Source organism: Capricornis sumatraensis, chromosome 5 (genome assembly GCF_032405125.1).
Source record: "Capricornis sumatraensis isolate serow.1 chromosome 5, serow.2, whole genome shotgun sequence".
NCBI classification, from domain to species: Eukaryota; Metazoa; Chordata; class Mammalia; order Artiodactyla; family Bovidae; genus Capricornis; species Capricornis sumatraensis.
The window spans coordinates 33,791,659-33,935,837 of record NC_091073.1 but is presented as its reverse complement, the minus strand read 5'-3'; the positions used below and the strand labels follow the sequence as shown (position 1 = coordinate 33,935,837).

Sequence of the window (144,179 nt, the reverse complement as noted above, 5' to 3'; positions counted from 1 at the left end):
AGTCGTGTCTGACTCTTTACGACCCCACGAATTGCAGCACACCAGGCTTCCCTGTCCATCACCAACTCCCGGAGTTCACTCAGACTCACGTCCATCGAGTTGGTGATGCCATCCAGCCATCTCATCCTCTGTCGTCCCCTTCTCCTCCTGCCCCTGATCCCTCCCAGCAGCAGAGTCTTTTCCAATGAGTCAACTCTTCACATGAGGTGGCCAAAGTATTGGAGTTTCAGCTTTAGCATCAGTCCTTCCAAAGAACACCCAGGACTGATCTCATTTAGAATGGAATTGGTTGGATCTCCTTGCAGTGCAAGGGACTCTCAAGAGTCTTCTCCAACACCACAGTTCAAAAGCATCAGTTCTTCAGCACTCAGCTTTCTTCACAGTCGAACTCTCAATACATGACCACTGGAAAAACCATAGCCTTGACTAGACGGACCTTTGTTGGCAAGGTAGTGTCTCTGCTTTTGAATGTGCTATCTAGGTTGGTCATAACTTTTCTTCCAAGGAGCAAGCGTCTTTTAATTTCATGGCTGCAATCACCATCTGTAGTGATTTTGGAGCCTGCAAAAATAAAGTCTGACACTGTTTCCACTGTTTCTCCATCTATTTGCCAGGAAGTGATGGGACCCAGATGCCATCTTTGTTTTCTGAACATTGAGCTTTAAGCCAACTTTTTCACTCTCCTCTTTCACTTTCATCAAGAGGCTTTTTAGTTCCTCTTCATTTTCTGCCATGAGGGTGGTGTCATCTACATATCTGAGGTTATTGATGTTTCTCCCGTCAGTCTTGATTCCAGCTTGTGCTTCTTCCAGCCCAGCATTTCTCATGATGTACTCTGCATGTAAGTTAAATAAACAGGGTGACAATATACAGCCTTGACGTACTCCTTTTCCTATTCGAAACCAGTCTGTTGTTCCATGTCCAGTTCTAACTATTGCTTCCTGACCTGCATATAGGTTTCTCAAGAGACAGGTCAGGTGGTCTGGCATTCCCATCTCTTCCAGAATTTTCCACAGTTTACTGTGATCCACACAGTCAAAGGCTTTGGCATAGTCAGTAAAGCAGAAATAGATGTTTTTCTGGACTCTCTTCCTTTTTCCATGATTCAGCAGATGTTTGCAATGTGATCTCTGGTTCCTCTGCCTTTTCTAAAACCACCTTGAACATCTGGAAGTTCACGATTCACGTATTGCTGAAGCCTGGCTTGGAGAATTTTGAGCATTACTTTACTAGCGTGTGAGATGAGTGCAATTGTGTGGTAGTTTGAGTATTCTTTGGCATTACCTTTCTTTGGGATTGGAATGAAAACTGACCTTTTCCAGTCCTGAAGCCATTGCTGAGTCTTCCAAATTTGCTGGCATATTGAGTGCAGCACTTACACAGTATCATCTTTCAGGATTTGAAATAGCTCGGCTGGAATTCCATCACCTCCACTAGCTTTGTTCATAGTGATGCTTTCTAAGGCCCACTTAACTTCACATTCCAGGATGTCTGGCTCTAAGTGAGAGATCACACCATCGTGATTATCTGGGTGTTGAAGATCTTTTTTGTGCAGTTCTTCTATGTATTCTTGCCACCTCTTCTTAATATCTTCTGCTTCTGTTAGGTCCATACCATTTCTGTACTTTATCAAGCCCATCTTTGCATGAAATGTTCCCTTGGTATCTTTAATTTTCTTGAAGAAATCTCTAGTCTTTCCCATTCTGTTGTTTTCTTCTATTTCTTTGCATTGATCGCTGAGGAAGTCTTTCTTATCTCTCCTTGCCATTCTTTGGAACTCTGCATTCAGTTGCTTATATCTTTCCTTTTCTCCTTGGCTTTTCACTTCCCTTCTTTTCACAGCTATTTGTAAGGCCTCCCCAGACAGCCATTTTGCTTTTTTGCATTTCTTTTCCATGGGGATGGTCTTGATTCCTGTCTACTGTACAATGTCACGAACCTCTGTCCATAGTTCATCAGGCACGCTGTCTATCAGTGTATCTAATTATATTGCACAATACATACATACACATATATGTACGTGTATATACATTATTGAGGGGTTACTTTAAAGAAATAGGCAGCTAACATCCTTATACTACTACTAGTATTCCTGAGCCACCAGGGAAGCCCCTACTACTAATACTACTAGCACTTACACAGAGTTATTACTCATCCTAACACGTTGCCTGTGTTGACTCATTTAACTCTTCCAAGAACCTGTTGGACACAGTCCTCCATGGGACTCTTGCATGTTACGCATCTTGCTAGGAATGCTAAGAATGCAAGGCCCTGAGAGCTTTTCACCTGAGTCACTTTTCAGCATTGTGTTTGCAATGCTTGAGAGATGAGGTAATATACAGCTTTGAGACAAAGAGTAGGCTTGCTTATAGGCTGCTGTGAAGCAGAATCTCCCCAGGCCCAGAATTCCTCTTCTGTAGCACAGTTCTCTGTCTGTACAAACATCCATCTGGGCAAACCTACAGTGCTACTGGAAATTTTGTTTTGGGAAACTGACACAGCAAGGTTGACACTCTGGCCTCTGCTTTTGCTGTGAGTAAAGTCCTGTCTCAGATCCAGGAATCTTGTGTTTTCTGTCAGTATATGTGAAACTAGTAAGTTAATTTGTTAGCTTGTAGTTGTGGTAAAAATCTAAGACTTATCGTAGTTCTTGAAAAAATTCCATTATCTGCATTTTTTAGATGAAGAAAGAGAGACTCAGGTTAAGTATCTGGCTTAAGTTTAAGTTTTTGCCATCACTTCATGGCAAATAGATGGGGAAACAATGGAAACAGTGACAGACTATTTTCTTGGGCTCCAAAATCACTGCAGATGGTTTCTGCAGCTATGAAATTAAAAGATGCTTACTCCTTGGAAGAAAAGCTATGACCAACCTAGACAGCATATTAAAAAGCAGAGACATTACTTTGCCAGTAAAGGTCTGTCTAGTCAAAGCTGATTTTTCCAGTAGTCATGTATAGATGTGAGAATTGGACCATAAAGAAAGCTGAGCACTGAAGAATTGATGCTTTTGAACTGTGGTGTTGGAGAAGACTCTTGAGAGTTCCTTGGACTGCAAGGAGATCCAGCTAGTCCATTCTAAAGGAAATCAGTCCTGAATATTCATTGGAAGGACTGATGCTGAAGCTGAAGCTCCAATACTTTGGCCACCTGATGGGTAGAACTGACTTATTGGAAAAGACCCTGATGCTGGGAAAGATTGAAGGCAGGAGGAGAAGGGGACAACAGAGGATAAGACGGTTCGATGGCATCACTGATTCAATGGTTATGAATTTGAACAAGCTCTGAGAGTTGGTGATGGACAGGGAAGCCTGGCATGCTGCAGTCCATGGGATCACAAAGAGTCACACATAACCAAGTGACTGAACTGAACTAAGTTTATATGGCTAGTAAGTAGTAAAGTCAGTGTGAACCTATAGGCCCCAATATCCAGGCTTTTAATTACTACCTTATACTGTTTATAGCAGCTGAAACTAGATACTTTGATCATATGTTTACCAACTGCCTATATAGTTGAGATTCTTGTAAAATAGGGCTGAGTGGTTTGTGCAAAGTTAAAGTTGCTCAGTCGTGTCCGACTGTTTCCGACCCCATGGACTATACAGTACATGGAATTCTCCAGGCCAGAATACTGGAGTGGGTAGCTGTTCCATTCTCAAGGGGATCTTCCCCACCCAGGAATCGAACCCAGATTTCCTGAATTTCAGGTGGATTCTTTACCAGCTGAGCTACCAGGGAAGCCCAAGAATATTGGAGTCAGTAGCCTACCTCTTCTCCAGCAGATCTTCCCAGCCCAAGAATCGAACTGGGATCTCTTGCATTGCAGGAGATTCTTTAACTGCTAAGCTACCAGGGAACCCCCTAAGAGTTGCCTTATGATGGTGCTTTCATCATCTGCAGACGTATGAATGTGGCAGATTATCAGTATAAAAGCCTGTAAAAGCAAGTCATAGGTCCCTCTATACCTATAAGATAAATTAAATGTAAAAACAAGGAGGCAAGATAAAAGCAGGTGCTTTTCTATCATCTTAATATCTTATATTATTTTATCATATGCTTGCTATAAATGTATCTGTTAGTGACTAGAAGAAGCCCTCTTCAAAGAGAAAGGAAGTTTTGTTTGAACATTGTCACTGTCAGTATCTCAGTTATCAAAAATGGAGGTGGGTCCCTTATTCCTTTGATGCAATCCCGAGGTTCAATTTTCAGAGTTTGACTCAGAAGGAATCTCTGGTTGCACTTGGATCCAGGGCTGCTGCTGCATATAATTCTTGAGGGCATCATTCACATGCACACGACATTAATGGTCCTTTTTAGAGTTGTATGATACCATTGTTGTTTAGTCGCTAAGTCATGTCTGACTCTTTTGTAACTGCCGGGGGCCAGCGTGAGGAACTCCGCCCATGGCAAAGGTCATGAGGAAGGAGGCTTGGCATACGCAAAGGCGTGATCAAGCCTCAGGAAACCCCCTGTTCCCAAGCATCTACCCCCAAACCAGAGTCTGTTTTATGCTCTCACCTACACCTCTGACTTTATGGGGGGCTCTCCCCCATAACTGTTTCTCTCGGAGAAGGAGTAAACGTGCAGCTCCAAGGCAATAAAAATTCCTGGGCATGACAAGAGTGTTTCAGCTTACGGACTCCTCTGAAGGTTTATCTAGCCCACCTGTATAGGTTCGTCCGGCCACATGTGATTGTTTACAGCCTCCCAATCTGAGAGGCACGAGATGTTTTAGACTTACTAAAGGCAAATTCTTTTGGGGAGTTAGAAATTATTAGTATAGTGGGTTGGTTAGGAATTATATTGGTGAAGGGTTTTTCATTAGTTGTGTCAATAATTGCTGCTAATTCCCTCCCCTGGGTGGGACAAGGATGTCTCAGGTCAAACATCTCTGCTGACAGACTAGCTTGTGTGACAGGATTATCCATACTCCTGCCACATGATTGTTTACTACCTCTTAACCATAAATAGCACAGAGAGTTTTGGAGTATTTTGAGAGTCTTAATTAGCATAGAGCTTTTTCTTCTCGTTGAGTCAATGATTCCCGCCAGGCCTCCATACCCTTAGGCACCTGGGAATATATTAATCAATGTATTTGGACTATAAAAAAGGAAATATAGTAGTTTTTAAGGTTAGCAATACTAGACTTTTTGAGTTAATGGATTTTCTCTTTTGTAATAGATCACTGTGCTTTGTTATAAATCATTGTGTCCTTGCTATGTAAAAATGTAACTTTATCACTATCTTAAGACTAAATAGATCTTAAGGGGAGCATTGGTGAAAGGATTTTCATTTGTTGGGCTGATGTTTGCTGCTAAATCTCCATGTTCCCTGCCTTTATAACGAATATAACTAGCATATAGGAGAAATAAGCATTAACCTTTAAGCATATAGGAGAAATAAGTATTAACCCTTAAGATTAATCATGTTAACCTTGGGTTAAATAAATTCCTTTCTTGATTGTAACTCACTACACCCTCACCCTATAGGAATGTAACTTTATTTGAAGGGTGGTGCCTGGTTTAAGAAAAAACACCCTTGGAAGAAGTAAGTTTTTTGGTTATCAGAAAGAAAGGATCATAAAATGTCAGCAGGTCTCACTCATGGCCAGATGATGTAATATCCCTAAGACCTTTTTTTAATATATTTATGTGAACCACCTGATTTTGATAAAGGTCAGGACTGCTGACTCCCGCGTGACTCTGTATTCATCCCTATGTGTAACAAAAGGTATATAAGCAAACCCAAAAATAAAGAAATCGGATCAGTTTCCGGAAAGACTGATTCCCCCATATCGCTTCTTTCTTGCTCCCGTTTCTCTGGCTGAATTCCCATCTGGATTCAGCCTCCTTTTCTCCACTACACTATCTCCTACTACACTATCCGTTTCTAATCTCTCTCTATATCTGTAATTAAATATGTATTTTTCCAAAGACGCCGACGCTGTCTCCCCACCTTCGAATCACCCTGGATCCACTGGGGCTGGACCCCGGCATGTAACCCCATGGACTGTAGCCCACAGGGCTTCTCTGTCCATGGGATTTCCCAGGCAAGAATACTGAAGTGGGTTGCCATTTCCTTCTCCAGGGATCATCCTGACCCAAGGATTGAACCCACATCTCCTTCATTGGCAGGTGAAATCTTTACCATTGAGCCACCAGGGAAGGCCCTTTGTGTGATATAGATAGTATTTAACCTTTGATACAATTCACAAAGAGGGACATCACTGTAGTGGGCTTAGAACAAAAGCAGTGAAAGTAAAATCTCATGTTTACTAATATCATCTTGACTTTGAAATAAAAGGATTTTGTTAGAGAGTACTTCTGAGTGAACTGTTTTAGACTTCTTTCTTCCTGTCTGATTTTCAGATTAAAGTTTTTCATATAATACAAGCTGTTCATAGTAAAGTATTAGAGGCAGATTCATTGGGTGTAGGCAGGGGACTGAGATACTACATTTTTTAACAAGTTCTCAGGTGATGTAGCCACCACTGGTCCAAGGAACCCACATTGAACAGAACCCACACTGAAAACCCACATTTCACAAAGCTTTTTCTGGTAAGAAACAGCTGGGCAACTAATGTTTTAAAATGTTCTCAAGTTCCACCCTTAGAGATTAATTAGGTTGTTCTTGGGGATGACCTAAGTCTTTTTTAATAGACAAGACTGGTGATGAGTTATCATCAGGAAAGTTTGAATATGCTCTTCTAGATTCAGTTCAGTTCAGTTCAGTCGCTCAGTCGTGTCCGACTCTGCGACCCCATGAATTGCAGCACACCAGGCCTCCCTGTCCATCACCAACTCCCGGAGTTCACTCAGACTCATGTCCATCGAGTCAGTGATGCCATCCAGCCATCTCATCCTCTGTCGTCCCCTTCTCCTCCTGCCCCTGATCCCTCCCAGCATCTGAGTCTTTTCCAGTGAGTCAACTCTTCGCATGAGGTGGCCAAAGTATTGGAGTTTCAGCTTTAGCATTAGTCCTTCCAATGAACGCCCAGGACTGATCTCCTTTAGGATGGACTGGTTGGATCTCCTTGCAGTGCAAGGGACTCTCAAGAGTCTTCTCCAACACCACAGTTCAAAAGCATCAATTCTTCAATGCTCAGCTTTCTTCACAGTCCAACTCTCACATCCATACATGACCACAGGAAAAACCATAGCCTTGACTAGACGGACCTTTGTTGGCAAAGTAATGTCTCTGCTTTTGAATATGCTGTGTAGATTGGTCATAACTTTCTTTCCAAGGAGTAAGCATCTTTTAATTTCATGGCTGCAATCACCATCTGTAGTGATTTTGGAGCCCCAAAAAATAAAGTCTGACATTGTTTACACTGTTTCCCCATCTATTTGCCAGGAAGTGATGGGACCAGATGCGATGATCTTAGTTTTCTGAATGTTGAGCTTTAAGCCAACTTTTTCACTCTCCTCTTCACTTTCATCAAGAGGCTCTTTAGTTCTCTTCAGTTTCTGCCATAACGGTGGTGTCATCTGCATATCTGAAGTTAATTGTATTTCGTCTGGCAATCTTGATTCCAGCTTGTGTTTCTTCCAGTCCAGCGTTTCTCATGATGTACTCTGCATATAAGTTAAATAAGCAGGGTGACAATATACAGCCTTGAAGTACTCCTTTTTGATTAGTGGTTACCAAATCTATCTGAGCTTTACTGTCAAAATAGGGCTTAAAAAAACAAAAACAAAAACAGATGTCTATAACCAGGAATAAGGTTCAGGGCTCAGGTATCTATTAGGGACCTAAGAAATTGTTACCTCTGTGAAGGCAGGAACAAAAGTTATTTTGTTCATCGGAATGAAGGACTTAGCACTGTGTCTAACAAAGTGAATACTCATAAAATATTTTTCAGTTCCCTTATTATAGGCTCCCCATAATCTAGACTTATAGTATACAGAGCTCTTATGATTTCAAGTGACAAAACTCTTCTTAAACCAGCCTTTGCCAAACAAGGGATTTTGGGGTCTATAGAACAGAAGAGTTCAAGGTTGTTCCCCTGGCATAGATGGATTCAGCTGTTTAAATATTCTTTTCGGGTATCAAGCTTTCCTCCTCCACTTTCTTCATTCCTTCTTCTCTCTCTTTCCCCATCTCCCTCTCTGTCCTTCCGCCTTTTTTCTCCTTCCTCTCCTCCCCTCTTTATTCCTCCCTCCTCCCTTCTTCTTCTCTCTCTCCCCTTTTCCTTTCTTCCTTCCTTCTTTTCTCTTCCTTCCTTCTACCTACTCAATTTCCTTTTCCATTTCAACTCTTATTTATTCTGATTTTTCAATAGGATTCTCTGTGGGAAAAGATGTCTAGGTTCATCTACAGGTTGACATGATGTTTAAATTTTAAATGTCTAGGGAAGACAGAGTCTCTTTCCTGATAGCAGTAATGCAATATTAGTTGCTTGGTTGTGTCTGACTCTTTGTGACCCTGTGGACTCCTCTGTCTATGGAATTCTCCAGGCAAGAATACTGGAGTGGATAACCATTCCCTACTCCAGGGCATCTTCCTGACCCAGGGGTCGAACCTGTGTCTCCTGTATTGCAGGCAGACTCTTTACTGCCTGAGCCACCAGGGAAGTCCCTCTTTCCTGATAGTTCCTACAGAATCCTAGAGAGGAATGTAAATGCTCTATTTCTGTATATTTATATATACATTTGAGGGAGGGGATACCCTTATTATTGAAATCTGAGGTTAAGTGTACCCAAACCATATGGATTGAGGAAGATTAAATGAAAGAGGGGGGCAAGTCATGCACAGGTGAGAGATGGTATTGTGCAGACAGATAAATGTCCACCATAGGCTCAAATCTTCATTTCCAGTTGCATCATTCAGCTTATTAGTAAATGGAATATGACCCACCCTAAACTAGTTGCTGGTTTGTGACTATTCTGTATCTTCCCAATTCTATCCTTTCCCCAAGGTGTTCTCTTGGTTTAAGATTCCCTAGAATTGTCCCCCCTTCCACCATCTTATTGTAATTACTCATGTTATTGTTTAATTCAAAACAATTAAACAATTGTTTCTTTCTGAAGACCTTTCTCTCTGAAGACTTCTTTCTTTGAAGTGTGGTAAAAAAAAATCAACAACATGCAGTGTATCATCTTAATCATATCTACATGTTCAGTTCAGTAGTGATAAATTTATTTGCATTGTTGTGAAGCACCAATCTCCAGAACTTTTACATTTTGTAAATAGAAAATTCTATATCTGTTAAACAACTCTCCATTTCACCCTGCTCTCAGCCCCAGGCAATCAGCAATCTACTTTCTGTTTTTAAGATTTGACTATTCTAGATATCTCATATAAATGGAGTCATAACAGTATTTGGGTTTTTGAGACCAGCTTGTTTTTCCTAGCCTAATGTCTTCAAGATTTATTCACGTTGCAGCATGTGATAGAATTTCCTTCCTTTTTAAAATCACCGCAGATGGTGACTGTGGTCATGGAATTAGAAGATGCTTGCTCCTTGGAAGAAAAGCTGTAAGAAACCTAGACAGCAAATTAAAAAGCAGAGGCATCACTTTGCCAACAAAGGTCCATATAGTCAAAGCTATGTTTTTTCCAATAGTCACGTATGGATTTGAGGTTTGGACTATAAGGAAGGCTGAGTGCCAAACAACTGATGCTTTCAAATTGTGTTGCTGCAGAAGACTCTTGAGACTCTTTTGGGCAGTGAGGAAATCAAACCAGTCAATCCTAAAGGAAATCAACCCTGAATAATCATTGAAAGAACTGATGCTGAAGCTTCAATACTTTGGCCACTTGATGCTGAGAGCCAATGAAAAAGACCCTGATGCTGGAAAGGATTGAAGGTAAGAGGAGAAGGGGACAACAGAGGACAAGATGGTTGGATGGCATCATCAACTCAATGGACATGAGTTTGAGCAAACTCCGCGAGATAGTGAAGGACAGGGAGACCTGGAAGACTAGACTCCATAGGGTTGCAAGGAGTCAGACATGACTTAACAATTGAACAACAACAAATATTCCACTACATGTATTTGAAAAAAAGTGAAAGTGTTAGTCTCTCGGTCATGTCCGACTCTTTGCAATCCCATAGACTGTAGGCTTCTCTGTCCCTGGGATTTTCCAGACAAGAATACTGAAGTGGGTTGCCATTTCCTTCTCCAGGGGACCTTCCCAACCCAGGGATTGAACCCTGGTCTCCTGCATTGCAGGCAGATTCTTTACCATCTGAACCACCAGGGAAGCCCCAATATGTATTTATCACATTTTGTTTATCCATTCAACTGTCGATGGTACTTGGGTTTCTTTCACCCCTTGGCTATTGTGAATAGTGCTGCTGTAACATGGGTGTACATGAAGCCTTCTTTAATTCCTTCTTCTTTCTCCTCCAGAGAATGAATTTCTCCCATTTTTATAAGAATACTGGTTCTTTTCATGCCATGTACCACATCCTACCAATACTACTCTGTCCTCCATGGTACAAAAATAATGTTTAAGGTGAGGCATGAACTCTGTATTGCTTTGTATTGATTTGAAATCTCTATTGCTCTTGATATATTCATTCACACTCATTCTTATGTATGGCTAACTAGTTGTAAGAGTCCACAAAAGAACAGTGCTCCAACTAGATAAAAGTCAGTTTCATTATTTTCCATTTCGTTGTAAATTTAGACACCAATTTTTTTGAAAAATAGAAATGAGAAATTGAAAACTATGAGGTGAATGTTTAAGCCAGATGGTCATCTAAGGAAGAGAAATGTTTAGGACCATCTGCCAAAATTACTTCTCCATGTTGCATGTTTGAATTAGAACATCTGATGTGTGTTTGTGTGTGTGTGTGTGTGTGTGTGTGTGAGTGTGTAGAAATTGTTTAACAAATTTCATGTTTCTGTCCAGATTAATTGTTATAACTGAAGAATAATCATTGTTTATGTATATCATTTATAGTTAACAAAGTAATTTTCAGAGATATATTACCAGAGAATTGCAAACCCCATGGAGGAGAAGACATAGTCAACTTCATGGAAGTTAATGTTTTTTGTTTTTTTAAATAATTTTAGTCCTAACAAGTCTATTTGAAAGTTTTGGCAACTATCTGAAATTGCATGTAAGGGTAAGCCCTTAAGAGTAAGAGTTGTCTCTCCAGTCTTGCTTGCTTTCAAAAGCTGATTTAAATTTTAAGATTTTCAAGGACTGCCCAGGAGGTTCTGTGGCTAAGTCTCTGCTTCCAATGCAGATGGCCCAGCTTCAATCCCTGCTCAGGGAACTAAATCCCACATGGCACAGCTAAACATCTTGCATGTGGCAGGTAAGACCTGGTGCAGCCAAACAAATTTAGACAATTTCCTATAAATATATATATATATATATATTTTTTTTTTTTTTAAGGAGAGAAGCAAAATAATACTACTTGAATTAGGTTAGATATTTTTAGTTTGTAAAACTTGAATAAATGCAAGCATGAAACTTTATGTTATAAGCATATAGTGTTTATCTTAATTTGTAACAGAATTATTAAGTTAAAAGGAAAATGATTAGTGATATGTAATGCCATATCTGCTTCAGTAGGTAGGAACTAAATCATGCAACATGAAATACAGGCATTATATAACCTAAAAGACCTTCAGTACTGCAGCAGGCCTCTGCTTAGTGTTGCTTCATATATTTCAACTATAGATAATTTTTTCCTGCCTTTTACTCTTAATATCTGTGAGGGGTATTTGTATATTTCTTATGAAAAGACTCTGTATGAAAGTGGACAAGTTCTATAAGGTTCAAAATATCTCCTGTAAGACAAAAAGTCTGAAGTCCAGTCCGATGTGGAGCCCCTTATTGAATATCAAAAGGCATCTCTTTTCTCTTAAGACTTTCATATACCATGTGATAATCAGAATTAAGAAGCAGGTTTATGACAAATTTCCATCACTCTTGGAGAGATGAAGAATTCAGTTGGGACAAATTGAGGACAGTGCTTGAATCACACAGTTGCTTATTTCCCAATTGGCACTGGTGGTAAAGAACCTGCCTGCTAATGCAGGAGACATAAGACACATGGATTCAACCCTTGGGTTGGGAAGATCCCCTGGAGAAGGGCATGGCAACCTTCTCCAGTATTCTTGCCTGGAGAATCCCATGAACAGAGGAACCTGGAGGTTACAGTCCATAGGGTTGCAAAGAGTCAGACACAACTGAAGCAACTTAGCATGCACATAAGCTCATATCAAAACTGTAATTCAAATTCAGATAGCCTGTGTCTGTAGCCAACAGAGAATGAGAATACAGCATAAAGCTTCAATCATGTCCTTGTCTGAAAGGAGTGACTATCTAGTGCCCATCAGATATCTGCTGAAAAAAAATATTTATAGACAATCATTCTTGGCATAAGCAGCTCATCTTGAAGGTAAGCTCTAAGAGGGCAGGGGCTGTTATGAATTACTCAGTGCTCCATCCCCAGAAAATAGCGCAATATCTTTTTACAAAGTATCTGAACAAAAAGAAATATTGAGTAAATGAATACATTCAAGTGTTGTGAATTATTACATCGTTCCTTGGAGATCTCACTCCCAGGACAATCATGATTTAGTCCTCTCAGTCTTAGTTCCTAAGTTACTCCTCAGTCTGTCCAAAGCTCTGCATATTGACCCTACCATGTCCAAAACCCTCTCCCTTTGTTCTCCTTGTCTCCACTCTGGTCCGTGCTGTGGTAGGTAGACCCCCAAATGTCCATGTCCTAATCTCTGGAAACTATGACTGCGTTAGGTTATAAGGCAAACAGGTATTAAGGCTGCAAATGGAATTAACTCTTTACAACCCCATGGACTATAGCCCACCAGCCTCCTCTGTCTGTGAAATTCTCCAGGCAAGAATACTGGAGTAGGCAGCCATTCCTCTGTTGAGGGCATCATACTGACTCAGGGATCGAACCCAGGTTTCCTGCATTGCAGGCAGATTCTTTACCATCTGAGCCACCAAAGAAGCCCTAAATTTTCTAATTAGCTAATATTGAGATTGGGGAGATTATCCTGGATAGTCTGAGTGAGCCCAGTGTGATCAAAAAGGTACTTATGTGTCGAAGAGGGATGCACATTAGTCTTTGGCAGAGCAGTGTGATTTGAGACTCTACTAGCCATTGCTAGCTTTGAAGATGGAAGAGAGCCGTAAGCCAAGGATTGTGGGTAGTCTCTAGAAGCTTGCAAAGGCAAGAAAACAGATTCTTAAAGCCCCCAGAGAGGAATGAACCCCTTTGGCAACTTGATTTTAGCCCAGTGAAACTCATTATAAACTTCAGAACAACAAAATTTTAAGTAATAAATTTGTATGCTTTAAGCACCAAATTTGTGCTAATTTATTATAGCAACCATAGAGAACTAATAATCTTCCAAACGAGTCTTACAAGCAGTTTCTCCTCACTCAGCACCTTCTTATGAGCACACCTCCACACTCCCAACACTTGAATGGTTTTCCTAGTCCTCTCAAGATGAAGACAGCATTCCATAATGTAACTTATAAGGTTCTGCCTGCGTTGCTTTTCCCTACTGCTGTCGTTTTATCTTCTTTCAAGTTTGCCCTCAGCATCTGCCTGCGCTGGTAGGCAAACCAGCCTTCTGGGTGCTCTGTGGTCCCTTCTAATGCTGAGTCTGTTGCCCCTTTCTGCTACAATTGGCTAGCTCTTACTCTGCCTTCACCTTTCAGAAAAATAACAGCTTCCTTAGTGAAGCATCTCTGACCTTCATAACCAGGCTAGTTTTCACTGTTAGAAGCTTTGATAACACTGGAGAATGAGCATCTCTTGTGTATAATTTTCAAAGATGTGATTTCACATTTGTACTCACTCCAGTACTCTTGCCTGGAAAATCCCATGGTGGGAGGAGCCTGGAAGGCTACAGTCCATGGGGTCGCTAAGAGTCAGACAAGACTGAGCGACTTCACTTTCACTTTTTACTTTCACGCATTGGAGAAGGAAATGGCAACCCACTCCAGTGTTCTTGCCTGGAGAATCCCAGGGACGGGGGAGCCTGGTGGGCTGCCGTCTATGGGATCACACAGAGCTGGACATGACTGAAGCGACTTAGCAGCAGCAGCAGCAGCATTATGTGATTCTTTGATTAAAGTCTGCAATTTTGGATCTTTCTCCCATCTCATAATTTTACTTGTGTCTAGCAAAGTGCTTTGTATACCATAGGAACTCAGTAAATATTTCTTGAATAGAGGGACAAATGAATGAATGATGAAGCTAGATCACCAGCTGGTCCCAGGATTGTGATTCACCATTACAGAATCTCATGGAGAGGCATATTAGTGTCATTCTCTTATCAAGAAAACTGTGGAAAACAATCCCATGAAATCTGTTAACCATGTTTCCTGTAGGGAGATTGGTGAGAATTCTTTCCATCATATTACTCTGTTTTCTGTATACCAAGTAATGAAAATAATTTATTTTTCATCCTGTTTTGGAATAACTTTGCTTTCCCAGAGAGAGTAATCTGTTTTCTTTCTTTTGTAAGTAAACAGTACGGGTGCAACCAAAACCATGACCTTCAGGATTGAAGCCCACATAACAAATCTCCTGGGAGAATTGACAGCTGATGACTTGCAGCTAAGGCCCTTCCCATCTACCCTCATTGCACTCTGTTGAAGCAAGCCACCTGGCCTAACTTTACTCCACTTCCCAGAAACAGCTTGCATCAGTGACAGCCCAATCTGAGGGGGTGGAGTGAGAGGTATAAAGCCTGTGTTATCCAATGGGAACTCTGAAGAGCCACCCCAGATTCAGTGCTCCCCATAGGAGAGTCTATGTTTGTTGGCTTCACAGTCCAACTTCTCTCTTTGTCCACTGGCCTCTCCTCACTTCCCCGTAGGTGCTGATCCCAAGAGTACACACCCCTGTCATTAAACTTCCTAAATACAAATCTTAGCCTGGAAGTCTCCTTCCTAGAGAACCTGACTTGTGACCTTCTCTTTCTCTAAAGTGAGCACTGAGTGATTATATTCTTCTTTTATTTTACCTCGAAACTCAGAAGCCAACTAAGGGAACTAAGGTTGCTTATTGGTCTAGATTGTCTATTTACATGCTTGTCTGTGTAGATTTTCTCTTTTCATTCATACTGTATAAGTATTTTTGTTGGATGTACTCTGGCTTTGAAGTGTTCCAACTCCTTTGATGAACAAGGCAGTACTTCATGAGCAAACAAACCAAATAAATAGGAATAGTGTCTGTTGGGAAGGTGAAACAAACATGAAGAACAAAGATTTAGGTTTACCAAGGGCATGTTGAAATTTCTTACTCTAAAGGGAGGTAAGTATGCCCCAATATTGATCATCTTGTTTGTTTTCCCTCCAGTATTCTGCCATTGAAAGTGAAAGTGAAATTTTCTCAGTCATGTCTGACTCTTTGTGACCCCATGGACTACAGAGCCCATGAAATTTTCTAGGCCAGAATACTGGAGTGGGTACCCTTTCCCTTCTCCAGGGGATCTTCCCAACCCAGGGATTGAACCCCGGTCTCCCGCATTGCACGTGGATTCTTTACCAGCTGAGCCACAAGGGAAGCCCAAGAATACTGGAGTGGGTAGCCTATCCCTTCTCCAACAGTCTTCCTGACCCAGGAATTGAACTGAGGTCTCTTGCATTGCAGGCAGATTATTTACCAACTGAGCTACAGTTATGACTATTTGAAGTAAAAGTTAGCTGGGCAGAAAAAGGTATGAGTGCACTTGTCTTTTCCTGAAAATTTACCTCTTGTCTAAGAAGCAAGCTGGGAAAAAAGAAAAGCTAGCCATGAATGAGAAGGCACATGGTCCATGCTTTAGTCAATCTTCCACATTCTCTTCCTCTTAGACAGTTATCCTTAAATAACTGCTTCAAGCTATTCATCTCCTAGGAAATGAAGCAATATGCAATGTTAAATTGCTTCTATAAACTTGGTATGACTCTGCTACTCAGTTCCTCATTTTTCAAACCCTTGGTGTAAGTGAAGTTACTAGACACAAAAATGGAGTGAGAATTAAATAACAAAAATTTCCTGACACAGTTGTTAAATTCATTTGCATGAATCACATAGGTTCATCATATTTAGATTCTTAGAAAATAAAATCTTTGACACTGGGGTTTGGCTTGGGTAAGTGAACTGTGTGGTCCTGCTAACATTCCTGATAGACTGCTCCTTGTGCCCATATCAAAGACATTTACATTCTCTGATCCTATTCTACATGGTAAGGTTTTTTGGTCATTTACTTTTTTGAAATTTCGTCTTAAAAAATAAAATCAGAAAAATGAACTTCCTTGATAACGGTGGGGGAAATGCCAGGATCTCTTTGTTTATTCTTGCGGTTAGACTCTTCCTTGAGAACACTATTTGATAAGGGAACCTTTTACATAACCTAAGGAACTTCGAATCTCATGCATTTCCCATCAATGGCAAATTACTTCTTGTAGCCAGGAGTTCATATATGATATTTCATGTGGACCTCAGAGACTTTTGTAACTTGAATACTTTCCTAGGTAATATCTGAGTGTCCTAGAAGAGAAAAGAGATGGAGTAATTCTAGAGGTTCATTATACTATTGCTGTTTGTTTATTACTGTATATTATTGATACAAATTAAGATCCATTTATTAAAATAATAGTATAGTTAAACATTTCTTTTAGCTGTCAGGCAGAAGAATTTCTCCTTTGAAATAGAGCTGATCTAATAAATTAGCAAAAAATGCTAAATCACAGGTAAAATCTTCTTTTAAATCAGTTTATTTGATAATCATCATAAGAAATCATGATTAGAAGCTTCTTTTAGAAATACAGGTTTTCTCGGTGTGTATGCCCAGCAGTGGGATTGCTGGGTCATAAGGCAGTTCTATTTGTAGTTTTTTAAGGAATCTCCACACTGTTCTCCATAGTGGCTGTACTAGTTTGCATTCCCACCAACAGTGTGAGAGGGTTGCCTTTTCTCCGCACCCTCTCCAGCATTTATTGCTTGTAGACTTTTGGATCGCAGCCATTCTGACTGGTGTGAAATGGTACCTCATTGTGGTCTTGATTTGCATTTCTCTGATAATGAGTGATGTTGAGCATCTTTTCATGTATTTGTTAGCCATCCATATGTCTTCTTGGGAGAAATGTCTATTTAGTTCTTCGGCCCATTTTTTGATTGGGTCACTTATTTTTCTGGAATTGAGCTGCATAAGTTGCTTGTATATTTTTGAGATTAGTTGTTGATAGAGACACATGTACCCCAGTGTTCATCGCAGCACTGTTTATAATAGCCAGGACATGGAAGCAACTTAGATGTCCATCAGCAGATGAATAGATAAGAAAGCTGTGGTACATATACACTATGGAGTATTACTCAGCCATTAAAAAGAATACATTTGAATCAGTTCTAATGGAGTGGATGAAACTGGAGCCGATTATACAGAGTGAAGTAGGCCAGAAAGAAAAACACCAATACAGTATACTAACACATATATATGAAATTTAGAAAGATGGTAATGATAACCCTGTATGCGAGACAGCAAAAGAGACACAGATGTAAAGAACAGACTTTTGGACTCTGTGGGAGAGGGAGAGGGTGGGATGATTTGGGAGAATGGCATTGAAACATGTATACTATCGTAAGAAATGAATTGCTAGTCTAGGTTTGATACAGGATACAGGATGCTTGGGGCTGGTGCACTGGGATGACCCAGAGAGGTGATATGGGGTTCAGGGTTGGGAACTCATGTACACCTGTGGTGGATTCATGTCGATGTATGGCAAAACCAATACAGTATTGTAAAGTAAAAAAATAAAATTTAAATTAAAAAAAAAGTAAAGGTTTTCTAAAAAATTAAGATTAAAAAGCTATCTTTAGGAGATTGAGACAGTTACTAAGATGCTGTGTAGAAACATGGCTTAGATAAATTAATCTTGATGTAAGAATATCACCCTACCACCTAGGAAGAAAACAGGGAAAAGTAAACAGTACCATTTGTGACCTTCTTAACCAAATTATACTTTAAAAAAACCCCTCTATCTCCAGTCTTACAGTTGGCTATTAAATCACTAATAGAAGAAAGAAAGCAAAGAAGAAAAGACATTAAGAATTTAGAATATAAGTAGAATGTGACTACTTATATTTTAATTTAAAAAGGACTGCAATGGATTCTGATACCAACCAGGCCTAACTTCACAGATTAGGAGCATGCTGCTGCTGCTGCTAAGTCGCTTCAGTCGTGTCTGACTCTGTGCGACCCCATAGACGGCAGCCCACCAGGCTCCCCGTCCCTGGGATCTCCAAGCAAGAACACTGGAGTGGGTTGCCATTTCCTTCTCCAATGCATGAAAGTGAAAAGTGAAAGTGAAGTTGTGTCTGACCCTTAGCGACCCCATGGACAGCAGCCTACCAAGTTCTTCTGTCCATGGGATTTTCCAGGCAAGAGTACTGGAGTGGCGTGGGTCTCATGAAATGAAGTGAAGTGAAGTCGCTCAGTCATGGCCGACTCTTTGTGACCCCATGGACAGTAGCCTGTACCAAGCTCCTCCATCCATGGGATAGTTCTCTTTAAAAACTATCCTAATCTCAAGACATAGACTACAAAGGAATTCTAGACCACCTTCACTTCTGACCTGCTAGATACCAGTTTAGGGATTCTCACTTCCTATCTCCTCCCAGCATTTGATAATTTGCTAGAATGACTTATAGAACACAGGGAAAGTGCTATACTTATTATTATAGTTTTATTACAGCAAAGGATACATATCACATCCAACCAAAGGGAGAGATCTGAAGGGTAAGGTCTGGGAGGTTTTCAAACACAATACTTCAGTTGTCCTTTCCCTGAGGAGTCAGGACATGTTACTTTACCAGCACAGTAGCGTATGACAATATATGTATTGCCACCTAGCAAAGTTCACTGTAGTTTTGTCCAGTATTTTCATTTCAGTTTTAGTACATAGGAATGATTGACTGAACCACTGTTCACATGACTAAACTAAGTCTTTAGTCCCTCTCTTTTCTTCAGTGGCTGAGGTGGTGTCACCTGGCTAAAAACCCTAATCCTCTAATCATATAGTTTGTCTTTCTGGCATGGCCAACCCAAGTCATCTTGTTGGCATAAACTATCAAAGGGTCTACCAAGAGTCACCTAGTTAGTGTAAACTTGAGTGTGGTTTTAAAGGCCCACCATGAATAGCAAAAATACCCCTATAACTGAAAAAATCCAAAGCTTTAGAGGATACCTCCTAGTAATCAGGGATGAAGGCCAGACAAATTCATTATTAAATGAAAGGAAACCAAAATATTATAGAATAGTAGCCTTATAAAGAAAAGGTTTTAAAATGTGATACTACACTTGAGTTTTTAGATTAATTGTGTAATTACAATTGTGAAAGTTATTCTGGAACACTTAATGAGTTCAACCACAAGGTGAAGGTATTGCTAGGCATTTATTGCACTGACTGGTAGGAAAAAAAAAAAAATTAAATAGCTCTGTTATTTTTGAGAGTTTCCAGTATCCAAAGTCCATTTTCATTATACAAAGAGTGACTTGCATTACTAAACTAGCACAAAATACTGAAAGTGTTAGATGCCTTTATGTGATTAGAGAATATGGCAAATTTTTTTCAGTAAAATATATTTAAAAGAGCTTTTGATTTGAAATTGGCTTCATTGTGTAAGTTAATTTGAGTTTTTTGAAAGCAAGTCAGGATTCAAACTCTGACTTATTTTGTGTTCATCAACATTTTGCATAAGAACTCTGATCCATTGAAAGTTATTAAAAATGAGTATATTTAAATTATGATTTAATGATATTTATTCACTGTTTTATATTTAAATATTTGTAATTAAATATTTAAGACAACATTTCATATGATGTGTCTAATAAACTATTTTTTAATATATGGGATTTTAAGGACTTGACTTTGCTGAATAAAAACATACAGACAGTGTTAACTTGGTTCCAATTAAGAAATATGTGCTTCTACCTTTACATTTTAGGACCTTCTATTTTCTGTTTAGTGAGTTCCAAAAGATTAGACTGTTAATCTTCTTTCATTTACCAAAAAGACAATAATTAAAGCCAGTCCTGAATAATTTTGGAAAATCTTAGTTTACTGGGTCTAAAAACAAGTTTTCCATGTCAGTCATTTCACACACAAAGGCTTTACATTTTCTAAAGGTGATAATTTTCTCAGACTTTTTTTAGCTTTCAGAATGGTACTTCCATCTGGAGAATCCCCAGAGTAATTTTTCCTCAAAGATATTCAGGAAGATGTCTTACAGAAAGGCATACTGATTAAAGGAAAATAAAATGCAAAAATGAGAATAAATATCTAATTTTTTCATTGAAAAAAATCACTTGAATTACTGGTTATATAAGAATTTCTTCCATTTTTTTCTTCCTTCCCTCCCTCCTTTCCTTCCATCCTTATTTTCAATCAAATAGTGCTTAGTGAGAGAAGTTTTGAATTTGCAAATAGAGACTTTCTTCCTTCTAGTCATTTACAGTTAGTTAAAATGCTGCTAAAATTCTACCTAAAGGTATCTCTTTGTAAGTTAAATTTCTGTACTTTTTGAAAAAAATGCTCAATACTTAGTATTCTTGAGTAAAAATAATGAAGCTGTTTTTTAATCTCTTTTTTTTATGCCTAGCGTACTTCCAGAAGCCTAGCAAAATGCTTTATAATCTAGCTGTGTGATAATCAAATCCAGAATTTTATACTCTTCATATCCCAAGCATGCAGCCCAAGGCAGTTCAGAAAATGTGTGGGTACTGAGCCAAGCTCCTTGTGAAAGCAATTCTTGCTCTGTTCTTTCTTGTCATCAAATGGGGTGAAAACAGTAGCTAGATGGAGACCTGGACAGGGGCCAGGTTGATAAGTGGGGAGGCCACTGGAGATCAGAGCCTTGCCTAATTATCATTGTAGAAGACAGAACAGATTTGTTTGGTATTTCCCCAGTCAACATTAATTAGGTTTGTTCATATCTACCTCCACAGGCTTAAAACAACCCCAGCCTTTTTTTTTTTAATACTGGTATATTTTCTTCTTTCTCCTTTAATACATTATCTCAATTAAATATCCTCCTATAAAGGATCTGACTAGTAAATTAACACTAATAAACTGATAATGATTTTAATAAGACCCAAATAAGTTCTTACTATCCCAGAAGGATATTACTCCTTAGAGACACTGCTTTGATTCAAAGACATAAACAATGATAGAATTTTTTGTAGGTGGAAGATGATAATTTTTACATATGGTTTGGTTATAACCTAGTGAAGCACAAGAAAATAATAAAAATAATGCTTAGAATTAAAAAGATAGATTGGGTAAAATAAGAGGAAGTTTTAAAAATCAATGACTTTCTTATATGCAGCTTTATACCTAACTAAAAGATATAATAAAGAGAGGGTATGGGATATTCTTTACTGAATAGCAAAAAAGAAAGCCATATAGCATATCCAGAAATAATCCTCCAAAACATTTGTGTGTCCTGTGAATAAAGCTACAAGAATATGTTGAGAGGCATAAAAAAAGAGCTGAATTTGCAGATTTGCACAGGAAGACTGATTTTGTCCCTTAAGAGGTTAATTCTTACTAAATTCATTTTTTAAAAAAAAATCCTAATATATAATCCCTAACAGGATTTCTGTCTTTGATGGGTGTGGGACTTGAGGCAAAAAATCTGATTTTCATTTGGAAGAATGAAATTAACTAACAACATTCTGAAGAAAAATATAAAAAGGAAGAATTTGTTCTAAAATACCTAACAGTTGTGGTTAAAATATCAAAGTAGTACAAGAGTTGATTGACAGAGTGATAGTATAAGTAATCACCCTAGAATAGATAGATTGGGTAAAGTAGATGGATAGATCGTACAGAAAAGTAGTCATATTTCTTTTACTGCAATCACAAGGGACTCATTCCTAAAGGTTTCTCATAATTCAGTAACTCATTTAAAATGAACGCTGACTAATGGCATTTCTATTTAGCAGTGGAGCAGAAAGAAGCCCGAAGTCCCTATCCCAATTCCCCGAGCTCGCTATTGTAGTGCACCCTACATTCTCTCTGCAGTCATCTGGCTGCTGAAGCCAAGTCTGCCTCCAGAGGCATCTGGACTTATTGAAGTGACACCACTGCCAGTAGATTTTAACCCCAGACTGGTGAGACTTGCTGCATAAAATGTCCAGGTCCCTCATCCTTAGGGTAGACATTTCCAAGGAGTGAGGGTCCAAGGAGTGAGGACTTAAGCTGAAACTTGCCCATAGCAATAGAGTTTTATAAGGCACTCTTCCTTGGTCATTTTCCATTTTTCTTTTAATTCCCCATTTGCCTACCAGTGATTCTTCAGGTTACCTCTCAAACAAACCACCTCCATTTGAATTTTGAGGAGAGAGGGTGGTGTCTTCTGGGGGAGCCCAAACTAACCAGTTGCTGTTTACAGGGCTTCACAGACCAGAGTTGCACAGGCCAGGGTCATCATTTACTAGAATACACAGCACTGTGCTCTAGGCACCCTGCAGCATGGGGACCTAGATGGTCTATCATTTTTTCCTATTTCTCTTTTTGCAATTACCATATTCTTCTGAGATTTTAAAGTGTAGGTATTGAATTTTTTGCTCAAATGATGCTTTGCTAATGTTTTCATAGTAGAATATGTTTTCATATTCCTGTAATTCAAATTTATAAAGAATAATTTACCTTCAGTTTGTGTGATTACAGTGAATTCACATATTAGTAAAAGAAAGAATTATGTGATAAATGGTACTGGGACAATTGGTTAATTATTTGGAGGTGAAAATCAAGTTATCCCTAACCTCATATTAAAAACATAAATACCAATTGATCAATGAATTAAATGTGGTTTAAAAACACTCTAAAGCAACTAGAAGATATTGCAGAATATCTTATCTTGGGGTGGAAAGTGACTTTCTAATCATAAAAACAATAAAAGAAATGACAAAACATTGTTAGACCTTACTACATAAAATGAAACATTTGTGTGTCATAATTAAGGAAAGCTAAATAAATAAATAAATAAGGAAAGCTAAAAGGAGAGGGAGGCCTGTCGTGCTGCAGTTCATGAGGTCGCAAAGAGTCGGACACGACTGAGTGACTGAACTGAACTGAAAAGGCAAGTTATAGAGTGTGAAATATTTAAGAAGTTTGATACGGACCTCTCTGTTGGTTCAGTGGTTAAGTGTACTGCAGGGGACATGGGTTTGATCCCTGTTCAGGGAACTGAATTCCACATGCTATGCAGTGCCTCCACACACACACACACAAATGTTTTGACAAAGGGCACTAAACACAATATTAATACTATGAACTTTAGAGACAGAAACTGATAAATTCATTGGTGTAAGACATCTTTATTTTCCAGTTTTGAGGCCTCGGGGAAACTAATTAAACATGATAAATCTCCATTTTCTTATCTGTTAAAGTGACATAATGACATATCTACTGATAAGGTGGTTTTGAGTTTTAAATAAGATTACCTAGATAAAGTACTTTGCAGAATGCCTGGGAAATGGCAAGAGTTCAATAAAGTCTAATTCTAAGTATTATTATTTTTATAAAGTTTATATCTTTTATAAATGTTTAATGCTTACAGTGTTATTTTAAAAAATAAACATGTCTAGGGAAATCATAAAAGGATAGGAACAATTTACAAAAGAAAAGATTCAAATGATTAAGTACTAAGCATTTATTCTAAGCACTTTACATGCATTGGTTATTTTAATACTTATAACAGCCTTATGAGATAGGTACTATCAGTATATTCATTTTTAAGAAATGAGGAAACTGAGGCACATAGGGGTTAAGGAACTTGATCACACATCTAGTATTACTATATTTCTATCTCAAGGAGTTTCAATGATTATCAAAACATAATTTGAAAATTCCTTTACATGATGCAAAGTACCAAAAAGCCACTTTTAACTATTTCTATAATAATAAAATGCTTTAAATGTTTTTTGGTATAAATTGGTTAAATTATTTCCTTTTTTCCTCTCTAGACTTTGGAATAATGTAAAAATTAAATTTGGTTGAGTGACTTGGGTCATTCTTTTTGGTCTACTTTCTCCTACTCAAAAAACTGAAAATATTTGGTGTTTGTGGAAGTGGAAACTGTGTGACTAGAAATAGGAGTGGGAGAAAGATTCTCAATAATTAATAAAAGTTTTTTTCAAATAATGACCTAAAATATTAAAAAAATATTTATGACAAAACTAATAAAATGGAAAACTGGCAACCTAAACCTCAGAAAGAAATGGGAGATTGTAGAAGGAAAATTAATCTACTTACATTAAAAGTGCCTCAAGTATAGGAAAGTGCTTTGTTATTTAGGTGCAGATGACAGCAAGAGGGTCTAAGGCAAGAGCTCAACAGCATCAACAAGAACTTCCTGGACTCATTAAATGCCTGTCATATTCTGCATCAAACATTGGAGGTGGTGGGGATGGGGTGTCATATGGGAAAATTACCTTGATTCAGTGGAAGCCTGCAAGTATACAAGATAAGCTTTCCCAGAGTTCACATAGCAGAAAGACTCGGAGACTAAACTCGAATCATCAAAGCTTATGTTTTGTTGAATCAATTTAAAACGAAGAGTGAGAAATGAGAGAAGGAGATTGGGGAGGTTTATACATTAAGGAAGGGGTAGAGAGTTGGAAGGACCACTTTATATGAATTCTGTGCTATACATTTTTTTCTATGTCTTATCTTTCTCTCTGCCTTATCAGTCATACCCGTTGTCAGGGTAATTACAAGGACCAGAGTTGAGAGTGAGCAAGGAACTCAGCCAATGAAGAGGGCCTGAAGTCAATAAATTCTTGTTATAGGAGAGACACAGGGGCAAATATTTCTGGCCACAACTGTAACTTGCCCAATAGCTGGCTGAGCAGTTGTAGATTTTATCTGCAGAGGTCTTGTGAGCCAGAATGAGTGTCACCAGTGCGTGGGGAGCAATTTTAAATCCCATGAGCATTGAGTATCTCATAAATATTTGGTTTCTCTTTTGCCTCATAAATATTAGGTAGAGTATTAAGTTTTAGTGTCTCATGTGCCATGTGAATATTTGGTTATTTTGTTCTTTATATCTCTACCTGTATTTATCATTATGTCCTTCTTATTTTATCTGTGTCTAATGTATCTCACAGGTTACTAACTTACAATCTATGCTTAATCCTATCTCTCACAGCTACTTTTATACTTACTGTCTATATTTAATAGTTCTCATGAGTTTCATTGATTCCATTTGCTTTCCTTGTCTTCCATAGGAGAATTGAATATTCTTAAATAATACACTAAACATACCTAACAAACACACCTTACAGGAATGAATCAAAGGTTATATTTAGGGAAGACAGCATTTGTGGAGATTATTTCCTCCTCAGTTTGGTATGGCTCTGTAGGAGCTGGCAAAGGGTGAATAAGGTATTCCTCTTTCTTGTGGGTGATTCCTATATTCCCTCTCAGCTCAGATACTCTGAACTCTCTATACCGGTTTTCATGGATGACTTATAGATAGTCACTGAAGAGGACTCTACATAGCTTAGACCTTTGAACTATTCCTTTTATAAACTGTTTTATATTATTTCTTCTTTTACCATATCTTAACTATAACTAATGAATTATTTACTTCAAGTTGATAAGTCTTAACTAGAAAAACATGGCGGAAAATCAGAGTGTCAGGGGATAGAAGAAAGTATGTTCACATAGACTTTTCATGCAGATGATTGCTAAATTATTCAAGGTAGAATTAAGACTTGCACACAAAATTTGATAATGAGTAATGTGTAAAGCTGGGATTCATCCAAGATCCTGGTCAGTAACTAACTCAATGTAGTTGACTTCTGTTTGTAGTTCAAATCATGCATTTGATTTTGACCATTGAGCACTGTAATTTCCAGCTGAACTTTAATTAGTGGAGTTTTAATATAAAGGAGAAAAATCCCCACTATCATTTACGGTATCAGACTTTCTTCTTTGTTTTTCGTCTTGGATCATGGAAATCACCAAAGTTTTACTGTTGTGTCTTGAGATACTGATCTGAGGGGGTAGTGCTAATCCAGCATTTGGCAATATTTGTTTGCTCAGGCAGTTACTCTGTACTATGTTTGTCACACTAAGACAAATAAATTAAAAAAATAAATATTTAACAACTTGCAGTTCCTTATCCAGGTAATTTAATAATCATCTGGAGACTGTTATTAAGGCCAGAACTGCAAATGTCCAAAAGCTAAGTGGCAAAATACTTCCATGAAAACAGGTGCCAGTTTCATCACAGGGAATCGTGACAGAGCCAAAAGCTGCACTATCAGAGCTCCCATATGGTTTTAATTCTAAAAGCTGGCTTTAAACAAGGTTCTTTTTATTTTTAATTTTTATTAAAAACAGTTTGCTATGTTTTAAGTGGATTTTCTATTCAAAGATTATGACAAAATATTCAGAATGATTTTTAAAGTTCAAGGATTATATCTCACAATTGTTTGATAATAAATCTGGCTTTGTAAACCTGTGCAAAATAGATGCTAATAATGTGTTATGTGATAATATATTTTAGTATTTTTATACTAAATATATTAGGTGGGAGGAAGCTGTGTGTTTCTGGGGTGGTGAAACTACAGAGGAATAGATATTTCAACACAAGAAAGAATAAGTAAACATAAGTATACATAAATTGCATTATGTGTAATTTAAATTCAGAGATGTCAACAGTTTTTATCTTTGTTTCCCCTACAAAATTTAACACAGTGTTTCATACGAGGTACTGCTGGACATTTTGAATAAATAAATGCAGTATTTTATCTTTATTTTATTCATATTTTTACAGAAGATTTTCAGAGAAACAGGAGGTTTTCTCTGTCTTTACAGTTCTACCAAAAAAAAAAAGCAAATGAGCACAATCTTTCAGAATTTCTCCAAGAATAGTGAGGGTGGGAGGAGGATTATCTATGAGGATAACATGACTGGAATCTCCCCAGAACTAGAACTAGAAATTCCCTGTATTATTGTACTAGGAGAAAAATGCCAATTGTGATACTCAGATATTATTCTGCCCTACTCTCTTCTACTGACATTTATCTCCATTACTGACCCCCAGCAATTTTTCTTTCTTCTTGATATTGCTTCTTGCTAATAAAACATTTGGAGGAGTGCTCATGTTCAAATAATTAGCCCATGGAGAGAGAGCTTAGATAACTGGAGAAAGGCTCATGGAGAAGCTGGAATTGAACTGGACCTTGAAGGGAGACAGGGATCCAGATAGGTGAAGGAAAAAGAAGATTATGAGTCGGGGTGAGCATCAGTTGATCAGGATAGGGAGGTCCTACAGCTTAGGGTTTGTGATCGCAGCTTCTGCAAAATTTGACTGAATATATATAGAGTAAGGCTATATTGTGGAGGGTCTTTACAAACAGCTGGGTTAGTTAACATTAAAAAAATCAGTAAATGTAAATAACCATATTGATAAGCTGGAAGAAAAAATCTGATCATGTTAATAGATGAGGTAAAGACATTTGAAAAAGTCAACAACCATCATGAGGGAACTCTTAGCAAATGTGGAACAGAAGGGAATTTCCTCAAGTTGATAAAGAGCATAAATATAAATGTCTACAGCTCATAACTTACTTAATAGTGAAAGACAAATGCCTTCGCTCAAGAGTTGGAAACAGCAAAGTGCATATTCTCATTATTCAGCATTGTTCTGAAGGTTCAAGCCAGTACAGTTGGGTAGATAAATAAATTAAAGCCGTACAAATTAGAAAGGAAGAAATACTATCTTTATTTATAGGTGACATGATTGCCTAAATGGAAAATAAAAAAAAATCTAAAAAAATGCAAAAACTAAGAAGTAAGTTTAGAAAAGTCATAGGGTAAAAGGTGAATGTACAAAAATCAATTGCATTTTTCTAGACTGAGAATGGAAAATTAAAACCTAATTTTAAAAATATTTAAAATTGAATTAAAATATAAAATGCATAGGGATAAAAAGTCTACAAGCAGTAAATGCTGGAGAGGGTGTGGAGAAAAGGGAACCCTCTTACACTGTTGGTGGGAATGCAAACTAGTACAGCCACTATGGAGAACAGTGTGGAGATTCCTTTGAAAACTGGAAATAGAACTGCCTTATGACCCAGCAATCCCACTTTTGGGCATACACACTGAGGAAACCAGAATTGAAAGAGACAAGTGTACCCCAGTGTTCATTGCAGCACTGTTTATAATAGCCAGGACATGGAAGCAACCTAGATGTCCATCAGCAGATGAATGGATAAGAAAGCTGTGGTACATATACACAATGGAGTATTACTCAGCCATTAAAAAGAATACATTTGAATCAGTTCTAATGAGGTGGGTGAAACTGGAGCCTATTATACAGAGTGAAGTAAGCCAGAAAGAAAAACACCAATACAGTATATTAACGCATATATATGGAATTTTAAAAGATGGTAACGATAACTCTGTATGTGAGACAGCAAAAGAGACACAGATATATAGATCAGTCTTTTGGACTCTGTGGGAGAGGGAGAGGATGGGATGATTTGGGAGAATGGCATTGAAACATGTATAATATCATATATGAAATGAATTGCCAGTCCAGGTTCAATGCATGATACAGGATGCTCAGGGCTGGTGCACTGGGATGACCCAGAGGGATGGTACAGGGAAGGAGGTGGGAGGGGGGTTCAGGATGGGGAATATGTGTATACCCGTGGCAGATTCATGTTGATGTATGGCAAAACCAGTAGAATATTGTAAAGTAATTAACCTCCAATTAAAATATTTATAACATTTTAAAATGCATAGGGATAAATCTAATAATATATGTTAGGATTTTTTTGAGAAAAATCAAAGACCATCTAAATAAGTGGAGAGATGTATATTGTTCACGTACTAGAGGAATCAAGATTGTAAAGATTTCAATTCACCCCACATTGATCTATATATTTAATAGAGTCCTGACTAAAACTTCATTGGGCTTTTTTACAGAAACTGAAAAATGTATATTATAAAATTCACCTGGAAAACAAAGTACTAAAAATAGCCAAAGAACTTTTGATAAAGAAAAACAAAGTTGGAAAATCCATAGTGATTTCAAGATTTATACTCTAAAGCTAGAGTAATAAAGTACTGGTAAAGGATATACAAATAGACCAACAAAATAGATTAGAGACTAGAAATTGAACCACATCCATGTATGGTTGACCCTAGAACAACATTTGGGTTTGAACTGCTCAGGTCCACTTATGCATAGACTTTTTTCTGTAGTAAATGCTGTATTGTTTTATGATCCATGTTTGGTTGAATATGCAGTAACCGAATCACAGACAAGGAGGAATCATGCACAATGAAGGCTGACTATAAATTATACCCAAATTTGGACTGTGCAACTGATCAGTTCCCATAACCCCTGCATTGTTTGAGAGTCTACTGCAGTCAATTGATTATTATTTTTTTTACAAAGATACCAAATTTATTTAAGGGATAAAGACCTAAGACATGTTGCTAGAATAATTAGATTGAAAAAAAAATGAGCACTGTATTTTTTTAGAATTTAAAAATGGATTGTATATCTAAAAGTAAGACCTAAATTTATGAAAATTCCAGAAAGAAATATGAGAAAACTGTTTTGACCTTTTGTAGGGTGATTTCTTAGCTATGACACCAAAAACATGAACCACAAAATAAAAATGTAGACAAATTAGGCATGTAATTTATTTTCTTGAAAGAGTCTCTTAAGAAAATGAAAGAAAGCAAGCCAAAATGCTGGGAGAAAACATTTGATAAACACCTATCTTAAAAAGGATTTACACCCAAAGGATATATATAAAGAAATCTTTTAACTCATTAACAAGAAGACAGCCCATTAAAAACAATAGACTGTAGGCACAAGCATGCATTTTACCAAAGAAAAGATATAGGAATGGTGTGTTAATTATATATCACATAATAATTTACTAAATAACTTGATTTCTTAAAATAATAATAAAAATTTGTCTCACAGCTTTTGTAGATCAAGGAGTTAGTTTAACTAGTGTTTCACTGGCACAGTTTAACTGGTGGTGATCTTTTTCTTTTTTTTTTCACTGGGGCTGCAGATATCTGAATCCTTAACTGGGGTTTGAGGATCTGCCTTCAGAATGGCTCACATGGCTGGCAAATTGGTGCTGGGTAATTTAGTGTCTACAGGCCTGAGTTCTTTATCAGGTGGGACTCTCCATAGGGTTTTCTCTTTAAGCTTTCTTTTTTCTTTTTTTAATTTAGCCTCTATGTCCACTGTGTGGGAACTTAGTTTCACCACCAGGGATTGAACCTTTGGCATCTGCAGTGGAAGTAAAGTCCCTCTGTAGGGTTTTCTGAATGTCCTGATTATATGGCAGCTGGCTTACCTCAAAGTCTGTTAGCTAAGAGCAATCAAGGAGGAGGCAACAGTGGCATTTATGACTTAGCCTCAGAAGTCACCTTGAATCATTTTCATGATATCCTATTTGCTACAAAGCCCTATTGAATTTAGGAGAAAAGTACATAGAGATGTGAATACCAGTATCTCAGGATCATGTGGTGGGGGGGCGACTTGGGTGCTGACCACTGCAGATAGCAAAGAAGCACTTGGAAAGAAGTTCTGCACCTTTAAACATTAGGGAAGTACAAATTAAAACCACCAAGATAGAGCAGTACACAACTACTAGAAGGGTTTTGAAAAACCTGACACTTTCCAACATTGTATAGTTTTGCCTCCTTTGTCATAGATTATTTAACCATAGGTGCATGGGCTTATTTCTGGGTTTTCTAGTTTTCTATCCTGTTCCTTTGGTCTATATTTCTATTTTTGTGCCAGTACCATAGTTTTGATGACTGCAGCTTTGTAGTATAGTTGGAAGTCAGGGAGCCTGATTCCTCTAGCTCTGTTTTTCTTTGCTAAAGAATGCTTTGACTATTTGGGGTCTTTTGTGTCTCCATACAAACTTTGAGATTTTTTGTTATTCTAGTTGTGTGAAAAATGCCATTTGTAATTTGATAGGGATTGCGCTGAATCTGTAGATTGCCTTGTGTAGTATAGTCATTTTGCTAATATTGATTCTTCCAGTTCACAAACATGGTATATCTTTCCATCTGTTTATGTCTTCTATATCTTTCATCAGCATCTTACAGTTTTCAAAGGACAGCTCTTTTGTCTCGTAGGTAGGCTTATTCCTCGGTATTTTATTTTCTCAATGTGTTATTAAATGGAATTGCTTCTTGAATTTCTTCTGATCTTTTGTTGTTTGTGTATAGAAATGCAATAGATTTCTGTGTATTAATTTTATAACCTGCAACTTTACCAAATTCATTGATGAGTTCTAGTAGTTTTCTGGTAGCATTGTTAGGATGTTCTACGTATAGTATCATGTCATATGCAAACAGTGACAGTTTAACTTCTTTTTTTTCCAATTTGAATTTCCTTTACTAATTTTTCTTCTCTGATTGCTGTAGCTAGAACTTCAAAAACTATGTTGATAAAAGTGGTGAGAGTGGAATTCCTTGTCTTGTTCCTAATCTTAGAGGGAATACTTTCAGCTTTTCACTATTGAGTATGATGCTAGCTGTATGTTTGTCTTTGATGGCCTTTATTATGTTGAGGTGTGTACCCTCTATGCCCATTTTGTGGAGAGTTTTTATTATCAGTAGGTGCTGAATTTTGTCAAAAGCTTTTTTAATGCATCTATTGAGATGATCATGTGGTTTTTATCCTTCAGTTTGCTGATATGGTATATCACATAGATTGAATTGGGGATGTTGAAAAATCCTTGCATCCCTGGGATGAATCCCACTTGATCACGGTATATTTTAATGTATTGTTGGATGCAGATTGCCAGTGTTTTGTTGAGGATTTTTGCTTCTATATTCATCAGTCGTACTGGCCTGTAGTTTTCTTTTTATGTGATATCTTTGTCTGGTTTTGGTAACAGGGTGATAGTGGCCTCATTAACATGAGTTTAGAAGTTTTCCTTCATCTGCATCTTTCTGGAATAGTTTCAGAAGGATAGATGTTAACTCTTCTTTGAATGTTTGATGAAGTTCGCCTGTGAAGCCATCAGACCCTGGACTTTTATTTGTTGGGAGATTTTAAATCATAGTTTCAATTTCAGTACTTGTGATTGGTCTATTCATATTTTCTATTTCTTTCCTATTCAGTCTAAGGAGACTATAAGAATTTTGCCTATTTCTTCCAGGTTGTCCATTTTATTGGCATACAGTTGTTCATAGTAGTCTCCTATGATCCTTGGTATTTGTATGGAATCAGTTGTAACTTCTCTTTTTTCATTTCTAATTTTATTGATTAGACTTCTCTCCCTTTTTTCCTTGATGAGTCTGGCTAAAGGTTTATCAATTTTGTTTATTTTTCCAAAGAACCAGCTTTTAGTTTCATTGATCTTTTTTTAAATTAATGAATTTTTTATTGAAGGATAATTGCTTCACAGAGTTTTGTTGTTTTCTGTCAATAGTTTCATTGATCTTTGTGATTGACTTCTTTTTCTTTATTTTATTTATTTCTGTTCTAATATTTATGATTTTCTTCCTTCTAGTAACTTTAGGTTTTAGTTGTTCTTCTTTTGCTAGTTGTTTTAAGTGTAAAGTTAAGTTGTTTATTTGAGATTTTTCTTGTTTCTTGAGGTAAGATTATATTGCTATAAACTTCCCTCTTAGAACTGCTTTTTATGCATCCTGTAAGTTTTGGATCATTGTACTTTTGTTTTCATTTGTCTCTAGCTATTTTTTAATTTCCTCTTTGATTTCTTCAGTGATCCAGTGGCTATTTAGTAGCATATTGTTTAGCTGCCACATGTTTGTGTTTCTTAGAGTTTTTTTTTTCTTATTTATTTTTAATCTCATAGCATTTATTTCTAATCTCATAGCCTTGTAATCAGAAAAGATGCTTGATATGATTTCAGTTTTCTTAAATTTACCATGGCTTGCCTTGTGGCCCAGAATGTGGTCAGTCCTAGAGAATGTTCTGTGTGCACTTGAGAAGGATAGGTATACAGTCTGCTGCTTTTGGATGTAATGCTCTATAAAATATCAGTTAAGTCCCACTCATCTAAAGTGTCATTTAAGGCCTGTGTTACATGTAAAAAAATGAAATTAGACCATTCCTTAACTCCATGTGCAAAAATAAGGTCAAAGTGGATTAAAGGCTTAAATGTGACACCAATAATTAAAAACTCCTAGAGGAAAACACAGACAGAACACTCTCTGACATAAACCACAGCAGCATCTTTTTTTGACCCATCTTCCAGAATAATGGAAATAAAAACAAAAATAAACAAATGGGTCCTATTTAAACTCAAAAGCTTTTGCATAGCAAAGGAAACAATAAACAAAATGAAAAGACAACCCAAAGATTGAGAGAAAATATTTGCAAATAATGTGATTGATAAAGGATTAGTCTCCAAAATTTACAAATAGCTTATGATGCTTAATAGCATCAAAACAAAGAACCCACTCACCAAATGGGCAGAAGACCTGAATAGACATTGCTCCAAAGAGGACATACAGATGGCAAATAGGCACATGAAAAGATGTTCAACATCACTAGTTATTAGAGAAATGCAAATCAAAGCTATGGTGAGATATCACCTTACACTGATCAGAATCATTAAAAAGTCCATGGACAACAAATGCTGGAGAGGGTGTGGGGAAAAGGGAACCCTCCTACTCTGTTGATGGGAATGTAAATTGGTACAACCACTATCTAGGACAGTATGGAGGTTCCTTAGAAAACTAAAACTAGAGCTATGTATGACCCTGCAGTCCCACTCCTGGCATGTATCCAGGGAAAAAACATGATCCAAAAGGATACGTGTGCCCCAGTGTTCATTACAGCACTGTGTGCAATAGCTAAGACATGGAAGCAACCTAAATGTCCACTGACAGAAAAATGGATAAAGAAGGTGATGTACATGTATACAATGGAATATTACTCAGCCACTTAAAAGAATGAAATAATGCCGTTTGCAGCAACGTGGGTGATCCAGAGTGTCATACCAAGTGAAGTAAGTCAGACAGAGAAGGAGCAATATTGTATGACATTCTTTATATATGGAATCTTAAATGATACAAATGAGCTTACAAAACAGAAAGAGACAGATTTGGAAGACAAGTTTTTTTGAGGGGAAAGGATAGTTAGGGACTTTGGGAAGGTCATGTATGCACTGCAATATTTAAAATGGATAACCAACAAGGACCTATTATATAGCACATGGAACTCTGCTCAATGTTATATGCTGGCCTGGATGGAAGGAGGGTTTAGAGGAGAATAGATACGTGGATACATGTACATGCAATGCTGAATCCCTTTGCTGTTCAGCTGAAACTACCTCAGCATTATTAATAGGCTATACTCCAGTACAAAATGGAAAGTTTCAAGTTTTGGAAACAAACAAACAAAAAAAAGAGACACCTGACACTACAAACTCCTAAAATCGTTGCAGAACAACTGAAATACTCATCTAGTGCAGCTGGCAATGTAAAGTGGTATAGTTAGTTAATTAAGTTGCTCAGTCGTGTCCGACTCTTTGAGACCCCATGGACTGTAGCCTACAAGTCTCCTCCATCCATGGGATTTTCCACGCAAGAGTACTGGAGTGGGTTGCCATTTCCTTCTCCAGAGGATCTTCCTGATCCAGGGATCAGACCCAGGTCTCCCTCATTGTAAGTGGACGCTTTACTGTCTGAGCCACCAGGGAAGTTATAAAGTGGTATAATCACTTTACAAACCAAATTGGTTGTTTCTGAAAGCAACTGTGCACTAACCATTTGACCTAACAGTTCTACTCCTAAGTGTGTGTGTGTGTGTGTAAGGGCTGGTAGGTGAGTGATGGAGATTTTTCCTGCTGTGATTTTTCTTCACCGTTTGTCTCTCTTTTATTCTTGAACCACCTACACCCATCATAAAGACTCACTGATATCTTTACCCACCATCATTTTAAAGAATGCATTTACTTTCTCCTCATATCTTGGAAGTGTATGGGTTTTTTCCTTCTATTGGCTTTTGTTTTCAAATGACTTACTGACTAATTAGGCCATTTTCTACTCATTACCAGAATAGAGAGTTAAGATATATACTTATTATTACTAACTGACTAAAGAGCTGGGAAGAAGCTTAAATTGCGTATATTTCTTTGATTAATAAAGGAAATTTAAAAGCTGACATAAATAGCTACCATTCTGGTTAAACAATTTTGACTTAAAGAGCCCTACATATTTTTCTTTATCCAAATAGAGTCAGGATCATTAAAGGACAAAATAATGAAATCTTGATGCTTAATAACTGGCCTGTTCACAAATTCTCCACGGACAAGAGAGAACTGTGGTCTCTAAATGTTGAATAATATTCTGTATTTGTAATTTTGAAAACAATAAAAACCTTAGTCAAACCAAAGGAAGTGAGAAAATTGCCAAGTGAAAAGTAACCAATATTTGCAAAATCAATTTTAGATTAAGGCAAATATTTTTTATGCACAGTAACCTCATACATATTAAATGTCCTAAAAATGAACTCAAATAGTTATAAAATATAATAAACATTATTGCAAATGTTTTCAATACATGTTTTTTTGTTGTTTTCAGATTCTCTGGTCAGGGGAGAGGGGGTTTAAGTTATATATAAAATCATTTTTGAGCAGAGTCTGATAGTATTGTTTTGATATTTGAAAGGAAAGAAAATGGCACTGTTTCAAATTATATATATGAATGTATGCATGGATGCATATATATATGTATACACACACACCCCTCTAGAGTGAGAATCACACTTTGTTTGAATTAAGACCGACATACCTAGTACTAGTCATTGATCCCCTCTGATTTTCCTGGCAGGAGATAAGACTCAGGCCATAGCCTTATGTGTTATGAGCACTAACCTATGATGAAGCCTGTTTCTGGCGTAAGCCAGGCATTAGACTTCTGTGTCTCCCAGGTATAGGGACTACATTTAAAAGGTCCTGAGGGTTCTCTTGAAATCCCACTAGGCTGTTAGTTGGAGGGAGTATGCTATCCTAGCCCCCAAAGAGAGCTGAAGTGGAGATTCAAATACGGGTCTCTCAGAAATTATTTTTAACAATAACCATTTCTTTCTGTCTCTGCCTTCTTTTATATCCTAATTGGCCTGAGGAGTCTGGAGTCCCAGAATATGTTCTCAGTACCACTTTTTTTTATACTTGGGTCTATCTGACTCCTATATACATGTACATGTGTTTTCTTTCCTTTTTTTCTATTCATTGGTACTGTACAGGTTGTTTTCCCTTGCCCAAGTCAACACTAAAGCAGAAATACTACTGAACTAAGTGAAAAATTTAGAGGACTAGAGATAAATTTGAACACATGACTGTAAAGCTACTTTGTTTTTTTTAAGATGAGATGAAACTAGATCTGGGGTAAGGGAGAAAGGAGTGACATAGATGTTTTTCCAGAGTATGCTATGATTCCTCAAAGGAAGAGGGAGCAGAAGGGTTTTCTACTCCAGTGACCAGGGAGTGGAATGGAAAGGATGCTATGCCTAGTTGTCTTTGATAGACAGCCGACAGACCTGGATACTTGCAAGTGTCTCTGGAGAAAGAGGGAGAAGAGAAACTGTATACTTTGGTAGACATGAGAATGTGAGGAGAAGATTTAGTCCTCTGACCAAGATGCAACTCCACAGACCATGTTAGGAATCTCCCAATTAATTAGGGCTGTGGTAGAGATTCTCTGCTATCTCATATACCCACACATATATCTACATGCATTTAACTTTTGAAGAGAATAGAGAATGTTTGCTGTGCTTAGTCGCTCAGTTGTGTCCAACTCTTTGTGACCCCCGTGGAATATAGCCTGCCAGGCTCCTCTGTCCACAGGGATTCTCCAGGCAAGAAAACTGGGGTGGGTTGCCATGCCCTCCTCCAGGAGATCTTCCCAACCCAGGGATCGAACCCAGGTCTCCTGCATTGCAGGTGGATTCTTTACCATCTGATCTACGAGGGAAGCCCAAGAATACTGGAGTGGATAGCCTGTCCCTTCTCCAGGAGAACTTCCCAACCCAGGAATCAAACTGGGGTCTCCTGCATGTAGGCAGGTTCTTTACCAGGCGAGGTACCAGGGAAGCCCAGCGAGTGTTTAAGTGGCATAAAAAAAAGAAAACTATAAATGGATAACAGGAACAGGTAATAACAATTTCTAATGTGGGCTTCCTCTACATATACTGAATATGTTAGACTTGTTTGAAAGAGTTATTGAGGTCAATTTTGTTTTTTAAACAATATGCCAGATAATATTACTTTGATTTTAACTATTAATGTAACAAATGACAGACAGATTTTAAGCACTGTCTTTTCAAAGGGGCATTTCTGAAGGGCTCAAAGAAAACAGAACATTACTGACCCACTCAGCACTTAATAAGTAAGTACTTGGACTGAGTTTTCAGTATCAGGTACTGACCGCTGTACAAGAGAAAGTATAATTTATAACTTTTGGTTTCCTGATGCTTACTTACACTGTTTATGAAAATTGATTCTTAAACTTTGGCAGGTATCAGGATTACTTACAGAATTTGTTAAAACTGCTGGGCCATTTCAGATTCAGAAGATTTGGTGTAGAAACTAAAAATCTGCATTTCTAACAAGTTTTCATGTGACACTGATGCTATTGGTCAAGGAACTACTCTTTGAAAATCATGGGCTGATAAAGATTATCCTTAATTTAATAGAATGTTAAAAATATGATGTTAATGGCAAATTAAGATTTTCTTTAGTGGATAATTATTATTCATGACTTTAATGATGGTAAGAATGTATTTTGTAGTCGTAACAATGGAAAATTAGCATTAAGTATGACAAAGCGCAATAAAGAAAGTGTTTTCCTCTCATTATTATAGACAGACTTTTTTCCTTTTCTTTAGCAAACTTTAAGCAATTCATTGGAAGAAGTCTAAACAGCACTGTGCCCTAAACAATGCACCAGTCTAAATAAGTGCTAAAGGATTGTAAAGTTGAAAGTCAAGGTGCCATTTGTTTTTCTTGTGCAGCCTGACACTGCTTCTGATTATGATTAAAATATTCGTATATAAATAACAAGATTAGAAGGAAAAATGCCTATATTGCATTTGGGCTTATTTTGATAATACTGAAAGCATTAACATTGACATGGTTTAAAATTTTGCAGCTTTAGTTTTGTCTGGCCAAATATTTTGATAAAGTTAGAATTTAGTCTAAAAGTCATGGAGTGGCAAAAACAATGTGGTTTGTGAGACCAGATTTGGGGTTTTTATCCAATTTTGGTGGACACCTGTAGTGACTTTTAGACTATACATCAGAATTCTCTTCAACTTAATTCTTTCCTTGTCAGCCGTATCTAGTCAGTCTCCATGTTCTCGCTAATCTTCCTTATAACAGTAGCTCTTGTTCCCTTTTGTCTACTTTTGTCTAAACCATTATTTCCTCATGAAATTCTCCAAGCTCATTTCATTGATTCCTCTTTGTCATAATTTGAAATACTCCCCTGTTGTACCTTCAGTTCAGTTCAGTTCAATCACTCAGTCGTGTCTGACTCTTTGCGACCCCATGAATCGCAGCACGCCAGGCCTCCCTGTCCATCACCAACTCCCGGAGTTCACTCAGACTCACGTCCATTGAGTCAGTGATGCCATCCAGCCATCTCATCCTCGGTCGTCCCCTTCTCCTCCTGCCCCCAATCCCTCCCAGCATCAAAGTCTTTTCCAACGAGTCAACTCTTCGCATGAGGTGTCCAAAGTACTGGAGTTTCAGCTTTAGCATCATTCCTTCCAAAGAAATCCCAGGGCTGATCTCCTTCAGAATGGACTGGTTGGATCTCCTTGCAGTCCAAGGGACTCTCAAGAGTCTTCTGCAACACCACAGTTCAAATGCATCAATTTTTCGGCGCTCAGCCTTCTTCACAGTCCAACTCTCACATCCATACATGACTACTGGAAAAACCATAGCCTTGACTAGATGGACCTTAATGCAAACCTTCCCAATATAAATATTTCTCTTTTTGTTGGCTCCTTCTCATCTGCCAGTATAAATGTGGAGATCTCTCACATTCAAAAATAGTTTACTTAACCAATCTCCTCCTATTGAATACTAAAGTTGTTAACCATTGTTTCATGTTTGGTATCATTTCTTGGTCATTCATTTTTCTCATTGAACATAAGAGCTATGATTGTGGCACATTCTTGGATGGGATAATATCCACCTATTAAAACTATAGTTTAAATCTTGACATGGAAAAATGTTTGAAATGTTTTTGAAGAAAAAGTATCTTCATACTGTACTCTTTATGACATAGTTCTTTCTTAATTACAAACGCACACACATAATATATGTCAATGGTCAACTCTGGGTGGTTGAATTGGAAAAATATTTTAATTTTAATGTCTAGGTATTTTTGGATATTTTACAAAAAATATGTATTATCTGCATAATAAGTTATAAAGGTCATAGAAAAATAAAATGAAAATATGCCTATGTGTAAGAGTGATTGCTGTTAGGAAGTTGGATTTTTAATTTTTTCTCCTTTTATATACTTCAGTTTTAGTACTAAATAGTATTTAAATTGATTATTAAATAGCATTTAAAAATTGAATAGCATTAAAAATATTTAATATTATTATATAGTATTTATATTTAGTGTTAGAAGGGATAAATTAATGTCTAATTAAAGATTATATTTAATTTATGTTAGTATATGCTAAACCATGTGCAATTCCAATAATACTACTTCTCTGTGCAAAAACTTTAGAGCTTGCTTTTTCCTTGTAACTGAATTTTGAATTGCTTAACCAGGGAAGCAAGCTTTCCATAGACTGTTACCTGCAGATCATTGTTTTTCTTTATCCAATGCTGCCTCTCAACAAGCTTTCAATGTCCTTGGATAGAATCCCCAATCTTTTCTACGTTACTATTTCTTTACTGCTCCCTGACCTTGCTTTTCTGCATGTCTGCACTCACCTTTTCTGCAAGGCCTAGGCCAAATGCTGTCTCCATGGACCTACGTCAGTTTAATTACAACATCTGAGTATGCTTAACATTTTGTTTTTCATTTTTAGATTCCATTCAATTCTTTCTGTGCAGTTTTTCTGCACATATATTAGCTCTTCAACTTTATTTATTGTACATGTTTTTTGGTTCATAAGGACATAGTTAAACTAGTAAAACTTGTTAATTTAGTAAAATCTGTCCTCACAAAGCATATCATCAGTAATTTATGGAGTGAAAAACAAATCTGTTTGTGAATCTGGCCTCGGCTGCCTATAGGCTGTGCACATTTAGGCATGATGCTTAACCTCTTGTGCCTTCATTTCCCTTGAAAAATTGACAGAAATGATATTTAGTATTGCTGAAGAATTAGTGAGATAGTTTTATAAATAGCACATTATTAGAGTACAAATTATCTGCTATAACACCAAATGCTATGGTTTAGCTGAAAAAGATTGTTTTCCCTACCAGGGTTCAGTTGAGGACAGCAATTGTTGGCTCAAGAGGAAGCTCTGAATATTTCAGTACAGGGTTTCCTTTGCCAAGATAGCTCCAGTTGTCCAGATAACAAACATGAAGTGAGATGAGATGAAGTGAGATCCTAGGTTCCTCTCCCATCTGTCACAATGGCCAACATTTAGTCCTGTAACCACATTTAGCTGCAAAGGAGTCTGGATGGTTAAGTCTCAGCTGTGTGCTCTATTCAAACTCAGGGGGTGGGTCCTTTTGCTAAGGAGGGAAGACAAGAATGAGGCCAAATAGCACTCCTAACAAAACCAGTATTCTGAGCCTAAAAGACTGTAGCCCATATTTTTGAGATTAGTTGTTTGTCAGTTGCTTCATTTGCTATTATTTTCTCCCATTCAGAAGGCTGTCTTTTCACCTTGCGTATATTTTCCTTTGTTGTGCAGAAGCTTTTAATTTTAATTAGATCCCATTTGTTTATTTTTGCTTTTATTTCCAGAATTCTGGGAGGTGGATCATAGAGGATCCTGCTGTGATTTATGTCTGAGAGTGTTTTGCCTATATTCTCCTCTAGGAGTTTTATAGTTTCTGGTCTTACATTTAGATCTTTAATCCATTTTGAGTTTATTTTTGTGTGCGGTGTTAGAAAGTGATCTAGTTTCATTCTTTTACAAGTGGTTGACCAGTTTTCCCAGCACCACTTGTTAAAGAGATTGTCTTTACTCCATTGTATATTCTTGCCTCCTTTGTCAAAGATAAGGTGTCCATATGTGTGTGGATTTATCTCTGGGCTTTCTATTTTGTTCCATTGATCTATATGTCTGTCTTTGTGCCAGTACCATACTGTTTTGATGACTGTGGCTTTGTAGTAGAGCCTGAAGTCAGGCAAGTTGATTCCTCCAGTTCCATTCTTCTTTCTCAAGATTGCTTTGGCTATTCGAGGTTTTTTGTATTTCCATACAAATCTTGAAATTATTTGTTCTAGTTCTGTGAAAAATATGGCTGGTAGCTTGATAGGGATTGCATTGAATTTGTAAATTGCTTTGGGTAGTATACTCATTTTCACTATATTGATTCTTCCAATCCATGAACATGGTATATTTCTCCATCTATTAGTGTCCTCTTTGATTTCTTTCATCAGTGTTTTATAGTTTTCTATATATAGGTCTTTAGTTTCTTTGGGTAGATATATTCCTAAGTATTTTATTCTTTTTGTTGCAATGGTGAATGGAATTGTTTCCTTAATTTCTTTTTCTACTTTCTCATTATTAGTGTATAGGAATGCAAGGGATTTCTGAGTGTTGATTTTATATCCTGCAACTTTACTATATTCATTGATGAGCTCTAGTAATTTTCTGGTGGAGTCTTTAGGGTTTTCCATGTAGAGGATCATGTCGTCTGCAAACAGTGAGAGTTTTACTTCTTCTTTTCCAATTTGGATTCCTTTTATTTCTTTTTCTGCTCTGATTGCTGTGGCCAAAACTTCCAGAACTATGTTGAATAGTAGCGGTGAAAGTGGACACCCTTGTCTTGTTCCTGACTTTAGGGGAAATGCTTTCAATTTTTCACCATTAAGGGTAATGTTTGCTGTGGGTTTGTCATATATAGCTTTTATTATGTTGAGGTATGTTCCTTCTATTCCTGCTTTCTGGAGAGTTTTTATCATAAATGGATGTTGAATTTTGTCAAAGGCCTTCTCTGCATCTATTGAGATAATCATATGGTTTTTATTTTTCAATTTGTTAATGTGGTGAATTACATTGATTGATTTGCGGATATTGAAGAATCCTTGCATCCCTGGCATAAAGCCCACTTGGTCATGGTGTATGATCTTTTTAAAAATATACAAGCAACTTATGCAGCTCAATTCCAGAAAAATAAACGACCCAATCAAAAAAATGGGCCAAAGAACTAAATAGACATTTCTCCAAAGAAGACATACGGATGGCTAACAAACACATGAAAAGATGCTCAACATCACTCATTATCAGAGAAATGCAAATCAAAACCACAATGAGGTACCACTTCACACCAGTCAGAATGGCTGCGATCCAAAAATCTACAAGCAATAAATGCTGGAGAGGGTGTGGAGAAAAGGGAACCCTCCTACACTGTTGGTGGGAATGCAAACTAGTACAGCCACTATGGAGAACAGTGTGGAGATTCCTTAAAAAATTGCAAATAGAACTACCTTATGACCCAGCAATCCCACTGCTGGGTATACACACCGAGGAAACCAGAATTGAAAGAGACACATGTACCCCAATGTTCATCACAGCACTGTTTATAATAGCCAGGACATGGAAACAACCTAGATGTCCATCAGCAGATGAATGGATAAGAAAGCTGTGGTACATGTACACAATGGAGTATTACTCAGCCGTTAAAAAGAATTCATTTGAATCAGTTCTGATGAGATGGATGAAACTGGAGCCGATTATACAGAGTGAAGTAAGCCAGAAAGAAAAACACCAATACAGTATACTAACACATATATATGGAATTTAGAAAGATGGCAATGATGACCCTGTATGCAAGACAGGAAAAAAGACACAGCTGTGTATAACGGACTTTTGGACTCAGAGAGAGAGGGAGAGGGCGGGATGATTTGGGAGAATGGCATTCTATCATGTATACTATCATGTAAGAATTGAATCGCCAGTCTATGTCTGACGCAGGATACAGCATGCTTGGGGCTGGTGCATGGGGATCACCCACAGAGATGTTATGGGGAGGGAGGTGGGAGGGGGTTTCATGTTTGGGAACACATGTAAGAATTAAAGATTTTAAAATTAAAAAAAAAAAAAAAAGTCAAAAAAAAAAAAAAAAAAAAAAGACTGTAGCCCAAACCCAAATGAGATGAATACTGAAAAACAAAGGCCTTGTTAAACCTGATGGCTTCCATTTGATCTCTCCAGTGAAACCTGTCTATCTGTGCTACACATGCTTCCCTAGTAGCTCAGCTGGTAAAGGACCTGCCTGCAATGCAGGAGACCCTGTTTTGATTCTCGGGTTGGAAAGATCCGCTGGAGAAGGGATAGGCTACCCATGCCAGTATTCTTGGGCTTCCCTGATGGCTCAGCTGGTAAAGAATCTGCCTGCAATGCAGGAGACCTGGGTTTGATCCCTGAGTTGAGAAGATCCCCTGGAGAAGGGAAAGGCTAGGCACTTCAGTATTCTGGCTTGGAGAATTCCATGGACTGTATAGTCCATGGGGTCACAAAGAGCTAGACACGGCTGAGCGACTTTCACTTTCATGCTACACTTACCCTTTTCTTTAAACTCTTACAACTTTCTAAAGATAGGGAATTTGTGTACATAACTTATTTAGCTGTCAATTTATTCCCTCATCTGCTTTACTTTCTTTTACTATTTTTTATTTAAAAGATTATTGGAATATAGTTGCTTTACAATGTTGTATTAGTTTTCAGTGTACAGCCAAGTGAATCAACCATACATATACCTATGTCATTTGGTTGCATCCGGGTTTTTGTGACCCCCTGGAGTGCAGCATGCCACACTTCCCTGTCCTTCAGTATCTCCCAGAGCTTGCTCAAATTCATGTCCGTTGAGTCAATGGTACTGTCCAACCATCTCATCTTCTGTCACCCACTTCTCCTCTTGCCCTCAATCTTTCCCAACATCAGGGTCTTTTCCAGTAAGTCAGCTCTTCATATCAGGTGGCCAAAGTATTGGAGCTTTAGCATCAGTCTTTCCAATGAATAGTCAGGGTTTTCATTTCCTTTTAGGACTGACTGATTTGATCTCCTTGTAGTCCAACAGACTGTCAAGAGTCTTCTCCAGGAGCACAGTTCAAATGCATCCCCTCTTTTTGGATTTCTTTCTGATTTAGGGCTTCCCTGGTACTCAGACTTTAAAAAATCTGCCTACAATGTGGGAGATCTTGGTTCGATCCCTGGGTCAGTAAGAACCCCTGGAGTAGGGAATGGTACCCACTGTAGTATTCTTGTCTGGAGATTTCCATGGATAGAGGAGCCTGGTGAGCTACAGTCCATAGGGTTGCAAAGAGCTGGACACGACTGAGTGACTAACACTTTTGCTTTCACTAGGTCACCACAGAGCATTGTGTAGAGTTTCCTGGGTTGTACAGTATCATCTCATTGGCTGTCTATTTCATATGTGTGCTTAGTCGCTCAGTTGTGTCCAGCTGTTTGTGACCCTATGGACCGTAGCCTGCCAGGCTCCTCTGTCCATGGGGATTCTCCAAGCAAGTATACCGGAGTGGGTTGCCATGTCCTTCTCCAGAGGATATTCCCAACCCAGGGATCAAACCCAGTTCTCCCTCATTGTAGGTGGATTCTTTACCATCTGAGACCATCTGAGCCACCAGGAAAGCCCATCTATTTTATACGTAGTATCAATAATGTATACATGTCAGTCTCAGTCTCCCAATTCATCCCATTCCTGTTCCCCCAGTTGGTATCCATAGGTTTCTTCTCTACCTCTGTGACTGTATTTCTGCTTTGTAAGTAAGATCATCTGTAACATTTTTTTTTCAGATTCTACATATATGTGTTAGTATCTGTTTTTTTTTTTTTCTCTTTCTGACTTACTTCACTGTATATGACAGTCTCCAAGTCCATCTACGTGTCTATAAATGAGCCATTTCTTTCCTTTATATGGCTGAGTAATATACCATTCTGGGGCTTCCTAGGTGGTACAGTGGTAAAGAATCCACTTGCCAGTGCGGGAGATGCAAGAGATGTGGATTTGATCTCTGGGTTAGAAAGACCTCCTGGAGAAGGAAATGGCAACCTGTTTCAGTATTCTTGCCTGGGAAATCTCATAGACAGAGGAGACTATCCATGGGGTTCCAAAGAGTTGGACATGACCGAGCAACCAAGCACACATACACCCCCACACACTCAAATGTTCCATTGTATATGTACCACATCGTTTTTATTCATTCCTCTGCTGATGGACACTTAGGTTGTTTCCACGTCCTGGCTATTATAAATATAGCCTTCTCCACCAGATTAAACAAAGAAAAGTCACAATACAAGGGTATCCCATAAATTTCACTTGTTTAAATGTGGCTCTGGAGTATGTGCAGTTAAAGATTATGAACATGTTATGTTTGTATCAAGGTGATGGTAGAAGCCTTTGGTTGCTAAAAAAAAAAAAAAAGCCCAATTTGTCTTTTAGCTAATTTTTCAGTTCTCTGTAATTAGGATATTTCTTCTGCTTTCACCATTGGGCAGCTATGGAAGGAAAACAGATCAGTGAGAATGACCTTACATCTTTATCATTGACTCTACAGTTTTCCAGTAATAGGAGCTTTTTGGAATTATATAATGTCCTCTACCGATGACAATATATGAATGTTACTACATTTCCTTGTGTGACAATGTGCTATTTCCTGGCAGTGCTGAGGGTCATGTATCACACAATGATAAATAAAGAAACATCCTGTGCATTCTTAGATCTTCACATTTTTATTTTGAAACATAGAATTTCATATTGGTTAACACCTACTTTTAAACAAAATGATGCATTAATTAAATGCCTTGTCATAACTATTATAAGCTCTGTTAGAAAAATAAACATCTCACAACAAACTACAGTATCAGCTTTTTAATAAATATATAAACCAAAGTTAGTAGTCAATCAGAAGTATATGAACAGGCTCATAGTATCTAAGTGAAATTATTGTATTCCCAATTTTCTATGTCATTTAAGGCAATTTAGATTTCTGTATAATTCAAAGTCAGAAATAGTAAGAAATTTGTTTAATGAGAATTTGTTTCTTTCTTAGAACTATTTTGATTTCAAATACTTTAAAAATACACTCTATATTAAAATGTTTTCTACAGAGGCAGGAGTTGTTAAATGAAACACATAGGTTATATTACTGATAATTTAAAAACATTACTAATTTTTTACAGATTTAAAAAACTTTAATGAAGTAACTGGTAAATGTAAAATAGTTTTAAACTTATGTTAAATATATACAAAAAGAATTTCTATATTAATATGTGCAAATTTATATTTTATTATAATTTAGAATTAAAATTATTTTATATTCAGTATTTTAAAGAAAATCTATGTGCCATATTTGTCATTGTATGGAATTGTTATAAAAATCACATTTATCTGTGGTACAGTGTAAAGTTAGTAAAGATTTTTTACACAAATCATACATTTCCATCCTTGATGATGGCATTTTTTTAAAATTGTTGGATAGATGATTTTAACTGAAATAGGTTATGGAGCTTAGAAGCCTGATTAGTAGAGTTAGTTTATGAAGGTAAGTTTCTGTGGAAAGAAATCCAGGCAGATAAAGGAGTAGTGTTGGTGCTCTCAGGTATTTCATTGACAGCTGCCCAGATAGCTGAATAGTTGTTTCATGTAAGTCAAATAATTTAAATATGCAGTTTTATGAGTTATTACATGGGCTTAAGGTGAATTTATGAAAGCCAAAGGGAAAAATCAAACAAAAGGACAGAAAGGATATAGAAAAATAAAAATGGAGGAGGACTTTAAGGGAAAATTCCCTTACAACACTGCTTGGTTATATGATACTTTTCTCCTGTCATTGACATAAGACACATAAAATGCTTCAAAATCTTAATATTGCAAAAATCTAAATCTAAATGTGATGATTTTATGTAATATTTTTCCAGTTAATTCTGTTTAAGAGTGAGATGATCACATGAAAGTATTCTTTAGAGTAATAGAAAGAATAAACATTTGTTAACAAACCTGGGAGAAACTCACTCATTCTTGTCAGTTAGGTTAGGGTTTGTTGAAGCATAAACTATAAACAGAAGGTTGAAAGAGCTTTTATAACTTAAAGGTCTGCAGGATCTAAACTCATAATCAGATGGTTAGGCTCCATGTTAAGTGGTAATGTGATTCAGATGTACTGAAAACTGACTTCACGTGTATCATACGTGTGTTCTTAAATATTTATATAGAAATGAATGTCTCTATACCCGTGAACATTTAGTTAAAGATGAATTTGTGTACTGTTTATTTAAGTAAAATTATAAAACTGCATCTTACAGGCCAATAATCGCAAGATATATTTCAGAGATGTTAAATTGAAAAGTAGATATCTTAGACCTAATGAAATATGAACATGTATAACCCATAATAAATTGGCCATTGAAGAATTATAAGAAAAAAAGGGAATGATCTGAAAGAATGCTAGTTTCATATTTATTTGAAAATATGTCTCAGCTTGCATTGCATTAAGTGGAGTTCTTAAGGTCAGTATAAATAAGGATAGTTGTAAATTAAATGTTAAGAGTAAATAAAACAATATAATATGCACAAGATTGAACTCCCAAGTACCTGTATTTCATTAGATACTTTTATTAAAATATATGGATCTCAAATCCCTTAAAATTGAAATAAGCATGAGCAGTTGTAAACATTTAAAATTCTCAGTTTTAATGGGTCTTTGTTTAGGTACATAGATTCAAATGACTTTTAAAATCATTAAGAGATGTTTGGAAATGAAGAACTTCATTATATTATTATAGGCAGTAATTTTTCACAATTAGGTTAATAAAACTTGAAGTTTTGGGGCAATCTCTTAGGAAAAGCGAGTAGAAAAAAAATAGGAGTAAGAAAAGGAAGGAAAAGCCATTGAGTTTAACTTACTATAAGGGTATCATAGGAATATAGTTCTATGGAGAAAAATTTTCATAATCCATCATAATTTTCAACATTGTATGGATGTCCATTGTCATGCATAAGAATATCTTTTAATAGCGATTAAGTCTATATTCAAAATGTTTGAAATTTATTCTTTAGTAGAGTATTACAACTGATGCATCCACTAATTTTAATTTTGAGTTTTCACAAATTTTCCTCTAGAGAAATCTATTCTATGTAATCTTAGATTTTTGTATTTGTTTAAACCAAACTAAATTGAACATTTAGGGCATAATCAGAGTTTTAGTGAATTTTTGAGTCTTTCAGAGAATGTCTGTACATAAATATTAATAAATTAAAAAAAGATGCTTATAAATCCACACATATTGCAGTATAAAGATATCCTCAGAGAAGTAAAATTCATACAGTTATATTGTAGTGTATATATGGCCTATTTCTAAATCATGACATACTTTAGGACACAGAAATGCTGTCGTACCAAAAGAGTTGTTCAAGTTCTTAACTTCATTAACCATTTAAAGTTTCATTACTTGTGTTTAATATCAGTGAATCTCAAAAGGCTCCTGTGATCATATTAGTTGAAATAGGCTTTGTTTACATAAATTATTTAATCTAAGAATACCCTGTTTTCCCTTAACTTTTCATTAATTCTAACTAATCAAATATTAATTATCTTCTCACAAGGAAAATATCAATTATTCAAGTAAATATAAGCTTAAAATCTTTAAGAATTAGATCTTTAAATAAAAAAGGAAAGGACAAGACATCACAAACATAACTGCAATCACCAACTGCCTATCAGGAAGCTTGTCCCTTCCTATGAGAAGAGCCTTGTTTCATTATAAATTAGTGCAAACTAATGAGAGTGTCCAAATATCCATCCCTTTATTTTAAGGATTTCATTGTATTATCCTCTTTTGGATAATGCCGCCCACATAGACATTAGTTAATGAACCTTGTAATGTTTAAAAAATTTTAAATGTGTCAAAGTTTTCAGTATTTCAATGAATGGATATTTTCCACTTTTTCCTTTGAAGGCTGACAGGTATTTATTTATTTCCTTTTTTAAAAGGATGCAATGTGTGACAGGCAAGCTGCTAAAACAATTTTTATGTTATCCTTGGTGACCAAAGGTATTTTGCATAAGTGAGTCACAATACTGAATTATGTCAATGCCGCTGATCACTCATTTGGGGAAGGAAATACTGCTCAACTTAGCATAGTAATTGCCTGGCTTCAGGGGACAGCTGATGGAACTACTGTGTTTTTTGGCTCTAGAACAACTTATTAAACATTTTTGAATCTTCTTTAGGGTGTATGGGATATAGTCTTCATCGAAATGTAGATATCTGGCACTTTGATTAACTCAAGTGCTGGAAGACAGAAAATCGGTGAAGCTGATTGTAAAAGGACATTTAAAAGGAATTTAAAGTAACTTCCTTTGTTGTCATAGGCAAAGCTTTGTGCTGTACACAGGACTATTTGACTTCTAGCCAATAAAATCAGAGTGAATAAATCTGTAAGGATATGGTAGTTGTGATGAAGTTCCTGTTATGAAAGATAAAAGCTCACCTCTGTATCAAGCTCTTGGACTGAGCACTGCACGACCCCAGGGGAAATGCTGTTCACACAGCTTGTGTGAATGGACTTCCCTCTGCTGCTGCTGCTACTGCTAAGTCGCTTCAGTCGTGTCTGACTGTGTGACCCCAGAGACGGCAGCCCACCAGGCTCCCCTGTCCCTGGGATTCTCCAGGCAAGAACACTGGAGTGGGTTGCCATTTCCTTCTCCAATGCATGAAAGTGAAAAATGAAAGTGAAGTCGCTCAGTCGTGTCTGACACTTAGCGACACCATGGACTGCAGCCCACCAGGCTCTTCCGTCCATGGGATTTTCTAGGCAAGAGTACTGGAGTGGGGTGCCATTGCCTTCTCCACTAGTTAGGACATTTTGCAGTCTCTTAGAAGCTGATTAGCAGAAAGACTGTGCTCCAACCATGGACAATTCGGTTTGAATTACTTTTTTCTGCTTTGTTTTAGAATTGTCTCATGCTCATTCACTTAAGACTTCAGTAAATCACATTTACAAATACTTGCCAATTGACCATTTTAAAGATTCAAGAGGTAGTATGACATTGTTCAGTGAGCACTGGCCTGGCAATAAAATAGTTCTCTTTAAGTGCTGCCACTTGGTCACTGAGGGATTTTTGAAAAATCATTTGAACTTTCTGAGCCTCAGTTCCCCTTTATAACCACAAGGATGAATTAGCTTATTTCTAAAGATATTGTCTATTCTTCTCTAATTGTGTATTTTTAGAATTCTGGTGAGTTGGATTGAGGTGATTCAGGGAAAGAATGTCCTTAGACTGCTTCAAAGGGAAAAGGTAATATAGCTTAATTTAGTTTTAATTTGAAAAATATTACTATCTGCTTTGAATAAATATTAGAGAAAACACATTCAAAAGTGTGGCACTTTGCTTGAGGCAGAGTTTCTAAATATTTTGTGAATTTCAACCTGATGATTAGACAAATGAAGTGGTGAAATAATCCATCCAGTTTACCAGGTAAGAAGATCTAAAACTCTACATCAGCAAACAATGAAGCTGTTCAGATTTTGATGTTACTTGAAGTGTCCCTTATTAAACACTGAACTTTGAAAAATATTCTAATAAAGTGACATTGTATTATTATTATTTTTTATGGCAGTAGTAACTTAGCACTTATTAATCCAGTCATCTGTGACATATATAAACTTATCCTGTAAGAAAGAAAACCAAAATATAAAGGCAAAGAGGAAAGAATGTTAGAATTAGTATCCATCTTGTCAAAGAAAACAAACACACATGCATAAAACTACTATTTCAAAAGCAATATCCCTCAAGATTAAGGTTTTATCTGTTTGTCTCTTGAACGAATGAAACACTAATCATTTATTCATCTATCTGGTCTTGTCTATTCACTGCTGCCAGTTGTTGAAGTGTTTGGCAACATTAGTATAACTACATTATTCGTTTGTCTGCATGTTTGGTGCAGGGATTACTGTATCCTTGTAGTGACACAATGCCAAAACTATCTCACAGCATTGTCTCTCTGGGAAGTGTACAAATGGTGGGTACCTGTAAAGTGTAGTCAGTGCTCTTCAGATAATCTACATTCTATGCTGATCTAAATAAGTTATATATTACAGTAAAGTGCTACAATGACACTAGTATCAAACAGTAGTAAGACACATTTTTCTCTGAAAAATTCAGCAGCAGTGTGAGTCACATGATGATGAGGATGCTTGTCAGTCTTCATCTGAGTAGACAACCAGCAACTGGCATGATCTAGCACATCTGTCTCCTCCTGTGACTTCTAAAATAGTAAATTTTAGGAGCAATTATTTAAAATCCAGTTTCCCATAAGGTACTTTAAAAAAAATCATTTTAGAAGTTGCACCTGAAAGTCTCATGAGCATTTAATTTGCTAATGTCCATTTTTATCTCTTCAGGCTTTTCACGGCGGTAGGTTACTGCTCTTGTGCAAACGCTTTGCAGAATCAACTTGTCCTTGATAAGGAAGAAATGTTATCATTAATTAAGGGCCTAAATATTGAAAGTAGGCAATAACACACTGATAGTAATTCATTTTTAGAATTCACTGACCTTTTTTGAGGCTGACACCCTGTAATCTGCCGAGGACTTAATTTTATTATTATTCCATTGTAGTATCACCTGTCTAATGATCAGGACTTTAAGCAACCCAATCAAGAATGTGACTATGAAAATGATGAAAAATATTCTCAAGTAGCTTGGACTAGAGAAGCATTCTGTAAAGAAGCAAATAAATACATGGTTTAAAAAACTGGAATGAGTAAATCAAAGGATTCTAACAGTAATATTAGAAATAAATAATGTTTATCATCTCAATTAAGAGAATCAGAGATATTTGCAAATCTACATCTTCAAAACAAAGGACTTCCATTGTTGTTGATTCAAAAGTAAACTAATTATTATTATGCATTTATTATTCAAGTATTTTCACCAAAAAACTCTCCTTCAGAGAATAGCCACAATTGAGGTATTCAATAAGATTATTTCTTTTCAGCTTGATTCTTGTACTAACTAGAATATTTCCAAATCCTTAACTAAATATGATTTCAACCATGACAGAGAGAAGGACAGTTTTTGTGGTATGATGTGGATCACTAAGTAGAAAATAGGATTTAAGAATTATGTAACAGCTCCGTGTATTAACATATGTTTTTCCTGTTATGCTTACTCCTCATTTGTTACACATCAGTAATGGAAAATAAAGTAAACATCTGCAGAAGCTAAAATCAGTACTACTCTAATAGATGAATAAATATTTCCTTTGAAACTGTAGTGTAAGTTTTCATTATTATTACACATAGCTTCTCCAGGAAATGGGAGTGTACAATTTGGGACAATACCCAAATCTCTTTCCTCAATTTTTATTAATTTATTTTTTACTTGTCTGTTAACTAAATCTATCATATTCTGCTTCTAAATATACCACTTTTTGTTTTTTCAAGAGCAGATAATTACTAGCTGGAAAAGGAAATGCTGTATTAAGAGGGGCATGCTAGGTCTCTGTTTTAGCACTAGACCTTTGGCAAGCTCTAGTTGGAAAGTCTACAGCCTCTGTGGCTGCCAGAGGTATTACCCTAATCTAAGAGGAACATGGTTGCATAATACACAAGTATTCCACAGAATTCATCAGCTGCCCCACACTCACAGAATTACCTCCCAGCCTAAAGTGCCATGTGTTTTTCTGCACATTCTCCAGACTCTGGGGACTTCATCTAACTGTCTGAAAGTCTCCTTGAGAAGGCCTTTCAGGAGGGGACCTGCCAAGACTCAGAAAAGTAGTCACCCAGTCATGAGCGATTTCTGTTTGAATTCTCCTGGATGACCAAGCATGCTCTTAAACAGCCAAGAATTCAGTAAAAAGGGCAAGGGCTCATCTCCAAGTGGGAAGACTTAGAGCCGGTTGTTTTTTTTTTTGTTGTTACAATGTTAAGGTTCCTTGAAAGAAACACTAAAAGGAGACTGGAGGGCCACTAACTGGAGGAGAAGCACCAAATCCAAGTGTGAGTCCCCCGTGTTATAGTCTCATACATAGAGAGAATCCAAGATGCTCTATTAAAAGGTGTTACCTTTGGTAGTGCCCAGGTTCGTGACATGCACGCCTTTCATTTCCCTTGGCCGACTTAGAATAGTAATCAGCTAAGGGGGCGCGTGGCTTGATCTCACTTTCTGGCTTCTTGCCTAGTAGGAGTTTAGCCAGGAAAAGCAAAATAACCCTTTAAGTGTGATCAAGTGGATAGATAATAGAGGTGGTTAACAAATGCCCTTTTTCCTCTCCTTGTACAAGAGTTATGAAGGGGAGGGGAGCCCTCTAGCTATTAATACTAATACATTTTATAAATATTTCTAATGGGATGGAAGACCTTTTCAGGAGTCAAATCTGTATGCATTTAAAAATTTTTAATTTTGGAGAACCAAAAATTTAGCTCCAGCCATGCCTCTTTTCTTAGTTTAGGTCAAGCAAGGGATTTTCCTAAGGAGCTTTAAGGGAATACATTTTGTTAGCCACACTTAGGTCAAAATAGGTTTATTTACTTAACATAATAAATTACATGTTGATAATCAGTGCTCTATTTATTAGAAAAGGCACTTGGTTTTGGGGTGTGATTGTTGCAGCCCCATCTGGCAGCACATGGGCTCTTTTCAAATCTAAATTTATTATGGGCTAAGGTTAGTATGGATATGAGGGGAGAGGAAACAAAACTCTGGAGAAAGTTTATTCTTTCTGTGCAATCTCTCTAAGACCTAGAATTATTCTTACATGTTGGAAGAGAGACCAGAAATAAAGTAGCAGTAGGAATGTTCTCAATGAATACATAATTTCAGGCTTGATTTCAAATTCTTATATAGTTTAACATCTTAAACCTAAACAAAAGGAGGGCACTGGCCTTTGGGTTCTAGTGAACTTTTGTCCAAAGTGGTCTTTGAAGACAGAGTTCACATGCTTCTTTCATTCATATATCATCTTTTAATTTTTTTTAATGTTCCCTGGCTTAATTCACACAACTCTTTGAGGTTGATATTATTTCCATTTTATAGATGAGAAAACTGAGGCTCAGGGAAATTTTGTAAGATGGTTAATACTGTTTAGCTACTATTAAGAGTATCAATAAACATGCTTAAGCTAAGGTCTTCAGACTAAAATTTCCATACCATTTCCATTGTGCCATCTTTATATTTATTCACCCTGGAAAAAAAGCTGTACTCTGCTTTGTTGTGTCTGACTTTCTGCAGCCCCATGGACTGTAGCCTACTAGGCTCCTCTGTCCATGGAATTTTCCAGGAAAGAATACTGGAGCAGGTTGCCATTTCTTACTCCAGGGGATCTTCCCAACCCAGGGATGGAACCCATATCTCTTGCATCTCCTGCATTGGCAGGAAGATTCTTTACCACTAGGGCCACCTGGGAAGCCCTCATTCAACTCTAGATTATATTTGCATCAGAATGAAAATTATTGCCTTTTGAAGGAAGGAATTGCCTTTTGAAGTTATGTACTTCTCAAAAGCAGATCATTACTATTTAGATTTTTTTTTTTTTTTTTGCATCACCTGCAACATGAAAGTAAATGTTAGTTTCACATGAGGAAGCTTATGACTGGAAGCAGGTTTGGGTTGTGAAGGATAACTATGGCTCCATAGACCTTATCTTTAAAGGTGAAATCGACTCAACATAGGAAACGCCTATTCTTGGCTCATGAGGTCTTTCAAGAAAATCTCTTTGGCGTAATTCCATGGAGTTGCATAGCATGTGAATTTAGCTGGGTAGCTGAGATGAGAGATCTAACAGTTTAGGCATACCATGGCAAATATCCTCAACCGGTTTTATAGAGTACCATTTCTGGAGACTGTAAACATTGAAGCAGTTATTTCTGTTTTTAGGATTGAGCTTTTAGGGGGAACATGGTTCTCTACAGATACTCTTCAGGACTTTGATTATTAAACTTTTGTTTACCTGATGTTTGGTCCGCATAATGCTGTTCCTTGAGAGCACATGAAGTTTTACACCGATCAAGTATAGCTTGAGACAGATTGTGAGGGTGAAGGCATTGCACACAATTCCTGTAAGGGGGAAACAGAAGTGAAAACATTTAATCCTTTAAAAGGTTGTAGCTTGTAGTATTTTCTGTAAACAATAAAATGACAAAATAGGGTAGTTTTTCAGGACAGCAGACTTGTTAAACTGGGAAAGAAACCTGTGATATTTATTTGTAATCTTGGCTGAATTTAATACCAAGCAAAATTACATTCTAGCCACTTAAAATATTGTAATGTGTAAAATCAACATAATGATATTTTTTGTATTGAAAGTAAAATTTCTAGGAAATGAATAAGATAGTCTTACTATAAAATCAAAAACAAAACCAGCTAGCACAGCTGTTTTAGAAGATGAATATTATGATACTACTTGAAAAATTTTGCAATGAATATACAGTTCAAATTTTGATTGAGTTGACTAGAAATACCTCCATCATTATCTCCCTAATGAGTTATATAACCTCTTATGCATAATTGTGAAAACTGGAGAATATCTTTTAAAAAATGAATAAAACAAATTGTAAGCCATAGTGATATTTTGAGTAGTTGTCTTTGAGCACTTAATTACTGGCACAAACAACAATGCTGCCATTATTTAATGTAACCTTTTACTTATCCATCACTTCTTTCTATAGTGCTTCATAGCTACTACTCTTTTATCTTTAAAAGAATAAAAATAAAACAATAATAACAGGTAACATTTATTCTGTGATTACTGTGTGCCAAGTACAAAAGTTTAGGGCTTTTTTACATGAACATCTAATTTAATTATTTCACAGAATTATAGCACAGCATTATTACTATCTGCATTTTTGATATCATGAAACTAAGGTGCAGATTATTTAAACAATTTTGTCCTAGATCATAAAGCTAGTTAATAGTAAGCTGGGAAGCAGCCAGCTCCTAAATCATAACATTGTACATCTTAAATTTACACAAGATTATATATCAATTACATCTCAAGAAAGCTGGGGGGACAGCCCCACTGAATCTTTATCAACACTGAATATTATTCTTTAAAAAAAAAAACTGTTTCAAAAAGGCAGTGAATACCTAGATAAACTCTCATGCATGACCCAAGATTGGAGTCTAAGTCTTCTAATTCCTAAATTCCTCATTCGGTTCTTTTTTAGCATGATGATAATTTGTCTGGAGAAGATCCAGCAACTTTTTGGTTAAGGTAGGCAAAATAGCAAAGATTCAACATGGCTAAATGAAGGACTGCTTTACATAGGTTTGGAACCAGAAAACACATACCAGTTTTCACTGCAGCCTGCGTGACATGTGGGACAGTGCTCACAGAAACGGCCGATGCTCCTGGGGTCAGTGCACTCGCACCTGCCACATACACATGTGCCTCTCCCACTACACACTTGGCCCTTGGGACTGACACAGAGCTGGGCAGATGCAGATGGGCACTGGCAGCGATCCCCTTCCCAGCCCCTGAAGCACTGGCATCTGCCCGCCTCACACTCTCCATGCCCTGCAACAAAGATACTCCGAGATCTAAGTTACCAACTTTGTGAAGCATTTCCAAACATGAATTTCCCTTCCATCCCACGGAAACACACTGGCAGTCAAGTGAATGGAAACAGCATCATTTTCTATTTGTCTGACATAGACAATCCCAGGACTTAGGAGTGACTATTTTTAAAGCTGTCCTATTGTAGATAATCTCCCCATGCTAATCTACTGTGCTGACAATTGTGAATTCTGCCCCGCTGCAGTGGCTGCCCAGCTACTTGAAGGTCACTGGATATTCAGTTCTAAAGTCAAAAGACACAGATACAAAGAAGTAACAGAGGCTGAAGTAATGTTGTCTGATTTGGAATTTGAAAGAAAGGAGTATTTTATGAATAGCTTCTATAATTTTCTCTCCTAGTCGTTCATTATTGCTAAGGGCCTGGGATAACTTTGAATGTCCATTGGGCAAAGTCTTCTAAGAGCTTCAGTTCTGCTAGTGCCTTGATTAAGGGAGATCTCCAGGGAAGTTGAAGTAGTCCTTTCACATCTTCAGCACATTATGTAGCAGGTTAGTGGTGCATGTCTTAATAAGGTATGTTGTGAAATGTTATTAGGTGGTAAATTAGAGAAAGCAAGAGAGGAATCGGGGTGGTATGTTTGTGCATGTTGGAGTTGAGGAAGAACACTGATTATACTTAGTTAAGTGAGTTTTAGCCTGTAGAAAGTAGCCAAAATTTAATATGGTAATATGAACTAGAAATTTTCAAGAGAGGGTACATTTTCAGGGCTGTATAATGTTTTTCAAGTTTATCTAACCAAAGACGTTTCCTTCCTTCCTTTTCTCCTTCCTCTCTTCTCCCTCCCTCCTCCTCCCCTCCCTTTTCTTTGTTCCCTCAATTTCTGGCTTATGTCCTCTCTCGTTTTATTGTGGAGCACCTCACAGTGTAACTGTTCCATAGCCTCTACTGTTGGATCAGCTCAATTTGTTAAGTGTAAAATTAATGATATCCAGGCCAAGCAAATGTCTGCCAGACTTGATTCTCTGTATATGGGCTACATGCCTAATACTAGATCTGTGAACATGTCTTATTATTTTCAAAGGACCTTAGTGAAGAAAATACTTGTCAGCCTACAGTTTGTGGTTATAATTTATATACAAATAATTCAAAGCAGATTCTCAATTGCCTGTGGAACAGTAGTTATCATAGTCATGTAGAAGGACCAGTAGATTGATTTTTAATATTTTACTGTTAACAGAGACTGGGGTTCTCAGTGTCTCAATATTTCAGACTTCATTGAGAGCTTGACAGCTATAGGAAATGATGACCTCAGAATTCTTTCTCTTCCCTGTCCCAAGCAGTTTTAGCTCTAAAAAATTTAGACGATAATTGTGGGTTTATTCTAAAGTCATCTATAACCTTTTCTACCTAGATGCCAAGTACAGCTGAATAAATGCTTAGAATATAAAATATTATGTGTATAAGATATAAAGGAAATTTTCCATCCCATATTTAGGGCACATTTTTAATTTATACAAGAATAAAAACTTATTTTGTATATGTTTATTACTTTCCTAAAGCTTATTACAATGAAATATTTCATGTTATCAATAATTTAACATTTACTTACCAAAATGCAAACATTAAAAGGTACTTTAACAATAAATAGATTTAGTTCACTACCATAGAAAAATTAATTAAAAAAGTATTTTGCATTTATTTTCAAATGTTGCATATATTTTCTAGAATTTAACCTCTAGGTGGCAGTAAACTGAATTAGCCAAAACATACTTTTGATATTTTTTATTTGAAATTATTTCATTTTAAATTTCGGTCTGTATGTGGCCTCTGGGACTAATCTTCATTTCTTATGAAACCTGTATTTTCTTGAAGAGTACTGTCCTTTGAAAATTCTGTTGCTGGTGTTGTTCCAAAAATAAAGTAGACAGGTTTATATTACTATAGATTTAAAATGCCATCTCTAATAACACATTAAGAATTTTACAGTGAATTGAAAGTATATTTTTATAGCTAACTATCCTCTGAACAAGATGAAGGGAGTGACCATTTATGAGGATAAATCAGAGTCTTCTAGAATAATACCCAGATTATAGAAAATCTGTCAGACATTGTCAGTAATTTCCTTTTCTGGTATATGTCTTTACAAGGTCACGGCATACTTGTAAATAAGAATTAATTTTAGGTTTTAATAAGTATTTCCTGTACAAAATAATTTAAACTATAAATACCAGAATCATGTGCAGTATATTTGTGGCTATGTCCTAATTTCACAGACTTTGAAAGTTTAAATATCAAATTCAGATTCAGGGTTGGTAATTATAAAGATGTGATTTAAAGATACTTTAACTTATATGCTAGCTTAATATACAACTATATAAATAACTGTATGTACATATTTATACTCACCAGCACACAGATTTCCATGATGATATGGACAAGAGAAGTCATCCTTTTCACAGTATTTTCCATACACTTTTCCAAACTTAATTTTGTGACATAAACATTTCCCACAAATGCAAACTCCTCTACCACTGCAAATAGGTTGATCCTTGTGTGACTTGCAACTTTCAGAAGGAAATGTATCCTCATCAATATGACATTTATTCTCATCACACTGGAAGCACTTGGCATCTAGAAAAGTTTCTTCTACACACTTTCTTTTAGGTCCTCTGCTGTCATCACACTGACAGCTGCAGTTTCTGTGTATATGAATTTTAGTGGTTTCATTGAAACCAATAGGTTTGATGATTGCATAGCTCTTTCCTCCTGTGACATCACATTTTTCCATTATAACTGTTACATTGAAAAGAACCTAAATTTGTGGGTGAGAGGGAAGAAAATACATTTATATACTTTGATTGTTTTTATTACTAATATTATATATGTTAATAATATTTTAAGTCAATACTATACCATCTATAAGAAATTAATATTTATAAATTACACATGCATTCTTTTTTCATATGTAGATATAACATTACCTTTTAATTTCATTTCCTTATTAAGGAACTAGAGAGTTAAAGGATAGAATGACTGAGACTTGCCTATCATGCACCATTAAATGGACATGGATTCAAACCTATTTGAAAGGTATCTACTTCTAATCATTCATTTATATCCTCAGATGATTTCTTAGCAAACTTGAGAGAGAAAAGACCATTTTCTAGATCCAGTCCTTAACTTGTGGAGTTATGGCAAATATTTGGCACTAGAGATAGATCAAATAAACTAAAGTCAAGGGCTTCTGCTCTACTGGTTTAAAACCCTGAAATGAACGATTGTCAAATGAACAATTTTTATTTTGTTTTTGTTTTCCTAGAGCCCAAGTAAAGTTTTGGAGTTAAATTTTAGTTTATACATAATGTTAAGAGGAAAACATGGGGCTTTCCCTGATGTTACTCAGGGGAAAAAGATTTAGGACTCTCAACTTAAAAGTCCTAAGATCTCAATACAAGGTCATACATTTTTCTCAGTGGAGATGTTAGTCTGCAATAATGATCTGGCCTGGCAGGAATTGGTTTCCCCCATGAAACTACATAATTGCTTTCTCTTGCCAAATTCTTCTCAGTTTTTTCTCCACAACACAATTGGCTTAGTGTGTGTATTTATATTTGTTAACTCATCTTATAATCTTCAGGTAATTTGGCAAACAAGATTTATAGTTTTCTTCCATGTTAGACTGAGATATATTACAATTTAAAAATAATTTGTGCTAAGCTTTTTGGTTGGGATGGAGATAGATTAGGTAAATAGATATGGATGGATATATATATGTGTGTATATATATATGGATGGATATATATATATATATATATATATGAATATATAGAGATTTCCTCTTTCTTATGTATATAGATTATAGATATCCATCCCAACCAAAAAGCCTAACACAAATACATATACACACAAGCACAAACATACACACACAATAAGAAAGATCTAAATTTAGGTTTATATGTTATCTATATCCATGCAGAATTAGAATTAGTCTCATAATATTAAAATCAGTACAAATGATGTCAGACTTGAAATGTTTTTTTCTCTTTAAAATATTAAGGAGTAACAGATTGTAAGATAATGTGGTCACTGCCAAAATTAAGTAGAGCAAAACTTGGGATTTCTATAATTAAGAGGTCAAATGACTCTTCTTGACAGTCATACTGTTTATACCACTTGGTTGAAAGTGACGGGAAAAAAAAGGATGTAGACAAAGAAAAAGAAATAAGCTAAACCATTCTGCCAAAATTGATTTTGAAAGAAAGAGCTTCTTCTAAGAAGCTAATCCTTTCTCAAAAAGTAATAACTGCATTATTTTTTACGAGCACAAAAGAAAAAGTTTCTCTATATTCAGTGTAAATAAAATATATTTTTTGTAAACTGGTATAAAAGGTCTTTTGGACAAAATTCAAGGAGTGATTATAGAGAAGCCAACAGAACTTGAATTTGAAATAATTAATTTCAAATATACAGTTTGTTGGAGCAACTATACTGTCTGCAGATTCTAAACTTCCCAAGAGGGAAAAGTATATTCTAATCAGAAAGAAAGGAAGATTCTCCTTTATTCAATCGTATTAACAGAACAGTAGGATTTTTAATCTTTCAATAGCTCTTTCTGTATAGCATGATATTAAAATAATAACATCATAGAAGCTTAGAGATGGATGGAAGAGTGATTAGAAATATTCTAGTTCAAGTTATTTATTTAAAAATAAAGCAACTGATGCCTCAGTGAGGTAAATGACTCACTGAAAATCACTTTGTTCTACAAGAATTTCTTTTTAAAGTATATTTCTGTGTGTTTACTCTTTCTTGTGCCAATCCTGGGAGAATCCTTATCTCCCATGGTCCTATTTCCTCATGCTGCTATAATCTGAATCTCTTTTCCATATTTCATTCCTTTTTAGTTAAATGATGACACTTCTTTTTATTGTTGCTGTCCTTAACAAATTTCCCTACTTCCTAGATCATTGTATTGAGATAATATAAGTGTCCTGGGACAATCACAAAGTGAAAGATTCCGTCCATGGGATTTTCAAGGCAAGAGTACTGGAGTGGGTTGCCATTTCCTTCTCCAGGGAATCTTCCCAACCCAGGGATCGAATCCAGGTCTCTCACGTTGTAGATAGACGCTTTAGCGTCTGAGCCACCAGAGAAGTTTATAATTCTTAATCCTTATCAACAGCTCCATCACTCCCATTCTTCTGTATTGCTTTTACCCTCAGCTTTCACATTTACTCTGAAAATTTTCAGATTTGAAACAAAAAGGTATTATCATCATCATAAGAACAGATACTTCTTGTTCAAGGAGATGTGATTTCCTAACATATACTGGCTTGTGTCATCAATAATAATAAAGTTATTATTATTAAATAAGTATTTAATATGATACATATTTATTTTAAAATAAGTACTAGAGAATTTGAGAGAATAGTCAATGGAGTTACAACTAGTAGGAACTTTAGGAATAGACAATGAAAGTTACTTTGAAGTGTAAATGAGATTCTTAAGGTCAATAGTAAGCAAAGTTTTCAGAATGGTTTGAGTTTTCTGTGAGAAAGCATGCCAAACAAGTTAATTTACTTTAAATCAGAAAAATGCACACCCACATACTTCATCATTGCTTGTCACATTTCCGCATCCGTCTGTGCCTGGCTTTCTGGTCCCATCTGGACAAATGGCAGTAATGTTAAAGTAGATGCCTTTTACCTGGTTTTCCACCTGAACTTTCACTTCTGAAATGAGTTTCTGCAGAGATGACATTTTTTAGTTGTATACTATAGCAGTTTCAAATGTAAGCAACTAAACAAAGTCAAGTTTATCATATCATTCTAGATTTAATTTTTTAACTAAATCAAAGAATCTGTCTTTATAAAATCTTGATTAAAAACAGTATTTCCACATAATGACCTAGCTACATTTGAAATACATAAAAAATACTAAAGAATTAGATTATCTGTGTTTAAATTGCTCTATTTTTTTCACATATTTCCATGACTGCATTTTGATCACTTCAGAGACATTTCTCACTCAGCCTGTGTTACAGAAATAATCATTTTAATCCAATAATATTTATATTTTGTGATAAAATTTGAAGAAAGCATTGAGAATACATACACAATACGATACATCATAGCACATAAATCTTAACAGCTTAAAATCTGGAACACACTTCTGACATGTACTACTATTAAAGAAACATTTCAGTTTCAGATACTTAAGACTATCATGGAAACTAAAATGTCTTATTGATACAGAATTGAAAGGTAAATTTTGTGGAGGCCATTTCTATACTGTAGGTATAAGAAATACCTGCCAGTTATGGCCCTGTAAATTCTCCAAGAAGGGCCTAGAATTTTGGCCAAATCCCTGGAGCTTGCTTATTGTTTCAATTCTTAATACTGAAATAGGGCCTCTTACTGGGCAGAAAATCATTCACTCATTTATTCACTTATATATACACAGTCATTCAAAAAACATGTATATATTGCCAGTTATTCTGATTATGTGTATCAAGCACATCCTAATTTCTTCCCATCTCAGTTCCAAAAGTTACAGCTATGTTAAATATATTCTGCAGATCTGTGTGAATTTCATCTGATAAAACTAAGAGTCTACCACATGTAAAAATCCTTACTTTTGTAAACAAAAGGAAAGGGAAAAGATGAAATATGTAAGAAAAGAGAGTGAGCAACATGGTATGAAGGAAAAAGATAGTCCCATGGGTTCTAATTCTTTACTTGAGTAATTTTTCTTTTTCAACTGTATAGTCAACAAAGATTAATAACTGATCATGGAATTATGATAGTAAATCTTTAGAGTAAGATAACTTCCTCAAATTAGTAAATTCTGTTTGAATTAGGTAAGACTATATCAGTCACATTTTTTATCAACCAGAGAATCCATACATTGTAATCACTTAATTAAACAGTTTCAGGAAAAAATAGAAACTTCTCCTACTCAGTCATGTCTGACTCCTTGTCACCTGATGGACTGTAGCCCAGCAGGCTCCTCTGTCCATGGGGATTCTCCAGGCAAGAATACTGGTGTGGGCTGCCATTTCCTTCTCCAGAGGATCTTCCCAGCCCAGGGATTAAACCTGTATCTCTTGTGTTACAGGTGGAGTCTTTACCACTGAGCCACTAATGGTGTTGATATGGTGATGATTTGACAAATCAGAAGGAAATACCAGAATGCCATCAGTGTTCTTTTTGCCGTTTGAAATTCTGTTTCCCCTAAAACAAGCTAGTTATATCAGTGTTTTTTCAAGCATGATATGAAGACAAATACCTAAAATTTTACCTATTTTTGAGATTAAGAAATTGTTTCAGACAGTCTTTTTTTAAAATGAATTTATTTATTTTAGTTGGAGGCTAATTAATTTACAATATTGTGGTTGTTTTTGCCATACTTTGGCATGAATCGGCCACGGGTATACATGTGTCCACCATCCCGAAACCCCTCCCCCCTCCCTCCCCAAGTTTCAGACAGTCTTAAGCTTGCCTTCTAATATCTAACAGGTGCAGAGAGAATTTACTTTTTATGAAGTATAATTCCTGTTATTCAATATAATTTATTTTTTATTTCAGTTAAATTAAGATTAAGTAATTATATACTTTATTATAGTTTTAATATAGTTTTAATTTATATAGTTTTTATTTAGGTTTAATTTTTATATAGTTTTAATTTTGATGGCAATGTAAAGGATAAAAATAAAATGCAATCACATTCACCATGTACTAAATTTGTATGTAATTTTACAAAAGTCTTAAAAATGAAATGCAAAGAATTACAAAGTAGAATAAAATATTAGTTTTTTTCTTCAATGAATTATGAATGAATGGTTTCTTGTGGACTGTGAAGACGAAATGAATTTTCAGAAAAAATTTTAAAGTACAGACATATAAAATTATAACAGAATCCCAGCTTAAGGATATTGGTTAGTCAGAGTTTTGGTTGATTTTGTTAGTATTTTCAAAATTGTTTAAGGTTAATCAGAACTACAATTAGATAATGCATCACATACCTAACCTAACAAATAAGGACATAAAAATAAAGCTATTGTTTCCTTTCCCACGGGTGTAATTTGATATGTAGGAAATTTTATCAACTTCTATTTTTTCTAAGGGGTAATTTGTGGGTTCATATTATGAAAAATAGGGTGACTTCTAATACTGTAAGATCCTTTCTTATTTTGATTATCCTTGGGAACAAATTACTGTTGGAAATGAGTTATACACAGGCTTGATTTTCCTTGATAAGATGTCCCTCTAGTCCTATTAGTGCTCTCTTTTTGGTAACAGTGAGAAAGAAATTGTAATTAAAGATGCTTTTCCTATTTCATCCAACATAGTCTTGAGACATAGAATACTTCCTTGGCAAAACGAAACAAAAAACCTTGCAAGATTTGTTTTCCTTTTAAGGAAAGAAAGTTTAAACAAGTCCCTTCACTTTCTATCCTGTATCCCCTTCTATCTTTTTCTTTTGTACCTGAGTTGAAAACAAATGTTCCATGAAGAAAATGAGAAGCCTGAGATTTCTAACAATACTTGGGCTACTGTTAATACCATTCAACTCTACTGTGTCAGGAAGTCAATAAGAGCATTTGAAGAAGTGAGAGTTTGTCAATGGCACATAAATTCAAGATAGAACCAAGCATATCTTTGAACACTATGTAAAAAAAAGAAAAAAAGAAAACAGACGGTATAATACAGAAGGAAGCACCTGAAAGCTAGAATTTAGGAAAACCTAGGTTCTGGTTCTGCTTCTTTTGCTTGTTAGCTGTTTGACCTTTGGTTAATTTGCTTAGCTTCTTTGAAATTCTATACATACACAAAGGGAGTACTAATACCTGCCTTATAGGTCAGTTGAATGGATTGAATGAGTTCATGTATGGAAAATAACTAGTTTGTAGTGGTATTACAATGACAGTTATTGTTTTTACAGTGTCCTAAAAGAGATTATTCTATCCAGGAATGACCTAGGTTGAGAGAGCAGATATTTCTTTAACTTTGTATTTAGCACCTACTCTTCACTACCTGGGAACAGCGTACAACTGTCATCTCAATAAAATAGTATATCTCTTAAAGTAATTAAGAGAATTACTTAAGGTAATTCTTTGAATCAAACAACTGAACAACCTAGTGATGATCTAGGGGACCCCAACAAAATTCTCCTAGCAGTCTCCATATCTTAGTACATTTTTTTCTGGAAAGTTGCTGTTTAAATAACACAGTGGATTCATTATCTTTATGGCACTGGAAATTATGATATTTCTTGGTAATAAAGTATATTCTATGGCTGTGACTTGGTGACTCTCTGAACATTTAATAAGGAAGGAAATTTAGTAGTCTCTAGCTCAACCTGAATTTAGTAAACTGCGTCAAAGGACATAGTGAAACACAGAAAGCTGAAATGACTTTACCAAGGTTCTGTAACTAGTTAGTGATACATCAGGTTCCTAATTCCTAATCTGATGTTTTTCCATCACTCCTCTCAAGATGATAGAGCATTAGTTTGTACCTTGCTATAGAAATTTGGGGTTAAAAGTTTATTTGAAAAAAAATGTGTACAATGTATACATACCTGATAGGCTTCTACAACCAGATTATTGAGGTTTGCAGCTTTTGATTCTATTTCACCAGCAATAGTGCCAGGCAAGAGGGGTAGAAGGTCCTAGAAAGCATACCAATAGCATTCAGTAAATTACAACTATGTACAGTGGCATCTTACTATGTACAGATGGCATCACCGACTCGATGGATGTGAGTTTGAGTGAACTCTGGGAGTTGGTGATGGACAGGGAGGCCTGGCATGCTGCGATTCATGGGGTCACAAAGAGTCGGACACGACTGAGTGACTTAACTGAATTGAACTGAACAGTGGCTTAGCAATCAAGAAATATTTTAAAATCTTATAGGTATCAATGGAAGATGAGCCATTACGTGAATAAAAAAGTTAAAACACAAGAAAAAATATAAGCAACTAACTAAAGCAGCTCAAACATATATACCTAAAATGATATGTATTTGTATGTGGATGCGTGTGTGTGAGTACCCAAGTTACATGCTGACTTAAACTTTAAAGTATAGACCACAGAACCTAGTCCCAAGAGATTTTAAAATGAAAATGGTTCTGAGGGCAAATGAATTTGATAAATTCTGCATATGGTTTCTTCCACATAGAGACTCAAAATGTATACCCCTGCAGTTCAGAAATAATTTAGCATTATTACTATAACTGCCTCATTCTCTAACATTTACTTAATTAAAAAACTGTTTTCTCATGTAACATAAATATTTTGCAGAACTGCTTTTCCTTGGAGCAGTCTTTAGGACATGTTTGTCCAGACAGGAGAAAAAAAAATCAAAGTCACAAATGGAAGTTTCATCGAACAGGTGTTCTGATGGTCCATAAAAAATGGACTCTAGGTATTCCTAGTGAGAAAATGAGAATTAGTAAAGGCTTAAAGGTTTACCGAAGTTGTAGATTAACTAAGGATAGAGAAGTAACTAGTTTTACTAGAGTGAATGGTGCATATTTATATGGAATCAGATTATGAAAAGTCTTGAAATGCATTTATATATTCATTTTATCATTCACAAGTATCACTGAGTTCTTGCTGTATGCCAGCTACTACTTGAACAAGAAGCTATTACAGATAATTTAGTACCTCAGGTAAAAGGGAAATATATTTGTCAGACATTTAAAAAATTCATTTATATAACTTTCTTTAAGTAACATCATATGCCACTTTGGAAACGCTAAATTATTAGGCCACATAGTTTCTACCCTTAAGGATCTCATAGGAATGTAAATGACAGTTTCAAAACATGATGTTCCCATGGAGCAATAGTCATATATGCTTACTCCTTGGAAGAAAAGTTATGACCAACCTAGACAGCATATTCAAAAGCAGAGCCATTACTTTGCAGACTAAGGTCCGTCTAGTCAAGGCTATGGTTTTTCCAGTAGTCATGTATGGATGTGAGAGTTGGACTGTGAAGAAGGCTGAGCGCTGAAGAATTGATGCGTTTGAACTGTGGTGTTGGAGAAGACTCTTGAGAGTCCCTTGGACTGCAAGGAGATCCAACCAGTCCATTCTGAAGGAGATCAGCCCTGGGATTTCTTTGGAGGGAATGATGCTAAAGCTGAAACTCCAGTACTTTGGCCACCTCATGCGAAGAGTTGATTCATTGGTAAAGACTCTGATGCTGGGAGGGATTAGGGGCAGGAGGAGAAGGGGAGGACAGAGGATGAGCTGGCTGGATGGCATCACTGACTCAATGGACATGAGTCTGAGTGAACTCCGGAAGTTGGTGATGGACAGGGAGGCCTGGCATACTGCAATTCATGGGGTCGCAAAGAGTCGGACATGACTGAGCGACTGAACTGAACTGAACTGAATGCAAGGGATACTGAGCAGGCATTTGAGGGATGGGGAAATCTGTCAGGGACTGTTTCCTGGAGGAGGTGATTCATGAGTTGTGTCTTCAAGGATGAGTAAGAGTTAATCAACTAATAATGGAGAATCGCTTCCAGGAATGGGAGATAAATAGCAAGAACAGAGTTACAAAGGAAAGAAAGCCTGGTGAGTGTGTTCCCAGGAGAATTAGAAGCATGACTGGAGGGACAAGTTTAAGGCAGACAGCTTTGGGAGATGAGGTCAGCGAGGCAAGCAGGGATCCACTAGCCTCATGTGCCATAATAATCAGAGGAAACCACTGGAGCACTTTACTCAAAGTGTGATTCAAATACCTCATCCTGCAGCCAGGTGAAAGGTGGGTTTGGGAGATGGGTTAGGAAGCTGTTACAACTCAGACAAAGGTGATTAATAAAAATGTCTGTGAGCAACCAAATTGGGTGACTGCATGGCATACACAGGACTCAGCAGAGCTTGTTACGCTTTTAGAACCTGTTGATTTTTACTCTGCATGCAATTCAATTAATAATAAACCTGGTTTTATGGTTTAACAGTCAGTGGAAATTTTCTTAAAGGAGTAGGAAGAAACTACTAGAGCCAATATCACCATCAAGAAGTAATAAATAGCAGAGAAAAAGGAGCAAAACAATAAAAAGCTGCTCAGTGAGTTGAAATTCAATTTGAAATTTGAGCTTAGAGGTTAAGAACACAGGACTTAGGCTGTTAGGAAAGTATATAACCTCCCTAAATGCATTTGTTTCCTTCATCTTTAAAGTGGGCATATTAGTAATATTATCCTTCTTGTTATGAGTTTAAAGAGTATCAAATGAATTAATGTTAATAAACTCAGTGCTTGACAACAGTAAGTACTCAAAAAGTGGAAGCTGTTACTATTGTTAATAAAGTGATTTGGGCATTTAATTTGAGTCCGAGCTCTTACTTCTGTGGATATAACAGCTGTTTCCTTAAAATGAATTCCATTGTATGTAAACTTCGGAAAAGAGGGAATTACATCTTCACTGTAGGGAAGAAATGATACAATTGCTAAGGGATTAAATGATATAATTAAAGTAGCACTTTCAGATGATAAATGTAGTAGTCAGATATTAGGGAAACTGGTGACAGGAACACCAGCTTTGAGGCGGATGCAAATGAATTCAAGTAGCTGTTGAAACCAAAAGAAAAAATAGTTTCTCTGAAATACTAAAAAAAAAAAAGGAGTAAAGGACATTGTGGGTACAAGGTAAAAGCAAAGACAACAAGGGAGATGAAGATCCAGTGAACAGACATGTATAAAGAAAATTAGGGTATCACAACATTGTAGAAATGAAGAAAAGAGAGTATCCGGAAAAAAGAATCTAAAAGACTGTGCAAAGAAAGCTATAGCAGGATCACAGAAGTTCTATATCGAGGGTGACAGGAGGAATCCCGTGGGGTGCTGCCAGAGTGACGCAGGTGTCAAATGTCTGTTCTGCTTGTAGGACTCGCCTTGCTGAAAAGATTCTGGACAAAACCAAAAGTATTCTTATGTAGGAAGGCTCTGACTGAGTCAGCCACTTCCATGGCTCCTCTTATTCCTTTATTAGATGACCTAGAGAAAATCTAGGTATGTTGGTGCTAGATTTGTTGAAAAATACTGATGCTCCCCAATCTAATCTATTATAAAGATATGCCCAAGGACTAGAATAAGCAGAAATGTGGACATGGTATAGTTGGGGTGTGAACTATGTTTCACCTGATAAAAGTCTTCTCCAATATTGCCACAGTCAGTACCAAGTCTGTCTACAACGCGGGAGACCCAGGTTCGATCCCTGGGTCAGCAAGATCCTCTGGAGAAGGCAATGGCACCCCACTCCAGTACTCTTGCCTGGAAAATCCCATGGACGGAGGAGCCCGGTAGGCTACAGTCCATGGGGTCGCAGAGTCGGACACGACTGAGCGACTTCACTTCACTTCACTTCAGTACCAAGTACTATCAGTGCTCCCACTTGATTCTAATTTTAGGTTTGCAAACGTAGAATTTGCATTTATTTATACTTAAATGTTAACTTAGGACACTGTGTAGTATACATTAGTTAATTTAGTATTAAAAATAGATGGTACAAAGTATAAAAACCCCAGAATCCTTACCTGGGGTTCTGAGAAGTATTCTAATTTTAACTATAGATACAAACATTTTAATTTTTACATTTTGGGAGTTAACATACCTTATACCAATGAAACTGTTTTCCTTGAACTGCAAAGATGACATTAATATTATTGTCTATTAACTTTTCTGAAAGTTGGCCTAGTGAGGGATGTTCCTGTAATGAGAAATGAGAAAATGAGACAAAGAAGGGAGTGAAATTTAGTGCATCAGTTCCATGCACTTCCAAACATCTGTTATAAGTAGAACTGTATGATTAACATAAAAATGTATTGGGTTGGGAAGGATTATTGTTTTACTAGAGGCATTTAAATTACTAAAAAAATATAAGGTTAACATCAAAGTATTAAGGATATTTTAAAGACAAAAGTGCCATAAAAATATCAGAAGCTCAGAAAAATGAAGAGGGTTGCATTCAACATAGTACAAAGTCTTTAGCACCTTTTAGGCTAACACTGGACTCCAAGTGACATAATTAAAAGATTATGTAATATTCAGAAACAGAGACATATTAGTGACAATCACATTCTGAGGTGAAATTCAGTAACAAGTGTTGAAATGCAAATATATTAATGTATATATGCATATATATTTGATGGGCTTTCCAGGTTGCGCTAGTGGTAAAGAACCTGCCTGCCAATGCAGGAGACACAAGAGACCCAGGTTCAGTCTCTGGGTTGAAAAGATCCCCTGGAGGAGGGCCCAGCAACCCACTCCAGTATTCTTGCCTGGAGAATTCCAGGGACAGAGGAGCCTGGCAGGCTACAGTCCATAAGGTTGCAAAGAGTCGGACCCAACTGAAGCATCTTAGCATGCATGCATGCATGCAATATATATTTGCTATGTAACATGGTGTAGTACAAAGTCTATTTAAAAGAAGAAAATTCTGTATTCAAATCCTGGGTTGTCAGTTTATGATAAAAATGTATCTAGCTGTACTGGGAATATTTTCTAATGGCAACAACTGCTTTTCAAATATTTTTGCTTTGACAAAAAATAATCAGAGTTTGCCAAGCATTCCCTCTTCTTAATTTTTAAAACCATTCATATTTTATGGAAAAATTAATCCACATGTTTTTGACCAGCTTATACTTAACACACATAAAACCAATATTTAAAAAACCGTCCAAAATGTAAGAAGTTTTTGGAGCCTTCTTAATCTCTTTCTTCTTCTCAAAAACAGGAAGTAACACTGACTGAAAATATACAAAATTTAAATCCAGAAAATTATTTTTTCTCAGAAGATCATTAAGAAGGTCAGTGTATTTTTAAGCTTAAAAGAACACATTTTTTAACCCTAGAAAGAACTGTTTTAAAAGTAAATTCTAAGTACCTTGAGGCCAATTTGTTAAAGTTACAAATGCTTAACAGATGTTTAAATAAACCATTGTTAACAGGAGAGTTGTGGATTAATGGCCATTGTTGAACCCTTTCCCCTTTCCCCCATGAAGCACAGTTATCTTTTAAGTATTAAGTATTTTACCTTTTATGTCTTGTATTTCACTAGCAGGAATACTCCCTCTCAGCCAGCTGTCCTGGTTTGGTGACGTCGCTACTCTTCAGCCTTAACTCCCCTTCTATCTAACTTATTACATATTGTTTCTCTAAACGTTGAAAATAATTAATAGAGATAACAAAAATTTCATGGCCAAAAGGGAGAAGAGAAAGCAATGTGCCAAAGCAACACCTAAGTAGTTAAGGGCAAAAGGATTCCTTTCACATTTTTCTTCTTCACCAACACCTTCACTGTGATTTGTGAGAAATAACTTAAAATGTCAGAAGGAAAGAGGAGGTAAGAAAGATTAAATGGAAACAGTTTTGGTTAAAGAAATAACTGTGTAGAGATGTATGAATTTTAATAATGTACTTATGTAGTGATAAAAAATAAGCATTTAAGATTCTCCATAAGAGATTCATTATAAAAAGTTATACGATAATATAGAATTTGAAGTATTGCATATCATACTACGATATGGAAAAATGTCTTGGTTAAGTGAAAGCACTCAATTATCTGGATTATTTTTCCATTATTTTTTATAAATCAATTTTTAGATGACAGAGCATGAAAACAATCTGATAGCACAGATTTATTTAAAGATGAAGACTTATGTGTTGTCAGTCTCCATCTCTCCCATTGGCCTATTTTTCTATCTCTATGGCTGCACAGTAATAATCTCATAGGCCTGTGTTTCTCATCAGTGGCACTATTTATATTTTGTGTTGTGGTGTGGGACTGTCCTGTGGGTTGTAAGATACTCAGCGATGTCCCTAGCCTCTACCTATTAGATGCCAATATGTCCCTCCTCCCCTAATTATAACAACCAAAATATCTCTGGACATTGCAATATCTTCATGGAGGCAGGATACAAAATTGTTCCGGCTGAGAGCCATACCAGGAGCAGGGGCCCTGGAAACAGACCACTTGGGGCTTCAACTCTTGGTTCTGCAATTATTAGCTCCATGACACTGGGAATCTGTCTTTACCTCTCTGTGATATAGATTTTATATATGTAAAATAGGTATAAATATTAGTATCTAGTATCTACTTCTCAGAGTTACGGTGGGGATTAAATGGGTTAACACATGTTTAATTTACCATTTTCTAATTATTAAGCCCAAACTAATGATTAGTAGGGGCTCATGAGTTTGGGTAGACTCTGGGAGTTGGTGATGGACAGGGAGGCCTGGCGTGCTGTGGTTCATGAGGTCGCAAAGAGTCAGACATGACTGAGCGACTGAGCTGAACTAAGCTGAGGGGCTCATGTCCTGATGTCACATTGCTTGTCATTTACCTAGACACTGCTGTGTTGGGCTGTGTGACCACAGACACGTTCCTGATTCTTTTAGTGTTTCCATCTTCTCACTTATAAAATGGAGGTAATAGCAATATCTATACTTCACTGGGATATTGGATGGTGCTCCCTAAGTGTAAAGGAGCAAATACCATAGCTGCTTAATAAAAGACAGCTTTCAGTAAAAGACATTTGGAGACCATTACTAAAGGCTAGATGCTGGGCTGTTGGATATGCTTTGACTTGCCTCATGTATTTACCATTTTCACCTGGCTCCTGAAGTGTTTGAATTTGTGGCTCCTGTCAACATGGTGTCTGTTGCATTCTTGATATCCTTAGTTAGTGAATGAGGGGCATGGACTAATCATTTTTTGTAAGCTGTTTAATGAGAATGGTAATAAAAAATTTTCTGCTTAAACATGATTTAACCAAACATAATTTATTTAGAACATTCTATTTCATAAATATTTTCATCAGTTTTTGTTTTTGTTGAGTTACTTTGGAAAATCTTTTTTTTTCTCTCATTTTTAGGGGCATTAGAAGCAGTGTGAGTCTACTCTGAGCCTAGCCCAGGTGATTCTATGTGCAACTTTGCTTTCACTTCTTAGGAAAAACAAAAAACAAACACCTAAATACTGTTCGCAGAAATAATTTCCTGGCTAGTTTTCTGCAAGCATGAGAAGCATTCAAATTAGGTCTACTCTAAAGTTATTATTGAAGTCCTTATTGTTCACATGGCATTTACAGTTCTAAACAGATCGTAGAGTAGCAAGCTAAAATTTGGCATTTCATTAATTTTAAAATCTGTAATATATATATCTATACACATACACATGTACATATTATTTTAATTGAAGTGTAGTTGCTTTACAATATTATATTAGTTTCAGGTGTATAACATAGTGATTCACTGTTTCTATAGATTATAAGCAATTAGCTATAATAGCCTAGCCTACAAAATATTAGCTATATTCCCTGTGTTGTATGTTACATCTTTGTATCTTATTTTATACCTAATAATCTTACCTCTTAATCCTTTTATCTTATCTTGCCCCTCCCTCATCCCTCTCCCTGTTAGTAATTACCAGTTTGTATCTGTGAGTCTGTTTCTGATTTGTTATAGTCATTCATTTGTACTTTTTTCAGATTCAACATATATGTGAATATGTTCAGTATTTGTCTTTCTCTATCTGACTCATTTTACTCAACAAAACACCCTCTAGATCCATCCATGTTATTGCAGATGGCAATAGTTCATTCAAGAGTTGAGTAACACTCCATTGCTATATATATATATATATATATATACCACAAACTTCATTTATCTCTTGATGGACAGCTGGCTTTCCCATCTTGACTTTTGTACACAGTGCTCCTATGAACATTGAGGTACATAGGTCTTTTTGATTTTCATTTTCTTCAGATATATATGCCTAGGAGTGGAATTGTTGGATCATATCTTAGTCCTATTTTTAATTTTTTGAGTAATCTCAGTACTGTTTCCATAGTGGCTGTACCAGTTTAAATTCCCACCAACAATGCACTATGATTCCCTTTTCTTTACATTACTCTTCTATATTTGTTATTTGTGGTCTTTTTGATGATAGCCATTCTGACAGGTATGAGATGATATCTCACTGTGATTTTAATTTGCACTTCCCTAATGATTAGTGATGTTGAACATCTTTTCAGATGTTGGCCATCTGTATTTCTTCTTTGGAAGAATGCCTATTGAGGTCTTTTGCCCATTTTTAAAATACATGTGTTTGTTTTTCGATATTGAGTTGTATTAACTGTTAATATATTTTGGATATTCACCCCTTATTAGACATATCATTTGCAAACATCTCACATTTAATAGGATGCATTTTCATTTTGTTGATGGTTTCTTTTGCTGTGTAAAAGCTTTTCAGTTTGATTAGGTTCCATTTGTTTATATTGCTTTTGTTTCCCTTGCCTGAGGAGACAGGTCTGAAAAATAGTACTAAAATCTTTGTCAAAGACCATACTGCCTATGTTTCCTCCTAAGAGTTTTGTGGTTTCTGGTCTTACATTTAGGTCTTTAATTCATTTGAGTTTATTTTTGAATATGATGTGAAAAAAAGAATGTTCTAGTTTTATTCTTTTGAATGTAGCTGTCAGTTTTCCCAGCACCATTTGTTGAAGAGTCTGTCTTTTCTGCACTGTATATTCTTGCCTCATTTGTCATAGATTAATTGACAGTATGTGCATGGGTTTATTTTTGGACTGTCTATGTATCTGATCTATATGTCTGTTTTTGTGTCAGTACGTACTGTTTTGATTGCTATAGCTTTGTAGCATAGTGTGAAGTCAGAGAGAATGATACTTCCAGCTTTGTTTTTTTCTCTCAATATTTCTTTGGCAAGTTGGGGTCTTCTGTGATTGTATATAAATTTTAGAATAATTTGTTTTAGTTATGTGAAAAATGCCATTGGTAATGAGAATTTGCATTACATCTTTGGGTAGATGGCTTTGGGTAGTATGGCCATTTTAACAATACTAATTCTTCCAGCTCAAGAGCATGGTTGATATCTTTCCATTTCTTTTTATCATTTTCAGTTTGCTTCATCATGTTTTATAGTTTTCGGAGCATAGGTCTTTCACCTTCTTGATTACGTTTATTCCTAGGTATTTTTATTCCTTTTGATGCAAATTTAAATGAAGTTGTTTTCTTGCTTTCTATCCCTGAGAAAATATATACTAATATATTGTTAGTGTATAGAAAAATAACAGATTTTGTATATTAATCTTGTATCCTGAAATTTTACTGAATTAATTCATTAGTTTTAATAGTTTTTTGATGGAGACTTTATGGTTTTCTATATATAGTATCATGTTATCTGCATATAGTGATATAATCATTTATGTTGAACAGAGATATTGACCTTTTTTTTTTTTTTGGTATTGTTTTTGTCTGATTTTGGTTTCAGGGTAAAAGTGGCCCCATAGAATCAGTTTGGAAGTGTTTGAAAGTGAAAAAAATGAAACTGAAAGTTGCTCAGGAAGTCATATTTTCTTTTCAGTTCTTGGAAATAGTTTAAGAAAGACAGATATTAACTCTTCTTTGTATGTTTGGTGGCATTCTCCTGAAGCTCTTTGGTCCTGGACTTTTGTTTGGGAGGTTTTGATTATTGATTCAGTATCAATACTAGTTAGTGATCTGTTCAAATTATCTATTTCTTCCTAATTCAGTCTTGGAATATTGTATGTTTGTAGGAAATTACCTTATTCTTCCAGTTTGTCCAATTTGTTGGTATTAATAGTTCTTTATATTCTCTTATGATCATTTGTATTTCTGTGATTACAGCAGAACTTCTCTTTCATGTCTTATTTTGTGTATTTGGGTACTCTTTTTTTCTTAATTATCTTGGTCAACAGCTTATTAATTTTATCTTTTAAAAAAACAGCTTTTGGTTTTGTTGATCTTTTCTATTGTAGTTTAAGAAATTAAATAAACTTCAGTTTATTTATTTCTGCTTTAATCTTTATTAAACCCTTCCTTTTGCTGCCTTGGGACTTTGTGTTTGTTTTCCTTTAGATGGTAAGTTAGGCTGTTTCTTTAAATTTTTCCTAATTTCTTGATATAGGCCTGTACTATAAACCTCCCTCTTAGAACTGCTTTTGGTATATCCCATAGATTTTAGAGTATTGTGTTTCCATTTTTATTTGTCTCAATTTATTTTCTGATTTCCTCATCAATTTCTTCTTTGACCACTGATTTCTTACTAGCATATTGTTTAGTCTCCATGTCTTTGTTCTTTTCCCACTTTTCTGTCTATAGGTGATTTCTAGGTTCATGCCATTGTGGTCAGAAAAGATGCTTGATATAATTTCTATCTTAAATTTGTCAAGACAATTGGCATGTGGTCTCTGGAGAATGTTTCATGTATACGTGAGAAGATTGTGCATTCTGCTATTTTTGGATGGAATGTCCTGTATTTATCTATTAAGTGCAACTGGTATAATGGTTCATTTAAGGCCACTGTTCTCTTATTGATTTTCTGTCTGGATGATCTCCTCAGTGATGTCATTGGGATGTTAAAGTGTCCTACTATTATTGTATTACCGTCCGTTTCTTTCTTTATTTCTCTGTGTGTGTGTATTCCTATACTGGGCATATATATGTTAATAAGTGTAATCTCCTCTTGTATGGATCCCTTTATCATTATATAATATTTAATGCCCTTATTTGTCTTATGTTACAGACTTTCTTTTAAAGTCTACTTTGTCTGATGCAGGTCTGCTGCCTCAGCTTTCCTCTGTTTCCATTTGTATAGAGTATCTTTTTTCAACCCCTTACTTCCAGTCTGTGTATCTGTAGCTCTCAAGTGAGTGTCTTATAGCAGCATATAGATGGTTTTTTATTTTTAATCCATTGAGCCACCTTATGCCCTTTGATTGGAGCATTTCACCCACTGATATTAAAAATGATTATTGGTAGGATGGGAGCTGACTGTGGCTCAGATCATGAACTCCTTATTACCAAATTCAGACTTAAATTGAAGAAAGTAGGGAAAATCGCTAGACCATTCAGGTATGACCTAAATCAAATCCCTTCTGATTATACAGTGGAAGTGAGACATAGATTTAAGGGCCTAGATCTGATAGATAGAGGGCCTGATGAACTATGGATGGAGGTTCGTGACATCGTACAGGAGACAGGGATCAAGAACATCCCCATGGAAAAGAAATGCAAAAAAGCAAAATGGCTGTCTGGGGAGGCCTTACAAATAGCTGTGAAAAGACGAGAAGCAAAAAGCAAAGGAGAAAAGGAAAGATATAAGCATCTGAATGCAGAGTTCCAAAGAATAGCAAGAAGAGATGAGAAAGCCTTCTTCAGCGATCAATGCAAAGAAATAGAGGAAAACAACACAATGGGAAAGACTAGAGACCTCTTCAAGAAAATGAGAGATACCAAGGGAACATTTCATGCAAAGATGGGCTCGATCAAGGACAGAAATGGTATGGACCTAACAGAAGCAGAAGATATTAAGAAGAGGTGGCAAGAATACACAGAAGAACTGTACAAAAAAGATCTTTATGACCTGGATAATCACGATGGTGTGATCAGTCATCTAGAGCCAGACATCCTGGAATGTGAAGTCAAGTGGGCCTTAGAAAGCATCACTATGAACGAAGCTAGTGGAGGTGATGGCATTCCAGTGGAGCTATTTCAATCCTGAAAGATGATGCTGTGAAAGTGCTGCACTCGATATGCCAGCAAATTTGGAAAACTCAGCAGTGGCCACAGGACTGGAAAAGGTCAGTTTTCATTCCAATGTCAAAGAAAGGCAATGCCAAAGAATGCTCAAACTACTGCACAATTGCACTCATCTCACATGCTAGTAAAGTAATGCTCAAAATTCTCCAAGCCAGGCTTCAACAATATGTGAACCATGAACTTCCAGATGTTCAAGCTGGTTTTAGAAAAGGCAGAGGAACCAGAGATCAAATTGCCAACATCTGCTGGATCATGGAAAAAGCAAGAGAGTTCCAGAAAAACATCTATTTCTGCTTTATCGACTATGCCAAAGCCTTTGACTGTGTGGATCACAATAAACTGTGGAAAATTCTGAGAGAGATGGGAATACCAGAGCACCTGACCTGCCTCTTGAGAAATCTGTATGCAGGTCAGGAAGTAACAGTTAGAACTGGACATGGAACAACAGACTGGTTTCAAATAGGAAAAGGAGTACATCAAGGCTGTATATTGTCACCCTGCTTATTTAACTTATATGCAGAGTACATCATGAGAAACACTGGACTGGAAGAAACACAAGCTGGAATCAAGATTGCCGGGAGAAATATCAATCACCTCAGATATGCAGATGACACCACCCTTATGGCAGAAAGTGAAGAGGAACTAAAGAGCCTCTCAATGAAAGTGAAAGAGGAGAGTGAAAAAGTTGGCTTAAAGCTCAACATTCAGAAAACGAAGATCATGGCATCCAGTCCCATCACTTCATGGGAAATAGATGGGGAAACACTGGAAACAGTGTCAAGACTTTATTTTTTGGTTACAAAATCAGTGCAGATGGTGACTGCAGCCATGAAATTAAAAGACGCTTACCCCTTGGAAGAAAAGTTATGACCAACCTAGACAGCATATTCAAAAGCAGAGCCATTACTTTGCAGACTAAGGTCCGTCTAGTCAAGGCTATGGTTTTCCAGTGCTCATGTGTGGATGTGAGAGTTGGACTGTGAAGGCTGAGCACCGAAGAATTGATGCTTTTGAAGTGTGGTGTTGGAGAAGACTCTTGAGAGTCCCTTGGACTGCAAGGAGATCCAACCAGTCCATTCTGAAGGAGATCAGCCCTGGGATTTCTTTGGAAGAAATGATGCTAAAGCTGAAACTCCAGTACTTTGGCCACCTCATGCGAAGCGTTGACTCATTGGAAAAGACTCCGATGCTGGGAGGGATTGGGGGCAGGAGGAGAAGGGGATGACCCAGGATGAGCTGGCTGGATGGCATCACTGACTCGATGGACGTAAGTCTGAGTGAACTCTGGGAGTTGGTGATGGACAGGGAGGCCTGGCGAGCTGCAATTCATGGGGTCACAAAGAGTTGGACAGGACTGAGCAATTGAAGTGAAGTGAACTGAACTATGTGCTTATTGCCATTTTGTTACTTTTTTCTGGTTGTTTCTCTGTTTTGTCTTATTTCAGTCTGTTCCTTTGTAGTTTGATGATTTGCTTTAGATAGTATGCTTGTGTTCATCTCTTTTTAGTTTGGTGGTAGACTTTAGTTCATATCTTTTCATTTTAGCTTTTGTATACCTATTATAGGTTTTTGATTTGTGGTTACCATGGAGTTCATGTATGCTGATGTATAACTATGTCTGCTTGTCTTAAGCTGATAGTCATTTAAGTTTAAACATATTGTAGAGAGCTAATTTTTTTACTATCCCCTTTCCACCTTTTCTGTTTTTGATATCATGTTTTACATTTTCATGCCTGTCCCTTAACTATTTATTATAGTTTTAGTTGATTCTATAATTTTGTCTTGTAACCTTTTTACTAGCTTATTTATGTAGTTGAACTACCATGTTACCATATATCTGCCTTTACCAGTGGTGTTTCCCCCTTCCTATAATTTATTTCTTAGTTACAGCCTTTTCTTTTTCATTTAACATTTAAGTTTGGATAATATTGATTAACTGTCTTAGTTTTTGCTTGTCTGAGGTGCTCTTTATATATCTTTGAATTCTGAATGATAACTTGCTGTACAGAGTATCTATCCTAGGTTGTAGGGTTTTTTCCCTTTCAGCACTTTTAAGTGTGTCATGTCCCTCCCTTGCAAAACTTTCTGTAAAATCAGCTGATAGCCTTATGGGTGTTCCCTGTATGTCACTCTGTTTTTCTCTTGCTGAAAGTTTTCTCCTACCTTAAACTAAAAGTCATAACAATATTAAAAAAAAATTGCATATAAACTTAAAACTTTCTAGGTGCTTTTTGCCTGGGTGAAATTCCCTTTACTTTGCTGATGGTGCATGTTCATAAAACCCAGAGGTGCTAACACTCTAATCTTATCTGTTTAATTTTGAAAGTTTTTTATACAGTGTTAAGCAGAGAAAAAGTATGAATCAGGAAATAGGGTGAAAGTTTTGATTATATGCTTTAGTTTAGCTATGTTAAAATTAACTTTATTATTCTTATGACATATTAGTAATTTCTATGAGACTATATAAATTAAAGGACTTCTGGGGAGTTAAATGAGAGGAGGAGTGAAGAATCACTGACCTTAAAATGGTGAGGCACAAAAAGAAAAAAAGGTTCAGAGAAAGAAACACCAAATCTAAGCTACTAAATGCAATTAGCAGTGTGGTAGGATCTTGCCTATTTGCATCTCTCCATGAGGACTGAGAGTCACAGCAATATTTAAAAATCTCATTAATAATGGTTCATTGTGTGACCTGTTTGCCTCTTCCAAATACTTGCTCCCTGGGCCCGTTTCATTGTTATTGGAGACTCTGGCGTTACTCGTGGTTGAGGGTGGGGGTGACTGGTTGTGAAGAGGGCTCTGAATGAGGTTGGGAATCACCCTGGAGGAGCTGGGTAGGGAAACAGGATGAAATTCTAAAGCCTCAGTATCAACAACTTGTCTTCTACACCATTAATAAATGGCAACCCACTCCAGTGTTCTTGCCTGGAGAATCCCAGGGACCGGGGAGCCTCGTGGGCTGCCGTCTGGGGTCGCACAGAGTCGGATATGACTGAGGTGACTTAGCAGCAGCAGCAGCTACCATTTTAGAATTAATTTTTAAATTTTAAACTGTTATAAATTATAACTGGTAAATTATAAAACTATATTACTACTCAAGTTTTTCATTCTGGCACTTGGAGAAAAAGCAGTGGAAAATGTAATTTAGTTAATACTATAACATTATTTGCCAATGGTCATATATAAAATATAACAATGTTTAAATATAAATTATTTAAAAATTTATCTCATCATGTAATATATATAAGAAAAATTATATACTTTATTTTATTTATTCTATAAGTAAGATTGCAACTAGAAAGTAGAGCAAAATTTACACCAAGAACTTCACCACTCTATTTCTTCTAGGTATCCCTTGAGACAGTATGGCAAAGTAGTTAAGAATACATATTTATTAAAAGATTGAACTGGATTGAACCCTGATTCTGCTACTGATTAACTTTTTAGCTGTGTGTCCTCAGTCAAGTTTCTTAATTTCTTATACCCTCAGTTTTTCTATTTATAAAAGAAAGATAATTATGACTACCTTACTGAGTTGTTATAAAGATAAATTTCATATAGTATGCACTGTACTGTGTGCAGTATACTGATACTGTATGTAGCAACAGTGATTTCAGTTAATAAAACCTCAAAACATGGTAGATGTTACTATTCTGAAATTCACATTGATCCTCATGAAATAGCTATGTGAATAAGCAGTAGAACTCTGGACGATGTAAATTAAACATATGAAATGTCTTTTATCAATTATTACCTTTTCTAAATGAAAGAACCAGAGTCTTGGACCAAGAGGCCCAGATACTTTTCAACATTACTGGTATTGGCTGCTGGAGATAAAACTAAGAGGCAAAATATTTTATTGCTTGTCTAAACTTTATCCTTTCAAATTCCTCTGTAATGGCTGAACAGGAGAGAATAGAAGTCGTTTTAATATGAGCGGATAAATATGCTTAGAGTTAGGCTCAGGGTAGCTTTGGATAGAGGAGGTTTCAGAGCAGTAGTACATCTTGTGTGTATAAATGCACTATCAAGGGATCAATCAAAATGCTTGAATTTCTTTTGTTTTAGGGCAGTGTCCCTGGAGATGAAGGGAATAAGACTTGTTAAGAAAGGACTCCTTAAAACACACGCCTGGGATAAATGAGGTAAAATACTCTTCTAAGGTAGTAGCAATATTGGTTTATTCAGTACCTATCAGTGACATGTGGAAGGTATCAGTGATATGTTCATTCTTTTAAATAGGTAAAAGTGTTCAATAAGACAAATACCTTTCATGATAGTTTGTCCAAATTCCTGATATATGAGTCCAAACACTGTGTAAAATTCCACCAGAATTATACTTTGTTTCTGTAAGGTTATATGGCATGGAATGTGTCTAAAAGTATGAGAACATTTCTTTGCCTTAAGGAATCCTTCCTAGATGAGCAGCAGCACTATCTAAAGTACAATGTGGAGAGCTGACTTCAGTGACTTGGCAAAACTTTAAAAGGATAATTGCAATGCAGTTTGAGAATAATGTAATTATTATTTTTCCTTAAAAAAAGCTTCTATTTTTCTCACAATAGAATGGTTCCTCTTGTCTTCTCTCAACTCCCAGTAAATGAACTAGAACTCTATCTCAGATTAAAAGAGATTGAACAGAAGGAAAGATAAGAAATGACTAAAATGGATGAATCCAATGAAGTGAAATGTGACTGAGTAAGAGAGAATCAACAATGAGAAAGACACTAAGGGAATAACTCCAAATCCTAGATATTAAAATTCAAATTCTAGCTACTTTAAAAAAATCTTTAAATGTTAAGGTTGCTTTCAAGAATCTAAAGCAACCAAGGGTTGATCTTGTTTTATGTGGTAATGCAGTTGTTCCTTTAGACTTTCAAAAAGTCTGGTAGGGCATTTCAGATTAACTAACTAAAACTATTTAAATTTCACTTGTAGGAACCACACACATTTCAGCATAATTTATATGCTTCTGATATTACACTTCCCAAACTGTGCATGAGGTGTCTTCAAGCCCTGTGGTACACTCACCAGGGTGCTGCAAAATATCTCAAATATTTAAGGGAAGCATAGCAATACTTGACATCTGTCAGGTATCCATGAACTACCATCTGGAAGTGGTTCACAGCTTTATGATTACATTTGGCTCTGTTCTTTTACATGATGTCATATTTAGCAAAACTAAGCAGCATGAAAATCAGTATGTAGCAGAAAATGAGGGTGGCTATGTCCTGTTTGATTCCAAGGCTTGGGAAGCTCCCATTATAACATATTTACTAAGAATGACACAAATTATATATATATACATATATATGATTCATCTGTATTATTGTTTTAACTGGCTACTAGGCTTTTAGAACATAAATAGTTATGTTATTTGGCCCTAACTACTGAATACATGGAACTGTCAGGCGGTCTGTTTGTTTTGCCCTTGTATACCAGGGTAAAGATTACTGAGACCTAGGTGCCACAATATAAGAAAGTTTGGAAACTTTTGTTCTAACATTTGCATGCATGTATAAACAGGGATCACATCACAAATAAATGATGCTTTATGCAATTGATTTTCTACATGTAGAATAGCTAATGCTGGGAAATATGGGTCTAGGAGATTGTATTTAAATATATGATTCAGAGGTGAAACTAACCCTCAGGAAGCTCCTTTCTCCAGGGGATCTTCACAACCCAGGGATCAAACCCAGGTCTCCAGCATTGCAGGTAGATTATTTACCATCTGAGTCACCCAGGGAAGCCCAAATACCGATAAACTTCAGAAGGAAGGAGTGAAGTATAAAATATTAAAAGCCAACCTTGTTTTACTCCTTTTTTCCCCTAGTCTCTACTTACATTTTGTTTTTCTCTGAGGATTCCTCAGGTCAAATACACTTTTCTTCATCTCAAATATGTTTTTCAATACTAACCCTGTAGAACTAGCTATAAGTAGTCGGGCAAACATATATGTATATGCTCTTTTCCTTTGAAGGTTCTTCAGTTGCATAAAAAAGTAAGCTTTTTTATCACTTTTATTTTCATAAATTATACATTGCTTTGTAGGACATTAGGGAGTCAGCTACTAGATGTTATCCATGTATTTCAGCCTTACATTTTATTGATCAAAATTTATAGATTGCATTGTTCTGTAACTTGTCTCTCATGACTTGTCCTGACTCTGCATCATGACCCTTTAGGTAATTTCTTGGTACAGGGACAGCTGAATTTGCCAATTTAAACTTATACTAACCCAAAGAGTCATAATTACTAATAGGCTATTGTTACATTACCATGCTCGTTGATCTGACGTAGACATTGTTTTTCAGATGGCAGTTTCCGTCATTTGGCACCACTATGCCTGCCAATTTGCTATCGAGAGCAAGATGAGATGTCTGATCTGTCATCACCAGCAGCAATCTTTTAGCTTCTTTTCGCCATCCAATATGACTCTTAAGATAAACATGTAATTAGATCTTGTACAATAACATAGATTTTACTGTGGTCTGTATCTGAAGTAAACATTAAATATAAGTTAACAAACATTAAGTCAGGCTAGAATTATGTGCATAAATTCAACGCTGTTTCACAAATACCATTAACTTTTATTTGTATATCCTCTTCCACAGCCATTAAACCACACTAGTTCCTGGCAAGAGACTTCTGGTGTTCCCACAGAGGAAGCACAGGCCAGGTTTACAAAGCTCAGACTGCCTAATGTGATGTGAGTAGGACAACAAGCTATTCCTGGCTCTTCCTTGCAGAGCAGTGAGTGGAAAGAGCAGCCCTTTTGGAAATGATTTTCCAAGAACATAAGGTTTTCTTTCCCTTGTATCTTTCCCTGTTTATAAACTTCTCCTAATTTAGTCCCTCTGTCCTGAACACATACCAAAATGAGTATCATTGGTGACAAGTAAGTGATAGGAGAAGAATGTATTCTTTTCTGTAATGTTCCACTCCATAAACCAAAGAGAAATCATAAATTCTTGGGGAATTTTATATCTGAGGCAAACACTCAATAATATGAAACTTCTTACCTCACAGACAGCTGCCTGAAGCATAGCATCAAAACCTCCTTCAGGTGTGTCTATATTTCCAGAGATCTTCTGTCTGTGAACTGCTTTTTCAAACTCAGTGATGTTCTCTGTCAAAGACAGCACATGGATATACCCATGGGGAGGCATACAGTCTAAGTTGTAGTCACTGTATGGGTAAAGAAGAAATGCAAATTGTTTTGCTATGTGTCCTTCAAAGATCCAAAATATTACTCATGTAAAAGTGTGTGGTTGATGTGAGAAGGGAATACATTATTTTTTTGCCAATAAAACTTTATTAGAGAAAAATCTGTATTTTATAAAATCAGAGAAAAGCTCAATATTGCTGAATATTTCTTTGCAGGTAGGAATATAATAGCTTGGCTTCAAAACATAAAGAAGATTAAGCATGTTCCTTTAATATAGGACACCGAAGGGCTTTTATTATGCTAGTATACACTATTAGTTTTTAAAAGGAGATGAGAATTTTCAGTGATTTCCTATCACATTTGTTCATGGAACAACTGAAAAACACTTTTGGGGAAATATTTTTAGGAATTTAGTTAAAATACTGTGCTTTTGTTAGATATTTTAAAATATTTTGCTAATTTTAAAGTGATTCTTGTAGAATCATTGATGAATGGTCAAAATTCATTAAAATTGTTTTGAGAATTCCATGATGTCCTCAAAGGTAAGGATTATTTCTCAAGTGCATCTGTGCTTGGGGAGAAGGTGTATGAAGCTTCATATAGAGATGCATCAGTCTTTTTCCACTACAACAGACAGCAGTGCTGTTTTGGTAAATTAGACTATATGCTGTAAAGTGATTTGGGCAATGTATGAAAGTCGGAAAGAAGATGATAAAATTAAATGTTTTGTTAAGGGAGAACTGGACACATTTATATTTGCTTTCCAAAAATTCAACAGGCTAAATGTTGTGTGAGAAATTTGTATTTTAAAGGTCGGTTTTCCTTTCACAGTAGGGCACACACTATTTATAATCAGCCTTCCAAAATGATAAGAAAAAGAACTCTTTCTAGCAAACAAATCCTCATTTTTTGACCTACCTACCCTCCATGTACTAGCTGAGTTTTCTTTGAAATAACATTATAAGCAAAGTAATTATAAACACAGTCACAATACAGTAATGGAAATGTAGGTGCAATACTGGCAGAATAAGTGCTTTAAAATTGATAAGCCTTGCTTCAGCAAATTTGGAACAATAAAAAAGAGAAATACAGAATATTCAAAGGGGTATTTATATATAGGGTAGCCTGATTATTGAATGTTTGTAATAAAAACTAAGTGAAAAATATAAAAAATAAAAGCCCCTTTTAATCTTAGAAGTTTCAGATAGGAATGTCCTTCCTCTATCAATATTTTTATTTCTCATTTAATTAAAACAAAAATAGATAATTTAGTAAGTCCTTGATATAAAACCAAAATGAGATTTTACAAGGTTTAAACTTGTTTAGCATTAGGAAGTCCATGTCTAGTATTAGATACCTGCATTGATTATGAATTCTTTCTGGATGGATACTAATGTATGGTGAAACTGTTTTATCAACGTATGAGCCAAATCCAAGGCGAAAGTCACGGGAGAAAAATGCCATTTTTCTAGATAAATCATTTCCAACTGAATTTAATTTTTCAATATTATTGTGCATTGATGCTGAGACATCAACCAGATAATAAAGATCCACAGGATATTTCTTCAGAGGATGAATTTTCAGCATAAAATTAGCTTCAGCTCCTAGTTCAAAGAAAGACAAACATAGTGTAGTATTCATTTTTAACATCTCAGGTTAAGCTATCAATAAATCAGTCACATTTTAGATATAGAACATTGATCACTAATTTGTGCATAATGAAGAAAATTGGGAATATTCTGGAATAATTTTAAGGCAGTCAGAAGAACATACCAATGTTTTAGTCTCCAACTTCTGCAAAGCATTTCTCATAATTCTATGGGGCAAAGATAACAGCAAACAGACCAACTCAATATAAATGTAATAGGGAATATATTTATCACCATATGAACCTGCATTTCTAGTGTCTAGTAAAGCACAGCCCAGACATCAAACAACATTCTGTTATGAGAGACTTGAAGACTCTGTGTGTTTGCAGGTGACTTTCAGGTTTGAAGACATCCAGAAAGGCATTCTAAGAAAATTTACCCCTTATTGGATGCAGGTGTAAATTAATTCTTCTGGGTTAAGGCATATTTATATATGAGATGCAGAAACTATGGTACTAAGAAGTACATTAAGCTATTCAGAATACTTACTACCTCATCATGAGTTGTTTGATAAGATTCTTCCCAACCATTAGTTGTAAGAAAAAATGAGACAGTGGTCTAAAGAATGATATGCAGCAGCCACACTGAGAACCTAAGCTATGTAGGGGACCGCATTTGTACAATGCATAATAAGTGCTTAAGAAACATATATGTTGAAGAGGGATCACAGAGGCAAAGGAGCTGGATGAGAAGAGAAACTCACCATAAAAGGAGAATTGTTGGAGCCTCCAAAGGACAACTGTCTTTGCAATACAGTTTTATTTAGCTCTCTGTCCATTATCATGTGATACAAAGATCTGGTACCTTTCAGAATGAGTACTTCTGTATTTAACTTTTTAAAGTACGTGGTAAAAAGTTATCAATTTAAATACAGACAATTTGAATTTTACTTTTTTAAACAATAAAGCAAATTCTTTGTAAGTCATTAATTATTTGTATATGGGGAGTATTTTGAATGGAAAAAAATGAATAAATACCAACTTGAGTACATAATTAGTAGCCTGATCTACTTATGAAAAGGAATCCTATAATTTATCAAATCATTTTCAGTCTTAATATGCTTAAACATATAGCATATTTTAAGCATAATAATAGCATAATATAGCATAAGAATAGCAACATTATAAACTTATTTAATAGTTCAGATGTTTTTCAGCCAGATTATGGAATGTATTCAAAATAGTAAGCTTTTTGGTTTTATTAATATTAATTATGTAAGAAAGTGGCTATTTACTTATTCCTAAATTTGCCTTTACATGCAGGAAAATTCTTTATTATAACATCTCTGTTTCATCTGCCTGAGTTTGGGAGGAGAAATTGGGTTTGCATAGCCCAGCCCAGTCAACTTTCTCACTCCCTTTTTTTAGGAGCTGGGCTGCCTACAGAGAGCATATATTCAGTTCTGCTTTCTAAGTATATGGTGAAAAAGCCTACCCATGGAAGTGACCTGAAGTTTGGGTAGAGAAGTTTAATTCAGGAGAATGATAGAATCAGGTAGACAGAGCTGAATTGATGAAAAATAGAAATGGAGTATGTTGGAAAGTGTAGTTCATGTGGAGGAGCTTGTGTTTTAATATGTGGGTCAGCATTTAATTTTTTTTTTTTTTAATTTGTGTAGTTGTTTTTTAACTGTTGACTTAGGCAAATGGCTGGAGGCATTAGGCACTGGCAACATGGTATTTTCACCTTGATGGATCATTGTAGTTTATGTTGGCTCTGCCTAAAGATGAATGGTTGCCTATTTTGACAGAGTCACTGAAAAATACATCAGATATTCAGTGTATTGTGTGAGTTGTTATACTGTTGGTTGGTTATCTCAGCCACAGGCAGAGTCTGTACAGAATCAACAAAAGCACAGTCCTTGGAGGCCTGAGCTATTGGGAGAGCTCCAGCCATTCAGGGGCCTTGGCTTCCCTGGTGGCCTCAGACGGTAAAAGCACCTGTTTGCAATTCAGGAGACCCAGGTTTGATCCCTGGGTCAGGATCCCCTGGAGAAGGAAATGGCAACCCACTCCAGTACTCTTGGAGCCTGGAAAATTCCATGGAGGGAAGAACCTCATAGACTACAGTCTATGGGGTCCCAAAGAGTCGGACACGACTGAGCGACTTCACTTTCACTTTTCAGCACATATCAACTGCTCACAGCTGAGCAAGCAAATCCCAGGCTCACTAGCCTCAGCAAAGAAGACGGCTTTTAGGAACCCTTGCCAAGAGACCAGGGTTAGAGGGTACAGTCTGCTGTGGCTTGATTTTGGATTACATAGATGCTGACATTAGCGCATGTACCTGGGTCAGTGGAAGACCGCAGCATGGACTGACACCTCAGTAAGACAAATTTTCACCATAGGAGAAAGGAAAATCTTTTCTGTACACAGGCCTTTTACTCATTGCTGGAGAGAATGTAATCACTACTTTAAAACTGCAAGGCACTTGAGTTTCCTGAAAGGTTTCAGCTTTAAGCAGTGAGCTTAAGGTAGGCAGCCCTAAATAGGCTGACCCCAGACCACTCTGCTTGTTAAGGAAGAAGCTGAAGGGGCCAAGTTTAGATTACCACATTTTGCTGATGAGCAAATGACACTCCATGACACTCCCTTGTTATGCTCTCCAGTTGGCTTTGAATTGGATAATTGGATATGAAACAGAAACCTTCTCTTCATATAGGCAGTAAATATAAATACCTTTTCATGGGAATATGGATACTATGTCCCTTGATAAAATCCTCATTCAGTTCATAGTGGGGTTCCACCAACACTGGGCTCAAAGGGAAAATGACATTAAAAAGGTTTTGAATATACTGAATGAGAAAGAATCAAATCTAAAAATAAAACAATATCTGTGGCTATCACCATTGTAATATAAAGTCCAGCAGAAAAGTCTTAAATGTTACTCTGAGAGAGGAGTTACATGGGGGTTGATTATTTTAGTGAGTAAGAGCTACTAACTGAAGTGATCTATCGAAAATATTTACCACAATATTTGGTATCTAGTAAATTCCTAGATGGCATTAGTGTTAAAGAACCCGCCTGCCAATGCAGGAGACATAAGAGATGCCAGTTTGATTCATGGGTCTGGAAGATCTTCTGTAGGGCATGGCAACCCACTCCAGTATTCTTGCCTGGAGAATCCCATGGACAGAGGAGCCTCGAGGGTTACAGTCCACAGGGTCGCAAAAAGTCAGACATGACTGAAGTGACTTACCAGGCACACACAAATATATAGACATTAGTAATTATTACCATTATTGTTACTACTAGATTCTAAGCAACATCAGGATAAGAATTGTTTATTCATCTCTGAAGCCTCTGATTTGGTACATGCATAGCCACTCATAAATGTTCTTTAAACTATAATTGAAGAATATTTTCATACAGCATTTGAAAAGGCCCACATGTATACCATAGTAAGGAGCTGATATTTATAATTTCTTTCACATAGTTCAGGAGATCTTAAATATTAATAGTTTCTCTCTGTAAGAGGAAAAGAGTATCATCTGGCTCCCAAATATTTATGTCACCACTTATGTCAGCTACAGGAAAGCTTCATCTTCATATTTTGAGATTTTAAAGGCTCTAATCCTATTCCCTTGATTAACTTCAAAGGCAAAAAAAAAAAATAGTTTGTGACATAGAATAAGAAAGGGTACTTGGAGGAAAGTTGAGACCTACTTACAGCTAATGCCAATATTGGTTTGAATAGACCAAAGAACTAAAGTTGTTAGAATGAGTTTTAAATCACTCAACTAATGGTGTGAGCATCTCTGAAGAACTAGTTGCAACAAACATGTCTGGACACTAAGAAAAGATAACTTAAAAATATTCTGCATAAGATGAAACTAACAAGTCATAGGAAAATATGGAGACATGTAGAAGGAAAAAAGAGCTGCCAGTTTCTATTCATTGTCTTTGGGCAGGGGAAGGAGAAGGGCCAAGAATGAGACAGGTTTGAAACAGCAACGTACAGACTCTGGCACATTTCTGGATTTCTGTAGGGCTAAAATAAGGGATATGGGCCAGGTGTTGATGAAAAATGTATGACTCTGTATTTTTTTTTTTTTAAGTTTTGAATTCAGGAATACCTGAAGAATCTTACATTTTAAATTAAGCTATGCTAAATCAGTTTTTTCTTTACATTATTAAAATGAATCAACTTTGAAACATTTTCTTCAGTTAGTGAAGTATAAATTATATGAATCCCTGTCATATATTACTTCTGAAGCAGAAATAGAGAATTCTCTTCTCTTTCCTACCCTCCTAAAGATTTCATCTCATTTCACTGTTCTTAGGGAATTTCAACTAGGATCAGTGGCCTATTTCTGTTATTATTTCTCTATAAGATTGATAGGTAAAAATAAGAAAAAGAGGTATAGTTTAAGAAGTAGAAAGTAAAAGAAAGTGTACTTTAACAATCTCATTTAAAATATTTGATTTTGTGTATTTTGTACATATTCTTAATATTCTTTTAAAAGCTTAGTCAGTGTATGATATAATAGACATATTCATAAAAGCTTTTAAAATTCTTAATAGATGCTACATAGAAGGTCATGAGTTTTTATCAGACAAAAATAAAGTGATTATCTATAAATAAATCTAACAAATAAATATAAGATTAGGGAATAAACATATTTTACACATAGTATGCATTATAACAGACCCTCAACTCTTATCTCTGTGTTAGAGTGTAAAGGAGTTTTACATCATAAGGAATGAGGTTTATATATATATATATGGAATTGGTAAAATTCCAGATACAGCTTTATATATTATGCCCCAAAGCTAGCATGTCTTTGATGCCACAGTACATTTTTAGATGAATTTATTATACCTATTTTAATAATTATTTGCTATATATGCAGATTATAAAAATATAGTTTTTTATAGCTATAGGAAGGATAACTTATACACACTAGACAATTATAGTATTTTCATACACAAATTCATCAGTATTGACTGAAATCAAGCCCCATAATGACTTCACCAATCTCTGGGGACAAAACCTCCACATTATCTCTCAAGTCTGGCCATTTTCCTCCTGCATTGTTACCACCACTGCCATTGCTTATCTACAGCAATGAAACAATTTATCAAGTTTTGAACTATTATTTTATAGTTTCAGGAGGATTCAGCCACCATTATGTCTACAAAAGAGAACAAACTAAATTCATGTAAGTGTATAAATTTAAATGTAACATACAAGTAGAAAAAATTCACCTTGTAATTTTCAAATCTTAAGTATTTAAAAAAAGAGCAAGACATTTTTAAAGGCTGTCATATTTTTAGAGGCAAATGATATATGATAAGCCTCATCTGTAAGCTGTTGAAAATTAACATTCAGTGAGAAAAATAAGCAAATTTGTATGGATGGGGCAAATCACACACAAAATAGAGAGGTAAAGATAGTTAATAAACTTAAGAAAAAGGTTCAAGCTTTCTAGTACTAGGAAAAAAACAAAAGAAAATAACTAATGGGCGAGTTACACTTAACAAACTGAAGAGATTAAAAAGAATGAGAAATAGGTGAAGTTGATTCTGGAAAGCCTAACTGGATATGATTTTTTTGTGTGAATAATCTAATAATATATGTAACCTAGTAAATCTATGACTAGAAATGTATTCTAAATAAATAGGTTGTTATATATACATGGAGAGATCGACAGATACAGATACATACATGTATAAGGAGTATCATTGAATATTTGTTCCAACAAAGTGCATTCAAGTTTCATTGGGATTGTCTTACATTTATTGATTCACTTAGATTTTGTTATGTTACTGGAATATATATATAACTGTAATTGTTATAATATTGTTTTCCTTTTCAGGAACATAGAATTCTTCTGCATTTATTCATACTGGCTTTTAGGTAGCACAATGGACTCTACATATTTTTTAGAAAGTTTCTTGCCAGACAGTTTATGTTTTAGGTTGCTGCTTTGAAATGATCTCTTTTAGATTACATTTAATATTTAAAAATTTTCCTTTCACAGCCTCTTAACTTTAGTGTTAGTTTTGTTTGATTTGCTTGGATTTCTGTGTAGACATAAAGGATTAATTTTGCTTTATCTTTTCAATATGTTTATAACTTATATTTGGTTTTCTTGTCGATTGCTTTTATATAAAACTTTCAGAAGGATTTTAATATGTATTAACAAAGTATTCTTCAATTTTATTTGGGCAGGAATGGACACTAATTTTTATTGTATGATTTCTGGCATCTTGAGATAACAATAAATATTTTTCTTCTTTTGGCAAACTAAGATGACAAAAAATACATTGATTTTAAGATAATCAACTACTGCAGGTTAAATCTACTTGTATGGTGATATTTTTCTTATTGTTCTTATTATCACATGAAATTTAATTTGATTCTTTAAAATGTTATTAGGGATTTGATCCTAAAGTTATGATAACTTGTAAAAATTGAGTAGCTTCTATGCCTTCTCAAAACACCATGGGAGAATTTATGTAGCCTAGGGATAATGTGTTCCTTGAATGTTTAGGTGAACATTAAAGTGTATTTCCCATGAAAATATTTAGACCTAATGTTTTTGGGGAGAGTTTCTTTTAGAATTTTCTTAACTTCTTATATCTTTATTAGATTTCTTAGGGTTCTACTTCTTCTTGAGTCAATTTTAGTCATCTATATTCTCCTAGGAAATTATTTTTATCATAATTTATATATTTTTACCATTTTTAATATATTTTACCATTTTTAATATTTTGAAGTTTTTTCCCCCAATATTTTTTTCTCTGGTCATAGTCTGTATAATCAGGTCATTTGCTTTGGGTCTTCTTTTTCTAAATAGCTTTGCCAGCAATTTAGCTATTAGATTTATACATTCATTTCCTTTTTAATTTATATTTTTTATTTCATTTCATTTTGTTTTTTTCTTAACTAATTACTTTCTTTGTTTTTGTTGTTCCTATATATTTATCTGTATGTTTCATTTTTTTTAATGATAAGAGCATTTAAAGTTCTGAGTTTTCCTGAGAGCAACTTTGAACACATCCCATTATGTTCCTGATGTGTGCTGTTGTTATCATTATTATTAAATTGTCTATGAGTAGAATATTGATTTATTCTTGGAGATAGAATTTATTTAGGAGAAGCTTTCCTTAGTTTCTCTATTATTTAATATTTGTTAATCATCTTATATTGGTTTCAAATTTTATTGCAAGGTGTTCAGAGATGTTGGCCTATAAAAAGTTTCACTTGGAGTTCAGTTTTTTTGTATAAAATAAAATTAATTTCTAAAACTATTTCATGGACTTTGAAAATATTATTTTATATATCAAGGACTATGGACTGAATTTTGTCCCCCCCCCCCACCAAAATTTATATATTAAAGCCCTAACTCACAATATGGTCATGGAGATGGAGCCTTTGGGAGTTGATTAGGTTTAGATGATGTTCTGAGGGTCGGGTCCTCATGATGGAATCAGTGCATTTATATTTAGATGTAGCGGAGCGCTCCTTTTCTATCTGTCACTCTCTCCCCCTTCAGAAACTGAATCTGGCAGTGCCTGATGGCAGACCTTCTAGGTCCTAGAACTGTGAGAAAATACATTTCTTTTGTTCAAGCTACTTACTATATGGTATTTCGTTATGGCAGCAATAGAAGGTGACAAGTGTCATAATACCAACCTAGTTACTTTCATTTTTGTGTATCCCTTTGCAGCTGGCATTCATATGTCCATACTAGTCTGTATAATTGTTTGATATGGTGACGTGCACAGTTTTAATTGGAAGCTGGGAGTATGCCTAAGGCCAAGAAAGAAATGGACTTTGTTATTCTGATAATCAGAGTCTGAGAAAAATAGCTTGGAATTAGGAGGGCATTTGTCGATAATAGTTATTCAAAAATTTAGTAATAGGACAAGACCACTCAAAATGAAATAATGAAGGCTTCAAGGCAACTGCATACCACTTAAAACTAAATGTATCTAATTTAGTGATGAATATTTTTGTACTTGAAGTTATCTTGCCATATGCAGTTTGTTCATTGAGATTCTCTCACACTAAAGAAAATGAATAATTTCCCAGTGGCCTACTACACACACCAAACTATGGAATACAAATGTATGGAAGGACAAGTATTAGAGAAGTATAGCAGGAAAAGTGTTTGTTACTCTCAGGGACTAAAGCAGTTCACGTTAATTATGATAATCATGAATTATAGTTTTGTTTTTAAAAGCTTATCACAAAGGCTAATCTCTTACTAACTAATCAACTAACAAATTCAGCAAACACTTATGGAATGCTTACTACATGCCAGCACTTTGATAGGCACTGGAAAAACAGAATGGAATAAAACATGTTCTTCTTCCTATACAGAGCTGGCAGTGTCCTTGGAACACAATTATAGTATAATGTGATCAAGACTAGAAACACATAATTATAATAAAGCGTGGTCAGGTTTGCAGAGAACGTCCGAGGCCACACAGCTAGCTAGCTATAGGCACAAGAAAGACGAGAATTCTGATTTCTTGATTCTGAGCCCACTGTTATTTCTATAGCAACAGTACTGCCTGTCATAAAATGTTAAATATGAGCAAATAAGGCTAGATTGGGGCTTCCCAAGTGACTCAGTGGTAAAGAATCTGCCTCCCAATGCATGAGACACAGGAGATATGAGTTTGATCCCTTGGTCAGGAAGATCCTTTGGTGAAGGAAATGGCAACCCACTCCAGTATTCTTGCCTGGGAAAGCCCATGGACAGAGGAGCCTGGTGGGCTACAGTCCATGCTATCGCAGAGTCAGACAGGACTGAGCACACATACAGCAACAAAGGCTAGATATAATTCTAACTTGAGAATAAACATTGATATATTTGAAAATAACTGTACCTTGATGCAGCTGGATCAGCACTTCTCCTGGTGTCACCTGGGTATTAATTTCATTTTCACTTGGTATTACACGCACAGAAGGGTATTCTATTAAATCAATAGAGCAGCCTTTGTGTATTAAATTGGAAACAGTGTCACAACGTTCATTCTTTGATTCACCTGAAATGAAATCCTGTTTAAAAGAAGGAAAATCACTGATGTTTTAATGCATATCATCCCAGTTATAACCAAAGAAAACCACATAATGAGTACTACCAAAAAACCATCTTCCGATATTGTACAAATTATACGATTATTAAGAATAGCTGCATGTTTCCAATAAGAATACTGGCAACTTTGTCTTAAAGAAGTCTAATTTCTTGAAAGAAAAAATGAATATTAAAAAGGAGATTTAAACCAAGTACTTTAAATATCATTAACTGATCACTGTAAAATTATACCAATTTAATTCTAAATATTTTACTTTGGAAATACTGCTCCAAAAGAAAATTTAGGCAAAATAGACCATTCAGTGTGGTTCTGCATGTAAGCTTTAATTTTCAAAGAACCCAAATGATATGTTTACTATATTACGTTCGGAATGTGGGAACAAGTCCTCAGAAAGTACGTGCCTAATTAGGTACCAAATTCATAAAAGAATGAACTGGAAATCTATATTTCTTGGACTGAAAAATTCCTTCACTTCTTATACACATAATAGCATGTAAGTAATTCAGTAAACCAAGGAAGATGATACAGTGAGCCTGGGAGATATGAAATTGCAGCTCAGATTCTCCTGATTTTGCAACTGAATCTTGAACTTTCATTACAATTCAGCATTGGTTAGTTCATGCTAATTCCATAGCCATCCAATAAACTTGGAATTAGTTGAGCAAGCTTAAAATTTATCTTGACTGAGAAAAATTTAATATTTTTATTTTTAATGTAACCAGTTTTTCTCCCTAAGAACAGGAAACGTATTGAAAAGTATAGAAATATAGTTTATTATATATAATGTTGGCCTGAATTATTTGGGGTATTTGCTTACATATTAAGCTGAATATTTGCTTAGTGATCTTCCTGGGAGTGGTTATTTTGATCTGGCATCCAGTCATTCCTTCTCCAGTTCAACTGATTCAAAAAATTGCACTTCCAATCAATTATTCATTCAATCAAAAGAGTAGTGATTGAATACTAACTCAGGGACAGTAGTTTTGTTAGGTACTGAGGATGCAGAACAGAAGAGGATGGATAGAGTCCCTGTTTAAGTCAGCAGACCATCAGAGAATTCAGCCATTAAGTGAGTTAATGTAATCATCATAGGCATTAAATTTACAGGAAGCAAAGAATGTCATAGAGTTATGGAGAAAGGAGATTATCAAGTTTAATATTGCTTGAATGTGAGATCACTAATTGTGAATACAGAGATCCCTAGCACTGATGAAGAATTAGATGGAATGGAGGTAGGCAGTGTAAAAACATTCATATAAGGATTTTAATTTAATTCTTCTCTCAATTTAGAACAAGGGTTGGAAAACTGGAGACAGTAAGACAAACACAACCATAGCTTGTTAATGTATGGCTTGAGTGTTAAAAAATACTTTTTATATTTTTAAAATGCTGTAAAACAATAATAAAGAAGAAGGATGCACAACAGAGACAGTATGTGGCACAAAAATGTTTAGTATGTTACCCTTCCCAGTACTGATCCTGAATTAGAGTGTGGTGCACAGTTATAAATATAATTAAAAGAGAAGAAAGAAGATGTTCTTTTCAATCAAAATCTCCAGGTGTCATTGGTGAATGACTTCATGGGAATAAAAACAATTGCCTTGCTGATGGCCACACACCTAGATTTTAGTCTGAAATTTAAAATGTTTAAAGCCTTAATTTCTCATTTTCAAATTTATCCTATCTGTTGATAAAACTTAGGGGTACAAAATGTAAGATTTAGTTCTTAAACAACTTGGAGCTACTCAAAGAAAGGTGGCATATACTGCTAGATTTATGGGGCTAGATGAGGCGATCTCATCTGTCCTTAGAGCCTGGGGAATACTGAGGGCATATAGGGCTTGGTACATGTATGCTCATTAATGCCTCCCATGACAGGCCACAGACCAAAGGCCACATGTGTTTTACAAAAGTAAAAACTGCAGGACTTCAAATTAGGAAAGTAAATATGGTACAAATGACTCTGATTTTTCTTTTTGGCCAGAATTTTGTGATTTATATATAGAGAATGAAAGAGAAGGGAGGGTGGTTAATTCACTGCAGCTATACATCAAGCTATATCACTTGACCTTTAAATGTCAAATCATTTTGCTGAAACAGGCAAAAAAGTCTCAATTGTTTTGCAGTGTCTGAATCAGCGTGGCTGTTTTTACTTTACTATAAAAACTAAGTTAGAAGTACATTGCCAGTTTGACAGTTAGATTTGAAAAGGGAAGAAGCGATTGTGGCATCAAAACAAAGAATGGGATGCTGCCCCTACCCACTATGGCCCACTCTCCACCTTGTGTAAAAGAAAAGAATTTGAAACCACACCCTTTTAACTTTTGGTGATTTGAGTCATTTTAAGGTGATTTGAGCCTTGAAAACTTTTAATTCTTATATTTTACTTCTTTTTTTTTTTTTACAAGAAATACTCAAGCAAAATCATCCTCCCAACTGTCTGCATCTAAAACCTACTTGAGAATGAAACACCCAGGTTGAAGTTATTACCCTAGTTGAGTTTTCATCAGTTGTTACTTTCATCCATTTAATGTAATAATCTGGAGATATAAATAGGAAAAGGTTTTTCTTGTACTCATTTCTGAGTCTTTTCTATGCTCCACTTATGGAAATCTGCATAGAAATGAAAAGATTCTATCATTTTCCTTTTTAACAGTGAAAGCTCTTTGTATTGGGTTGGCCAAAAAGTTTGAGTTTTTCAGTAAGCTGACATGAAAAATCTGAATGAACTTTTTGGCCAGCTCAATATTATAGTTTAGTTTAATTATGTTCCAAGACTGACCCGGAAACTTCTGGCTATGTAGTCACAACCTGTGTCTGACATATCAGGCAGAAGAGGAAGAGAAGCCTTTAAAACTTTCAGATATGTTTGTCTCTTTTTCCCGACATAGATATGTCAAGTCTTTCACATATGTTAAAAGGAATATGAAACATTGAACTAGATAATATTAATACAGTCTTATCTGTTCTAAGTATTTTCCAGATACTTTTATGTAACATGGAGAGAAAGAGAAGTCAAAATATATAAAATCACAGATTAACATGCTACACAAGAATGCAGACAAATTGATTATACCCTGTATAAATTTTCTAGTGAACTTTTACTTTTGTCCAGCTTTGAGTTATAAAAACCAGGCTTAAGTTATTTTTGCTTATCTTTTCTGATCATGAACAGAGAAAATATTGCATCTTCCTTTCTTGTCCCTCTACCCTTGCTGGCTGAGAAATAAAACCATCAGTTGTGCATATGTACCTAAATGGTGGGTGAGCTTTCAAAAATAACATAGCATTTTTCCTGTCAGTGATATCGGGTCAGCATGTGGGGAGTGGACAGCTCCTTCTGTTAATGACATGGCCAGTGATTTTTAAAATTTTTATTTACTTATTTATTGAAGGATAATTGCTTTACAGACTTTTGTTGTTTTCTGTCAAACCTCAACATGAATCAGCCATAGGTAAACATATATCCCCTCCCTTTTGAACTTCACTCCTATCTCCCTCCTCATCCCACCACTCTAGGTTGATACAGAGCCCCTATTTGAGTTTCCCAAGCCATTCAGCAAATTCCCATTGGCTATTTTATATATGGTAATGTAAGCTTCCATGTTATTATTTCCATACATCTCCCCCTCTCCTCCCCTCTCCCCATGTCCATAAGTCTGTTCTCTATGTTTGTTTCTCCATTGCTGCCCTATAAATAAATTCTTTAGTACCATTTTTCTAGATTCCATATATATCCTTTAGCATACGATATTTACCTTTCTCTTTCTGACTTACTTCACTCTGCATAATAGGTTCTAGGTTCATCCACCTCATCAGCACTGACTCAAATGCATTCCTTTTTATGGCTGAGTAATATTCCATTGTGTATATGGACCACAACTTCTTTATCCATTCATCTAGGTTGCTTCCATGTTCTAGCTATTGTAAATAGTGCTGCAATGAACAATGAGATACACGTGTCTTTTTCAATTTTGGTTTCCTCAGGGTATATGCCTAGGAATGGGATTGCTGGGTCATATGATGGTTTATTCCTAGTTTTTTAAGGAATCTCCATACTGTCTTCCATACTGGCTGTACCGATTTACATTCCCACCAACAGTGCAAGAGCATTCCCTTTTCTCCACACTCTCTCCAGCATTTATTGTTTGTAGACTTTCTGATGATGACCATTCTGACCAGATGAGGTGATAGCTCATTGTAGTTTTGATTTGGATTTCTCTATTAATGAGTGATGTTGAGCATCTTTTCATGTGTTTGTTAGTCATCTGTATGTCTTCTTTGGAGAAATGTCTTTTTGGGTCTTTTTCCCACTTTTTGATTGGGTTGCTTGTTTTTCTGGCATTGAGTTATATGAGTTGCTTGTATATTTTGGAAATTAATCCTTTATCAGTTGTTTCATTGCTATTATTTTCTCACATTCTGAGGGTTATCTTTTCACCTTGTTTGTAGTTTCCTTTGCTGTGCAAAAGCTTTTCAATTTAAATAGGTCCCACTTGTTTACTTTGGTTTTTATGTCCGTTACTCTAGAAGGTGGGTCATAGAGGATCTTGCTTTGATTTATGTCATCGAGTGTTCTGCCTATTTTTCCTCTAACAGTTTTACAGTTTCTGGTCTTATATTTAGGTCTTTAATCCATCTTTTGCTGCATCCCACAGGTTTTGAGTTGTGTTTTCATTGTCATTTGTTTCTAGAAATTTTTTTATTCCCCTTTTGATTTCTTTAGTAACCTGTTGGTTATTTAGAAATTTGTTGTTTAATCACCATGTGTTTGTGTTTCTTACAGATTTTTCTTATAATTGATATCTAGTCTCACTCAGTGTTGTGGTCAGAGAAGATGCTTGATATGATTTCAGTTTTCTTAAATTTACTGAGGTTTGATTTGTGAACCAAGATGTGGTCTATCCTGGAGAATGTTCCATGTGTACTTGAGAAGTGTATTCTTTTGCATTTGGATGGAATGTCCTGAAGATATCAGTAAGATCCATCTCATCTAGTGTATCATTTAAGACTTGGATTCCCTTATTAGTTTTCTGTTTTGATGATAGGTCCACTGGTGTGAGTGAGGTGTTAAAGTCTACTATTATTATTATTATGTTACTATCATTTTCTTCTTTTATATCTGTTAGTGTTTGTCTTATGTATTGAGGTGCTCCTTTTTTTGGTGCATAAGTATTTACAATTGTTATGTCTTCCTCTTGGATTGATCCCTTGATCATTAGGTGGTGTCTTTCCTATCTCTTGTAATCTTCTTTATTTTAAGGTCGATTTTGTCTGATAGGATTGCTACCCCAGATTTCTTTTGCTTCCCAGTTGCATGGAATATATTTTTCCATCCTCTCACTTTCAGTCTATATGTATCTTGAGGTCTGAAGTGAGTTTCTTGTAGATGGCATATATATGGGTCTTATTTTTATATCCATACAGCCAGTCTGTGTCTTTTGGTTGGAGCATTTAATCCATTTACATTTAAAGTAATTATTATATATATATGTTCCTATTGCCATTTTCTTAATTGTTTGAGATTGGTTTTGTAGATCTTTTTTCTTCTCTTGTATTTCTGGACTATGTAAGTCCCTTTAACATTTGTAGTAAAGCTGGCTTGGTGGTACTGAATTCTCTTAACTTTTGCTTGTCTGAAAAGCTTTTTATTTCTGCATCAATTTTGAATAAGATCCTTGCCAGGTACAGTAATCTTAGTTGTAGATTTTTCCCTTTCAGTACTTTAAATATATCCTGCCATTTCCTTCTGGCCTGCAGAGGTTCTTTTGAAAGATCAGCTGTTAAGCGTATAGTGTTTCCCTTGTATGTTACTTGTTGCTGTTCCCTTGCTGCTTTTCATATTCTTTCTTTGTGTTTAGTCTTTGTTAGTTTGATTAATATGTGTTTTGGCGTGTTTCTCCTGGGTTTATCCTGTATGGGACTCTTTGTTCCTCTTGGACTTGATTGACTATTTCCTTCTCCATGTTGGGGAAACTTTCAACTATAATCTCTTCAAAAATTTTCTCATACCCTTTCGTTTTCTCCTCTTCTTCTGGACCCCTACAGTGCAAATGCTGATGCATTTGATTTTGTCCCAGAGGTCTCTGAGACTGTCCTCAGTTCTTTTAATTCTTTTTACTTTATTCTGCTCTTCAGAAGTTATTTCCACCTTTTTATCTTCCAGCTCACTAATTCGTTGTTCTGCTTCAGACAGTCTGCTATTGATTCCTTCTAGAGTATTTTTAATTTCAGTAATTGTGTTGTTTGTCTCTGTGTGTTTATTCTTTAATTCTTCTAGGTCTTTGTTAATTGATTCTTACATCTTCTCCATTTTGTTTTCAAGGTTTTTGATCACCTTTACTCTCATTATTCTGAATTCTTTTTCAGGTAATTTGCCTATTTCCTCTTCATTTATTTGGATTTCTGTGTTTCTAGTTTGTTCCTTCATTTGTGTAGTATTTCTCTGCCTTTTCTTTCTTTTTTTTTTAACTAATTGTGTTTGAGGTCTCCTTTTCCCAGGCTTCAAGGTTGAATTCTTTCTTCCTTTTGGTTTCTGTCCTCTTAAAGTTGGTCCAGTGGTTTGTGTCAGCTTCATATAGGCTGAGATTTGTGCTGAGTTTTGTTTTTCCTCTGATGGGCAAGGCTGAGTGAGGTGGTACTCCTATCTGCTGATGACTGGGTTTGTATTTTTGTTTTGTTTGTTGTTTAGATGAGGTGTCCTGCACAGGGTGTTACTGGTGGTTGGGTGACACCGAGTCTTATATTTAAGTGATTTCCTTTGTGTGAGTTCTCACTATTTGATACTCCTAGAGTTAGTTCTCTGGTAGTCTAGGGTCTTGGAGTCAGTGCTCCCACTCCAAAGGCTCAGGGCTTGATTTCTGGTCAGGAACTAAGATTCCACAAGTGGTTTGTTATGGCATTAAGTGAGATTAAAACAAATACCCAAAACCAAATAACCAAAGTTGAACCCCACATAAACTGCAGTTACAAAATCAGGCAAACAAAAATTAAAATAATGGAATATATACATATACACCCAAAGCGAAGTAAAAACAGTTGAACAAAATAAAGTACAGTAGATTGACTCAGTAAACATAGGAAATTAAAAATTATATTTACCAGTTAAGAACAAAACTAACTAAAGCACAAACTGGCAAACAAAACTAAAGCAAGGTGCCAAGTGGGAAATAAAGCAATGAAAACAAAACTAACAAATATGTTGAGAGGAAGGAAAGAAAGAAAAGAAAGAAAGAATAGATATGCAAAGCTAAATAGAGGTAGATGAAGATTTATATACATCAAAGATTAACTGCAAGGGGAAAAGTACAGTAGGAAAGGCAAAGAAAGGAATAAATGTAGAAAAAATATAATAGGTTTAAAGAAATTAAAAATTAAAATTATAAAAAAGAGAAAAGAAAAAAAAAGAAGAAAGAGAGAAAAAAAAAGAAAACTGCACAGAACTGCAAAAGCCCAATGTAGAGTCTTTGTATTGTTGTTTATGACAACAATAAAAACTGTGACTGAATATAAACATGTGACTGAATATACACACTTGTGACTGAATATACACACATAAGCAACATCAAAACAGTCCAACAAAAATAAAGTACGATAGACTGACCCAGAAAACAAAGGAAGCCAAATATCTTGTCTTCCAGTGTGACTGAGTCTTAACACAGGTTGCTTCCTCTAATGTGTTCTTAATTCAGGCAATTTTCTTAAGTCTGAATGAATTGCTTGAGTCTCACTGTAGCTCTTAGAGTAACTTAAGCAAGCCTGTGTGCCAAATGCTTCCCACATACAGTTTTATTTAAACTCCACCACTTGTCATAGTTTCAGTTATTATTTCCATTTTAGAATTAGGGAAAACTGAGGTTCACAGTGCATAGATTAACATGGCCAAGTATACATAGTTGGAAACTGATGGAACTGGGATTTGAATCCCAGTTGATCTCATTTCAGAGCCTGGTTTTTCAATACAAATATTAGGCTACCTTGTACCACATAGAAGAATATTTTGGGACATGAATAGCCAAGTCATTTCTGGATGTTTTCTGAGATCCCCTTCTGAGGATTGGACCAATAGCAAACACCACTGGAAGCCACTCCACCTTTCCTTCTTGGCTTACCTCCTTCCATATGACCACCTATTCCTCCTCTGAATATACAAAATCCCTCCCTTGTGGCAGGACTGACATTGCTGCTCCCGTAACTGTGACTCTTCCAATTTTTCGTGCCAGTAGAGGTGTGGAATGGAGAAGGGTGCTCTCTGGAAGCTGACTGATTCTGTATGGCTGGCATGTTGCACTTAGCTGACAACTGGGTTTCTGAATCATGTTTTGAAAACTCCTCTAAACTATAATCACTAAAGTTCTAAGGAACTGAAGTTACGTTGGCACAGTCTTCACAACTCTAATAATCTTTCTTTGTGTATCCTCAGCATGTGCCTTGTGTTCAGTCGTGTCAGATTCTTTGTGACCCCATAGACTGTAACGTGCCAAGCTTCTCTGTCCATGGAATTCTCCAGGCAAAAAGACTGGAGTGGGGTTGCCATTTCCTTCTCCAGGGCAATCATCTTCCTTAGTGCTGCAGTAAAACTCTAAAATGGAATGTTGGGTGAGGGTCAGGAAATATCAACATATCAATGAATATCAAGCATACCTGACAAGGAAAACCTGGAAGGAAACTCCAAACTCTAAGCTGTAGAGATGAGGAAAAGGAGGCTCAGACAAAAGAGTGAATTCTGCCTGGTCATTTGGATCACAGGAGGAATGAAATTCATCCTGGAAACTCTGGAACTGTCCTATTACCTTGCGTGGCTCCATGAGTTCTGGCAAAGCACTGCCTAGTTTTGAGTGGCATCTGTTTTTCTGACTGATAAAGCCAATAGGACATCCAGGAATCTTTCAGGCTGTCAGTAGGGGGACTGCTTACTTATAGATATGGTTACTATTCATGAGCCCTTCCCCTGCCTTTTCCCTGACTTGTTGCATAGAAGAAAGTATTGACCATCATCCTTTGCTACTTTTCATATTTCTGTTTCCTCCTGGGGGACGCATAAGGGTAAGCAGTAACAGGAGAGATTGTAAAGATAATGATAGGTACAGTTTTTTTCAACTAAATCAACAAATTGCAAAAGCTAGAGATTTCCCTTCACACCAAGCAAAAGGCCATTAAAAGTCTATTAGTTTCAATTTCCAGGAACTACATGAATAATTGTAAGTTACCTAGGAAATCTCATTAAAAACCCCAAATTGGCAGATGGCTTCTTCATTGAAACTTAATATATAAGATAGTTTTGATTGAAAATTACCAACAAAAGAAATAACTGAAAACAACTTTAGAGCCCAATAAGGAAGGAAAACACTATCATTGTTTTCCTAAAAAGTTTGTTATTGGGATATGTTTCTCTTTATTTGACTACAAAAATACTAATTTTGAATAATAAACACTTTCTGATTATTTTGTATGCCACAGAATTTAAATGTACACAATATTGCATGAATAAGGTCACATTTCAAACAAAAGCATCAAATTTTCCATAAGTAGCCAATGAATTGATGTTCAGTGTTATGAAAGGGAGCAAATCACTTATCTCCAAGAATTTCAAATAAAAACAAATGAGATGGAATAATGAATTAGCTTGCTTTTCTTTAATAAGCAAGCACAAAACAATGATCCAACTTGGACATATAACCTAATGCCCCAAGCTGCAGCAAGAATTTCACACAAAGCCTATGACCCATCAAAAGTTACTATCTGTGTTTGCCAATTCTCTCTATAGAACAGATGGAAAACATAAAATGGTTTGCACTTCATTTTAAAATTACCATAATTTTCCTAATAAAAAAGGTTATACTTATAGTCAGCCAAACATTCTGTTTCCAAGCATAAAACCAAAGAACGTTTTCCTGATGCTCAACAATATCTTTCTTTTTTCCTGATGCATCTTCAAGGCACAGAATATTAGGTCAATGAAATCATGCTAGCAAGGTCACTTTCAGGGAAAGACAAAGGATCCACAAGGGAAAGAAAGGAAAAAGGCACACCTCTTGAGCACACCATCCACAATCCGGACCCAGCGCAAGGCACTTGGTGCAGGACACTGCATTTGAAGATGCACATCTGTTGTCTTCTGTAATAGAGGATAAAATGAGGCATTACGGTTTACTCTCACATTGGGAATTATGTGCAATTCCAGACCAAAGTGTAGTTTGAAAACTGAAATAAGCTTACCCATAGTTATAAATATGTGACAACAAAAATATATAATTTCTTTGAGAAGAGTTAACCTGATCACTGCAATTAATATGTGACATATTTTCTAGATAGTTAATTATCTAGCTTTATAAGATTAGGGAGAAGGAGGTGATAAAAATATGACTTTAGTCAGTCTTGGGGGTTTGGTAAGAAATTCTGTTGCAATGGAAGAGGATTCTCCAAATTTTTTAGTGTGCTAAAGTTTCACCATAGTTCATATTATCTGAACCAATGAGGTGGTTTTGGATTTAGAATTCTTCCTATAAAAATAATCATGTACAGACCTCAACATGTAAATATGTGCTGAGTCATAGTGAATGAAGTTTCTGTGAAACAATCTTAATGGACATACAGAGTAGTTCACTTGGTAATTCTGACTGCATTAATATTGATTATCTTGACTTGTAGGATATCAGAACCAGATAAAATGGCATCATTCATCATTTTAGAAGTAAAATGGCTAAAATGTATGAGTTGTTTTAGTTAACCTAATTTAACTTCTGTGACTGAACCACTTTAATATCATGACCAATTCACTTTTGCATAGATACCACACTTTTCCATTGTGTGTTAATAACATAGTTGAGCTGGGATACTGTTTAGCTTTATCCTTCTAGCCACCTACTACTTAGATCATTAAAAAGAGACTCATCACTATAAACTTAAATACCTAAAATATAATAAAGAGTGAGTCATAAATTATTTTATCATAGGGTTTTATTGAAACAATTACATGCTTCCTATATTTCATCCTTTACTGTGAAATGTGGGAAATCACAGCATTCTACCCATTACTTCAGACACACAGTACATATCATAGATATCTTGGTTCTAAGTAGTTTGCAGTCCAGATGGGGTAAAAACCATATAAGCAAACAATAAAATACAGAGTGATAGCCATAACAAAATATCATCAATGCACTATGGGAATATAGTGAGGAACTTCTCTCTCTGCTTAGAGGGGAGGGCAGGGGTCGGAGAAGAGGGCAAGTTTAAGGATGGCTCCCCAGAGGCAGTGATACATAGCATGGCTCTTTGCCATCTCATTTTATTTCTTCTCATTTGTGTTTATCTCTGTTTAAAACATGTAATAGGCATGAAAAAAGACTGTGTGTGCCCAATCACACATGGAAGTGGATAGAACCTACAAAATCTCTAGCTGTCCCCATCTAATTGGTTTCTTCTTTTCTTCTCTCTCAATTTGCCCCAACATTCTAGAATCTTCTGACTTGGAGGTAGCATGGGATGGGCATTGGCAGTGAAGAGAGAGAGGAATATAGGAGAGTAAACATAGCAGAGAGGTGCTAACCTGGGGTGGTAGTGAGCATTCTTCGCTGTGTTTTCCCAGGCATTCATGAGTTAAGCTAAAAACATTTTCCCCTAGCATCTCATTGTTCTATTATCCCTCTCTATGTCTGCTTCATCCTTTGTCCTTGACTTTACATCAGCTTTTAAAATACATTATCCAAAACATCTTCCCTGATTTAGATGCACTGGCCTAGAATTTTCTTTACTAGTCTAGAATTCCAGATACTAAAAAAAACTAATATTTGGGCTCTCTTTACTATGAGTGTGGTTTCCAACTATGAAGACTCCATAACCTAAAAACTTTCCATTTGGCTTATCCTCCAAAACTGTAAAGCCTGCTTATTTACAAAGTATTTAGGAGAGGAGTGACCTTTTTAGTTTTGTCCCCAGAATGAAAGTCAGTTTAGGTTTATAAATCAAGCACATTTGCAGACCGAACTTGACCTTTACCAACTCTTAAGCTTGACCCTTGGAAGAAAAGCTATGACCAACCTAGACAGCATATTAGAAGCAGAGACATTCCATAACCAACAAAGGTCTGTCTAGTCAAAGCTATGGTTTTTCCAGTGGTCATGTATGGATGAGAGAGTGAGACTATAAAGAAAGCTGAGAACTAAAGAATTGATGCTTTTGAACTGTGGTGTTGGAGAAGACTCTTGAGGGTCCCTTGGACAGCAAGGAGGTCCAACCTGTCAATCCTAAAGGAAATCAGTCCTGAATATTCATTGGAAGGACTGATGCTAAAAGCTGAAACTCCAATACTTTGGCCACCTGATGTGAAGAACCGACTGATTGGAAAAGACCCTGATGGTGGAAAAGATTGAAGGCAGGAGGAGAAGGGGACGACAGAGGATGAGATGGTTGGACGGCATCACCAACGCAATAGACATGAGTTTGAGGGAACTCCGGGAGTTGGTGATGGACAGGGAGGCCTGGTGTGCTGCAGTCCATGGGGTCGCAAAGAGTAGGACACGACTGAGCGACTGAACTGAACTAAAGCTTGACCCAACTGGAAGATGGAATTAAGCCTATTTCAGATCAGATTTGACCATCCATTTCATTTAATAGGTGAGACTTTTGCTCTGGCTTCCCTGGTGGCTCAGACGGAAAAGCTTTTGTCTACAATGAGAGAGACCTGGGTTCGATCCCTGGGTTGGGAAGATTCCCTGGAGAAGGAAATGGCAACCACTCGAGTACTCTTGCCTTGAAAATCCCATGGACAGAGGAGCTTGGTGCAGGCTACTATCCATGGGGTCGCCAAGAGTCGGACACGACTGATTGACTTCACTTTCACTTTCACTTTCTTTGCTCTGGCAGTGAAGACTGCAGTCTCCTAGAAGGGAAACTGCAGATTCTTTGACTCTGGTCTTTGTTTCTAATAGTTGTCTGACTCTGTCTTAAGTTAATACAGTTCAAGTTCAAGTCAGGCTCTTACTTCTATAGCACATGTAGTAAATAATGAATTTATAAGCAAACATCTGTTCTCTCTGAAATTTGCTTTCTGACTGTTTTGTTTCAAAAGTTGAACTCCAGGATTTGGTGATGGACAGGGAGGCCTGGCGTGCTGCGATTCATGGGGTTGCAAAGAGTCGGACACGACTGAGCGACTGAACTGAGTTGAATGCCAACTTCTGTTTTCAAACTTCGTCACCTAAGAGACGAAGAGAGATAGAGACTTTGGTTGTATTAATATTTCCTAGGTTCCAAGGCTAATATTTCTCAGAGTCTGCTTAACTACAGGAAAATGATCCCATATATGGATATAAAGGAGGTAGGCCTTCTGGTTCTGCAGAACTGGAGTAAGGCCATAAACTGAACTCCACAGGAATAGTGTCACATATTACTGCTAGAGAGTGTCATGGTTAGGCTTTAGAGAAGATGAGTCAGATACACTTTGGTAAGCATAATTTTACAGATTTCCTTTTTAATTTTAAAGTATGCAAGTAAGTTAATACCTAACATTAAAATATCATACTAGTCAGCAGTTGTTTATACTGAATGGTCATGCTACTATGTAGGCTATTAGACACTGAGTGTTAGGAGTGTGTGTGTGTGTGTGATCAGTTTCCAGATCTTCTCAGTTTATTCCCATCCCTGATTCAGCATTGCAGGAAGGCAAAAGTCTCCTAGCAGCCTTCAGAGCTGACACCTCATTAGAGGGTGTGCTTGAGCGGCTCTTTCCCCTCCTCTATGGCAGTGGAGGGTACTTGTCCAGGTATTTGTCCAGTTATATGGCTTTAATCACCTTGTTCTTTATGTGCCAACACTGTGTTCCAATTAAGGATTTTTAATGGATTCTAATTAAATTCTTTAGCCAGTGGAAACAGAATAATAATATTATAAACCACATATTCTCAGAACTCTCTTTTGTGTCCATTTGTTTTAGGCCTAAGTGCCTCACAAACCCTATTTTATTAGAAAGTGTGCTGCCATGACAGAAATCAATAAAGGATTTAACATCATACTGTCAGTAACTGCATACATTCTGAATAAGTCAAATTCATTGATCTATGAACATGAGTGGAAAGTCTTACTTTTTCTCATCATGTTACACCTGAAGGTAACAGATGTGATGAGGTAGCATTGTTAATTGGTTACTGGAAACAAAGTACCAAATTTCCATAGCATTACCATTTAGCAGCTATGTGCCCTTAAGCTAGTTACCTAAATTCTCTGAGGCTCCATTTCTTCCACTGTAATATGGGGCTAACTTTACCTGTATCAAAATACTTATATGAGATGCATTACAAGTACAAGCATGCCAGGAACAGTGCTTGGCATATATAGGCACTCAATAAAGGGATTACTGTTATGTTATTATAATAAGTTATATGTGTGTATATATATATGCAAATGTATATATTTATACATATATATTTATATGTTTGCATACACACATCTGTGTAGGGTTTCCCTGGTATCTTAGGCGGTAAAGAATCTGCCTGCAACACAGGAGAGCCAGGTTCGATCTCTGGGTCAGGAAGATCCCCAGAGAAGGAAATGGCAGTCCAGTCCAGTATTCTTGCCTGGAAAATTCCATGGACAGAGGAGCCTGGTGGGCTATAATACATGGGGTCACAAAGAGTCAGACACGACTGAGTGACTAATGGATACACATACATCTGTGTATATATGTTTAGTTCTACTTTCAAAAAAAAAAATGAAGGCATTGTGTGTCTTTAAGTTTGTTTAAAATGTAACTGGTTTTCTTTAAAATGAAAGTCCTGGATTTCCCTGGTGGTCCAGTGGTTAAGAATCCACCTGCGAGTGCAGAGGATATGGGTTCAATCCCTGGCCCAGGAAGACTCCACATGCCACAGGGCAACTAAACCCACGTGCCTCAACTACTGAAGCCCATGCACTCTGGAGCCCATGCTCCCCAATAAGCCACCTCGGTGACAAGCCCACGCAGTGCAACTAGAGAGTAACCCCTACTTGCCACAACTACAGGAAAACCGAACAATTTAGTCATATATATGCATGTCCGTCCAATCTATTACACTACAATTTGGCATGACTCTAATTGGATTTCTGAAAATCTCTTAGAACACCTTCATTTTGTTCAAATTTTACAAAGTGAACACTGACTTAATCTGAATAATTTTTGAATCATTTCCCAGAATTAAGTGTTTATGATACATGTGAAGAAAACCTCGGTAACTGTCTGTCATGAAGTGTAACAAATAGTAATCATCAATAGGATAAAGTACACAAAATCAAGAAATTACATGCTTATGACACTCATTTATGTATTTTGTTTTAAATGATATGTTTATTACCATTATTTTGAGAATGTTTAATTTATAGAAGCAAAAAAGAGGGAGAAATTGGATCAGGAAAAAATAACCTAAAGACAGTAGAAATTTCAGTGTTTAACTTGGGATATTTCCATAAATCAAAGGATCAGATCAAGTGGAAGTTTAGGAAACATTTTTGTGCTCTAAAGTCTAGACCACAGAATTTCAACAAAATTCAAAGGATGTCCATAGTTATCTGAAATAATGAACAATGAAAACTAATAAAGATTATTGTACTTGTTATCTAGAATTAATCATGTTAGATTCTCCTGTTACTTCTAGACAGAATAATTTGTAAAAAATACAGAAATGCATTTTTTCCATTTTTTCTTGATTGCATTTACTATACAAATTAAATTAAACTTGGATAATTATATAAAACTGCTTTCTTTTAAAAAAACAAATCATATTATAATGGATATGTATTCTATTTTGATAAGAGTCAAAACTAGGCAAACTGAGCACACACAGAATAAAGTTTGGAGTATAATTTCAGAGTTTCTTTGTTCTTGATGTATATCATAGTCATGTAAATGTTAGATATTTTGACATTTATTACCTGATAACTGAAAGCTCTCACGTACATGAAATTTAATGTACTATCATTTGATATAAAAATGAAAACAAAGAAATAGATTTGTGCTCTAGTCACTTCCAATTATCTGGTTATTCCAAGTTTTGATTGAGAACGATTTACTAAAGGCCCCTCAAAAAATAGAGAGAGGGAGGAGGTGATTTATGGCTCATCCTTAGAAAATCAGGCACAGCAAACAAAACCACCAAAGTCACAGTTAATTTTTTTTTCACTGTTAAATTTTAATAAGGATTAAAGAGGCAACAGAGAAAAGATGAAAATGTGGGAAGCTCTTTGGAAAAGATGGGTCTGGGTAGAGAAGCTGGGTAAAGCTTAGAAATATATTACAAGGAAGTTAGTGCCTGAGGCAGTATCTCAAAAGATGGAGAGCAAGGAAGTAATACAGCCATTCGTATTTCTCTTTTTCTTCATTTGTTCCTTGGGAGTTCACATATATAATATAAAATTGAATTGCTCATTTGCTTAGCAAATATGTTGGTACAAAGTCTGATCTCAGCCTAATCCCACCGAGAAGTCATAGCAAATTGATACCACAGTGTTTTTCCACCTTGAGGCAAAGGTGTCTGACTTTTATACCCTCGTACCAGTCATTCATTGGTTTCAGGCAGCCTGGAGGGCATAGGAAGGGGACAGGTTGGATTAAAGTCCCATTTATCTTTGAGCCATGTGGGTCACTTCAGTGGAAGCCAATTCTAAGAAGGTGGCATTTGGAGCCATCAACAGCCAAAACTCAAAGTAGCTGGGGATGGTGTGCTAGCCTATAAAAGGACTCTGGATGGGGTGCCATCAATATCTCCTATAATGATGTACCCTAAATAGCGATCACTGCAGATGGTGACTGCAGCCATGGAATTAAAAGACGCTTACTCCTTGGAAGGAAAGTTATGACTGACCTAGATAACATATCCAAAAGCAGAGATATTACTTTGCCGACTAAGGTCCATCTAGTCAAGGCTATGGTTTTTCCAGTAGTCAGGTATGGATGTGAGAGTTGGACTGTGAAGAAGGCTGAGCGCCAAAGAATTGATGCGTTTGAACTGTGGTGTTGGAGAAGACTCTTGAGAGTCCCTTGGACTGCAAGGAGATCCAACCAGTCCATTCTGAAGATCAGCCCTGGGATTTCTTTGGAAGGAATGATGCTAAAGCTGAAACTCCAGTACTTTGGCCACCTCATGTGAAGAGCTGACTCATTGGAAAAGACTCTGATGCTGGGAGGGATTGGGGGCAGGAGAAGAAGGGGACGACAAAGGATGAGCTGGCTGGATGGCATCACTGACTCGATGGATGTGAGTCTGAGTGAACTCTGGGAGTTGGTGATGGACAGGGAGGCCTGGCGTGCTGCCAATTCACGGGGTCGCAAAGAGTCGGACACGACTGAGCGACTGAATTGACTGACTGACTGAAATAGCGATAAATAATTAGAATAGCAGGCAGGGACAGCTATTTGCCTACCTGGTTCTTTACTAACAGTATCCTAGTTTTGCTGAATATGGCATTGAGAAGATCTGAATCACCACCTTTTCCAGCCTCTCTTCTGTGGTCATATGATTAGTTCTGATGACTAGGATGATGAGGCAGAAGTTGCTGAATGGGGGTTCTGTCAGAGTTCCTCAAAAAAGAGGGCTGGTTCAGCTGGAAGGCCCCTTTTCCCTTATGCCTGTCTTCCTTCTTCCTGCCTAGAACATAGATGTGATGTCCTGAGCAGCAGCAGCAATCTTCAGATTTGAGGTAACCTTTCTCATGATAGCCACAGTCTGTCTGTCTCATGACAGACAGACAGATAGTAAAGACTGCAAAAGTAAAGGAGCCCAAGCTACTCATTTCTGTGGAGTTGCTCCCCTCTTTCTGGGTTGTCTCTCAGAACTGTTTCTGACATTAAGAAGAAAATTCACACCAATCTTACTTAGGTCACTGTTTTTAAAGGCCCTTTTACTAGCAGATGAACACAGTGCCTAAGATAATTTTTATCTGTTTCAAAGGATAAATTAATAAGATATTCATAGCAGCATCATTTACAGTTGCCTAGATATGGAAGCAATGTAAGTGTCCATCAATGGATGAATGTATTTAGAAAATGTGTTAGTTGTTAAGTCGTGTCCAACTTTTGCAGCCCCATGAACTGTATAGCCTCCCAGCCACTTCTGTCCATGACATTTTCCAGACAAGAATACTGGAGTGGTTGTCATTTCCTTTTCCAGGGGATTTTTCTGACCCCAGGATCGAACCTGAGTCTCCTGCACTGCAGGCAGATTCTTTACCAACTGAGCTACCAGGGAAACCTATATATATGTATAAATATTCCATCTATATATTTATATATGTTATATATATTTATATATGTTATACACATATATGTCTATATATGTAACACATCTTCTATATCTTCTGTTATATACAATGGAATATTACTCAGCCATAAAGAGGAGTAAAATTTTGCTATTTGCAACAACATGGATGAATTGAAGAGTATTATGCTAAGTGAAATAAGTCAGAGAAACATAAATACTGTATGATATAATTTATATGTGGAATATATAAAATAAAACAAACTAGTGAATATAACAGAAAGGAAACAGACTCAGAGATATAGAGAAAAAATCTAGTAGTTACCAGTGGGGAGAAAGAAGTGAGGAAAGAGCAAAATATAGTTAGGGGATTAAGAGGTATAAATTATTATGTTTTAAAAAAAACCTACAAAGATATATTGTACCACATAGGGAATATAGCCAATATTTTACAGTACCTATAAATGGAATGTAACATTTAAAATTGTAAATCACTATGTTGTATATCAGTAAATTACAATATTTTACATCAACTCTATAACAATGAAAAAAAAAGAGAAAGAGGAGCAGAATTAATGTAAGCACTTTTTTAGAAATGTTAAGCATAGCATTAAAAAGACAGATCATCTATCATAAAGAGACTGATTTTTCATGTTTTGCTTTACCTTGGAAAAGTAAACCTACTAGACTGTCAGTCCCTAGAAAACAGGTGATTATATCTGTTTTCTTCCTTTCCTCAGTGTGTAAGCCTAGCACCTGGTATGCACTTAATAAACGTGTGATGAGGCATTGCAGGCAGATTCTTTACCAGCTGAGCTACCAGGGATGCCCAAATAATTGATATTCTAAATTGAGTTTATCTATTTAATTTCTGGAGTCTTTCTAGCTCTGATTATTTGCATTTTTAAATAATCTTTCTTTCTCAAACATATTTTTGCAAAAGGCAATATAACTGTTTACTTAATATTTCACATCTTATTAATGATGAATTTATTTTGATGTTTCCAAATGTGAAAAAAAAAACACAAATATACCTATAGTGACACAAATATACCTAAATTTCTTTTCCTTACATTGGTCTTCTGGTAATATTTCTGCTGATTTTTTTAAAAGCAAGGTTAGTTTCTTTCTAAAGAACTTTGAAAATGTGATGGAATGAGTTTTGTTGTTGTTATTTAGTCACTAAGTCCTGTTTGACTTTTTGCGACCCCATGGACTGCAGCCCACCAGACTCTTCAGTCCATGATTTCCCAGACTAGAATACTGGAGTGGATTGCCATTTCCTCCTCTGGGGATCTTCCCAATGGAATGATACTGAATTGAAATAGCACTTTTGAATGCTACCATTATCAGATGCAAAACTACCAAATTCACTTGCCTTCTTTCTCTTTTTAAAAAATTTATTTATTTTTGGCTGTGCTGGTTCTTCATTGCTGTCTGGGCTTTCTCTAGTTTCAGAGAACAGAGGCTGCCCTCTAGGTGCTGTGAGCAGGCTTCTCACTGTGGCAGCTTCTCTTATTGCAGAGAAGCTCTAGGGCGCATGGGCTTCAGTTTGCAGCACATGGGCTCAGTGTCGGGGCTCCTGGTCTCTAGAAAGTGAAAGTGAAAGCAAAAGTCACTCAGTCTGCCGCTTTGCGATCCCATGGACTATATAGTCCATGGCATTCTGTAGGCCAGAATACTGGAGTGGGTAGCCTTTCCCTTCTCTGAGGATCTTCCCAACCTAGGGCTCGAACCCAGGTCTTCTGCATTGCAGGTGGATTCTTTACCTACTGAGCCACATGGGAAGCCCAAGAATACTGGATTGGGTAGCCTATCCCTTCTCCAGTGAATCTTCCCAACCCAGGAATCAAACTGGGATCTCCTGCATTGCAGGTGGATTCTTTACCAACTGAGCTATCAGGGTCTCTAGAGCACAGGATAAGTAGTTGCTCCAAGACATGTGGGATCTTCCTGGATCAGGGACCGAACCCATGTGCCCTGCACTGGCAGGTGGATTTTGTTTTTACCACTGAACACCAGGGATGCCCTTATTTTATTTTTCTTATTTTTCAGATCTAAATCAAATTCCATTTCAGCAAATGTTCTTTGCCCCTGTGAGATTGAGTAACTTCTTACTGGGCAGAACTTCCTTATAATGCAAATGTTAGGAAATAGCACTAGTATGTTTTCTTCTCATTAACTAGGTTTATTAGTCTTTTATTATATGTGGCTTTTTATTATATGTAATCCTTGTTTCAGGGACAAATTTCAACCCTCCTTGTTACACAGCAAAAAATATCATGTGAATACAATACAATTTTTATGCTAGCACAAAAATTTTTGGAGCATAAATGGAGAAAATAAAGCCACTTTAAACACTGGGCAGGTTAAGAACTGTTAGGGCAATACTTCACATTCCATTAGTCTGCCCTGCCCTGTTTGGGGCAGTCCCAACATGAGTCAGTATTACTGTGGCTCATTTATATACATTTTAACCACCTTTGCTTTGAAAAAGTTCTGATTGCAGACCACCTTGGGTGACTGTGTAACTTATGCTCTACACCAGAGCACCTTTTAACTTGAAAGGGGGAACTATTAATTACACTGGTGAAACAGGTGTAAACTGAAACTCCTTAGGCAAGCTGAGGCCTCAGGTCACCTTAACTGCACAGTTGTTTCGTGCATAGAACAAGAAATAATAACAAAACACAAGGCAATTCATGCTCAGATGACGGAAAATGTAAAAGAAGAAATAAAACACCATGAATTATTATTGAAGGAATCTCTTCACATTGAGGAAGAGCCATCAGGTTTGAAGGATAGGTAACATACAGAACTCTGGCTGAAAATTTGTTTGTTTGTTTTTTTAGATATCTTATTTGAAATGGCAAGAAGATGAAAGACTATAAAAATATTTATCATTTGCATTTGAAAATGACTTTGCAGTTCATATTATTTCCTAAACAGTGAATATTCTTTTGGTGGGCTACACAGGTATCCAACATAAAACAAGATAGTTCCTGAAGAACTATCCAGTTTTTGCATTTGCTTCTTTGCCTGTGTATATCAGTTTGTCTTCTGACATTCACTCACCTGGTGAGAATTTGTGACAAACCGAGGGAAACTCAGAAAGAAAGGTGAGGGGCAAAAACACAGTCTGTCTCAGTATGGCTTTCCTATTTCAGACTTGGAACTTGAAAAAAGATGAAAATCTCAAGATTCAAGGAGGGCTCCAGAGGCCCCTCTGAAGCAAATTCTGGTTAAAGCTGCATTTGTCTAACTTGGAAAAGCAATATTAGTCATGTGCTTTGTGTCTTGTTTTAACTGGAACTTTTCCATACATTCCAACTGTCCTATTTATGAGGCACACTCCCTTTTTATAAAAGCCAAAATATTCACCGGTTTCCCACTCTGTTCCTCTAAATGTTTTTTAATCTAGCACACTAGAGTTCTAGGGGTTTTTCCTCTCCAACTCCGGGCATGCATGAATTTCCTTTCTCCTACCTAAAAAAAAAATCAAGTACTATTCATTTGTTAGTTAAGGAGGTAAAGAAAAATGCCCAAGGATAGTAGGAATACATTTTTTTCACTATATCTTTTAATCTTGAAGTCATCTTGCAGGTGTGCATTTGATTAGAGCAGCAGAGAAACACTTTGTATAGTAAAGAATTTTGTTCTAAATTAAAAAAATAAATTAAAACTCAAAGAGTGAGCTTTAGCTCATTCAGCATTTGGTTTTCCTGTAATTACATTTCAGAGACCAAAAAGGTATCTATAGTTGACTCTGCCACTTGAAAATCCACTCTTGTATATACAATAGGATAAAATAAGGGGGGAAACTCCAAATATTTATTCAGTGATTATTCTCTCTTGGGCCCTGTACCAAGCACTTCATATGTATTATCTCACTAAAAATTTATAAAAGTCTTATTGAGAAAGCACTGTTATCCCCATTTTAAAGAAGAGGAACTAAGGTAAAGTCTCATTTCAAAGTCACATAACTAGAAAGCCCAGAGAACAAGTGTGAATCCAATTCTGACTACAGAATCTTTTCTCTTAAACGTTGTCCTATATAGAATAGAAGAAAACATAAAGACAATTATACCAAAGTATGATTTTAAAACCCTTGTTAATTAGTACTATTATTAATTCTTAAGTGATGACTCAATAATAATTCCCATGTAGCTGAAGACAGTTCTTTCATATTAGTAGCATGTCATTACTTTTCCTATCATCAGTCCAACTCTGGAGATGAGGATGTTAGATTCTCCCCAGTAGAATTATTTTCTGTCCTCAGTGCCAAAGACTTCCCTGAGTACTTCGGTGCCCTTTTCAAAATTCATTTTATTTCTATGCACAAGGAAACTTTGAGTTTTAACACCAGAGCCTCAGCTTGAATGTCTTACCATGTGCCTGAATCAGATTGGTTGGCACTTTTTCAGCAAGGGGGAGAGCTTCTCCTTTTACAACTGTGTTTCCCCAATCTCTTGCCAGGGGACAGTTCTGGGCTGCATGCTAATTAGGCAGAAGCACTTGAAATGGTGTTTGCAGTTGCAGTTTCCATTTGTGAATTTCCATTTCTGCCCTGGAAGCCAAATCTGGAACAGGGAAGCAGGCAACTTGTTCTTGCCCTAATTGGCTATTCTCAGACCTTAGCTTCATAATTTAACTTTGCTAAGGTTTTGCTTCCTTGCTGATGAACTAGGGAAAGTGCTCCTCCTCTTAAATGCTGTATTCATCCACTATATTGTGAAAACACTTTAAAAAGTGGAGTATGAATTTAAATGATATGATTAGCAGAAAACTCTCACTTTATAGCATGTACATTCCTGTTAGTTTGTGGGGACATTTTAAGATCAATTTATAATATGAAAGGTGTATTTTTAAAGGTCATCCAAAACCCTATATGTTAGATACATTAGTTACTCATCAGTTGGCTGTAACACAGAATCACTCATCGTTTTATATTTTAACTTTGTCAGCAAAGAAGCACAAACAAATTTTTGCTGGGATGAGACTGTTCTGTATGTTGTTTCCAGTGTTAGTTTGGCAGGTCTATACATAACTCAAAAACTGTTCAGCTGGCACTTTAAATGATGTAAATTTTATCAGTAAGGTTGACTTATTGATGTAAATTTTGTCAATAAGTTTAAGATTAATATTGTAAATTAAATTTGATGGAGTATTAGTTGTTAGATAAAGGACAATCATAGCACAATGGGGAAATAGATTCCTTTCTTGAGAATACATATAAAAATACTAAATTACTTCATGTAATTTTTAAAAAGTATGCCAGTGGCACATTATATGAATCTTCTGGCTTAAAGATCAATTTAATCAATCAATTAACTAAAGTCATTTATCCCTATACTATATTTACCTGGCTTATATAACTTCTGTTCAGATCAAGGGGTGAATTATTGTAATGCTCCTTCAAATGGATTGAGCTCAGCTGTGAGATGATAAAATAGTTTTCAAATTCAAAAATTATTTTTTATATTTTAATTAGAATTTCTTGCAAGCCTTCAGCAGCATGAAAAACTGAAAGGAGTAGATACTAACACCAAGTGTAAGATTAAGTATCTTAGTAATTAGTACTAATATTATTGCTTAGTATAAGTAATTAGTATTAGTTTCTACTATAGTTTGACATACACATTAATAATATGTTTTATATTCTGTTCTCTACAGTAGAATCTTTTTTATGTTCTAGCTAAAGCTGATTCTAAATACTTCAGTGTCTCTTATAATATTCATTTTACTTTTTGACTGAGGCAAAGAAAATTCTGATTTATGATTTAAAATTTTCACCTAGCTCTATCTTGTAGGAATGAAATTTAATATTTTATAGTATTTAAATTACCAAAATGATTTCAGTTAATTGCCCAATTTACTTCTATGGGCTGGACTTTGACTACTTCTTTATACATGTATATCGATGATCAGTGCTTCACCTCATAATCTTCAAGGTGTACTTTCCAAGGACAAGGATATTTTCTTTAAAAACCACCAAGAGTTGGGGAATTCAGGACATTTTATATTGATAGTCTAACATGAACTGTTGTACGTACTGTGCTTTGATATTCTCACTCCATAGTCTCTGTATTTCCCCAGATGGCCCAGCTATTGCTTCCACTTTGTAAATACTCAGCTTTGTTAGAATTTATCATTCTTCAGGGGGCTTTCCTGGTGGCTCAGATGATAAAGAATATGCCTGCAAAGCAGGAGACCCAGGTTTGAGTCAGGAAGATCCCCTGGAGAAGGAAATGGCAACTCACTCCAGTATTCTTGCCTGGAGAATTCCATGATTCTTTAGGTAAATCTTCAACCAACACCTTAATCTTGCTCTTACTATTTGTAGGGTTCTTCCCCCGATTCCTCACCTCCCTGCCTCCCAAGGTGTATCAACTTCTATTCTTTCCAAACTCACAGCTCTTATTTGAACTCCTCCCAATCTTTGTTATCATCACCAGGCACTTTTCTAAAGTTTACAGTGTGTTCATTATCTTGCTCATGATTTTCATAAAATCCATAAAATCACCCATATCACTCTCACTACCTCCACCTTAGACAGAATTGTTGGGAGTCCCTGAGGTCCAGGACTGCAGCAGGGAATTCTCATGAGCTGTTGAGGCCAATAGATCATGAAACCATGAGTAAGTTATTAGACCCTGAGACCAAAAGAAGTGAGATAAAGGACAAATTCAGGAGGAGCCAGAGGATGAGACAGAAGGCAGGCTCCTGAACCAGGAATTCTAAACATAAAGTTGAAAATACACAGAAGTAGTGTTTATGTGGAGACGGCAATGGCAACCTACTCCAGTACTCTTGCCTGGCAAATCCCATGGATGGAGGAGCCTGGTAGGCTGCAGTCCATGGGGTCGCTAGGAGACGGACACGACTAAAGCGACTTAGCAGCAGCAGCAGCAGCAGCAGCAGCATTTATGCATCCCCTAAGCAACAACTTATATCAGTATCTGAAGCTGTTTTTGTGGGGCACTGTTCCTTCCAAATTTCTTTCTCACCTATCTAACCCCTAGGCCTTGCTGATTCATCTCTTCTTGACTTTCCATCATAGTTTTTCACATTCATTATTCTAATTCTTTCTCTTCAAATCTGTAAATGCTTCTACCAAGTCCTCATATTTAAGATATGATCCAACCTTACCTTTATATTACCTAGAATACCTAAATTACATTAACTCAAATTTTTCTTTGTTCTCTTAAACAAAGACTGACTTACAGTCTTAGACAAAGACTGAAATATACACTGACTTAATTTCTGCTAATAACTAAAGACAGTGCAAGTAAATCACATATACCTTTAGAGTAAAGGATACACAGCCTGAATTTGCTTTATGTTGATGCACTTTATGATGGTTTCTAGGACTACATTGGGAGAAGGCAATGGCACCCCACTCCAGTACTCTTGCCTGGAAAATCCCATGGACAGAGGAGCCTGATAGGCTGCAGTTCATGGGGTCGCTGAGAGTTGGACACGACTTAGTGACTTCACTTTCACTTTTCACTTTCATGCATTGGAGAAGGAAATGGCAACCCACTCCAGTGTTCTTGCCTGGAGAATCCCAGGGACGGGGGAGCCTGGTGGGCTGCCGTCTATGGGGTTGCACAGAGTCGGACACGACTGAAGTGCCTTAGCAGCAGCAGCAGCAGGAATACATTGTGCCTGAAAAGGTGAACCATATGTACAGTAAAACCTAAGTAGTTGAAACCTTCAGTTAATCAAGGCTCTCCACTTTAATTCTCTGCTGAAGCACAGGAAATTTTAAAATTAAGTATTAATACTTAGAAGGGACTTCAAGGTTCTCTCTTGCCATCAGGATACACTTAACCTATATCTTGTCTAATTCAGGAGACGTCCGAAGCCCTGCAACACTAATGACCCTAGATCACCCACATCAGCCCCACATCACTATTTTGTGTTATGTACTCACACAGTTTCTAAGCTCAGCTAAACCACCTGCATGGTTCTCCTCCATTCCCACAGCAACTAGTATAAATGCTACTAGTTTGTATGTATACTAGTATGAGAAAACAGTACCTTTTGTTTTGATTTATCGATTGAATGGTAACTGTGAGGCTTCCTCAGATCTCTAAGTCTGAATGATGTACTTACCAAGACAGAAAAGTTTATAAATATATCTTTAAAAGATTTTCAAAAGAAAGCATCAAACTATGAATGACCATGGATTTAATTAAGATACCACCTTTCACATGCACTGTAGGTAACCAGGGTTTTACTATAACTGTTTCTCACCTTCTTGTGGGCAGAACTGTTGGTATTATTAAAAGATATTTTGAGTAGAAGCAAGAGAATGGACAAAGATTTGGTCAAAAGAGGAAAAGACATTATCATCTGGGAACAGAGAGCAGAAAATTCTGCTTCTCAAGGAATTTGAAACTGTAAGGATTTGGATGGCATTTGTCCATTCATGAATTATTTGCTTATTGTTTCATATCTGTCCAATTGTTTAATCATGGCATTTAATCTTCTGCCTTATGAAGTTTATAGAGTAATGGCAAAAACTAACATATCACACAAGTGTGCTATGAAAAGAACAGGCTGGGTGCAATGGTGGCAAATGACGGGAGGATATCACCTAAAAGGGAGGCTGGGAAGATCAGTAAACACTTCCTTGAAGAATTTGCTAGATCCTTTTATTACATGATTACATCTCTATTCTGTCTGGCTCCCAAATATATGTTATCTGTTACAGATCACACAGTATTGTTAAGTTGCTACAGAAAGTCAGTCCATTCAGCTGGATCAATCAATGCTGGCAAAACAGCAGCATTCCATTCAGAAAAATTAAATCATCCTGCAACACCCCAGGTCTAATCTCTGAACCCATCTGTTTTTCACTCAGTTTCCCCATGGACCTGATGTCTCACTCCTTTCACGTTCAACATTTGTGCTTCTACTAAAGACTCCCAAGCTACCTTTTAAAATATATGTGCTTGTACTTAGTCGCTCAGACTCTGACCCCATGAACTGTAGCCGGCCAGGCTTCTGTCTGGAGTGGGTTGCCATGCCCTCCACCAGGGGATCTTCCCAACCCAGGGATCAAACCCAGGTCTTCCGCATTGCAAGTGCATTCTTTACCATCTGAGCCACCAGGGAAGCCCTTTTAAATATATAATCAAGTACGATTATTTTTGAATGGTAAATAGGAGCTGCTTCTTCAGCATGACCCAGGCTCCTGAGTGCCTCTCCACCCTGTCAGATCCATTTTTCAGATCCACTGAGTGTGCAGAGATAGGTCAGTTTATCTACCCCTTCTTCCCTGGGAGGTTCTGCTCTGTTCCCAAACAAACAACAAGCCAACTCCTAACTCTGTTCCTAGGTTTCTTTTTCACATGCCAGGGCACCTGTGGCCATTGTTTCCTTGCCTCCTAAGAAGCCTTGAAACACCCAGTTTTCCACCATACTTCACCTTTGCACACCAACAGTTAAAAAGGGAGATGAATGAAAGGCCTTTTTTTTTTTTTTAACCAAATATGCCATTTTTAATATATGAATTAAGTTGTATATGTTGTTGATAATGCCCTCTCAGACTCTAGGATTCCTTGCTAGTCTCCCAGTGTTCATGTAGCATCTCCTGTGACCTTTTAGATAGAGGGGTCACTATAGATCTCAGCAACATCCAATAGCCTTCTTTGTGTGACCAGCTAATTCAGACTGTTCTCAGGCCACTTATTGTACAGCATCCCCCAAACCTTGGAAAAGTGAATTTATTCTATTAAGTGTAAAGTTCTTGGGGACCCAAATTCCTTGTAGGTAAGTCACACATAGGAGGGCTGCTATGCTGGAGAGATACTACCAAAATTTAGGTAATCCCATATTTCTAGGGATTTTTCTGGGTGTTCTGTGCTTGTCAATAAGGGCCTCTAACAAATAGCTTAAATTGGATTGACCAGGCAGTAGGTCCTCTACTACTGTGGCAGCTCCATAGGACTCAAATGCCCAATTCTGGAGTACTCTGAATCTTGAATTCTTTAACGTAGAGCTAAAAGCATCTACAGGCTCACCCATCTTATTGCACTTCACCTTATTGCGCTCTGTAGTTGCTGTGTTTTTGCAAACTGCACATTTGTGAAACTGTGCATTAAGCAAGTCTGTCAGTACCACTTCACCAACATTTGTTCACTTTATGTCTCTGTGCAGCATTTGGCAATTCTTAAAATATTTATTTCTTCATTATTATTATATTTGCTATGATGATCTGTGACCAGTGATCTTTGATGTTACTATTATAATTGTTTTGGTGCACCATGAACCATGCCCATATAAGACAATAAAATCGGTAAATATTAAGTGTGTTCTGACTGCTCCACCAGCATGCCATTCTCCTCTCTCTCTCCCTCATCTCAGGCCTCTCTATTCCTTTAGACACTACAGAAATAAAATTAGGCCAGTTAATAACTATGCATTGGCCTCTAAGCAGTCAAGTGAAGGAAGAATCTCATGCCTCTCAATTTAAAATCAAAAGCTAAAAATGACTAAGCTGAGTAAGGAAAGGCAGGTTGAAAGCCGAGACAGGCTGAAAGCTAGGTCTTTTGTGCCAAACAGTTAGCCAAGTTGTGAATAGAAGGAAAAAGTTCTTGAAGGAAATCAAATGTGCTACTCCAGTGAAGACATAAATGATAGGAAAGTGAAGCAGCCTTACTGCTGATATGAAGTGAGTTTTAATGGTCTGGATAAAAGATTAAACCAGCCACTACATTCCCTTAAGCCTAAGCCCAGTCCAGAGCAAGGCCCTAATTCTCTTCAGTTCTTTGGAGGCAGAGAGAAGTGAGGAGGCCACAGAAAAGAAAGGTCTGAAGCTAGCAGAGTTGGTTCATGAAGTTTAAGGAAAGACAGTCTCCGTACAATAAAAGAACAGGGTGAAGCAGCAAGTGCTCATATAGAAGCTGCAGCAAATTATCCAGAAGATTTAGCTAAGACATTTAATAATTGATAAAAAGAGGCTGCACCAAACAACACATTTTCATTGTAAATAAAACAACCTTATATTGAGATACGATGTCATCTAGGACTTTCATAGCTAGAGAGGAGAAGTCAATGCCTGGCTCTAAAGCTTCAAAGGACAGGCTGACTCTCCTGTTATGGGCTAATGCAACTGGTAACTTCAAGTTGAAGCCAATACTCATTTACTATTTGAAAAAGCCTAGGGCCCTTAAGAATTTTGATATATCTTCTCCACTTATTCCATTTTATAAGTGGAAGAACAAAGCCTGGAATAAGAGTATATTTGCTTATGACATGGTTTACTGAGTATTTTTAGCTCACTTTTGTGACTGAGTGCTCAAAAAAAAATTTTGTTCAAATATTACTGCTTATTGACAATGTACTTAGTCACCTAAGCAGTTTGATGGAGCTATTCAAGATTAATTCATCTTCATGCCTCCTAACACAAGATCATTGTGCAACCATGGATTAAGGGAGTAAATTAAACTTTCAAGTTTTCTTTAAGGAATACATTTCTTAAATATATTTCAATAAGGCTATTGCTGACATAGATAACGATTCTTCCAAAGGAGTTGAGCAAAGTCAATAGAAAACTTCTGAAAAGGATTAACCATTCTAGATACCGTCAAAAACATTTGTGATTTATGGGAAGAGGTCAAAATATCAATAACAGGAGTTTGGAAGCAGTTAATTCTAACACTCATGAATCACTTTGAGGGATTGAAGACTTCAGTGGAGGAATAACAGCAGAAATGGTGGAAATAACAAGAGAACTAGAATTAAAAGTGGAACCTGAAGGTGTAACTGAATCGCTATAATCTCATGATAAAAAACTTCAATGTATGAAGAGTTGCTTCTTATGGATGACCAAAGAAAGTGGTTTCTTGAGATGAAATCTACTCCTGGTGAGGACGCCATGAAGATTTTTGAAATGACAACAAAAGACATAGAATATTACATAAACTTAGTTGATAAACTAGTGGCAGGATTTGACAGGATTGATTCCAGTTTTGAAAGAAATACTGCTGTATCTATTATCAAACAGCATAGCATGCTACAGAGAAATCCTTCATGAAATGAAGAGTCAGTTGATGCAGCAAACTTCACTGCTGTCTTATTTTAAGAAACTGATAAAACCACTCCAACCTTTAGCGACCACCACCCTGATCATCAGCAGACATCAACATCCAGGCAAGACCCCATTCAGCAAAAAGATGATGATTCACTGAAGGCTCAGATAATACTTAGCATTTTTTAGCAATAAAGTATTTTAAATTAATGTATGTACATTATTTTTTGACAATGCTTTTGCATACTCAATGGTCTATAGAATAATGTAGTTATAACTTTTATATGCACTGGGAAAGCCAAAAATTTGTGACTTGCTTTTGGAGTATTTGCTTTATTGAAGTGGTTTGAAATTAAACTCAAAATATCTCCAAGCTATATCTGTATATAATTTAGTTAAAGGGCCAAGAAAATCCAAGTTCTGTACATGGTCTTTTCTGTTTAAAAAATTAAACCCAAAGGAATTTATAGGTGCCCAATGTAAGAGAAAAAAAAACACCCCATGTCATCTGGGTAGTATTTGAGAAGTCTGCCTTGTGGGAAAGCAGGGTGTAATATCCAATTATAGGTCTAACTGACCTAACATTTCTGCACCACCAAATAATTCATTCATAAACAGCATTTATCTTTTTTTAACTTCAAAATCAAACACATTTCTAAGAGGGAAAATTTGTCCGCAAATCCCTGACATGTGATTTCTGAAAATGCCTATAAGTTGGTTTCTATCCCAACAGGTCTACCACCAGATAATCTATCTGGCAGCCTTGTTCTCCAAAAACAATTATCTCAGGCATCAATGCTCTGCTGACCTCCAAGTAGCCAAGGGTCAGCAACATGTGCTCCCTATCAGGGGGCCCTGGGCTTTATTTTGCATCTGTGCAATGCTGTCTTCAGTGGGGCCCAGGTACATACTCAGGATGCCTAACCCCTTCTAACACCCCATCTTAGTTCCATTAGATGACACCAAGCATCTGGTGGCTGATGTGGTCTTCAAGTCTTTAAGAGGCATCAAACAAGCTCTATCCTCTGAACTAAATACTGGTACCAATAATATTTAGTCCTTGTGTTTCCATTACCAACCTCAGGGGTTGGGTACTGTAATTATATACATTAAGCTTCACCTTAGGGCTCTGGTTCTAGATAGCGGTGGATGAAACACTCATCGAAAGGGACATTTTAAATCAAAGTTCAGGATGCCTGAAACTGACTCCCTTCTTGAGTGTATTTTTCAGTGTTATCATCTTCCAGATGAATTCTCTTGGAACTTGAGCCTCATGTATCATTTCTAGAGGGTTTTCTTTTGCAAATCATGGTTCACTTGTCCTCAGTTCACCATATAAATCAAAACCAAATGCACGAAAGACAATAATAGAGTGATACCTTGGGAGGTATGCCTTATATTAAGAAAGAGACCAGCTAGCTCTCTTTTCTGCCAATAATTCAGTTCTGCTACAATGAGTTCTTTGTTTTCAACTAGAACAGCCAATTCTGTAGCAATTTCTGCACACCCCAAAACTTTCCTGTATTTTTTGTTCTGCTGCAGCCAGTGAATACCTTACACCATTAGGTGTAGCCAGCCTGACCTCCAAGGCTGACTTGAGTAGGTGAGTAAAAAAGGCATTCTCTAGTCTGGCACTTTTTAAGGACCTTCTTAAGATCCTATAGAATTTTGAATTTTTAATATTTTCTTTGTTCAAACTCATAATATTCTGAAGCTCCTTCAGAGGATGATGGTCATCCTTCATTGTGTAAGAATGAAGCTCTTAAAAAAAAAAAAAAGAATGAAGCTCTTTTTCCTACCTAGTACCTGCACCAGTTACTAGGAAATTATACTGAATATATGGCTCCCCATTGAAATCAGGAAAAATGCTTCTGTCTTGGAAAATGTTCATGGTTCAATTCTAAGGATAGAACTCTGTTACCATATGTATATTTGGACAACATTACCTTGACTGTGGGTGTATTTTACTATCAGTATATTAACTCTTTCAATCCTAAAAGGAGGCTGAGTCCAAAATATTAAAACATTCCTGACCAAAAGCCACTGCACACCTCACATATCTAATAAGTATTTGGCACATTTCTTCAGGGCTAGGGCAGGAGGAAAAGGGGACGACAGAGGATGAGATGGCTGGATGGCATCACCAACTCGATGGACGTGAGTTTGAGTGAACTCCAGGAGTTGGTGATGGCCTGGCGTGCTGCGATTCATGGGGTCACAAAGAGTCGGACACGACTGAGCAACTTAACTGAACTGAACTGAACATGTTTCTAGTCTTCTGTTCTTCTGTCTTCATTGCCAGCCTTTGCCATTTCAGCCCTTCCAAATTCAGTGTCTCCCATGGACTATAGCTTGAAATAGCCTTTGGTCACTGTTCTGTTCCTCATTCTATACCATGTGGAGGCTGTGATTATTGGGGCAGTTCTCTAGAATAATCAAAACGTACCACTGCTGATCTGGAATGGCAACCGACTCTGACAAATGTAACAGTCTATGTAGATTAAAATGAAGCATCAACGAAAACACCTAGGAAAGAGAGTAACAACTCTCTTCAAAACAACATAAGTAATGATATTTGGCTCATTGATAAGGTCAGCATGAAAGACCACTTTTTTGACTTTGTGTGCTGTTTTAAAACATGAACTGCTAATACTTTGAATAATAGTATTCAAAATAAAAGTGTCTTTTAGAATCATCTTGAGTATATATCCAATAAGACCATTATACTTTAACACTGCAATTTTAATTTAATGAGATTATTCTTATTTCCTGAACTAATTTCAGTTGGGAATCTTTTAAAATGTCAGAGAAGATCATTTTAATATGTTTTTGTTTAATGTTAGTAGTTTCCTCACAAGAATTTGGGCTTCCTGGTGGCTCAGTGGTAAAGAATCTGCCTGCAATGCAGGAAACCGGGGTTCAATCCCTGGGTCGGGAAGATCTGGAGGAGGGCATGGCAACCCACTTGAGTATCTTTTCTGGAGAATCCCATGGACAGAGGAGCCTGGCAGGCTGCAGTCCATGGGTTCTCAAAGAGTTGAACATGACTGAAGTGACTAAGCAGCAGCAGCAGTACCAGGATTGATCTTCGTCCTTACGTTGAAAGGTAGAACACATTTAATTAAATTATACAATCCCAGTGGAAACCATTTTAACTTTTAATACATTTTCCTTTGATATGTAAATTATGCTAACTTACTTTCTATAAAAACAGAAAGTCACATTAAAACTGATTTTTAAATTGAAAACTAGCACTTTTAGTCCATAAAGGCAACATGGCAGTATTTTTTGTACACATTAATTCACTTATAGATATTAAATATATGCCAACTGAATAATTAAACCAAATTGGCTAATTCATGTCAATAAAATGTTATTTTCTATAATATGTTTTAAATTAATAAGAGGAAATTAAAAAGTAAAACTAGATTAAAAATATACATACACTAGACTCTATGCTACTAATTACAAGGAAATAAAATTCAGGGTAATCTGTACACATTTTAAGGATTTTACCAAAACTACCTTGACATAAAGTAGTTCTCTTTATTCAGTGATATATGGTGTATTCATTATCTATCATCCTCACCCCAGTAATATTTAATATACTAGACAGACCTGTCTCTAACTTATTTTAGGGCCAGGAACCAGAGTACAAATGATGGCAGGCATAACAGGATTAAATATTTAACAGTTTAAACCCAGGCTAAGAAACTGTTAAGTAAAATAAGTTCTGTTTTCCTACATTGATAAGCATGCATTGATAATGACCTAGAAGGGTAGGTCTCAATTTAGGATTTTGAACTCTTTCAGATTTCTGGTTGGGAACTTGGCAGTGTGTTATTTCTCCAGCCCTCAATCTGCCCCTCTTTTCTCTCACTTCTAGCTTTATTCTGCATTACAAATAGCCTATAACTTACCTGCATGGATACTCCAGCCTGCGTGTCCAAGTTCTATTTATTTCCCCTCTCCTAGGGATTGGCATATGGGTGGCACAGTCTAAAGAAAGTAGTTTGGGGCTGTTTGGGCAGAGAATTCTAAAGATGATCTAGAAGGGAACTGAAGACTTTGGATCGGCATGCCCCACGGATTCCTTGGATGTGGAGAGGGCCAGAGCAGGGCCCCAAAGGCCCATGATACAGATTCTTCTTACTCCTGGAAACTAGTCTGTAGTGATGATTTAGAGTGCAGAGTCAGATGCATGCAGATCTGAATTCTGGCTCTATTACTTATTAAGTGAGAAATTTTGAGCAAGTTATTCGCGACTCTTTAGTTTGCTTACCTATAAAATGGCAATTATCAGAATATATACCTCAGAGGGTTGTGGGCATTAAAGAATATATTTTCATACCATATACATAGCAGTGTGTCTTGCATAAAGAATATACTTTGCAAATATTAACTATAAGCTATAGATGCTTTAAGAAAATCTGGATGAATAATGATTAAAGTTATTAGAATAGCTAGTCTTTTTATTACCTTTTTTTTAGTATTTGGCTAAAATGACTACAAATTTCAGTTTCTATCATCTAAACAGTTATCAATTTAAAAATATACATTGAGGATAAGGGATGAGGGTTACTTTTCATATTTAATTAAAAACAATGAAAATAATCACAGAAATTTGAAAAAACAGATTTGTTAAAAGTAGATTAAAAAGTATCAAGTCTCTGTTTTGATCTTTGCTAAAGATTTGCCTATCAAGTTAAGAGACTGCTTTTCAGAGTGGACTGGGAATGCAGAAGCAAACATCTTTTATAGTGTTAAACCTTTCATAGTAGAACTCACTTTTGAAAGAAAAGTGTATTTCTTAAAAATCAAATTCTAGTGAGAATTAGAGCAAATATGGCTTATTTGCTTACCTACCCAATTTAAAACTGATCACTATTATCCTCACCTCATTCATTGAGTCATTTACTTAAAATAATTTATTAGGGCCTGTTGCGTGCCAGGCATTGAAAACACAGAATCAACAGGAACAATTTCTCCTGGTTGGTCAGGAGACAGAGTATGAAGAAGGAGCCACAATGTTAGGCATGGGATGTTCTGGAAGAGCTTTGCATACCATACAGAGGAGCCTGAAGGCAATGAAAGCTATGGAAGGTTCTGAGTAGGAAGATAAAATGTGGACAAAAGTTTGTAATAATGGAGACTGGTTAGGACATGCATAGAATTTGCCAAAAGATTTGCCTCCTGGAATGAAGGCTCTTTCAGGCTTTCCCTACCCTAGTGGCATTGTATTAAAAGGAGGGGATAGATTTGATAAGCGATTATGAACAAAGAATTGATGCTAAAAACCAAAACCCTCTATTTTCCTTTAGTCATCTTAAAATCACCCACTTATTTATCATCTTGTCACTCCCTCATGACTTTTGAACTCTTTCCTTCCTAGCCATTAGTGAAAAATTGATCCCCTTTAATAGCAAAAGAGAAAAAATTCCTGTTACTGTTAACAGCTTAGAAATCCTAGCATATCTTTTTGCCTCCCATTTTCCATAAGGAGCTAAACTATAAGAAACATTGTAAAATATATTAAGTTTACCATAGAAAGAAAAACATTTAAAAAATGTAATGTTACATTATTAGAATGGCCTACTCTGTCTTGTATATAATAGTCTGCCCAGTCATTCTCAGAACACTTTCTTCACTCTGCTTTATTTTTTCTTCATTTTACCATACACACACACACACACACACACACACACACACACACACATACACACACACATATATATATACACACACATATACATGTATGTATGATACATATCCTATATTATAAATTGTAATTATATTATATATCATGCATATATATGCATGATATATAATATGTATTTGTCCTCTTCAATTAGAATGTAAGCATCATGTTAATCTTAGTGCTTAGATAGAGCTTTCGATGTCTCAGCATTAAACTTCTGCCTGAAGAGTCATAATATCTTGCTCTTTTTGGATGACTCCCATGGAAAAGACTGGTGAGCAAGAGGGCAATTCTGCCATCAGTGGGGTGGTGACCAGAAAATAAGCCATCAGCATCCTGTGCATATTAGGAGTAGGCTTTAAAAGAAGCATGACCTTTGGACATTCAAAGATATCTGGAAATTTGCCATGAAGAAGGTGGGAACTCTAGACATCTTCATTGATACCAGATTTAACAAAGCTGACTGAACCAAAAAAATAAGGAGTGTCCCATACCATATCCCTTTGTGGTTGCCCAGGAAACAAGAGTGAAGTTTCACTAAACAAGCTCTACATGTTGATTACCTATATACCTGTCACCACTTTCAGAAATCTGTAGGCAGTCAACTTAGATGTGAACTAGCTGCTGATGGTCAAATAGTTATAAAACTGAAAATACTCAAATACATAAACACACAAAAGCAGCAAAAACTTCTGCCTGAAGAAAGTATAGCAGTAGATGCCTTGAGCCTGGCATACACCAGAAATGCTATGCTCTAAATGACCAATCCTGTTAGACTATAGGCTGTGACTAATCAGTGCAAATATTTAACAGCTGAAGGGACACTTACTTTGTAAAAATGCAGGGAGGAAAAACTAAAATGAATATTTTAAACGATACAGAGTATCAAGCTCTATAATAGAGTGGCTCCAAGTGGCTAGGAATGTGATAAGCCCTATGCTGGTCAATTATGTGATGCCTTGCATCATGATTTTGTTTCTTTGAACTCTTTGACTGAACTTTCCCTTCTCCTTTCTGTCTCATAACAAGTCATACACATCTTTAACACATTGGAAACCCTTCGGGAGGCAGAGTTTCATTCCAGATTACTCTCATAAGGCCACTTGTGTTCTCCCTTTCTTACTCCCATATGAAAACAACCTTAGTGAGAAGTATTTAGGGTTGAGTTGGGAGTATTCGAGGGCTGCCACTGAAAGTATATTTTGGCCACACCCCGATTCGCCAGCCTTTATCCTCCTCTCTTCAGTTATTTTGTGAGCACCTCAGTGTTATAGGGCATCCAGCAGTCTCCAGGGAAGGAGCCCCAGTCTCTGTTTCTAGGCTTCTGGGCGCTCACATGTGCCCTCAACTGTGGCCGTCACTTCCTTGCCTCCTGGACAACCCTAAAACACCCAGACTTCCACCACAATTCCCTTTGCACACCAACAGTTGAGAAGGGATGAATGAAAGACCTTTTTCCAAATATGCCATGGGCCTCCTTACAAAGCCCTCTACCTGACAGTCACACTGAAGGTATAACTTCAAGCAACATCTAGAAGCTTTTTTAAAATGAATTATGAGGCAGCATCAGTTCAGTTCAGTTCAGTCGCTCAGTCATGTCCGACTCCTTGTGACCCCATGAATTGCAGCACGCCAGGCCTCCCTGTCCATCACCAACTCCCGAGTTCACTCAGACTCAAGTCCATCGAGTCGGTGATGCCATCCAGCCATCTCATCCTCTGTCGTCCCCTTCTCCTCCTGCCCCCAATCCCTCCCAGCATCAGGGTCTTTTCCAATGAGTGAACTCTTCGCATGAGGTGGCCAAAGTACTGGAGTTTCATCCCATCTTTTCTTCTTACTAGCTACGTGATTTTGAATGAGTTACTTATCTCTTTTATGTTTCAGCAGTTTTCTCATTTCTTTAACAGGAATAACAAATCTACCTCTCTCACAGTGTTATTATGAAGATTAATGTCATTTAGATTGTTTATATCAGTGCATGGTACAGAGAGAGAGTACCCAGTTGTTTGTGAAATTACATAAGCATTGCACTTTCTTTCCACTACATATAGAAGCCATACTTAACAAGACATCTTTTGGATACAAATGGGAAAGTTACATTTTCAGAGGTTAACAATTAGATCACCTACTTATTAAGCTCACTAATTGTTCAATTTAATAAAATGCAATATGCATAAGCATAAAATATTATTTTTTATAGCTTCTTTTATAATCAATAAATAGCTTACAGAATATATTTCATATAGAACTGGAGAAGATACTTAGGGCCTCACAGTCCTCATGCTGGCAAAACTTCTCTAAATGTATAGACTTGGGCTGCATCAGGGACTAGAGTTTTGAGGACAAAGGAAGACTGAGCATAAACAATACAGAATTGGTTATGACTGTTTTCAGGTCACTCAGTGAACATATTAAAAAGACTGTTTCCTTGTGTCAGTTTGGTAAGGTAAGATTCAATAATATAAAAAAATTTTTTTTATTTAAGTTCCTCACTGAGACTTATCAAACTTGTGAAAAGATGTCATGTAAATAATGGAGACTGCTATACAACAGGCACTTTCAAGGATGCTTTGAGCATCTTTGCTTAATAAGTACAAACAAGAGAAAGACTGTATCACAAGGCAAATAGTTTATTACTTTTTTAAAGAAAACTGGATTGTCTCTGCATATCAGGCCCCATTTATTAAAGTTTAAAGAACTTTAGATAAAAACTGTACCCTCTGACATCCATCTAGTGGTTAACAGAATGGCCCTGGGGAAGGGCATGGTGGACAAAGTAAGAAATTTAACATAAACTATACCTGGATAAATGAAATGTAACAGGTGGGACAGAAAAGGCTCTAAACTGTTAAACACAAACCAGATTATCTCAAATATTTTGTTTGCTTCAAGGAAAGATCATTCAAAATGGAGTACAGGAAAACTGAAAAGGCAATATAGTATTGCTATATCATATATACTTTTACATCTCATAAAAATATCAAATTAGAATGGAAACAGATTATCTTATTAATTGTCTACATTAAATCCTATTTAACAATGTCCCTTTCTCTTCTAAACTATATCCTCTTCCCTTGTTTTATTGTTATTAACTAATTATGTTTTCAATCCAATCAAGATTTAATTAGCCTAGTACATATATATATTCATGAATAAATAATATATCTTTAAGACTTAAACATACTTTAAAAAATATATTTAAAAAAATTATCAACTGGTAATATTCTAAGAACTTTTTCTACCTGGTCAGTCCTCTTATTCTTTATAGAGTGTTATATATGGTTCTACCATTTGAAGATATCCTATATTAAAAAAAAAAAGTTTACACTATTAATTCAATTTTCATCAACTCTGAATGGACCAAAAAAAAAAAAAAAAATGACCGCAAAGTCAGCTTTTTAGGCAGTTGAAGTGGTGAACTGACTGTTGAATGTGGGAGAAACAGAGACATCAACCCAACCCAGGGATCGACAGTGAAGGTGTTAGAGAAATCAAGGGCACTGCCAAAGTATTATCCTGAACTACTGGGAGACTGACATCACTTACTAAGATGAAGAAGATTGTGAAAGGAGCAAGCTTGAAGGAGAACATGGGAAGTTTAGTTTTGAATATCTTAAGGTTATCTTTAGACCTACAGTGAAGTGAAGTGAAAGTCGCTCAGTCATGTCCAGCTCTTTGGGACCCCATGGACTACATAGTCCTTGGGATTCTCCAGACCAGAATACTGGAGTGGGTAGCCATTCCCTTCTCCAAAGGATCTTCCCAATCCAGGGATCAAACCCGGGTCTTCCACATTGCAGGCAGATTCTTTACCAGCTGATCTACAAGGGAAGCCCTAGACCTACAGTGGAGGTCTTGAATAGGCAGTTTGCTAGACCCTTTGGAGATTCGATAAGAGGGCAGGACTGGAGCTGTCAGCATAGAAATGATATTTAAGACCCAACACGGGATCACTCCACCTGAGACCCAGTATATATCTAGAAAAGAATATTTGAGGGCTGAATCCTGGGCCACTCCTGTATTTGGAGGCTGGAACATGAGAAAGAACCAACATCAAGAATGGATAAGGAGCTTAAACCGAGAGAATGTGGGTTCAGGAAGTCAAGGAGAGTGCCTCAAAGGTGGGAGTGATCAACAGTATCAACTCGCTGACCGATGACAGGTCAAGAAAAATGAAAACGATGAACTGATCATCAGATCTGACAATAGGAAGGTCACTGTAGTCATAACAGAGTGGCATAACGTCAGAGAAGATAAAGAAAGCCTAAATGCAGTGGTTTGAAAGAGAAGGTGAGGGGAATTGGAGACAGCAAGTATGTGACAACTCTTTCAAGAACTTTTGCTATGAAGGAGACTGAGAATAAAAGATGAGAGTTATTACAGCATGTATGGATATGCATATGCTATAAATGATCTAGAGGAGAAAAATGACAATTCAAGAGACAGGGGAACCATCTTTAAAACTGAAACTCAAATCACCTGCTGTGATTCAATTAGAATAAATTAATTACATTTTTTTTCACATACATGGATACTTTAACAAATATTTTTAGTGGAGCTATATAATAGAACCACTGCAAAATAAATGCTTAAAACTGTCTGTCTTTGCTTGCCTCTCTCACTTGTACATTCTTCCCTTGAAGATAGTGGATGTTCTTGTGGCCCTAAATTTCAGCCAAAAAAATTCATGTTGTGGTGATTAAATGTGTGCTTCTCCTGTAGTAGTATTTTGATTTACTGAAATATTTTAGAACAAAATGATATGAGATATTTGCTTCCAAAGAGTCTTGTTGGGAAAAGAAAATGAGTGGGAGGAAGACATGAAACAAGTTTGGGTTGAGTTGATAGTTGATGAAGCTGGGTTATGGACCTATGGTGATTCCTTACACCTTTCTTTCTTCTTGTGCTTGTTTGAAAATTTCCGTAATATAAAGTTAAAAATTAGAAGAAACAGATGTCAATACCATGCTTAATCCAAAGAAATCCATTAAATGGTGAATTTTCTGATAATTTGATAATAGGTGAACAAAGTTTGAGGGCTCAGAAATTGTATGGCATTATCCAAATCATAACAGCTACTTATATGATTTGAAAATATACAGCACAAACATTGCCTTTTTACATATGTGTGTTTGTACATGCTCGGTCACTTCAGTTGTGTCCGACTCTTTGCAACCCTATGGACTGCAGCCCACCAGGTTCCTCTGTCCATAGGATTCTCCAGGCAAGAATACTGGAGTGGGTTGCCATGCCGTCCTCCAGGTCTTCCTGACCCCGGTATAGAATTCATGTCTGCCTATATCTCCTGTATTGCGGGTGGATTCTTTACCCACTGAGCCACCTGGGAAGCCCTTTTCATATACAGCATAAGCTTTTTTTTTTTATCAAAAAGTATCTCAGTTACTTTAAGACAGAAACACTTTGCATGCTTATTGTGTAAATAATCTGGAAAACTGGAGTTTTAAAAATTAAGCATCGGTTCTTTTAAATATCCTTTCACTTTAGGTAAGCATAAAGAATTCTAAAAAGGCTTATTCTATAAAGTATGTTCTGAGGTAAAAATAATACTACATTTACAAAACAATGGTAATCCAGTTGATTTTTATGTTAAAAGAATAGTTGATTATGCAGAGAAGATGAAATTTCATGGTAATAGCTACCACTTTTTAAAAAGAAGTGGTAATTTCTGAAATTTTTCACTCATATTGTTATATGAAAATTTAGGTTAAAATGATGTTTAGCCATTCAAAACTAGCAAATGTAGAAATGGAAGTGTTCCTACATTAACTCTTCAAATATTAACCATTAGGTATTCTTTAGTGTTTTCCAGTTACTCATTAACCATTTTATGGTGTTATTGTTTCTCTGATTGTCGGTAATTTCCACCAACGAAAGTTGAAAAACAAACTCCAACAATTTTTTTTCTAGATCAGAATAATGTTCAGATTTTACTAATAACATCCCCCTTGCTCACTATATATTCATTATATTTGGGACTTGTAAGTTCTTCTTCGAAAATTAAACCCAGAGTTGTGCAGTTGATGGTTTTTTGGTTGTTGTTGTTTAACTTTATTGCCCTCAACATTTCCTTGGTGTAAACTACCAAGCAGGGGAACAAGATTTCCTTTGTAACTGATACCTAAATTTCTATTCTGCTTTAAGCATCTAATTTGTACTGTGAAGACATATAATTTGAGACTTGTAGCTATATCACAAAAGTACAACAGTTTATGCTGATCTCTAATTTTCTGACTTGTCCTGGCTATAATTTAAATTTTTTGCATGTTTTTAACTGTAGTGCAAACCAGTATACATCAGAAACCTTTGTATATTGACAGAGACCGGGAAAAGGATGCCTTGTTCTGATTTCAGATAAGCATTCCCTTTTTACAACTGCAGGTGCAAGGGAGCCCATTCATAATATTTGCTTCAAATCAGCTACAGTCACTGGATAGAAATACAGCTATTAGAGGAGAACCTGACTAATCTTAACAAACACAATGAATATTTTTTTAAAAAGCTCACTATTATTAGCAGAATCTGGGGGCAAGTATGGCTTTTTCTTTTGTCTACCTACTGGGGACAAAATATACTTTGTTGACACAAGTTTTGATCGTTTTACTAATGCATATGTGTGTGCCTATTTACAAAATCCAGAAAATACTTTGTTACTTATTAACATAGGATGGAGTTATAGTCAGTGGAAAATTTGCAATAAATGAGTATTTCACTTGAGACAATTAATGATGTTACATTTCCCTTTGCCTTAAGTTTCACTTATTTAAAATTAATTTACAAGCCAAAAAAAAAACAAGTTAAAAATAATTCTAATTGCTCTCATTTCACATAGCTGGGTAAATTTTTTGAAACAAATGTCAGACAGCTATATATGTGACCAATTGATAGCATTTTTCCATTATAGACTCTTATTTATATGGTTATGACTTGATGGTTTTAATTTCTATTTAATCATATAGGAATTTGACTATTCAAAGCATAGAGGAACAGTTTAGTCTACAAAACAATTACAAGTCTCCTTTAACAGGAGAGATGAGAGAAAGGCTCTAATAGAATTTAAAGGTTCAATGACCAAACACAGATAAAGTAACATTTTCTAAAAAGTATGGCAATAATCACTGCATTGGTAAAAATAAATATTTGCCTTATATTTAATGCCAATAAGAACTCATCCTAAATTCATGATTATTACTGTTACTAACTTTGTCTTACTGTTTGTTAACAATCCAGTACTGCCACCTTAAATTTGCATATAATTCAGAAGTGCCAAAACACCTTTTCATACACTATTTGACCTGAGCTTTTCTTTGTGATTCATAAAATGAAGATGATATCCTTTATAAAGAAGTATCCTCTCCAAATCAGGTCGTTCTGACAAAAGTGGCTTGCCTGGAATGAAAGCTGGCAATCTTGCACTAGGCTTCTGTCTCAGAGTCTCAGGCTCAGGCATTGATCTCACTGAGGGATCACTTAGCTGGGAATTGGTTTTTGAGCTGAAAAAACAGTGACTTAAAGCAGGAATATTCTTCATATGTGTTCAGTTCATTCAGGCTAAGCACTATGGTAGAATAAACGTGTGCTGCTATCCTTTTCCTTCAGGGACTCACAAACCGGACCATCACTCTCATTATACCAGTTCATTCTCAGGCTTGAATCAAATGCAAGCTAGTGGGTAATGGACCCAAATGCTAGAAACATGGGGGAGCATCTTCAAGGATGCCTTCAAGGAGGACACCTTCAAAGACGAAGCGGAACAGCTAAACTGGCTTCTATAAAAATCCACCACCTTTCCAAACTTTCATTCTGTTACTGCCTCCTTGAGCAACACATAGTGTCTCCTGATACAAGTAGTTACTGCCCTCACACCAGGGAGGAAATGCTTGGTTGACACCTGGACTCCCTTGGGCTGCCTGCGATGGAGAATGCTGCCACACACCCGCCCGTCTTAAGTTCTCCGCAGTTGGAGGCTATCACCCGGCCACTTACCTGGCTGGGATGCTCTTCTTGACAGCCCAAGACCTTTGAGAAAAGGAAGAAAACAAAAGAAAACAAAACAACTTACCACTTTGGCCCAGTCCAAGAACAACGGAAAACATCCAGGCCGCCCGAAGGAATGGGGCAGGACCTGGCCTGCACTTTTGCAGGCAGACAAATGTGGCAGTAAAAAAAACCAGGGCCGAGCGGCACATAATGCAAAGCAGCCCGCACCACACCGCGCCCGCCGCCTGGCTGCAAACCGGATGCGCGCTCGCGCTCCGCGGCGCGAAGTGCCAAGTGTTGCTAGGACGTTTCCAGCAGGCCCAGCAGGCGGACCCCGCGGCTTGGAGCAAACGTTGCAGGTACGCCGGCCTGGTCACAGCTCGGCATCTCAGGGCCCCGGCGGCCCTCCCAGCTCGGCAATCTTGCGGGTCCCAAGAGCTCCGCGAGAAGCAGCTCCTCTGACGGCCAGTGGCCCGAGGCGGTGACGCGAGCAAAGACTCCGCAGCCCGCTCTGGGACAAAGAAAAGAGCTTTTGTCTCTCCGCAGCCGATGGGGCTTCTGCTGCATAAATCAGCTTAGCGAAGAGCCAAACACAATCAAACCCAAACAAAGCCCGAAGCTGGGGGAAAAACCAGCCTAATGTACATTCAGTGGGTGATGCTGCATCTGTGGGAGGGGACGTTGGCGAGGCCGAAGGGGAAAAAAGTCGATGGCGCATCAATCAGCTCGAGCTTCTTCCACAGGTGGGTAGGGAGGCCAACTTCAGTTAGTTGCAGCTTTGCAGCCTCGTCAGCTGAGCAGCGGGCAAAGTCGAAACGACAGCGTCCTGGTTAGCGAGGGAGGAAGCTTGAGGTGCCAGCAACCAGGGGAGGCGGCCCCCGAGCGCTCTACAAGCCCCCGCCGGCGTCGGCGGACACAGTGCGAGGCATCGCAGCTCCCTGCTTGACCCGAAGAGAAGCGCACGACCGACGGAGAGCTCAGGAGGGGAGGATCCGCGGGGGCGCAGGAGCCTGGTTTCACGGGGCGGGAGCTTAGTGCCCTGGTTCTCTTGGCCCCAGTGTGCGGCTCAGGCGTGCCGCCGTCCGGAGCCCGGACAGCTGTCGCTCTCTGGGGTGCACTCCGGAGAGGCGAAGCTGGCGAGGGGAGGGGAGGAATGGTCCTGTCCCGGCCCCCGTCTGGGGTGAGGGGGGTTGGGGCTCCCAAAGTGTGGATAGCTAGGAGCGTTAGGGCGGCGAGTTGCTAGGAAACCGCCCCACGCTACAGAGCTCCTAGCCCCGGCCGCCCGCAGGCGCAGCGGCAGCGGCTCCGGCAGCAGCAACAGCTCGGAGCAGCGTGGGCGGGACATTGGTGAGGCATGAAGTCACCACGGCCCACACTCGCTCTTTGTTTTGCTCACTCCAGCTCTTTTTCTCCCCCTTGGCTCTGATAGTTGCCATTCCCATCGTTCACAAGAGCTCCTGATGCGTAGCCACGCAGCAGGAATCGCACAGCCGGTTCTCTTTCCCCCTCCTCCCGGAATCCTTGCACCCCAGTGCTCGCCTAGCAAGCGCGGAGACACGCTCAGCAAGAGTGGCAGCTGCGCGAAAGTCCCAGCCTCTGACCCCGACGCTGCGCGCCCCTTTGTTGGGAGATACTGCTCGGCCGCTACCACAGACTAAGTGGAGTTTAGAGGCCTCTCCCTGCCCCCAACACCCTCTGTTCCGATGGTGCGCGCTGCCCATTTTGCTTGCAGAATTAGTAGCTCACCCTTTGCCCCACCGCAAGATTGTCGAGCGTCTTCCCAACCCTTGGAGAGTTGGGCCGGTCCGCAGGGGCTGTACCCGGAGTTGCGGCTGAAATTTCTCACGGCTCCTCTACTTGGAGCCTCAGCCCTGAGCTGGACAGCCCTGTTCTTCCCAGAGTCTCGTGGTGGCCCTGGGCTTTTGCTAGTCACAATGGATCTTTTGACCTTAAGCGTCACCTTCCGAATAAACGGAACAAAGAAGTTACAAAGGGCGGCGAAGCAGAAGAGTGAGGCTAAGGAGAGGAGGTGGGAGGACCTTTCTGCCCGTTTACAGCTCAGAAATTTAGGTACAAGCCGGGAGGCGGTGTTATGCCCGGCAGCTGTCGGGAAAGCCGCGCGCCTCTTTGGGTCACATTACTACGACGTTAGGCCGAGGGAGGGAACCCAGTCCCCCTGATTGAAAACAAGGCGCTGTTTCCAATCTGAGACAGTCTGATGGTTCTTTTTTTCCTCTAGGGGCAGGAGAGGTTCCCCGTAGTAAAGTCTGACCTCTCATTTTTCCATTAGCAGCCCGATCTTTTATATAGAGCACCACCTCTTACAGGCATCAGAGCATTCCAGCCAGGTCAAGGTGAAATATGCGGGAGTTTCCCTCCTTCTTATTTGTTTAATAGTTTCCATCTCCATATTTGGAGTAAAAAAACAAGTAGGAGGGTTTCTCGCTCTTTCTCTCTTTTTTTTCTTTCTCTTTTCTAATTGTTAACTGAGTGAATGGAAAGTACCTGGTTAATAAACCACGACGTTAAAAACTACCCCTTTTCAGGTGTGGACTGAACACTGGGGCCCACAGTATTAGTTAGCTAAGCAAGCCAGGAACCTAGTTGGAAAATTACAAGTGCTCTGGATCTACAAAGCAAGTCCTTTTGAGAGACTGAATGAATGACCCAAATTTGAAAAAAAATAATACTTGTAAATGTAATTCCACTATTGGAAATGTACTCTAAGTAGATAAAATTAAATTCAGCCCAGCTTCATTTTTTCTTTCCTCACTTCCAAGTTTGAACAGCTATAGTTTTGCTTTTGGTGGTCCTAAAGGACAGATCCTGAGAAACAGCTGGAATGGGGATGGAGATTTGAAATTGGAACACAAAAGGAACATACTGGAGCTCTGATTAGTGACTCTTCGGTGAGGCAGCATGTGTATTTTCCAGAGATTAGTTCTTTGGAATTCTAAGGAATGCAGCCACCTTTGAGACAGTTCAGTGCTACAATAAAGCAAAAAGGTCAATCCATAAACTCTGTAAGGATGTGTTAATATAAGTACACTCTGTGTTGTTGAGTGACTATCACATCAAAGTTTCATAACATTTTAAAGTCTAACTCTTAGTGCTGGAAATGTAAATGGAAGTTACATATTAAATAAGATATAAATTTATGCAAATAATAATGAGAATGTGAAATTGAGAAGGTATGTACAAAATTTTAAACTGTGTTGTTAGATATCACTGCTGTATATACTAAGTCAACACAACTGTGTGGCAGGAGGAATAAAACAAACATATAAATCTGTAACGTTGTAAATTTGAAGCCCTTTGGAAAGAGTCTCATATTGTGTTATATGGAGCTCACGCAAATATATGTCAGGATGCCAGTTTTATGGAGACATGGAAGAATAAGCACAACTCCATATATCATCACTCACCAGTTGCGAAGAGGTCGTAATTCTGGTTATCAAAATAAGTGAATATTCCAGCTGCAAGACTGTGATCCTTGCAAGCTATTTACTAACAAATTACATTTGGGGCTATAAAGACAAAAGTGAATTCTCCTAAATCTTGCAAATCAACTGCAAGGTTTTCTAAGACCAAATATAGCTCGTCGCTTGGGGCAAAGTTTGCTTTTTACAACAAAAAACTGTCACCACAACTCACCTTTTTCCTGTAAGAAAAATGTACAGTATTTATTGTGAATAAATGTAGTATTGTTCTCTTCATGTATTACCTGAAGAAATCTAACAAAGAAAAAAATGTTTCAGAAGATAGTGACCTGAGTAATTTTTGTTTCTATCATGCTCTGGTGTCTTTGAAATTTCTGACAGGTGATATTTCATTATTTATGTTAATGAAAGCAAATGAAATTCACGTATAGTCTAAAAAGAACATTTTAGCTCTTCATTTTGGGCTTCCTATAATCAAAATCCTTTAGTAGTAATAAGTCATAAGATTGGATGAATTAAGTTTCTAACCTACTCCTTTAACCTTGATATCTCAGTTTATGGTGAGAAATGAATAAGCTGCAGACAGTTAATAGGAGTGAGAGAAACATCTGAGAGACTGCTCCTTTTAGTGT

General features: G+C 36.7%; 1 protein-coding gene across 1 annotated transcript; it reads right to left on the bottom strand.

Moving 5' to 3' along the window:
- Positions 1-51,489: 51,489 nt before the first annotated feature.
- On the bottom strand, positions 51,490-140,316 carry ITGB8 (integrin subunit beta 8). Its single transcript, XM_068973267.1, has 14 exons — positions 140,190-140,316; positions 106,176-106,261; positions 95,935-96,106; positions 86,800-87,046; positions 85,297-85,462; positions 84,553-84,711; positions 70,299-70,394; positions 66,255-66,344; positions 62,283-62,417; positions 59,079-59,484; positions 56,446-56,671; positions 55,106-55,212; positions 51,709-51,872; positions 51,490-51,612 (listed from the first exon to the last, which is right to left on the bottom strand). Exons 1-14 carry the CDS (start codon positions 140,314-140,316, stop codon positions 51,490-51,492), a joined length of 2,304 nt encoding a protein of 767 aa, XP_068829368.1.
- Positions 140,317-144,179: the final 3,863 nt, after the last annotated feature.

Excerpts from the sequence above, each read along its gene's own strand:
- ITGB8 (XM_068973267.1), bottom strand. The coding sequence starts at position 140,316 with ATGTGCCGCTCGGCCCTGGTTTTTTTTACTGCCACATTTGTCTGCCTG. Across the intron at positions 59,485-62,282 it reads ATGTGACAAGCAATGATGAA|GTTCTTTTCAATGTAACAGT; the intron begins GTATGTGGGTGT and ends CCACAAATTTAG. Across the intron at positions 51,613-51,708 it reads GGGTGTCAGCCTCAAAAAAG|GACAAGTTGATTCTGCAAAG; the intron begins GTCAGTGAATTC and ends TTCCTTATCAAG.